This window comes from Triplophysa rosa, linkage group LG10 (assembly GCF_024868665.1).
Source record: "Triplophysa rosa linkage group LG10, Trosa_1v2, whole genome shotgun sequence".
Taxonomy (NCBI): domain Eukaryota; kingdom Metazoa; phylum Chordata; class Actinopteri; order Cypriniformes; family Nemacheilidae; genus Triplophysa; species Triplophysa rosa.
In genome coordinates, this window is record NC_079899.1 from 12,167,403 (window position 1) to 12,294,649 (window position 127,247).

Below are 127,247 nucleotides of genomic sequence, written 5' to 3' on the forward strand. Positions count from 1 at the left end.
AAAATTTAGAAACTGACATTTTTGGTATACCTTTGACTATCATTTAAAAATTTCCTACTATAGTAGTCAATGATGTCCCAGAAATGTCCGTTTTTAACATTTTTCCAAATATCTTTCTTTGTATTCATCAAAAATTGATACAGGTTTGGAACAACTTGAGGGGGGGGAGTAATTCATGACAGAATTGGGTGGAGTATCCAGGTCTAGAACAACATGAAGATGAGTAACCAATGATGTCATCCAATTCACAGTCCAGCACAGCTGAACCCAAAAGGCACCGGACAACAGATTCGGTCCTTTGATAGCTGTGTTCTATTGAAAGCCTCCAAGAACAACATAACATCTTGCTGGGAGTTTATTTACCTATTTGTTATATTTTCCCCTGTGCAAGTGATCAATAAAATGAGTCAAAATGTTTCATTAAAGAGAGCCTTTGTGTTCAGAATCACCTGAGAGGCGTTCACATCTTGTTTGTTTAGTCTACTGCTGGGAGCAGGACACAGCGCTGTTATTTGGACTAAGAGACACATGCACACAAACCTCATTTGTAATTAGTTGTTGACAGGACTAAACCTCTTCCCTAGGGTACACCCATGCACACGCCCCTGTCAAAGCACAGTCCATGTCACCTTTTACACAGCGCAGAAGGAGTGACACATTTCATAGATCACTTGGTTTCTATTCCTGAGGCTTTGTACTGGGCAGACACGCCCAGAGCGAAATGTCATTTATTCAAATTCCAGCTTCATAGATCTGAAAACATCAAATTCATTAAAGCATAATTTTTTTGATCAGATTAAACAAACTTTAGCAATGTAAACACACACGCACATGCACACACGCACACACAGTGTACTTAAAAATACATACAGAATCTTAGTTTGGCCGATCAAGTTTATTTGATCTGCTCACCAAAGACAATGCCCACAAACATAAAACAATGAAAAATTCCTTCATGGTTGGCTAAAACGTTCAATGACAACAAGTGTCACTATTCTTATAATTACTCTTTCTCATCTCACATCATTATTAATAATATTAGTATCATTATCTTCATATTACATATCATTTTTCTTATCTTATCTGTTTTGTATTTTAAAACGCAACAACATAAAATGATCTCTTAAAAACATGATGGAGGGGTGGGTGCATGTGGATAAGACACCTTGTGGAAAGGGGGAGTGGAGTGTAAATCCGCGTGGAAAGGCTGGTCCGTAAGGCTCCAGAGTCAAATATCATAGAATTCCTAAACAGCATAAAAGTCAGTCGTCCGCCCTAACAGGCACCGTTTCCAAACGCACATACAAACACATGATAAACCATACAATGACATTTTAAAACAGTAAGAAGTCACATTTAAAAGCACAGTATGGCAGTGGAAATTAAAAGCTCATGGGTGTGGCGTATCAGTTGGCGGAGAGAAACGGGTGAAGTGCGGCTCGAGTACAGAATGCCATCATTGTGCACAAGGAGGTATAAGAGCATAGGAGGAAAAGAGTAACCGGGTCATCATTTCTATTTTCATGATCGGTTCAAGGGGTTGCAGAGTCGTCCAGTTGTGTTCTTAAATAAACGTATCACTTCCCTTCATTAGCCGGAGATTAATTAGAAAGTACCTACAGTACAGTGCCTTCTGTTTGTTGTCAAGTTCTTCCTCTTTGTTTTTCATTCCTTTTGTCATCCATGACCCTGATAGCCATTTCCGAGGGACTCAAAGTCCAAGCACCAGGGTTAAGGACGTGTCCAAAACCCTGTAATGAAGCCCTAGACTACACACACACACACACACACACACGAATACATTCATACACATTCACACACACACACACACACACAAAGTGCATTCCCATCCGGGTGGTCCAGGGTTTCCTCATTTCAGTACACAAGTATTTATACTGTTTACTGCTTCTTGATCAGTTTGTCCGCCTCTGGGTACGTCGGATACTTCACAGTCTCGATTTTCTCTTTGACCTTATAGGACGGGTACAAACCGGTGCGGCCCGTCTTGCGGTTGATGCCCTTGGAAAACCCGTCCCAGTGGTTGCCCGCTACGCCAATCACATCTCCGGGCTCCAGAGGGATGTCGTCGCTGCTGCGCGGCTGGTGGGGGTGGATGGCGATCTGGTTGTGGGCGTTCTGGCCGCCGAAGTAGTAGACGTCGTCGAGGGAGTAGAAGAAGGAAGAGGCATCCGGGTGGAGGATTTGCATGATCTCGTAGGCCACTCGACACACCTGCGTGGAGAAGAAAAACAGAGATGCCCGTTCATGCGGCGCTTTAAAGCAGGACCATTAGCTTTGTGGAGAGTGGAGATGAGAGGACATGCAGGTGTACTTGACAAAGATGAATGTACGTTACAATGGTGAGTGCCCCTTATAAAAAAGCCGAAGTGAAGATTAAGGACCGTTGGAACAAAGTACCTGCACACCGTTCACAGAGAGATGCATACCGTATGCTGGATGCGAAAGGTATAATGTGATAGGCTGGTTTTACGTACGTTCAGAGAGTCAGATTGGTTTTATCGGTCTGCTGAAAAACAGCAGTCGAAAGCTGCGACAACCACTTTTGGGGAAACGTTAGTTAGTTAAACAAAGTTAGTACATACTTAGTAGTACGTAAATGGGAGATCATTGATTATAACTGTATGTGTTGTACTGTATGTATTAAATCTGAAAAATTTGTAATAATAAATGTTAAAATCACCGGCCCTGTAAAGTGCGATAAAAACAAATGTTGGTTGTTTTTGTAACAGCCAGTCAGAACCTGTCTTAGTCGACGGATTCAAGCCAAAATAAATTGAAAAGTGCACCAGATGTTCTGATGATGGTCAAAGCAAAGCTTTGCATGGCTATTCATTGTCAGACAACATGTCTGGAAATAAAACCAAATGTTCAGAACGAATATAAAATTAACTTGCCATTTATCCAACTCAAAGTAAACCATGAAGTCCACATTGTACCAGAAAAAAGAGAACATATAAAAAAAGCCGAGGATAACCAAAGATGGATTCAAAAATGAAACAAAATTCTAAAGCAAAGACACAAAAGAACGGTTTGAAAAAAATGGAGGGTTATGTATCGGTCAAGTCTTAACTTTACAGAAATGCAGTAGGAGGTTTGGGCAGTATATGCAAGAAAACCCACAATGATCACACAGTTGAACGAGTTCTGTGAAAGGACAAGATGTACTGTAGGTGACGGAGAGACCTACAGAACAAAACCGTTCACAAGAGGTGGGTCAAACTGTACCTGTGAGGAAAAGGTGCACACGAGGAAGTTGGTCCTAGACAGGAAGTGGATATCCAGGATGACTCCTCGCAGAGAATTTTCAGTGTAGCGGTTGTGTAGCCCAGCAGACCATGAAATTGAATTATCACTTATGAACTCATAATCAGGATACCTGCATGCACACAAATAAAAACGAATGTGTTAATAGACATTTCATACCGCAAATATTTGGCTTTGTTCCAAACCGTGAACTGCCACCTACAGATACCAACATTATAAGAGCTCTCCTGATGTGAAGACGGTTTTAACAGCAGGGAGGAAAATGATTCAATCTTAAGAAACATCTCGCTTCGGCCAAATTCTAAGGCAGTATTGCGTATACTTTGTGAATAAGGCAATCCCAGAATGCATTACAGGATTTCTGAAATGAGTTTTAATTACATTTTTATATTTAGTTTTGAAAAGTAGAGATACAAATGAAAAATAAATAAGTCATTTGTAAGTGCTGCGATTATTATGAAATCAGATGTTAGCTTAGCAACATGCTAAAGTCAGACTCCACTAAAACCGACCGTGAGAACTACTAAATGGGATAGTTCACACAAAAATGAAAATTCTTTCATCATTTACTCATCCTCATGTCATTCCATACCTGCATGACTTTCCTCTGCAGAATACAAAAGAAGATATTTTGAAGAACGTTGGTAACCAAACAACCCTGGACCCCATTGACTTCCATTGTATGGACACAAACCCTCTGGGGGTACCACATGAGGGTGGGTAAATAAATGATGACAGATTTTTTTATTTTTTGAGTGAAGTGTTCCTTTAAGAGTCTGTTATCTAGTAAAGAAAGTAACCTTGTGCTGTACAACCTTATGTATCTAGCCACTTATAGGATATCTAAATGATATATAAACCGTTCAGAAAACATCTTCAATGATCTGTCGAGCTACCATCTTTTCTTGAATGTTTCACACAGCCGTCCGCACTCACTTGGTCTTGGCCTCCTGCAGTAGAGAGGGGTCATCGGTGGCGAGGTAAACGCGTTTCTTATCCACGTGCATGCGCTGGGCCAGGCTCTGGTAATGGTCCTCCACGTGCACCATGTACTCCTCTATGGGGTGGAAGGCAGCCTCCGTCCCCACCTTATCTGTCCGCCGCACATGCACCCTGGAGAGAGAGGCAACACCTGGGTCAGACCGATTGTGTGTCCGCGTGAGAAAGCCATTCAAGGTCAACAACGACCAGGAGAAATACAGCACGGCGGAATAAAATTTCCCCCAGTTCTTTTTAACAGATGTTTAAAGGTTTTACACTTGAGCTCGGAAAATGCCAGTCATCATGTGCCTGTGTGCGGGCAGAAGGAGGGGTGGAATAAAAAGGCGAGCGTGTGTGAGAGAGATAGACACAGGGAGATGGCTGGAGCGCTCGGGCTCCCAGTAGACGGCAAAGTGGATGTAAGTGGAGATTGATTGTTGGAGCAGAGCTGGTTTGAGTGAAAGTGTCTTTCTCTCTATCCCCTGGTCGCTCCTGTAGGACCTGCTGAGTGCTCTGTGCCCTCACACACTGCGGGAAGACCAAAGTACATGATCTCTATACACACACACACATTCAGTGCTTGCGTTTCCTACATTTGGGCTTCACATCATAGGTCTACACACACACACACACACACTGCATCGAGGGAATGAAAAAGATTTTTGTTTTTTACTAACTCACTAAACCTGTAAGTTATAAAACAAATAGTTGTAAGCTACATTAGAAGAAATACAGCAACTTATGTAACGTCACATTATATATTAATGCTCCAGCTGCTACACTGTTATGACTAGAGGCAAAATGAACTTTATTCCCTTGCAGAGAATCGTTTATTCAGATTTATTAACATTTCTTAAACATTGGAGGCTTTAATTCATAATGATATATTTATCATCTGCATATACTGAGCATCAAAGCCGCTAATCAGACAGGTTTTATGCAAAAAAATACTTTTGTTGGTAAGTAAATGTAGGTTTTAATCGGATTAAAACGCTATTTTATAATAGAAGGAAGAGAAGGGAATGTTGCGACAGTTAGGAGTCATTTACGACAACACCACCGGTATTAATATTGATTGATATTATAATATTTATTTTTAAAAGATATTGCATAATATTATGTGATGTATATTGTCTAAAGCTGTGGTTCTCAAGTTGAGGGCCAGGATCCAGGTGGACTACAGATTTTGTGGCATTTTATGAAATCTAGAAATGGATCATAAATTGAATGCAATCAAACATCAGAAAAATAAGACCACCAACCAAAACGATTGATGTCCCAGAATCGTATAACTGATTATGCTTTTGGTTTAATTAAACTTCTAAGTTTAAGATCGTAAGTCTTTATTTGGGGGCCACAAAGCGATGCACCCTACACAAAGGGGGTCTTGCGTCGAAAAAGTTTAAGAGCCACTGGTCTAAAGAAATGAAACAATATTGATGAATACTTTATTTGTCTTTCATTACACCATTTAATAAATTGTTTTTAATAAACTGTTGAGAATTTAGCAATAAAAAACCAGTACTATATTTTATATACACTCTAAAAAAATCACGTAAAAAAACGGATAAAGTACTGGCAGAAAATTACCAGTACATTTCCCATTTATTTTACGGACATTTCTGTTAATGCTGAAATGTTATTTAATGCAGTGCAAAATGTAAAATACAGGTAAAAAATGAATACGGAGAATTCCTTCATATTAATACAGTATATTGTGCCCTGTTTTTACGGATTTTTTTAGAGTGTAGTTAGAAAATATAACGTGTTCATTCTATGGCTTTGTAAATCAACAAGTAAATTAGAATGATCAAAAATCTTACTGCTGTATATGCCTTTGCACTTTAATGAATTAATGTTAAATAAATAATTACAAAGATTTTAAAATAAAAAGATCCTTCAAGTTAGCCGTTACAGTTTTTCCAATGGTGGAGCAGCGGGGTTCGATATCTCAATAATATTAAAATATGTCTGACTGACCACATTGACGTTTTATGTTTAGGGTTAAGGGTGTGTTCAAATGTCTTATCATTCAGAAGCACAACAGCAATAGTTATACTTGCCAAAATAAGACTAGAATACAAGTAATGCAAGATGTGTTTATTAGTGTGTCAGTCTCACCCTATAATGGGATGCTTAAATCCCAGCTTGACAGTGGCCTCTTCCATTTCCTTCATCAGCCAGGCCTGAGGGCGGATCAGGTACTTGACAAACTGAGAGACCCACCACACGGGCGGATCTCCATGAAGCCTCTGCAGCCGGTCTGCCAGGTCCTCCGGGATGGCCAGGGGCAGGTAAGGGGGGCGAGGGTGGAGGCTGTCCACGATGGGCAACTCGATAACCTGAACATCCCGATCGTTAGCCTCACCTACAGACAAACACACAACAATGAGCGGAAATGATGGAGGAATGAAGTGAAGAAATAAAAGTGGCACGGACTGTAATTTGGCACAACACGCTTTTCCAATATGAGATTAAATTACAATTAGCAAATCAATAAAGTCTGACAGAGACGCACAGAACAGCGTGGGCTGGGAACAGCAAAACACAGATGCAAATGCTTGGCCAATACATCACTAGCACACATACTTAATGTGCGTAACAAACCTCAGGATTTAAGGGGATGACACCTCTTAATGTCTCTGCTATGTACTATTACACAACACGTGTTGTTATATAGGTTATATAGCTAATATAAACAGACTCTAGATATATATTTAAATGTAGTACATATATACTACCAATCAGAAGTCACTTACTTCTTAATTTATATTTTTTCACATTTTAGAATAATAGTTAAGTTGGTTACACTTTATTTTAAGTGTCTTGTGCTACAGTGTACTTATATATTTGAAGTACTGAGTAATAATAATTAACTACATGTGCTTACTTTAGGGTTAGGGTGTGGTTTAGGGTTTATTACATGTAATTATGCAAAATGTATAGTAAATGCATGTAACATGTGTAACAAGACCACTGTAAAAAAACGTGTTACCGTAAACCGATAATAATAATAATAAGAATGATTGATAGTAAGAAGAGTAGTTTTCTTCATTATTCACTCCAAGTGCAAAGAAACATTTTAGAATAAAAGGTTAGTTTTGTAATGAATTTGCTGAATTTCAAAAATTAAATTCATTAAATTCAATTAAAAAAGTTTAAACATTTAAGTCAAGTGACCCTAAACATTTGACCAGTAATGTATATTTTAATGCATAATATTAACATAATATTATATACTCATTTTTGCAATATACACATTTAGTTTTTATCAGGAATATTTTGGAAGCAGACATGAAAATATTCCAAAACAACATGAATAGTAATGATTAGTTTAATAAATGTAACTTTTTTTAATAACATATATTAATTTTTAGTGACATCTTATTGGCTATCATCAATAACATTCAATAACGTCCGATGAAGAGCCTGTGTGCTCGAAACGTCACGAGCCATGCGAAAGTCTTTTAATTCATATATTTTTTTATATTTTTGGAGCTTTGGTGTGCCGACTTGATATACAATTCTTTATTCGTTTTTTTGGGTCGAGCACCCACTTGAGGTTGATGTGCGTGCTTTGGTCTTCTTTTTATCATCAATAACATGATTCATCAATCTAGACAAAATTCCCATACCTGTTTTAGTATTAGCAAAAATAATTCATCAGCACAATCCACGGCAGAAAGCTTTTAAACGGACGGTACTGCATGTGCCAAGCTTAAATTCTGCCATTTACGGCATTAAATGTTCAGAAAGCATTGCTTCCCACGAAGAAGAGCTGAAGAAACTCCCCAGTTGTTCTTATATAACCTTGCTGTCAGGGTTTGCATGGAGATGGGGTTTTTCCAAGCCAGCACCCCTCACTGCACTGATAAACAAAATAACTTTCTCATCCTCATTAGAGCTGCAAGAGAATCTAAATTACATCTTGTCCTTGTATCCTGATGAATAAATTGAAGGGGGGCTCCAGGGAGGAGGAATCTTTATTCTTTTTAATTCATAGTGTCCGTGTCAGACACCCGCTCATTTTAATGCCGCGTGCGTTTGGATTATTCTGTGCGATTCTGTCTGACCTTTGACCTCCTGTGTGTCAGAACGGGAGATATTAAGAGGGTTACGTTATGAGCCTTGCTGGGATGGTTTCACGAAAGCTCCGCTGGAAATACCCAAATTCATTAGAGAACTGTCAAAATCTTGTAATGTTAAGAAAAGTCCAGAAGTTAAAATAGCTTTTAACATGGCTTACGCTGTCTCTGGTCTGTTGAACCTGCTTAAGAAAACAAGACTACTCGAAGCTGACACACTGAGATGGTTGCTGGTTTAAGTTGGTTTATGCTGGTCTAGGGCTTGTTCAGCTGGTTGGCCAGATTCCAAACCCGCTCTAATCTAGTCTGGCCAAACCAGGTTGAAAATCAAGCTAAAACCAGCTTAGGCTGGTTTGGACAGTTTTTTCTTCCAACAGGGAATAGCGAGAAACTCAGGCTTTAGGGCAAACTAAAAGAGATTCTGTCCTCTGGGATAAAAAGGAGAAAGAAAGAGTGACAGCAAAGCGCTGCTTTGTTTTGAGGTCATTTCTTTCATGTTTTAAAGGCAGTGTCTCCTTCCCCTCGGCTTTCTTTTAAGAGGCACAGCAGGCTCACTCCAGCTGTAGAAAGATTCCCCCGAACGCCGGATTCAGTCTATTAGCTTGATTCTACAGCCACGGACTCGAAAGCAAGTCTGTTTCATGCATTGATGCATTTGGCAGACGCTTTCATCCAAAGTGACTTACAGTACATTCAAGCTATACATTTTTTTGCAGTACATGCATTCCCTGGGAGTCGAACCCATGAGCTAGGCGTTGCTAATGCTATGCTGTATGTGTTGCTCCAGGGCACTTCAAGTGTTATGGATGTGACATTTTCAGTCAAAACTTGACATATGAACTCTCAAAGTATGTATGTATTACCAGTATACTGAATCGTATGTTTATATTTTTCAAGACCCCTGTTGATAGAGTTCAGAGATAAAAAAAAAGATCACGTTTTTTCAGAGACATGTGTTAGGGATGTGACAAAAAGGGGCACTTTTAGGAGACAAGATACTTTGTAGGATTTATGTGAATTAAAATGCACAAACCAGCAGCAAATAGGGAAGGGATGGCTCTTCATCCATAAAATATAATAATTAAAACAATCATTTTAATTTTCACGTGCCCATCTATGAGGAATATGGACCGTTACGGATATGACAATTCTGAAAGCATAATTTATAGAAAAATGTAAATAAAGCTTTAAAAAATTAAGAAAGGCCTTACGTGGGTATTTAAACCACCAAATACAGTCATCTGAGCTAATAGTATGGTGTACGCCCTTTTCAAAAATCTTTTGTAAGTGTCACTTACCAGACCAGTGTCCCGTAGAAGTGCCGGTCCGGTCTGTACAGGTTTCGCTCACAGGTTTAAAGACCGTTTCCCAGCCGCCGGTGGCGTAGCGCCAGTTCTGTGACTCCAGTATGAGCGTCCGCTGCGTGCCGTAGGCGATCATGAAGCAGTAAACCACATGATGGAGCTGGCAACCGTAACCACAACCTTTATTGATGTTACACACCAGCTTGCGCGCTTTACTGCAGTCCTGAGGGTTCTGTGGATATAGATGAGCAGAGAACGAATTGAAGAGCGCTCTGTACGTATAGTTTCTTGATCTGTCAGATGTCAATGCACAACACCACATGAATTAGCATTAGGCAAACACAAACAGCTCAGTGGGTTTTTGCTGCTCACAGAGCAGGTCCAAGACATTTGTATTCTACGGCTTTAAAAGCAGCCAGCAAGAAAAAACATGACGGAACACAAAACAAACAGGGTGGAGAACACGATTCAGGGTTCTCACTCTTTTCAAGACATTATTTGTCATGACACTTTATGTGACTAACAACTATAAAATTTACGCAATAACACGCAAGAGGCTGCGCTGGGTTACCAACAGGCTAACTTTAAATATCATGAAATGTTTATGCTAATGTTAAATCAATAAATGGGCAGCATCTCCAGCAGTTTATAAATGCAGAAAAAAGGCAATAACATGACCAAGGAATGAACAAGAAATATCATGTTCATGTTAACATAAAAAGTGACTAACAACAGATTGTAACATTGCTTAACATTCATGTGTTCTTTAAATAAAATTGCAGGACATTTACTGTAATCTGTGAGCAGTTTGTCACTGAACGCTCGCTAACAGGAAAACCACATTTGAACATTTTCAGGGACACATGGAAACCCTGATGATTGGTTGAGGATTTTGAAATGCTTTTAGGACAATATTTTTAGTATGTGCTAGAGGAAATGATAAATGTGGAGCTGATGGCAGAAGAGTATGATGAGTATGATGTGTGAATGATCTGGTCTTGATAAAAAAGATGAAACAAACAGGATGAAAAATAGAAAGGGCGAGCGAGAGACAACAGAGATTTAAAAAAGGATGAGAGAGAGAGAGAGAGAGAGAGAGAGCAGGTGAGCTGTAGATAAAAGATGGTGACAGTGCTGTAGTGAAACAGGCACAACTGTCATTCCTCATAAGAGACACATAGACAGGCTTCTTTGTTATTAAACTGTCTCTCTCTCTCACTCCAACAGTAAAATACACTCCATCACCTTAATCACACTTCTGTACTCATTACTGCTCTCTCTCTCTCTCTCTCTCTCTCTCTCTCTCTCACACACACACATCTGATGGAGAGCGCTCAAAATGAAATTGGAAGTTAAATTAGTACTACACAAGCTTGATGTAGAGAGTAAAGGCCTGTTCACAACAAGAAAGATAATTATAAAGATAACTATAAGAGACAATATTGTTCAATATTGGTCACTTCACATTTTTTTCTAGGTAATGAACAATAAAACAAACAAAAAAACATAAACAAAAATAATTGAAATCCATACATATTTAAGGGAATTTGCACATTTATTATGTAAAACTGAAGTGCACAAGCTTAGAATAAATATAATATTATCGCAAGTTGGTGAGGACTAATAGTTAACATTATACATTTAACATTATAGTTATTATTCTTGGTGGGAAGACTGAAAACTATTTGGAAGACAGATGTGGAACAATATTAAACTGTGTAAAATGTCTTCAAATGTAATCATTATTTTGTCATGCAACAATTTTAATTTTACAATTTAATTTAATTACTTACTTTAATTTATTTCATTTTACTCCATTTTACTCTGACTAAAAAAAGCATTTCATTTAATCAATACAAATATTTTACAACATTTTAGTTGATAATAATTATAATCTGTTTAATCATCAGTATGATTTATCTAGTATTTGCTTTTGTTAACAAAATACCATTTATTATTGACATTACCAGTGCTCAATATATAGTCAATTTAAGTCATATTTAGGATATATGGTTTTATCGAAGTTAACTTCCGGTCTGTATTTGGTTATAATATAACAATTTATTTTATATTTAATTTATATTTTATTGTATATTAATTGTATTAAGTTAAAACTACTCAACAGTTATTGATTGCGGAGGTCTACCGGAAGTTAAGTTTGAGTTAAGGCCAAAATACACCACAAGACTTTTGCTCAGATTTTCAGTCTGGACTTGTTTGCAGAAAGTCTGTGCCAGTCTGCGGATTTGATCAATTAGTGTGTTTCTAACTGAAACTTTCAAAAAGTCTGCAAGTGTATGATGTCTAGAAAATCTGTTAAGATTTTAAAAGTCTTGTAGTGTATTCCAGCCATTAAATAACGTTTGATCATGTTGTTGCTGCTGAAACCGTCTATATACTGTAAGTCAGTGATACAAGTCAATATATCACAAACGTGCATATTGTCATATGTCATAACTGACAGCGGTTTAAAGTTTTTCTGAAGGTTAAACAAATTCAAGCTTAGCTGGTTACACCCTGTACAGTTTACTTGGTGCAAAACAACTGTTCCTACTCTCATTTCATGAAGCGAGACAATACACTGCTACTATATATATAATCACCCGTCTTATACAAATTGCATTGACATATGGCCTACAGGGGAATGCAGCAGGGTGTGTGTACATGTAAGTGTACTTGTTCTGCTATAGGCTTTAGTCAAAGTAGACGCCATATTTAATGTGATGCATGAAATTGAGGCAGTGAGGGATGGAAGTGGTGCTGTCACTACTGCTGAGAGGAACACATTTCCACCGACAATAAGATTACATCCACCAATATGTGTGTTTGTGTGTGTGATCTACCTGTAGGTACATAATTCTGTTCTGCACTAGGTCGGAGAGATCTTTGGCCTCCTTCTCTCGCCAATCTCCAGCCCCGTCTGCCTGGCTCAGATGATACAGGTCTGTCATGATGGACCTAAAGATCACAAAACACAGTTTACAACTCCTAACAACCGCACCAAGCTTCAGTTAATTAAAGCCATCGATTATGACTAATTAAAGAGCATTTTCCACAGAAACATAATATTAAATTCATCTAGCGGTCAGGTTTCAACCAAAGTCGGGCCTGGCTTCTGAGCATGGCTAATCATCCACACTACAATTATAATCGCTCTATTAATGACATTTGTTAGCTTCTGCATGGCATTACCCGGGCCACTTTTTTTGACGTGCGAGCAAACGCGCTGATCTAAATGTACACACCCATTAAAGCTGGGTAATGGCATTACGAGCCCGTGAGATTAAAGCTGTTTATAAAGAGATTAGAGAGGGAGAGAATTTTTCCCTGTAATGAAATGTAGCACATGATTATAGCAAGTGAATGCGAGCTTAAGCGTGAAAAAGTGTGTTTGCGTGTGTCAGGATATTCTACTCGAGTGCTGTATATTAAGAAAGGCACTTCTAGCTAAGCTATGCATGTTTTCTCTGACCCTAACTAGACAGGAAACTTGATTTAATTCCGTTTTTACAATTTCTGTCATTGTGATGCATTTTTATTAACCAGAAACGTATCAATTATCCGCAATAGGATAAACAGAATATCATCTTAATATGTACTGTATATATAGCCACGGAAAAAAATAAGACATCATTTCAAAGAGTATTTTCAGTTTTTTCGAATTTATTATTACAGGTATATGTTGTAGGTAAAATGATTATTTTTGTTTAATTCTGTGAACTACTAACAATATTTTGGATTGACGTGTATAGAAAATATTTTTTCTATTGACTGGTTCTTTCCATGAATATAGCCTGAGATGCTGGAATGGCGTTAAGAATGAATAAAACCAACAAACAATATTTCTCCCAAATTACAAACCAAAATATTTTTTCTATTTGCATTTATTTGCAGAAAATGAAAACTGGAAAAACAGGTCAAAATAACAGCTCTGTATTTTTTCAGATCTCAAATACTGCAAAGAAAACAAGTTTATATTCACTTTTAAGCAAAAACAGTAATACTTGTACATATATTTAGGAAAAGTTCAAAAACATTTATTTTTGTGATAACCTCAGTTTTTATCACAGTTTTCATGTGTCTTGTCATGCTGTCAGTCTTTCACATTGCTGTTGGATGACTTAACGTCACTCCTGAGGTTTGATTTTGTTGAAATTGGACTGGAATGACCACAATACATCCAGAATTTTTTTCCGGCGGCTGTAGAAATATCCATGTATTAGTGAATCTCTGATATGTGTGCGTGTATAACCTCTGCTGATGTCCCAGGTCCTGCAGGAGAGTGTCGACATGTTTCTGCAGAGCTCCAGTCTCCACCTGCGGCAGTTTCTTCACCTCGCTGCGTACGAAATACCACAGTTCTCTAACGCCGTTCTCGACCTTCCTCCTCAGCTCCTCCTGATCTTTTCCTGGGCCTGCAGAAAGCACACACAAACAAACATTCGGTGGTTTATGGCAGAAAAAACGTTCATGACCAGGCATATCTGACCACTTCAAATGGTAGTGTAGTTACATCACATTTTACATTTCAGGTGAGAAAGGTTCACATGCTGTAGCCCATGATGTGTCATTTGTGTGTGTTTGTGCTACCGGCAGTAAACAGATGTGTGTGCCATGTACTGCAGCCATATAAATGAGTGCAGAATAAAACGTGATGTAGTGTAAGTGAATAAGGGTATCAGTGGCTGTAAGACAATCCTGCACATGCCTGTGATACATATACTGTTAAACAAGTGCCTCCTGAGAAGGCAGACACACAAAAGATCCCTGCAATACTATAAGAGCTGCTGACCCAGAAACACTGCACAGAGGGGGTATACAGGACTAAAGACAGGATCAAAACTTAAACCAGGATTCCCACAGTATGAAATTCATACTGTATACAGTATACCAGAAAGTATTTGGATACTTGGCACAATTCAAAATGTCACTGCATTAGATACAAAATAAATGAATGTCTTTACTTCAATGTGTGAATGTCACTTGTTTTGATATTGAATCTATTCAATTATACAGTGTGTTTGAATGTGAAATGTTGGGTTTTCATGTTTTATGGGGACATTCCATAGACGCAATGGTATTTATACTGTACAAACTGTATATCATATTCCCTACCCATAACCCTAACAATCACACACAAATGTCTGCTCTTTTAGATCTTCAAAAAAGTTAATTCTGTATGATTTATAAGCTTGTTTCCTCATGGGGACCAAAAAATGTCCCCACAAGGACAAGGATTTTGGATATTGCCATCTTTGTGGGGACATTTTGTCCCCATACCGTAGGGTTTAGCCTTCCCACACGCACACACACACACACACACACACACACCCTTTTATCAATATTAAAAGGTTCCTATTAATTTTAAACATCTCATCTTTCCTTCACTCAACATTAGCAGCAAGGCATCAAGAGCTTTCAGGAGACACACGTGTCACAGTGGGCCAGTGCTTACGTTCTTATGTTCCAGTGAGCTTTCATTCCATGTAAATGTGTGTTTAAGCTCTGCAAAGACTTACAGTGATTTTCTGTGATGTTCTGAGCATTTGGTTTTGTAAATTCTGATGATGCAAATAGTTGTCAAACTAGCTGACATACAAGGTTTTGTCAGGGTGTTGTGAAGAATTAGTTAGCATTATAAACACATCAGAAATAAGTCATACTGTATGCCATCATCTTTACAGCTAAAGCCTTTCTAGTTGTCACAGAGCGTAAAATGCTATTACTGCGGAATAAAACTAAATCATTTATTGTACTTTTTATATTTTGGGGGAATAAAAAAATTAAATGACTTACATTTTTATGACATTTCAATTATTTTATAAAACATTTTTTGGTACTTAAATAAATAATAAAATATTTGTAAAATTATATTAAAAAATATGGGTTTTTAGAAAATCGCATGAAATAAGGTCGGAGGTTAACAAACCGGCGAAATATTTTCATGTTTTAATCTATGACATAAAACACCAGTTATTGCCCGCTCGTGATTTTTTAAAACTTTTATTGTGTCTTTAAAATGGCGGTTGCTAACAAGTTGCTAAAGCGACTGCTTCCTTTGGCGGGGACATTAGACGTCATCGTGCATATACTAAATCTCACAAATAATGCAACATGAGCACAAATCTCTAAAAACATTGTTGGGGATTATTCACGGAGTAATTACTTACCAGTGAACACGTTTTTAATCAAATTTGAAAAAGTTAGAGGAGGCTTGGTGGTGGTGACGATATCGAGCGACCATATCTGCTTATTGCCTCGTGTTAGCTTTTTACGTCTGCCGATTGTATTTAGGCATAAAAAATAGCAAATATTGTGTTAATCTGTAAAGATTATATTGATAGACAAAACGTGTAAACATCATGAACATTTGCTAATCACAGATTTTATTTTTTGCGATCTTCCAAAAGTCTATGATAAAAATGCATAGGCTTTCGGTCGAGGGAATCAGCGCTGCGCTAAATTCCGGATTAGCCTACAAAAATACGTAATCTCTGATGTTAAGAAACATCACCAGTTTGATGTTCAATATCAATACACATTATATCAATTAATAACATTCAGAAAGTTAAAATATATAAATATAATCTTCAGAATCGGTATCGGCAGATATCACTCTGAATCATTGGCTATTGCCCTGGAGACATTTCTCTATTAAAAAATAAAAAAGTTTTTATCAATGATAAATATATCATGTTTTTCTTTCAAGGTCAGCAAAATGAGCCTTAAGTCTCTTGAGACCTTCTAGCTTTCTATAAAAAAAAGAGTTTTTTATGAGTTGTCACACACCATCAGCCGGGAGACTGCGGTAAGAGTTGATCTTCTCCTTAGCTCTGATCAGTTGCTCTTCAAGGTTGCGTAATTTCCCCACGGCTCCAGGACCAGCGTCAGCCTGTCCGTCAGGCAACCTGGAAGAGGAAGACAGGAAGAGAGAGAGTTAGCATGAGCTTCGTCTGGGGAAGCTTTGCGTTTACCAGTCATGCGTTCACACTTGTGAACATCAGCGGTCGTATGAGTGAGAGTCTGGTGTACTGGGTCAAGGTGAATTGTGGTTGGCTAATTTCCCAGGGGTCTTTGCTCTTATGCTCCTCGCTTCCAGTGCCAATTTAATGCAATGATCTGTTGCGGCAGCCAACGTGGGCAATTCATTTGGTGGCAGGAGCTATTCATCACACACACAGACACACAAACTGTTGACCTGAGCCTGCCCGGCGTGGGCTCCTAACACCTATCACACACACACAGTTTTATTTCATAAACTTCATTACAGACAAACATCCCACGACCTGATCCTCCATCATTACCTGACACTCCTTCAACCTGCAGTTCATTTATGAGATGAAAAACTTTAGACACACACACAGAGGACAGCATCACAGGGCTGCGGTCTCTCTTCTCACGCAGCCACTGTGTCCTTGCATTGGGTTTGTAGTGGAAATCTGAGCTGGAGGTGAAATGCGTTTGACGTGAATGGAAATCATTGTGAAGTGTTGCCACACCTGAAAGAGAGACGCCGATAGAGAGAAAGGGAGTAAAATGAGGAGGGGGATAGGAAGTCTTATCCGAAGAGAAAAGGATGGAAATGTATTTGCGGGAAGGCGTGTGAGGGGTTTTGAAATGGTAAACAATGCATTTCTATTTCACCTGGATGTAAATGGTCATATGGATGTCAAAGAGAGAGAGAATGGGCGAGAGTGTGAGTGCGATGATGAAATTGGGAGAAAAATTGCTATGTCAAACATTTATGCTATTCTTGGCTGGTCAAGGACGAAATGAGAGTAAGAAAATTAGTGTATGTTCACCGGGGGAGTTTGCTTCATGTTTGAGCGACATGTCAGGAAAATAAATGGTTTGAATCTGAATCCAATTCACCAAATTTAAAGGAACGGTTCACCCCAAAATGAGAATTCTATCATCATTTACTCACCCTTGAGTTGATCCAAATCTGTATACATTTCTTTGATGAACACAGAGAAAGATATTTGAAAGAATGCTTGTATCCAAACAGTTCTTGGCCACCATGACTATCATAGTAGGAAAAATGACAATGCTAGTCAAAAGTGCCCCAGAACTGTTTTCCTACATTCTTCAAAATATCTTCTTTTGTGTTCAACAGAACAAAGACATTTACAAAGCAATTCTTTCTACGATGGTAGTCAATGGTGGCCAAGAACTGTTTGGTTACAAGCAGTCTTCCAAACATCTTTCTTTAAGTTCATCAGAACAAAGAAATGTATACAGATTTGGAACAACTCGAGGGTGAGTAAATGAAGACAGAATTAAAATTTTTGGATGAACTGTTCCTTTAAGGCCTGAAACATGTTTTGCCCCAGTACACAATTATAGACAAGGGTGACTTCTTTCATACAATTACATTAGTAATGTTATCAATGTCGGTGTTATAAAACCAGAGGGGTCAAGGTTTCGCTGGTTAGCAAAGGCCAGTTAGCCCTTGGTGACAGATGCTGTAACTGCACATGCCGGTCCCTGAAAAAGCATCTTTTTCCCTTGTTGGCCATTTAAAAACAGCTTTGTTTTCAGAGTAAATAAACCCATAAATAAACAACAATTAGTATAATGAAATATGTTGCTTTGAAAGTTTCAATTCATCGGAGCACACGGATATCTTTAAATGGCTATCAATAGATAAACGTTTTACTCATGCTAAAATGATGTAGTTATAAACTCAACCAGCAGGGGCTAATGGCACCATACTAACCATGCCATTGATGTCTACTTTTAAACATCTAAACAATATATTTCACATATATAGACTTATAGAGATGTATTCGTATATAGACTTATAATAAAAGTGTACATGTTCATCCTTTTTGAGCTCTGACAGCCTCTAGTCCCCATTCACTTTCGTTAAAAAACAGAACAGTAGTTCTAAACTCATAAAACAGTAGTTCTAAACTCCTTATTTCCTACAATGTTACACTTAAGAAATAAAGCCACACACAGGTTAGGAACAGCATGTGGGTGAGCAATCGACATACAAATTTCCATTTTGAGCGTAACCGTCTCTTTAAGACTGCTGCTCCAAACACAGCTTTGACACCCACATCACTCTGATTGTCCACATAAAGCCACAAAACTCACTCCACGCATGGTGTACGAAACACTAGATTGTCTCTCTAATCCGGTTATTTCAATGCCTGCGACAACAGAGGCTCCACCTGACGCTCGTCTGACCTATCTCTCCGTTTCGCCTCACACATCACCTCGCCTCAGACACCTGAGCTTCATCATGTGGTGTTACATAACCAGCCATCGCTAGCTAATGAGGACGCATCACTCACAGCAGGGACAGAGAGAAACATTTAGAAACACACTGCGCTTTGTGAGAATGGCTGTCAGGGAGGTGTGATGGAAATCCCATGAGGCCTTGTGTTTTCTGCTGATGCTGAGACGTTGTACCAACCCGCTGAGACACATGTACTGAAGTAGGACGCTCGCGCACACACATACGCTCGCAGACGGGACCAGGAAAGTGTGTGAAAACGGAATGTAAAAGATGCATAAAACCGTCACACGTTCAGGCAAAAGAACCCACGGCTTGCTTCCGGCTACGGGTTCGGCTCTCTCTGAGTGACAGCTAGACAGCTAACCTCTTCAGTTATTTTTGACGTTTTGGACAACGGTTTGTGTGATTCCTGGTGTGTAGGTGTGCGTTCAGATTTAAAAACACGAAATGATGCCACAATTCGACTGCCGCTTCAAGTCGTCAGATCGAACGGGGTCGTGTGGTGCAGCGGTTAAAACCACTCTGGGCCGGTAAGGAAAAGGTTGCGGGCGTGATTCCCGCTGGGAGCCAATCACGATCCATCACCATTGTGTCCTTGAGCGAGGCACTTAACCTCGCGGTAATCCTGCGGGATTGTCCCTGTAATAAGTTCACATTCCCCCTGCCCTAGTTGTGTGGTCATGAATAAATGAGAAGTTGACATGCTCGACTCCGTCTAAAACCAACAGACAATTCTAATTTTGCAAATTCTTAAATTCTTAATGCACACACCACGAATTAACTCAATAATAGAGGGACTACAATATTTGTACTTGGTATTACCAACACCAAGATTTGGTGTTGGTAATACTTATAACTCCCATTATACAGGATATTATTTCTCATTATCATTAATATTACAATAGATCATTTTAACAAGCAGAAATCTTGTATCTCGGGTTTAACCAGGAAATTGCATGTTACGTATTTATCTTTATAGGAGTTGAATTTAAATGACGTCAAACTGACATTTGCCACAACATTGTACCAGACAACATTGTGTTAATATAATCTTATTGTTGTAAATTGTTATGCACTTATTCAACCAACAAAATTGCAGCTTTAAGAATAAAAGGACACATTCTGCTATTCAGTTATAGACGGAAACAGCATAAACAAACGTTAAGTGGCCCAATCTTAACTTCTGGTTGACCTCCGCAAAAAATAAATAACTGTTGAGTAGTTTTAATTTAATGTAATACAATAAAATATGAATATAAATTAATATCAATATAAATTAAATAGAAAATAAATTGTTATACTATAACCAAACACAGACTGGAACCTCGGGCCAGACGTGTGCGTCTGATGAAACCGTCTATACACTTTTTTTAACAACATTCTTTAAAATATCTTCTTTTGTGTTTGCGGAAGAAAGAAAGTCATACAGGTTTGAAATGACAAGAGGGTGAGTAAATGATGACAGAATTTTCATTTTGAAGGTGAACTACTCTTTTAAAAAGGTTTTAACCTAAAGTGTTATGCAATGTAGAAAGTGCTATGGGGTGTTTTTTCATACAAATGTAAAAGTATAAAGTATGTAAAAATAAATGGGATAACAGGTAAGTATTTTAGAAATGGTCCCACAGTGTGTCTCTTTTGTAATTGTTGTAAAAAGCAGAGGAGGATGACTCTTCAAGTGCTCATTTGTTAAACAAAAGTGTGTTCTTGCTTTGACAAATACAGTAAATTCTGTTATGGGTAGTTTGTTTAGAACGAAAAAAAAGTTTCTTTGAACATTTTTCAGTGTGTGCGTGTGTGTGTGGCGGGAGGGTTGTGCAACACAAATCTCATCTAATTAGAGTTTGATATATTTTATTACAGCTGCACCAAACAGGGCGGCCAAATAAAAGGCTGAGCCTACACCCGAGTGTAATTAGTCACATTTAAGAGGCACTAATGGACTGTCACCAAAATCCACAGTTCACTGTCGCTATGGCGATACATCCTGCATTGTGATTGGCTCCAACCTCACGCATGTATGGCCTCCAGGCTGTGTTTATTGGCTGGCCAATTATTAAAATCAATGCAAAGCCCTCATAGGAAAGAAAAAAATCACAAAGGATATTTAATATTTCGATTGTTTTTCCAAGACAGCAATAATATTAAAGGGAGCAAATGGACACTTTTGCATAAATCCAGATTTTCTCCTAAAAACACCAGTATTCTCCCATGTATCTCTTTAAGAGTTTCAGAAGTCAACTTAGTTTTAATACCAAAAGGGCTCATCGCATAAGCACTTTCAACAAGGTGGCGTGATTTATTAGGGTCTTCATGAATTGTCTGTAATCTTTTTTGCTTAAAGGGGTCATATGGCGTGAACACGTGATTTTCTGTGTCTTTGGTGTGTTATAAGTTGCCTATGCATGTATTAGACACGTAAAAATTGCAAATATTAAAGTGTCGGAACAAAAGATGCATTCTATCTAAAAGTGAATGCTCACCCAGACCTGCCTGAAAAGCCTCGTGTAACCACACCCCCACAAATCTACGTCAGTTCGTGGTATGATTTGACTAAGACCGCCCAAATGTATACGTAAGTAAGGTGGGCGTACCTGTCAGTACAATTGCTTTGGAACCTGATGTTCCAAATATGGTAAGAGGCCTTACATTTCTGTCACACGCTTGCAGTATTCGACCAATCAGTACGCACTGGTTAACTGGCCAATCATAGCACACCTCGCTTTTCAGAGCTTTGTTAAAAATTAGGGGTGTCGAAATTAATCGTTTTTACGATGCATCGCGATGCAAACGAGGACGATTCGATATCGGTTCAGTAACGGACCATAACCGGTTATAACGTACTTACGTTTTTCTGACGTCATGTCGCATACGTGCTTTTACTGCTTTAGCACACCATGGTGGAGGTAGGCGAGAGTAATTAAAAATGCTAACTTGAGAAACCACGTCAGCCGTTTTCACCCTGAGCTGTTAACGCCTGTCAGCGCCACTGCTGTCTGTGCTCATCGAGTTGCAATAACATGCGATTCCTGGACTTCGGTCGCGACAGAGTCGTATGTGACAATAACGGCACATTACATTAGCGAGGACTGGGACATTACTACGTTCACACTGCAAGCCTTAATGCTCAATTCAGATTTTTTTGCTCAGATCTGATTTTTTGTTCGGCTGTTCACACTATTTTTAAAATGTGGCCAATATCAGATTCCAGTGTGAACTCATGATGGTTATAAACCTAATCGTATGCGCAAAACAACAATAACACGTAACAGGCAGCACGGTTTCATACAGAATTAAGCAAGGGTATATCAGCGGGTGTGTTTGACTTTATGCGGTGCCGAGCGGATTGATCTCACGGCGGGATTTTAGAGCATTCCCGGAGCAGTCCGCTCTCGGGCTGTGGTTTGCACGTCCCAGCGTGGAGTAGAACACACACCTATAGCTTATGTTTTACCACCATGTCAACACGCACGCGAGTGGTGAATGCAAAGCGATAAAAGACAACAGACACCATTAATGCGTTTGTCGTATTGCATCGCGCCGTATCCAGTGGCAAAATTTCTTATTATAACGGATTCTATAGTCATTTGTTACATCGCATCGTGCGGCTCACGTGTTTGGCAACCGAGCTGTAAAGTGCACTTCCGCCAACAGAATAGCGCGTGAAGCTTTAAATTAGCGCAGAATTATGACGCATGTCGATCTACAATGATGCAAAAGTCGCATGAATTCCGATTTAACCGTTCAGACTGAGGTCGCATTGCGAAACATCAGACCTGAATCTGATTTAGGACCACATATGGAAGTGGCTCAGATCAGATAAAAAAAAATCGGATTCCATTTGGTTTGTCCTGTTCACACTGTCATACAGTAAACAGATCTGTGTCGCATATGAGCAAAAAAATCGGATTTTGGTGGCAGTGTGAACGTAGTCATGGGTGCTCATCTGGCAGAGCTACTGTCTCATGCTGTGGAGAAATGGCAGCTATTGGATAAAGATGTAGTGCTTGTGACAGATAATGATTGATGTTTGATACATCGAAGAAGAGCAAGTAAAATTAAAGGTTCAGTTCATATATCTGACTGCTTGTATTTATTGACAAAATTGTATACATGTGATTGTGAACTAGTAAAATTGAAATTTGAGGATGCAGTGCATCGTCAATGCATCGTAAAATCGAATTGAACCGAATCGATGACATGATAATCGTAACCGAACCGAACCGTGACACTAGTGTAGGTTCACACCTCTATCTCTAAAAATCTGCGCGTTTCAGAGATGAGGGGCAAAGAGGAGATACAAACATACACGGTATGTGGAAAATGCAGCGTTTTTGAACCTTAAATCCTGTTTACACATTGCATTACATCTAAAACAAACGATAATATTCGTTTTAGCCGTGTCAAATGACCCCTTTAAAAACACTCACAAAAAAAACAAAACTTTTCGTCTTGTAGAAAACAGCTATGCTCACAGCAACCCGTTTTGGTGTGTGTCTCTTTAATTGAAAATGAGTTCAATTATCAACGCACCCCACCCGTCTTGTCCGGCATGTCGACACAACACACTTGTAGTGCTGCCATGCAACCGTTTGGCTAAATGAAATTTCCTGAACTCCTTCGCGGATCGTTTCGTTTTAACCCTGGTGTTCGCCCTGGATCTATCCATAAAAGCACTTTATCTCACCATTCATTAGCAAAACAATAATCATTAGTGACAGCTAGCCGCAGTTAAACATATCAACGCACATACCTCCAAGTGCCTATTTGCAAAATAAGATATAAATATAGAGTTAGTTTAACACTGAATGTTCTATTTAGCCTATGACTTAGCTTCTCTCGCTATCATATGTTAACGTTATCCTCCTATACCGTCTCGCACATTTATGTCAATTCTGACTGTTGATAAAAATTACTTACATTGGCAATTTTGCCTCGTTCAGTTGGTTTCGCTCCCTGGCTGAGGAACAACTTTGAAGCTAATCCTGCTTGTACTGTCCCAGGTTGATAAAGCACTCCGGCTTAAAGTGATTAACACAAACAAGCAGGTTTTTGCAGGTTTCTGAGAGATCTCCACTAAAAATTAAATAAATTCACTCCTCTCTTGTCTCCTCCAAGGCCTCTAAATAATGATTTGTGTTTGTCTGTGCAGCCAAGAACACAACATTAGCATGTTTTTCGCGAACTTTTGCCCTGATGTCAGAACAAGTTCACCGCTGTCGCTTGCGGAAACAACAATGACGGCAGCAACGTGGGAGGAAATGTGCAGATTAATGGGTGGTAATATTATAATGAGAACCCCTTCCTACGTCAGAAGGGGAGCGAAATCTGATTGGGTCGATTTCTCATACATTTGCAGAGAAAGGCTTATCAAAAGAAACTAACTGGGTTGCATTTTTTACGTTTTCTGATTTGGTAGATGCTCCGGGGACTCCATTAAAGAACTTAAACACAGAAAAAGTCTGATTTTATACGATGACCCCTTTAAGACCTGCGATCAAAAAGTCATAAATTGAACAAAATATATGTAATAAAATGCTTTAAAAATAAATTATTTTATTTTCGTGGTAACCTCAAAACCAAACCTTAATTTGTTTTCTACTTTTCGGAAAAAAGCTAAAATATTGTATGGACATGATAATAATAAAACTGGGGCGTATTAAAAGCTAAACAAGAAGCTTCGCTGTTGAACGAGATGCATTTGCTATTAATACATCACAAGTGTGTGTCAGCAAGACCTAAAACGGCCTCAAATGTGACGAAACCAAAGGGTCGTACACATGCTGGCACATGCCTTGATGAAAAGGGTGTGTGTATGTGCTGCCTTTGTCATAAAAAATGTAAATATCTGTTCTTATCAGAAAAGCACATCGACTTCAGCGGCTGAAGTCCACTTCTTTTTCTTATCTCGCTGTTCACTCCCGTCTGCACAAACATCTCAACATTATTTAGCTTTCTGATGATATTCAACACATGCAGTATCTAATTACTTGCTAATTTTGTCAAGTATAATTGTTTTTTTGTTTGTTTATCATTTTTTATCCCATCCACTCTCTTAACACACTCGCTAAAGTATACTGTATATATGACAGTCTATTGAGTCTCTGAATGGGGGATTGTCATCATTGCTTTGTGATAGTCCGCTTCTACTCAACACTGCGTTACATCATTGCTACTCTGTGTGTATGGTGTGTGAGGGAGAAGTAATGAGTGCCTGTCAGCGCTGGAGTCACACACCTTCTTTTCCATCAAGCTGCCTGCCTCTCCATCAATCACAGCACCATCTTTGGCCTGCCCCGTCTCTCATCCCCATATCTGCTGAACTCACCCTCTGTGTGCGTGTTTGTGCTTGTTTCATTTATCCAGAAGTCAATATAAAGAGAGATGAAGGCTCTAATGGGAAATCACAGTGCATGTGTGTGCGTATCAACACCTGATAAATCCCACAGGTAGGGTTTAATGAGAGACTGACAGTATTGATACTATGCCGTGGTGAAGAGATAGGAGGAGAACTAAGTGCTACAATTCATTAAGGTTGTATAGGTTTATATATTTCAAAAAGCACGGGAGGCGTTAAATCGACCATTTTTCATATAGCCGGTGTTTACGGTGTGTGACTGTAACAGCAGGCCTACAAAAGCTTGCACACTGGACTACCACATTGAGCGTATCCTTTACAGCTATTAAAAGAAAATGTACAGTCAGACGATTATGATTGCAAAATTAACCCGGACAGGGCGATTAGATCTTGTATCACTCGAAATAAGTTTATTTAGCGAATACGACCATATTACTGTACAATACTTGCCATATAAATAAATAACAGTATCTCCTGGCCTGAGATCTGGAATGGGCTCCACCACTGCCCATGACCCAGACGTACAGAATAGACGGTAGTTCTGTGTTTGTTGATTGGTCTGGCTAGTGGCTAATAATATAACAATTTATATTTTATTTAATTGATATTTGATTGTATTCTAATTGTATTAAATAAACAATTTGTTGAATTTGATTGAATATACATTTTTTTCAATAAGTTGTTGAATGGGTTGTGTAACTTTGTCACATTTAAGTTTAGCCAAGTAACGGTTCTTCCACTGGTAACCCAAAATAATACTGGCTAGACATACTTGTAACTTGCTAGCAACTGCAATTTACTTGTTATTTCTTTTGCTTGTTATCAGAAATAATCTAGGACTCTATTCTTTGCAGATGTGCACCGGAAGTTCAGTTTGGACCACAAAAGCGTGCATGCGCAGTAACGTTTGTTTATGTTGTTGCTTTGAAACCGTCTATTGAAAACCAATGGATGGATATTGGTTTGAAACATTTTATTACGTAAAACATTAAATAGCATCCTTAAACTATCTTGCATGAGCTTCAAATGTCACTTAATTCTCGTAATGCATGTGCAGTGGTTATTCAGGAATATCAGACTGCTGGATGATGTGACTGACCAATCAGAATGTAGTATCCCAGAGAGCCACATACTAGAAATAGTTATTGGGAGTAGGTCATTGAGAATGATCATAGACCTCATCTTCATTTACATGAGAAGGACGGGCACAACTGCATCCAAAGTAACTCATTTACATGCTACCACAACCTCCGAAATGTAGACTCAAGTAATATAAATACAGTCGGATTTACTGAACAGAATGTGTTTGCGTCTGTCATTGCATGTGAAACATTTTTAAAAAAGCACATAATGCAAAAAAGCGTTTTTAAGTAGGTTAATGTTTTGAGTTCAGCATGTGCCACATTTCACACGTGCAGTATCTGGGTGCCAAAATGAATCCGTACTACAAACACAATATGTGTAAAGCAGGTCTAAGGCCTTCCTTGTTCTTGTCCTACCCGTTAATAGGTAATATGCAGTGCATCCAAATTTGTGCATTGTATACTGCACATTGTTTCATTTAGTACACAAAAGTGTACACATGTGCCCTGCCCTCACACATTGTTTTTTGTATTGTATGTACAAAAAATTCCCCTGGCTGTGATGTGTGGCAATATTGTATTCCTCCATCCAGTCCAACCCTGAGTTAGCGCACACACAGTCGAGAAGTCAAATATCTGCTGCATGCAAACACTTCAATCAGAATGTGTTCTCGCTGTTCAGCACTGTTTACTTTACCAGTCAGATCAGAGCTACTGTAAACAGTACAGAGCAAACAACATTCAATGCCCATTTCTAAAGAGAGTAAGATGGAGACAGAAAAGAGAAACATTTAAAAAATGGTTGTATACATTTTCTTGAGGAAATGCAAGTGGTGCTCGCTTATGTAAAACTTAATGCTAGGGTTCTGTAGATAGTTAGCATAGCAATGCTATATGATTAATAGCGTTTTGGTTGTTTTGCAGAGGGGTTGCTGTATGGTTGTTATATGGTTGCTAGAGGGTTGTGGGTGGTTGCTCACAGTCCCTATATACTGTAATTCTCAGGTCCCTCCTCCAATACACATACTGTATATGTCTATGTTTTTTTACATTTTATTCTGCTCAACCCAATAGGTATACCTGACACAAATATTAATGAAATCATCTGTGTGGCACTAAGTTAAGGTCTTTGCACATACAGTCCGAAATTTTCATATGCGTTTTTTCGTATTTGGCTTTTGTTTGTACGGTGTCTCTGAATTTTTAAAAAAGGCCACTCAAAATGCTTGATATGGATGCGAAAACGCAGAAAATCGAACCCGGTCCGAATTTTTTTTATCACGGACGAAAATATCGGAGGCAGTGCGTAAATGTGATTGACAACAACGTGAGGTCGTATTTATTTTTTAACGTGCGGAAATTTCGGACGCAAATTTCGGACTCAATGTGCAATGGGCTTTAGAAATAAGAAACATCACATATTGGTTGCAGCAGCATTTCAATTAATCTTATTGCACTAAAACAAAGACTTGGCCAAGTCTGCCCTGTTTATGCCGGTAAAAACCTGTCACTAAAATCATACTTTTGTAAGACTTCTTGGTCTTTTATCGTATAGCTTTCACAGCAGTTGTTTTCATCTGTGTTTAACTGTCTGTAACTTAAATGATCTGTAGTGGAGAAATACACCGGCTTCTCACTGAAACTGAGTGCAGTTGAAACAGGCATTTATTTAAAGCCTTCGAGTTCAAAATAGCTGAAAAATCTTCTCTTTGAAAACGCTTCAGAAAATTGTGCTATAAACAGTGTCTGAGTGTCTGTAGATGTTCTGCCAAGTAAATCACCAAACACATCTATTGTTTTGTTCATAAGCTTGTTTACATCCGTGCTGGAAGTAGGATGTTGCGTTTCCTCTTTTTGTTTACAGAAGGCTGATTTTCATATTATCCGTAGAGGAAGGGTCATAAGTAGTTATGGTGTTGATAATAAAAAAGATAAATTTGATGTTTACCAAAGCTTACTTATGTACGATGTTCCAAATAACCACAAATTAGGACTAGGGCTGAAACGATTCTTCGAGTAACTCGAGTAATTCGAATACAAAAAATCATCGAGGCAATTTTTGTTGCCTCGAAGCCTCGTTTAATCCATTTAACTACAGTACACACGGAGCGCTGCGTTTCCCCACGGACCCTTATTACTGACGCACAGCCCGCTAAACTCTATTAATGTTTCAGGGCTCTCAAGTCTCACGCATTCACCACGAGACACACGCACTTTAGTCTGTTCACACGCTCACACGTATTTCTCATGCTGATAAATAAGTGATAGATTATTGAAATGGTGAACTACTATTTTACTGTTTTAGTCTATTTTGCGAGTGAAACTTGTTTTCCGGCTGCATTGAGTCCATCAAACTACATGCGGACTTGTGGACACCGAATCCTGTTATTTACACATGTCATCTGTCTGTTCTGCGTGTCTGAGTGAATGAACTGCACAGTTTAACGTGCTACACGCGTGATGCTCATGAATTTGTCTGCGTCTGCACTTTATGAGGACATGAACACATGAACTTCATCTCCAGAGTTGCTCTGAGGGTTTATTTCAAAACATTTTACTGAGTGAAGCTAACACACTAAAAAATAAGCGTCTTCCGACAACCTGCCAAGATAAAAGTCTGGTTAACTCTGTATTTTATGTGGACAAATATATTACTATTTAATAGTAAAAAATGAACTAAAACTAATTTAGATAAACTAAATGCATCATGCATAAGATGAAGTTAGTTGTTTACCTTTGAAATTATTCTTTCTCTTCTTATTAATGTTTCTTATTTATACATTCGTATTATATTGCATGTTGAATGTAATATAGCAATGTAATGTATTAAATGGGTTAACTTTTCACAGATATTAATGTATGCAATTTCAGCAATGAAAAATTATTTTTTATAAAAAGGAAAGATTAGTTTTAAGAGACCTGTCTTATTTTCTCTTGTATATTTAGTATTGCTCTTTAATAAAGAAAAAGTATTTATTATCCGAATACCCGATTAATTGATGGAAAAATCAGTAGAATACTCGATTACTAAAATAATCGATAGCTGCAGCCCTAATTAGGACTCGGCAAAAAGGATTTTACATTGTGCCAACTGGGTGGCTAATTCATTACAGAAGTGTAATTTAACTAATGCCGCACAGAGAGAAAGTGAAGGTACAGGACGTGGTTAGAGTAAATCATACGAGTTGATTATAAATCACAGTATACAGTAAATGTTCATCTATGCACATTGAAGATAAAAAACTGAAATCTGTTACTGAACAAGTACATAAAAATCAGTTTTTAAAACAACATCACAACAGTGAGCTTATTGTAATGAATAATTGAATTGTTGGCACAGGAAATTCCAGTTTTACGTCATCAACAAATTCAACATACAGTCAATTTTTTATTTAAAATAGGCATTTAGGTAGTTATATGCAGTAAATGTGTCCTATGCTGTGACAGCAAAAATGTAGAAAAAACTAACAATGAAAACAATCTCATGCTATTTTAAATAATAAATATAAACATAAATAATTTAAAATAATATATTATTAACAGTTCATTTTCTATTTTTTTTCATATTTGTCAACTACCCACATGTGAAAAGGATTGCAGAACATGTGAGATGGATCCTAATAAACAGGAACTAAATAAGTTCCTGTTAATTTCAAATCATAAAAATTACACAAGAATGTGCGTTTACTCATTTGCCTGTAGTTTATGCGTTCAGTATCAGTACACAACATTTTCTTGCTGCCTGCCTGCTTTGTTGCGTGCTGTCTTAAGTATGTACTTTTGTGTTGTTCGCTTGCAACACGCAGGTGCAAATTGTGCTGCTGAACTGAAATCATGCATACAGCACTGCCCCAATAGGACAACTGACAGTTCGATTAACTGGCCCAAATCTCTCTTACACTGGCCCCGGGCCAACCTTATTGTCGAGCCCTGCCATAAATCTAAAACATAACAAAAGTGCGTGTTTATGCAGCACATTTCAGCCTGGATTGTTTTGTGATCCTGTCACCCTGTAATGCAGGCTTTGCAGAAGGGCTGTTTGTGAAGGATGGAACTGCGCCAAGTATATTGGACCTGACAGCAAACTCGCAGTAAGCAGTTTTTTTTTTCATTTTTCATGTAAAGTGTTGGTCCTTAAAATAGCGCAAAAGGGCACAGTAGTAAACATCAGCCAATTTAATGTAAAAGGGACAGGGGTGGAAAAGGTCATGAAAAATTATGAAATTCACACTTTATGTGAAAAATTGAGATCCTCAAGGAAATTGTTCATTTGTTTTCTATAAAAAATCATATTCTTATACTTAATAAAGGTATGGGATGGAAAACAAACTATTCTTTATGTAGTTTTAGGGATGTAACGATTCACCGTGAGCCGGTTGAAAATCGGTTATAATGAGTGACGACTCAAATCGGTTGAGGTGTGAACTGAATCGCAATACATTTTTTGAACAGCAGGGGCCGCTATTTTCACTGCAAATCTAAACGTGGACATGCTGATATTTCTTAAATGCAAAAAATCCAAGAAAAGCTCAGACAGTATTAGTTTGTTTATATTAAAGAGAGTTTTTCTATTATTAATTTGTTATAAAATTGCAGTTTAGTTTTGTTATTTGAAATAAAACATTATTTTATTATACAAAGAAACGTGAAGCATTTAAGAAATAATGAAAGGGAAGTTGTTCATTTCTAATTGGTTTCAACTCATTTTGTAAAAATAAATCGTGAATAAATCGCATCGTGAGATCAGAATCGTGACTCGCATCGCATCGTGAGCTGAGTGAATCGTTACATCCCTATGTAGTTTAGGGATGTGCGAGACTAGTCGACACTGAAAACAACAGTCGATGACACAAAAAAATTACACAAAATGTAATAATTCAAATTTCTTTCATTTTTATGTTTAATTTAAAAACTTTTTAAATAACATACTAAAACAATATGTTTAAAAAAATATGAATAGTTTTTAAAAGCGTATCAGGAACGAAGCTACTGTAGGAACAACATGGCGAATTCCATGTAAGGAGCTGTGTATGTAGTTACAGTTTTGGATTTGTCTATCATCCTGGTGACACACTACATTTAAACTTACCTTTATGCATCATTTTAGCCCTAAGTGTGACATCTATTCTTTTGCAGACTTTATAGGCTATTATTTAAGAAATGCAAGATTCAATTTAGAAAACTCCCCCACTGACTTAGAACCATAGAACCATGACCATAGAAAATCTAACCTACAGCGGTGACATTCATTGGGATATTTGCATACTCAAATGTCATCAGTCTTGTCTTCTAATACTGCAAAAGTGCCAAGTCATATGTTGATTCTTATACACATCCAACTGCAAACAGGACACATGTCACGGCAACCATGAACTGGCTCTGATGCAGTATTTTATACTGTACATCCACAATCAAAACTTGAAACCTATTCTAGTGATTCAGTGCAAGCATTAGTATGTTTATATATGTATGCAGTCAAATGTCAGAAAAATTAGGAGGCACGTTTGTAGACTGAGTCACCCGGGTCATTTTAATAATTTACTATAACACTGATAACTGAGCTTGCATAATACATAACCAGATATATGACAGACCACTGAGTTTAGTGAAATGAACAGTGTATGAGTTTGCATATTGTATACACACTGCAATAATCCACCCTGGAACATACACACGGAGCCGACTTTAGTATGTTTCAATGCAATTTTTTACACTTGGTTCATAAAACCAAACCACATGTGGGTAGTAGAAAGGCACTAAGAACGGCCTGACCATATAAAACCAGCGTTGTCTAATGAGGTCCAATGGTAACTGGGCTGGGCAATAAAGCAAGGATATTACATAAACTGTATATGTATTTAGCAAAATTTCAATATAGATCTTGATATTTTTATATCTGCTTTGAATTGGCTTAAAGGGATACTCCACCCAAAAAGTAAAATAAATTTCATTTTTGGGTAGACTATCCCTTTAAAATCGTGTTTTTTTACCCATTCGATTATTTAATCCAAACTATTTTTTAAGAAACCCTCATTTCATACAGTCATTGTAAGTCATAATTACATAAATGTAAAATACATATTGTTCAATACATATTGTTACTTTAATAAACCAAAGTTAAAGGGGTCATATGGCGCGAATACGTGTTTTTCTATATCTTTGGTGTGTTATAAATTGCCTGTGCATGTATTATACACGTAAAATTGCAAAAATTAAAGTGTCAGAAAACAAAAGATGCATTCTATCTAAAAGCGAATGCTCACCCAGACCTGCCTGAAACGCCTCGTGTAACCACACCCCCACAAATCTACGTCAGTTCGTGGTATGATGCGACAAAGACTGCCCAAATGTATACGTATGTAAGGTGGCGTACCTGTCAGTACAATTGCTTTGGAACTTGATGTTCCAAATATGGTAAGAGGCGTTACATTTCCGTCACACGCTTGCCGTATTCGACCAATCACTACGCACTGGTTAGCTGGCCAATCATAGCACACCTCGCTTTTGTAAAAAATCTGCGCATTTCAGAGAGATTCAAACATGCACGGTGTGTGGAAAATACAGCGTTTTTGAACCTTAAATCGTGTATACACACTAAAAATGCATTACATCTCAAAAAAAACGATAATATTCATAATATTCGTTTCAGCCGTGTTATATCACCACTTTAATTTGTGGTTAGGATGCTTTAAGTAAAGTAACCATGTTTTTGTTGATTTGTTTATTTGTAATAATTTGTACTAGTTTTGTAACACTTTACAATAAGGTTGTATTTGTTAACATTAGTTACATGAACTAACAGTAAACAATACTTTTACAGCATTTATTAATCTTAGTTCATGTTAATTTCAGCATTTACTAAAACATTTTTAAAATCAAACATCGTCACTGTTAACATTAGTAAATGCACCATGAACTAACATGAATAACTGTATTGACAAGAAGTAACATGAACAAGGATTAATAAATGCTGAAAAACTTTATTGTTCATTGTTAGTTTATGTTAGTTAATGCATTTACCACTGTTAACAAATAGCACCTTATTGTAAAGTGTTGGAATTTGTCTCAAGGGACATCCCAGATTTATGTTAAATCATAACCAGCTAAACACATTTCACGTTCAAAGAGAATCCCTTTAAAACACAGTGAGATTTGTAAAGTATTCTGAGAAATCCCAAAAGCTCACCTAAGCGTCTCGGCCATACGTCTCAGATCTTCATTCTGCTGTTTCAGCCTCTCCAGCTTGGCCAGGATCTTGGAGAGCTCCCTGCTGGACCGTTCCGGATGATCATTGTCCCGCACAAGGTGACCCCCGATGTAGAAAAGCAGCGTGCCCCAGGCCAGCAGCACTAGCATAATCCAGCGCCACGAGCCCGTCCAGGGACGCATGGCGCCTACTGCTGCCCAGAACACACTCCTTTCACAACACAGGAGTCTGAGGCATGCTCACCCCAGCAGCTACGCACCACCTCAAGGCTCCTCCACAGCAGAGGGTGAACGTCAGGAGTCGATGGGGCTCTTCTTGCGTGCGTGTAGACGTTCAGAGGTTATATCATGGCAGCGGCCCCTCGGGGAGAAGAAGCGGAGCGTTCGAGTATGCGCGGATCTTGTTTTCCCCCTGCCTCGAGATCCTCTGAGAACTTCGGAGGACTGATGGCTCAGATTAGTTCCTCTTCCTCCAGGGAGTCTCCAAGGATTTCTGCCTCTGTAAAAACACAGCAGCGTGTGTGATAAGTGAGATGGCAGGACATGCTTGCAGTAACAGCGAGAGATAAAGGAATAAGTGAGGTCTGAGATTATCAGCTCCGCCCTTTCCTCCACATGGATATAAGACTGGAATGAGCTCCACTGCTGAGAAAGCTACAGTCGCACAGCTATTAAAGAAGATTAAAATGAGCTCAAGAAGTCAGAGCGAGATTCTAGTCAGCAGAAAGTTAGTGTGAATTATGAACTTCTGAGGTGCATGTTGGAAAAGTGTAGTTATAGAGTAAAAAAATGATGCTCGATTCTGTAAAAGTTTAAGTATTATGATTCAGCAAATATGTAGATTGATTCAAACGGATAACTTTTTAGTTTGTAAGTCTTTTGATGCATTAAAGGAAACTGCATAAAACACCATAATAGGGCTCCTGTATATACACAGTATGATGAATAGTATGCCAATTTTCTGTACGCACAGAACACAGTGTAGGATACTGCATCTGTATAATGCACTCAGGTTGACCTGTAACTTTCATGTGACCATGGAATAGAAAGTAATACCTACTAAAATGCTTATTATATTTTGCCAGTGCCTTTCTAAGGTCATAACTGGATGCAACTAGCGAAAATAATGATGTAATGAAAGTCACAATCATATACAGTAATAGGGTCATCTCACCAATGCAGCTTCTACCATGGAACTATTTGCATGCTTATCAAATTTTGATTGTTTAACAAATTTGCTGTTAATGTCAACACAGCATCTGACTGCAATGAATGCACACACATGCACGCACGCACATATACTTATATACGTGCACACACACACACACCTATATAGTAGTGTATATTTTTTTCATGTATTTTAGGCTCAAATAGCTCAAAAAAGATTATATGATGGAATAAGACTAACATTTTTCACAACTTTCATGCATCGTTGCATTCTGTTGAGATTCAAAAGACACTTGACTGAAATGACAATTAATACAAGCAGAAATGCCGATTTAAAGCAAAACTGGAGTGGTCTTTAGATTTTTATACACACACATATTCAATGCACCCCGATATGGAACCCTCAACCTTACTGTTGCAAGCACCATTTAAGCTCTAATGGCGTCTTTACACAGGCGAGTTAAGGCGTCTCTGTGGCGGATTAAATTTCTGCGTAAAGATGCAATGCCACACGAAAGCCGATCTAAAATATGCTGGCTCTGACCCTCCTCAGAGCCTAGTATCAAAGGCGACTCTGATGCGGCTCAGGATTAGTGTAAATGAAGGTGCATTAAAGCGGCTCTAAACTACGTCACTGTCATGTCAACAGAAAGCGAGAGAGTGAAGATGACGCCAAAAACACACAGCGACATTTGTTATAGGCTATTAATAACAACGGAGATATTTTTTATAATTCAAACATACATTTTTCGTTTCATTTCTTCATAAAGTGATTTAAATGTTTGGAGTATTTTTGTTTGTGCTGTGGCTGTTTACTCAGGCTGTGGCACAGTTTGAATGCATGATGTAAATTTTGAGAGTGTTTTCAGCCATTAAAATAGTTTAGATTAGTTTTTAATGGCAAATTACATTTATTTCATTTCGTTTCTTTTTAAAGTTAATTTAGAAAAATGTTTGGAGTATGATTGTTTGTGACTGTGTGTGCGCGGAATGCAGATTTTTTTATTTGAGCTCATGACGTGAATTGTTTAAATTCCTCCTTTAGCTCCTCTCCTTCTTAAGGAAAAAACCTTCCGATACGTGGGACACGAACACATGCAGACCTGTGTTACCGCGTCTCAAACGGCTTCAAATATTAGGTTTGTCGGACATAATATATCCAAAAGCATCTCATTGAGGACAATATTTCATACATGACAACGATCTGGTAACATTTACTGTAACACCGGAACTGTTCATTTACCTGGTGACAGTGACTTTCTGGCACTTTAAAACAACTTTTGGCGTCTTTCAAAATGCGTTGAGGTGCCCGATAATAACACATTTCTATGGAGTGTTTGTTAGCTAGGAAATTCATTTATAAATGCAAAATGTTGCATTTATAGCCTAACATTGCTTTTATCCTAAAGTATGCATTGTTATTATTAATGTCAGAATTTTTTTTTTAGTTTATATCGTTTAATTTAAGGCATTATTTTATTAGCATATTGTTAGAAGAGTGCTTTTGTGGTTATGTTCAGCATTATTTCGCATAATTTTAACTCCTGTGTAAATGCATTTATGCCGCTCTAGAGCCGCATTAACGTTCTGTGTAAATACACACTTATGCCGCTTCAGATTCGGTTTCTGTGCCGCCTTTGCTGTGTAAAGAGGCCATAGGAACAGCAACAGAAAGACATGTTGTCTTTTTATTGTCTTTGTATTATGTACGGCACTCTGTCTTTTTTATCTCATCACATTCAATTCAGACGACGAACTCACGGCTCACAATAATTCATTTCGCCGTGGCAGCGCAGATTGAGGGTCGGTGCTGAAAAGCGGCGTGGGACAAGCCGTGACAGGCACGCACAAACCTGCGTTGTGACTTTCGCTCGACTCGAGAACGCTTGTACATTCATTTATTGACTTAAATGAGCAATCACAGTTGAACTGCACTCGTATCACAATCTTAACTTAATACACACGGCGCACCCACGGCCAGCCACGGCATATCTTAAAAGCAAAGCATTTACGGAGCCGGAATAATGTGCCACTCACTGTGCATGTAAAACGAGGCTGACGGATGGGAGTATCTGACAGATAGGGGAATGCAGGCAGTGCTTATCCTTCATTATGAATGAGGGCGGAATATAGAGACCCATTATGGATTTCTGAGCGGAGCATATACAATGCATTACAGATTGCGGTGGTGTGTCAGACCCGGTAATCAAAGGCTGCAGTGCGGGACTGAATCAATAGAGTGACCTTCTGCTAGTGTCTGAGTACAGCAGACCGGCAGCTATTTATGCACATCACTACTGCAGTCAACAGGGCGTATGTGCACCGGGCGCTACACGTAAACAAAAGACGTTGCACACGCTCTTATTAGCATACACAACATCATCTTATGATCTTATGCATGCATCCTACATATTAAAACAGGGCTAAAACATGGAAATCTGGATTTTTCTTGCTCTTTTGACATTATAGTACACCATGATACATTTTAACTATCAAGTTCATTCTGAAATCATGGCACTGATGAAGTGATGTAATGCTAAGAATATTAACGTTACCGCCTGTGTTTACACATCATATTCAGGTATTATGGGTAGCCCCCCCATAGTAAAAAATAACGTATTTAAGAAATGCAATCTGTAGGGAAGTTTGTCAGTTTAGGGCTACTGTAGAAACAACATGGTGAATTCCATGTAAGGGGACCTTCGGTATATGTAGATAAAAATAGCTCATTCGAAGGTCATAAAAACACCTCTGAAGACATAGTTATGTATACTACATTGCATTTCTGTCAGTAGATCCTCCGGTAAATAACACATTAGATCTTTAAAGATGCATCCGTAACTTTTGTCATCACAGTTTACAGTATTAAATTGTAAAAATGTATTATTATGTGCGATAGAGTCGAATAACATTCTTACATTTTCAGCAAAATCGAAGCTGACAGTTCAACTTATAATTCATTATTTACAACCTTACAGTTGAGAATCGGGGCAAGAAAACAGTTTTCAACACAGATTTTTTAATTTTATGCACTTGTACACGTAACTATTCCTTGTTTATTTTTAAATTTAAAAACTTGTGCAGCTTTAACTAACCGCATAGGTCGACATCTGCTTAGCAAAATGAAATGTGTAAAAAATCAAGTCACTCTAGTGTCAGTCATTTGTAACAAAGAATGACATATCATTTCTTCAGGCCTGAAGTGTGCAATACAGGACGACACATCTATTTACAACACCAAATAAAGTGCCTCTTCACAATGACATTGTACTTATTTAAGCTTATAATTAACTTGGTACACTCGGGGGTGAACTGGATATTCCAAGTTTCCTACACAAACATATATCAGAGACAGCGAGTGTAAGTACACGCTCAACATCCTCATTACAGAAATGTCACCATTCACTGCTATTAGTCTTAGTTTTAAATGGAAAATGGGCAGCAAGTCATTAAAATGCTGCATTAAACAGAACCGGATGATTTGGTCCTGAAAGAGAAATAATCTGTAAACTGCACCGTCCTGCATGAGCGCACCTCCAGTAGCCCGATCCTAGAGCTCATGAATAATTGAGATCTGCATAGTGACACAGCAGCAGCGTCCAGGCAAGGACAGCAATAAATCCATAATTAATGCCTGCATTTATGAGCTGAACAACAGCCTGCTCAGGTAAGAATGATGTTTCGGGTCTTACCAGGTCATGCTTCTCAACAAAGTAATGACATACTGTATAAACCACATTTATGAACAACATACAACCACACATTGGTTTTACTGCAAAACCATCAACTGATTTTTTTATCTTTGTTGTTAAAAGGATAGTTCACCCAAAAATGAAAATTCTGTTATTATTTACTCACCCTCAGACCCAAATATCAAGCTTGTTCTTCATTTTAAAACTATAAAACACAAAGTGAGTCCGTAAACTCGAACCAGCTGAGCAGCCATTTATACAGTCATGCTACAGTGACTTTCACTATTAGGTTTTTCATACCTCAGATCTTCAACGTACCATGAAATATTTAATTGCGCTGTGTAACAAACTTTCGATGCAACGCTTTTTCATAGAGCAGCTGGGAATGACAGAATCTTAAAGTGTCAAATACTAATATTAAAAAATCAATATTTATCGATTGAATGCTACCATGACAAACGATCACATTTTGCCACAGTGTTTCCTAAACGATTTTTATGCAGTATTTCCGCAGAAGCATCAGTAAAACTCACCCCCTCATCAACACCAAACCAGCATTATCATTAAAGTCCCCGTGAACCGGAAGTTGCGATCGTTTTTACTTCGTATTCTGACGCATTTCCGAGTGAAAAGAAATTTCAAGGGAGAAAATTTATGGGCGTGGCTTGCGTTTTCACTGCGAAAAAGTATAAAAACAGCCGTTGCATTTTGAAATGAAACTGGCAGCAGGCTGACAGTTGAAGGGGAGGAGTTAACGGATGCTCCGCCCAAGCCGTCTAACTTACGTCATTTGAGATGGATAGTCATTTCAGGGCGGCAGTGCATTATCAGATTTTAACTGAAGATTATGAGGGTACATGAATTTTAAAAAGAAAATGACCCACATTAATAAGCTATTTACTATAAACGCTGCAATATTTTAGGAAAAAAAAGTTCACTGGGACTTTAATATCACTAAAACGGCAATTATTACAATTATTCACGTATAAACGATTAGGCAACTGACGATGTGGTTGAAAAATAAACTCGCTACATGTCTCAGGTTGAGACACCTGAGCTTGCATGTTTTTTTAAACGTTTTTACAGTTTTGCTGTCAGTCATGGTGAAACTTTCGAGATGAGTAAACAGAAACCTCTATCATCAACAAACAAATCGGACTAAAAGCGCTATTCACACAAAGGCAAAACATGTTTTGCATCCTTCACAAACAATCAGCATGATAGAAAGTGTGAGAAAAAATTGCATCTACTCACTTTTCCAACCTCTGCTCCATGCAGTGATGTAAAACTACAGCATAAAGTGTCTTTAAGGGTCTGTAACAGCTCTCTCTCTCTCTCTCTCTCTCTCTCTCTCTCTCTCACTCACTTATGAACCACATCATCTCTCATTCAAACACTGGTGTTATGAGAACGCGCCCACAGGTTTAATGGATTAGTAATTTAAGAACCAACTACTTGTACATGCCTCAATGGACGATAACATTGTTTACTTTAAACTTGCAGGATGCAGATTTACATTTTACACGAGTCAAATCTCCACCTTTAACCCTAGGGTAGCCTATATGTTAGCTTCTTCTGTTGGTTATACTTATTTTATAACCTTTTTTTAAAACAGCGTTGCCTTCAGGAGCGTATTTGTTTCTGTCAGGATATATGTCCTCTAGAAGCCATTTTCAGAAACATTTTGTTACAAATGTACAAAAGTATTATGTCAAATACTACAATTGAATGAATAAAAATGGTCACTATGCTGTCTAAAACTATAGGCCTAAATGGAATACTCGGAAACATAAACCCACAGGAACACACTACAGGGGATTTCAAAATATTATCCAGAGCATTAATTTTCCGATCTTACTATATGTTGTATTGAAATCCATATTGAGATTCCATCCTCAGACTAGTTCAGTTCAGGTTGTTGACTATGCAGCTATAAATAAACACGTTAGCCTTTTGATAGATGAACCACACACAAACATCTAGAATAATGGATTCTCTGACGTTCTTGCCCATTCTGAGAAATGTCAGGTGAACTCCTTTCATCAATAGAGGTGCATTGTGGGAGCCCTATATGTCTATCGACCACTCCCTCTTACTGCATTATCCAGCCTATTCTTACACCAGACTCCAGTACAGATCCGATGTCCTGTGAGAAACTCTGATAACCTATAAACTTTCAGTTTAAGTAAAAGATCAACGTATTAATCATTCGGAAAGAGGACGAAGAATGGGTTAATTATATGCTATGAAATACAAGCATGTAAACTTCAGGTGTGGCCTGTATGCGTGTTTGTGTACTGTAAGTGTGTTTTATACAATATCTAGTGCAGTTCTGCCTACGGGGGCTAAATGTGAGAGGGTTAATTAGACCATTACACACAAACAAAAAACAAAAGGTAACAATGTTTTCACATGAAAACCAGGCCTTGCTTTTTCAGAGCAGAGCTTGAGATTTCAACTTCAGAAATGGGACACTTCACAAACTCCAAGGCCTCTTAAGGATGACGTGTGATCTTCAAGAGAACGTTTTACTCTTAAAACCTCTCAGAGGACAGACATGCTATCGCTTAAAGCAACCCACATAAAAGTGGACCATTCAAACATACCTCTCATGCAAACCCATCAGAGAGATCACATGGTGTGAAAAATGATGTGCTTAATGTATAAAACTCGCATTTTCACATGAAAGTTGATTTATAAAATATAAGTCCAAGCATTTTGGGCCCCAAACAATTCAAATGAACTAATCAAAAGTATCCCTGTTGAAAAAAACAGCATGTGCTGGTTAGGTATGTTTTGAAGCATGGTACTGTAGCTGGTTTAAGCTGGTCATGTGGTGGTCCTTAGCTGGTTTATGCTAGTCCTGAGCTGGTTATGAGCTGGTCCTGAGCAAGAGCAAGTTGCTTAGGACCAGCACATAACCAGCTACCATGCTTCAAACATACCATATGCATATGTTGTTTTTTTCAACAGGGATAACAAAAACAACGTAGCCCAGTATAATCCCACCTGGTATCATGACTAACATTAAACATCCAATGTTCAACATTTTAAAATCCTCCATGGATTCTGTGTTCACTATATTTTCTGTCTTACATTGACGAATAGGTTTAGACCATCAGGTGTTTACACAGCAAAGAAAAACCGCATCTTATCTCTATAGCTGGAAGCACATTTAGTCTTACTTAAGTTAAAGAAAACACACTGCAGCTGTCACACACAGAGACCCAGAGCCACTGTGCTAACGTCTGCCATAGTTGAGCATCCGGACGGCCATTTTTCACTGACATTGGCATTAGTTTATTTAAACTCTAACGATGATGATATAGGTTTGGTTGGAGTATTTTACGACAATCCTATCCATCTCCTCCATCTTTTATTTAGTAACGAAAATAACCTCAAGCATTCACCCGCACCTCAGTTACTTAAAGGTATCCTGAACTGGCCTTTTTAAATATTTTATACTGATGTCTGAGGTCTACTTATGACGTTCGCGTGGTTTTACATTCAAAAACATCTACATCAATAAGTAATATTTTGAGGCTGGCTCAAGAAACGCTCGGTTTTTAAGGGCGGGCCACATTGAAGACTAGGAAGTAAACGCCCACTGCTATGATTGGATAACAGTTCCAAAAGACAACAGTGAGCCCTGTGATATAGATTTCTGTGTCTCATTGACAGGCTACATGCTTAGTTGGAGCCTTCTGTTAAACTTGGTTAGACACGTAGTTTACACAAAATCAGGACATATAAAGCGATCTCTAACAAAGCAATAGTGATGCATCGTACATATATTTTTACTCACAAAAGATTCCGGTCGGATTCAATATTGACGACACAGCATTGCTTTTTCATCTCAGTCTCTCTGCAAATCCAGCATGGACATGTGCCTTGTTTACAAAGGAATCCACGATGAAATGAAGCGAACAAACGCTCAATGTTTCACCCACGTGAGCTGGAATGTCTTTAAAAGTAAACTTCAACCACGCATTCCTAATATCAGAATCCAAAGGAAGTGACTGTGTTCTTCCACAACCAGGCGCTGCACAATATGTTGCATGTTTGTTGCTTGGTCGCTCTAAACAAAAATAACAGTGAAAGAAGTCCTCACTTTTGCACATATGACACGGGGATAGTCGCTCTCGAGAGCCCTTCGTTAAAGTGACAGGGTTGCCTGAAAAGCCCGAAAATGAACCTTAAAACGCTAAGTGATTATATATTTTATAAGACCAAAAAATCTCAAAATCTGCAACTGACCATTTATTAAGACCTAAGTGCCAAGGCTTTTTGATCTAAGACCAAACAACAAGCACTTATTAATAACGAACATGGCAACACTGCAAATGAGCGACAACACGGCACGTCTATCAGCAGTAGTTTGGTTTAACTGACGGACAAAACAAGTCTTTAGCCGAAAAATATGTCGATATGGTAACCAGTTTGTCAATCATCACAAATGCGGGAGTGTGTACTATGTGTACATGGCTAAAGTAATTCACGAACCAGTGGGCGGGGCTAGAGAAGAAGTTGTTGATATTCTTCAGTGGAGGCGGTGTTCAACCTATCAATGACGTCATTGATAGGTACATTCCAGGACCTGGCGTTCGCTGGGCCTGGTGTCAATAAAAGTTGTAATTTTAGTAACAAGGACGTCTTCAGTTCTGACACTTACAGGATGTTCATTTGAGTAGGAGGAGCTTTTAAATAGCTCAGGTTAAAGTTGATTTCTTAATTCATGACACCTAGAAAAATACCAACCCCACCCAACACGTTTTTGCTCTTCCACATTTTTTGCAGAACTCTCAAAGAGCCGGTTGAACGTTTCACTCACCTGGAGTGAATTCTTACTACAATGCTGAAACTCTCCCTTGACTAAGGACATGCTAATCAATTAAATGAAAATGTGGACTGACAATTAAATTTGTATCTTAAATTTGCAAACTTTGCATATCAGTAGGAATCTGCACACATTGTTCCTGGGTAGACAGCAAAAAAACATGCTCAAAAGAAGACATAAAAATGAACTGCACTAAATAAATCCACACATAGGTCCCTCAATTTTCAGTATTTAATATTTTTAACCAAAGATGCAGAAATATACAGGCTGATCAAATCAATGAATTTATTCCACTAGACAAGAACTTCTTTGAAGTTCAATAAAGCACCAAAGCAGGGTCATCTGCGAGGTTGCTTGCTCAAAACACTCAAAAAACCTCTCCACAAGCAATTATTATTTTTTATTTAAATGGCAGTTAAGGATTTCCATTGCCAACCAAAAGTCCCCACTGTAGCAAAAGAGGATCTGTCCACCCTCCAATTATCAGCCCTCTGGCCCTATTATTGCCGGCCCAGGTCCAGAGTCACAACAGGAGCAGGTGGCCAGGAGGACAGGCACAGACACGGACCACCGCTGGCAGGGTGTGATGACATGAGGTGCACCTGATGCGTACCATGCCTCATTACCGCTGCTATAAATCCAGCATTAGGTCACACCTTTGGAGTGACCGATCCACCCACATGCAAGCATCAGGTGTCTTCAAGGTCCATGGATGTGTGACATACTGTAGTCGATCTGCAGAAAAGTTAATGGCCAGTTGGCACGTGGTCTCTGGACCTACTGGCACGTGTGCAAGAGCAGAACTGAACTTATCTGGCACAACAAGGACACCATGCCCCATTTGGATGACCCTCCAGATATATTTATACACCTACTTCACCTATTTATACTGTATTACTATGAAAACTTTCTGAGATAGCCTGAATAAACTTTTGACTGCATTCCAATGTAAACATGACAACAACAAGTTTAGTTAGTCTAGTAAGCTTTTATAAACAGCTTTTATAAACATGCCTTTTTGAAACATTACTGGTGCACATCTTATGACAAAAGGCTGATATAATACAAGTTGTTTTCAGTTAAAACATTCTAAACATGCATTTAAGTCTGGGACTAACCTAAGCATAGTCTGTAACACTTGAATAGAAGATACAGTATGTAATAACAAATGATGCTATTCAGTCATTCTAGAACCTCCTATTCTCGATCCATCAGGATTGTTTTACCCAACAAAAGCAAATTCTGCCATCATATACACACCCTCATGCCAGACCAACCCGTATGACTTTCTCCTATGGAACGAAACTACAAAGAAACACTACAACCAAGCCAGTAAAAGATCCAAAAAAATCTAAAAAGAAATCACATTTTTAGAAAATGTTCATTTTGGTGTGTTCTGTTGGTCTTTATGGCTTTTGAGATACATACAGAATACAGCACGTTTCACTTTTGCCATTTTTACTTTTTCATTTTAAAGACAGTAAGCTTCCGGCCCTGTTTGATGTAGCTTTAACTTGAGGGTGAGCAAACAAACAATATTTATTTGGGGCTTCTCCATTTCTCCACAAATGAAGCTGTGAGCAGAGTTCGTGTGAGGTTTATCAGATGCACCGTGAGACAGTTGAGTGGGTGAACGTGTGAAAGTTGTGCAGGAAAACTTGCGAGGTTGCAAAACAGACACGTTGAAGCAAGACACTGCGAACGTGCTACCCCGGTTTTGTTTGTGTGTGTGTTTTTTGTTTTAGTCTGCTGTGACAGCGAGTAAAGTTTATGTAAAAGGTGTGGCCAGAGGCTATCTCTGATCATCAGGGAAAAGGTCACACCTGCTCGGAAAGAACAGACACGTTCTCCAAGGGTTCATGTGTATAAAAAACAATTATGCAAAAGTGTGGGCCTGTTCGAACAGGGGGTGGGAGGGCAATTAGGAGAGAAAAGCTTTGGTTTGTCTCTTTCATCAGTTTTATATTCAATAAGTGTCACATTAGGCAGGAAACACCTGTTAGGCAATCTGGTGTTGTCTCTGTAGTTGTGTGTGTGTATGCGCATGTGTGTATTTGTACAACAAAGCTGATGTGAAGTTAACTAAATACTCGAGGCTATACAGACTGTATGTGACCCTGGACAACAAAACCAGTCTTATGGGTACATTTTTTAAAATTGAGATTTATACATCATCTAAAAGCTGAATAAATATAAGCTTTCCATTGACGTATTGTTTGTTATAGGACAATATTTTGCCGAGATACAACTATTTAAAACGCTGGAATCTGAGGGTGCAAAAAAAGTGATATATTTACGGTAGGAAATTTACAAAATATCTACATGGAGCATGATCTTTACTTGCATAAAAGAAAAGTCGACAATTTTGACCCATACAATGTATTGTTAGCTTTTGCTACAAATGTTCCCGTGCTCCTTAAGACTGGTTTTGTGGTCCAGGGTCACATATATCACTGCTTTCCTTCTAAAACCTTGTATCTCCATATTTCGTGATTTTTTTTGTTGTTGCCATAAATCATTATTATTAGTTACCCTTTCTGTTTGTTACTGGGTTTTGCAAATATCTAACCAATAAAAAGTATTAAGAAGTGCTTGTCAACTCGGACAACGCAGTATTTAATCATGTAAAATGTACAGTGTTTTTCCATATCCTGAAAAACAGCAAATCTGTACATCCGAGGTTTCAGAAGGACAGCAACGAAACAGTGCTTAGTGTCTCTTATTGTATCAGAATTGCATTGAATACAATACATGAAATCCCCCAAAAAGATGTGGGTTGTTGCCAGAGAGATGCTAAGGTGGTCTAAATGGATTTTAGTGGGTTGCTTTGGCGTTATTAGGTTGTTTTTGGTTGGTTGCTTAGTGGTTGCGTGTTGGGCCAAGTGAAAGAGACACCCCCTCACCTAGTCTCTATGATACTCTGGTTTCTAGCTCATTTGGAGCACACAAATAGAACAAAACACATCTACAGCACGAGTAGCAAAACTAAATGGCAATGCAAGAAGTAATAATAGTAAAAGCTGCCTTGGCAACAGTGTTGGGTAAGTTATTCAGAAAAAGGAATTGATTACTACTTACTAATTGCATATTCAACAGTGTAATTAGATTACTGTAGAAATTACTCTCTCCAAAAAGTATTTAATTAATTATTACTAATTACTTTCTATATCCTATCAACCTTGATTAGTTAAGTGATTCAAGCATAGACACGAAACGACTCTTAATTAATTCAAATAAATAATATAAAACTACATAAAGTACTCTTATTAACTGACTTAAGTATTACAAATGTGAGAGAGATACATTAATGCGTGCATTTTAAAGTTAGACTTTGAATTTTAATGTCAATTCCACTATTGTATACATTACACAGTATTTAGTTCAATTACATCAAAAGTAATTGTAATTAAATTACAGAAAAATTAAGAGTAATCCCTTACTTTACTTTTTAAAGGGAAAAGTAATTAAATTACAGTAACTAATTACTTAGTACCTAGTTACACCCAACACTGCTTGGCAATCACCATTAACATCATTAACACCCATAATCTCTAGTGACACTATATATTACTACAGTCCTTGTTATTTAATAGCAACATTCATGACAGAGCTTCAAAAAAAACCAGATCATCCAGAATTACTCTGAATGAATCAGCTGCTGAATCATTTCAGTCCTTTAAAGTTCTGAGTCAAGAGCTGTAATAGACTTGATGACTCTCAGTGGGCCATGAGTGAGATCGGGGGTATACATGTGAGGGTGGAGATAACTTTGATTTAACTTCTTATTCGAGATTAAGTGTACATGTGGGTGCGTGTTTTACGGACTAGCTATAGTAGATCAAAAAGACAAATCTATTTCCATCCGTCACAGCAGTAGATTAAAGGTGGAGAGATGTTTAGAAAGATTTAGAGCCGTCACAATTAAAACTGAAATGTGCGAGGATGGAATTCTGTTAAAGGGGACATTAGTGGACGACTGGATTTTTGAAATAGCCAATAATATTGTTATATGTTAGATAATGTAATTGAACACAACAGAAAATTGATAAACGAATATCTTTAAGATTTCATTATACATGTCTTAAAAATAAAAATGAAACTGTAAGTGCTTCTGGTCCAGTGTTCACATATGGCGAAGTCATCTTTAGTACACTAAAATTTGTGTCAAATGCACACATTTGTAACTACACAGGCCTGTTATGTTGTTTTCCTTGAAGCGACTGCATTAGATCATTTCTTGCAATTACGTATATTTTACTGACAGACCTTGTAAGAACACCTTATAGCCTTCCCCAAGAAGTCAGTACAAAGCCATATTTTGTCTTAATGGAAAAGGCACTAGATGTCGAGCATCACTGCAGTGGTCCCTGGAAGGGCATCAAATCTGTTTAATGTCAAGTTAGCTTACTGAGGCTGTATGATAGAGCAGATGAGGATAGAGTCAAGGCTTGTTCTTTTTTTATGAGCTAATACAACACATGACCTTCACTCCATCATGTGTGCTAGAGATGCTTGCCAGAATACGACAGAAAGAGAGAAACAGAGAAAAAGGCAAACTCTCATTTTGCCCTGAGTTAAGAACCAGCATTATTTGATTATGATTTGTACTAAGAAATGTGTGAAGGGATTCAAATAAATATAAATAAAGGGTCACACTCATGTCATTCCAAACCTGTATGACTTTCTTTTGCAGAACACAAAAGAGGATATTTTGAAAAATGTCGGTAACCCCATTGACTGGACACAAAACCAGTGAGACATTTCTCAAAATATCTTCTAGTCAGGTTTTGAATGACATAAGAGTGAATAATTAATAAGATTGTCAGTACAGTACAATATACTTTACTATATGTGATCGTCTACAAAACGTATTATAGTATACTAAACACCTTCAGATAAAGAAGGTAAAATAAAGATGTGAGACTGGGGTGCGAGAAGCAACGTAATGTTGGAAGTGTTTAGAGACAAAAAACTTGACAGTCTCAAACACTCCATTTGCGTCTCTATGAGTGAGAGAATGGTATGCGTTCCTGACGTGGTGATTACACTCCTTCACTGTCAAACAACCCTACACAAGACTCCCGAAAATAAGAAACAAAACAATGAAAAAGCAGTGTTTAGACAGTTGAAAGTACAATCGATCACAACTTTTAAAATCCTGGGACAAGATAATGAAAGAGAAAGAGAAACCTAAAGGCCCCCAACCGAAAGATGGAGAACACAAATCAATTACCTCCACTTTCTTCAAGTATGCTCCCTTCAAAGTGGAGCTGCAAGCAATTAGCTGAACGAGTTGTTTCGCGTGTTAGGAATTGAGTGAGATGTCCTTCCACGTGCTTTAATGTAGTCTCTGGACAGTCCGGGCAGTTGTTTGAAATCGGTCTCGGAGAATCTTCTCTGGCTTACGCACTTCTATTGATCTGAGCATTGCTTGGTTAATAAGGAGTCGGTCTCGGTGAAGAGCGCAGCGCTAATCGGTTTGTGACTGCCTCTGAGACATGAATGAACACCTTAAAACCTGTGTGAGGCTGAGCGGGCGTGTCAGAACTCTGCCCATCTTCACACCTCCGACTCTGTTGAGAGCGCTGACGCGAGAGCATGCGTCATGCTTTTACTCACCCACATGTCATTCCAAATCTGTATGACTTTCTTTCTTCTGCAGAACACAAAAGAAGATATTTTGAGGAACGTTGGTAACCAAACAACATCGGACCCCATTGATTTCCATTGTATGGACACAAAACCACGGAGGCGTTCCTCAAAATATCTTCATCTGTGTTCCACAGAAAAAAAGAGTCATATAGGTTTTAAATGACATGAGAGTGAATAAATGATGACAGAAATTTTATTTTTGGGTGAACTATCCCTTTAACCAGGCACTGGTTCCATCTCCCATTTATCTCAAGTGCTGCTACTTTTAGGGTTTCTGTGCCAGCCATCTTAGTCACAATAGGGTTCTGGCTGATCCTGGCACATCACATCCAAACGCTCTTGTCTAAGCAAAACTGGCTCCCCTGGTGTCTCCAAACAATGGAGGGCAGTGATCTCTGACAGCTACCCTCAAGGCCATCGCCTGAATAAAAAAAAGAAAACAAAAGAGGTGGGTGACCACAGTCCAAACATCTAATCTTAGAGCCACACAAAAAGGAGGCGATGCCTTCTTCGAATTTCAGTTTCTCAAAGGTTGTCAAGCGCTGGATGTGGATGGAGGAAGCTGGGGGTGGACATAAGCCGGCATGCCGAAGGGGTGTTGCAGAGTCTGGGCCTGCTCCCAGTTTGTGCCGTTACAGCCTGGAGAGCAAACAACTACACACCACACAAACAAACATGACCAGTGCCTGCACAAACGTTATGTCCAATCTCATAAACAAGCCAATCTCTGTCTGTACCGTTTATGGCTGCTATGATATGGGTTTTCTAGCAAATAGACACAGCGTGCAGGAATGTCAACATCACAGCATTCTTCCGGATGATGTAGGTCAGCTCACATCCCGTTCTTCCTCTGCACCGCTGGAGCAGCAGTCAGCTCACGTGGGCTCTGGTGAAAAACGTTTGCCCAGCCAGCAGCTTCAAAGCAAATATGCAGTGTATATTTCAGAAAAGGCGCTTCCACATGACTAAGCCTTTTCTGAGAATATTTAAACGTCTGGGGCTCCAACAGTCATCCAACAGCAATGTGAAAGACTAACAGCATGACAAGCCACATGATTAAATTTAAAAGACATAAAATAGGAAACAAATATATTTATATATTTCTAAAAATAGTTACAAAAAAACCCGCCAAATTTTCTCCCAGAGCCAGAACCACTACAATAAACAGACCACAAACTCTTACCTGTCCTGATCTACAAGTCTTGTTTTTTTATGGGTGTCACATGCTGCTCCTATGGGTGGGACATTTTTATGGTCTTTAATTTTGAAGTTCTTGTTTACGACATGGGATTGTTTCTTCGCACCAACCCTAAATGCATGTAGGTGTGTCTAATGTAATCATCATTTCCAATACACTTCTGTTAATGTATCTGCCATTGTTCTTTGATAAGTACTATGTGTTGTAACATCACTGCTTTCATGTTTTACATTCCAGTTCTTTGTCACTGTACCATTAACATTTTAGCTGGTAATATCACGTCTCATATATCTCCAGTGACGACACTGGTGAGGGGAAGGCTTCTGATTTCATGACTTATTACATCAGTATGTCATTGCATGCTGATAATTGCAGTATGTTACTCCATGTTGATTATCTTTTTTAATTATAAATAAATAACACCCCAACATATTTGAATTTTAGCATTAAGGCATTTCAAAAGAAAAGCTCATTGTTCCATTGTCCAAACACCAGTAGTCACTAAACTTTGACGTATGTGCTTTAATGATCTGTGTCACTATATATGTTGATGTCTGGCATTGTAAAGACATTCTATAAGTTCTGTGCATATACATTATATGCATGGGCTTTTCCAAAATTCAACTGGATTGAAGGTTTATTTTAAACCTTCACAGTGTCACTGGAGTTTAAAACCACCTTAACACAAACATTCATAGGCGGATGCATCCACATACAGTCAGTCAGATAAAATGTATCTTAAATGCCCTGTGGTCTATTTAGGTGATTACGCTAGACCTGGTTTATGTAATTACTTCAGTATTTTCAGAAAGGTAACAGCAGACAGTGCTGTTAAACTCAATAAAAAGGCCGTTCACCCCTGCCATACGGATAAGTGTATGTTAAGTGTTCTCAAAAGAGATGCCGTGAGCTCCATTTATTGGTATTTAGTGAAGGGAGATCCTCTAAGCACTGTCCAGCAAAAAAGCCAACACCTCGTGAAGACCACTAACAGCTGTTGCTAAGCAACTTCAGGATCTGCAGGAGGGCAAATCCTCTTTAAATACACAGAATATCACATGCACGCAATTTCAGTGGTACAATGCAACATGCAAATAGACCATTTTGTTTACAAAACAGGTTTGATCTGAGCTTTTTTTAATCAAATACGATCAGGACTTTTGCATTAGTTAAATAATTCATGGATGTGGTTGGTCTGTCCCACAAGCATGGTTAAAATAATTTTGCGTGCACATGATGGTGGTTTGTCCAGCATGTATGAAACAGTGCTGTATGCTGGAGAGAGAGAGTGACTGCTGGTTTGTGTTATGGCAATATACTGTAAGTTACTTTGAGGCAGTCTTTGCATTGTGTTTGCATTGTGAAAGAAATAAGCTTTCTATTGATATGTGGCGGAACAAAAACTGTTTACAAAGCTGGAATCTGAGGGTACAAAAAAAGCAAAATATTGAAAAAATCGCCTTTGAAGTTGTTAATCAGGTGCACTGTAGCAGGCCATCCACTCACAAAAATAAAGTTTTTATACATTTACGGTAGGAAATTTATAAAATATCTTCATGGAACATGATCTTTACTTAATATCCTAATGATTTTGGGCATAAAAGAAAAATCTGTCATTTTTACCCATACCCTGTATTTTTGGCGATTGCTAAAAATGTTCCTGTGCTACTTAAGACTGGTTTTGTTGTCCAGGGTCACAAATAGTTTGGTGAACTTGATCATTGTTTTTAGCTTCTAAGAGTGTTGTATTCAAGGCTCCACTTAACACATACTACAATATTTAATTCCATGATCAAGTTTTCGCCAAAAATCATAGCAGAAAATCGGAGAAAAAAATCTGCTGATTGCATCTGGGGCTGGTAACAAGTGCAAAAGTCTTTTGTCTAGCTGAACGGTGAGTTCCTGATTAAAAGCCAGTGATTACAGGTAGGAAGTTAAAACATCTCTGTATCTGAGATGATGATAATATGTGTGTGTGTGTGTGTGTGTCTGTGTGTTCATGTTTGTATATCCCGGTGGGGACCTAAACCTGAATACACACCAACACATGGGGACTCGTGTCACCGTGGGGACCAAAATTGAGGTCCCCAGGGGCAAAAAAGCTAATAAATTGTACAGAACAATATTTTTTACAAATCTAAAAATGCAAAAAGTGTTCTATGATCTTTAGGTTTAGGGGTTGGGTTAGGGATATGGGATAGAATATACAGTTTGTACTGTATAAAAACATTACGCCTATGGACTGTCCCCACGGGGATAGTCAACCAAAGCCTGTGTGTGCGTGTGTGTGTTGCTCCTTTTCATAAAGTAAAAAGGTGAAACATGATAGAAGTCTAGCTGCTTTTTTGACTTTCTGTGTTGCTTGCATCCAACAGTGTAAATGTAATAAATTAAAATGAAGTAAATTAGAACCTTGTGTGACAGTTTGTCAGACAGAATAGTATCTGACAGCCTTATTACTGTATATGCACAGCACACACCTCCAAGCTGCCATTACAGAGCTTTTTTTGAGATAATGTTTTGAAAATAAATGTAGAAGTGATTCTTCTGTTCTCAGGTGTGATCTTTACATACAAAGTATTGCTCAAAGAGACCTACAAGATTTCTAATTTCAGAAAATCTAGTCTCACATTAGTTTTCCAGGCCCCGTTTACATGATACCGATGTAGTGAAAACAGAAACGTTCGTCCTTTGCGTTTTAGAAAAGTTTCACATACACATAACACTGCTGTCAAAAGAATCTGCGTTTACAAAGATCCACAAAAACGACTAAAAACGCATGTCAGGCCAGTGGATGACGATATCACCTTACTTATAGCCAGTCCCCCAAAACGCTGTTAGATCTCTTTACGTACACACACAAGATCTCTTAACAGTAATTTACTGGTTATTTATCATGAGACACAATCATCACATTTAGTCATTTAACAGACATCATCACATTGCACATCACACGTCTCAATCAATTAAACAATATTAACACTTGCCATTGCCATCTATCATGCTGGCATGAAAGAGGAAACTGAAATAGAGGATGTAGCAAATTTAGACCAGAATTACGAGTTCTCTAGGTGGAAGTTGTCATGTTAGTATGTTCGTGTCTAAGGATGTATAAATTTCAAGACATTTCCTAATCCCAGTTCTGCTTTACGATCTACATGAAGTCCTGCAGGTGAGGTCTTATGAATTTAGTAGGTTCCAACTTTTCCTAGCAACTCTGCTTAGCGCTAAAAGAAAAGCCCGTAAGAATGTTACAGAGACATGCAGGTGAAACATTAGACTTGATGATGTCTGTCATTTTAAACAGGAAAAAAACGAAGAGCCACATCCTGAGTGTCTATCTTTAGGAAAGGCGAATAATGAAACTCTTGAGCTATGAGATGTGACACATTTGCCCCCTGACTGTGGCGTCAGATGGAGGGAATGCAGAAAAAGAGAGCGAGAAAAAGAGAGGAAGAGTGTTTTCAGGGGGTTTAGGGAGAATGAGGCTGAGAGGCTCCTGTCATGCTCTAGTTGGCTTGCTGAAAGATGCTTGAGACACGTTTAAGAGGGTGGGGGGGGATGTCTGTGCTGGGATTCTCCTTCACTGAGCAGCTTTGAGTCTGGACAGAGACAGCAGTAACAGGCCAGACTCACTCAGTACTTTCACAACCCACATGGAGGACAACATTCACTCACTGAGAGAGAAACATTACCAAACACGGCCTCATGTTCAATGCTGCCAGACCTGTAATACGCACACTCGCTGCAAAGTGTGTAGAAAGAATATATGTGGACACAAAAAAATACTTCAGCAGATGTACACATACAAACATGCATCTTTAATATGGATTAAAGTGATAGTTCACACTAAAATGAAAACTCTGTCATCTTCTTGTGATTTCAAACCTGTATGACTTTCTTTCCTCAGCAGAACACCAAGAATGTTGGTAACCAAACAACGGCGGTACCCATTTACTTCTATATAGACACTAAACCAATGCAAGTCAATGGGTAACCAACATTCGGTTACCAACATTCTTCAAAACAACTTTTAATTTGTGTTCTGGTTGACAAATATTTATCGCAGTAAAACAAGCAACCAAAATGTGTATGCAGATCCCACTTACCAGACTATGCGTCCCGTAAATATGCTTAGCTGTGACACATGCGGACGGTTCTCTCTCCTCCTGTAACACACACACACACACACACACAAAAATTCACATCACTGACACACAGTAAATATTCTCTCGTTTTTTTTTAGAGTCAGCAAAAAAAGAACTCTTAGACAGGGGTAATTTGTCTTCTCCTCAAGGGTATTCATGGAGGACCGGAAAGAGCATCTGGGTAAGTGACAAGTTACCGCATAAAGTAAAACCGTAAAAGTTTTGAGGGGAAGGGTGCGTATGAGATGCCCGCTGTTTCAATCACAAACGGGTGCTGATGCTGAGGGCTCAAAACAGCGACACCCACTCTCCCCTGCTGCCGTGGCAACAGAACTTAGGATGGATGGTGCCATCAGCTGTAACAGAAACCCATTAAGCAAGGCTCAGTTCCAAAGCAATGACATACATACACACACATGCTGTATAAACACCTTTAAAGAGATCAAGTAGCAGAAATGGTAGAATATCTGGCTTCAATGCTTATGAAACACACAAAAATGACTGTAATGCCACAAAGTTTACATTTAAGGAATCCTTTAAATGCACTGTTGCATTGGAAAAAGTATCTGTCAAATGCATAAATGTAAACACAAACTTAAATGTATAAATGAAAATAATAATTTAGATACAACATGGCAAATAAGGCAAAACCATTTTCACAGTGGGGATGTGAAAATAATTCTTACTTCATTGCAAAACACCCAAAGCTGGGAGAGTTGATGCCAAATCCTATGCTAGAGATATTAGATATAGAGGCTAGTTATGTTTTATTAAATGCTCTCTGCCAGAGCTAGTGCACCTACGAGATGCTGGTGCTTAATATTTCAGCGGCAGACATTGGAATTCTGACTGTGGTGAAGGGGAGATATGTGGCTGCTGTCTCCACAAAGTCCAATCCGAATGATTTATGAGGGGTTTGGTCATTGGCATCCCAGTCAGTCGCCAGGATGTCGTCCGGCGCTCTGTTTGCTCATACAGTTTGGGATGACAAATTCTTTGCACAAGAAATGTAGCAAGTCGTGCCTGCTGCGATTCACATCTCATGATTTTTTGCACATAAACCATTCATACCAAAGGGTGAATAAATGATGAATTTTCATTTTTGGGTGAACTATCACTTTAAATATGTTTGCACAGATGCATGAAGGTAAGGCCACTTATTTGTGATGCATTGTTTTGCTTTCAAATCTTGTTGTGACAAAAACTCTTGTGACACAAAATCAGTGCGAATAAGCTTCCATAAGCCCTGCGATCTGCGGTTCTCGCCTTTGAGGCGGCAATGTTTAGCGCACATGCACTAACCAAAGCAAATGTCATCAAACTCATTAGAAGCACTGACTGCTGAGCAGAGCCTTTTACTGCAGTAAGTCAGCAGTGTTGGAGATCAAAGGTGAAACCAAAGGTAAAGTGTCAGCGAGGATGTGATGGGCACCACTGTAATCTGTTTATCCTCAAACTGTGCAGGCGCTGCAGACTAGTACCTTTCATACAAGCGTACGGGGGACGGGACGGAGGGACACCGAAACACCCCTGCAGTGTGTTTGCACTGTCAATGTGTGTGGAGCTGCTAGGTATAAACGCATGCACACGGATCTCACTGGAGAAGGTAGAAGCACAGATGGGCATTTCTGGATGAATGCGTCTCCTGGAGGGGTCAAAAGCGGTGGGCGGTGTTGGCAGACCTATAATACTGCTGCACCAGCACATTGCGAACACACATGCTTAACAAACATATGCCTTCATTGAGAAGTGTATATGGGCATAACAAGAGATCTTGGCCTTATTGAGCTAATGCTGAATTTTGCTTTTACGATTGCTCTTTAGTTTCGTATTTAGCATACAGTTAGCTTGACTTGGGTCACGACAGCACAGCAGAGATGCACAGATATTACGTTTTTCTACCGATACCAATATTCACATATTATTCATAGTGGAATCTGCCGATGCTGATTTTGAAGATTTAATTCATATTAAAATTCAATTATAAAATTTAATATTTAGTAACTTTCTGAATGTTACTAATTCATATAATGACAAATTATATTGAACAAACTGGTGATGCTTCTTAAAGGGATACTCCACCCAAAAATCATTTACTCACCCTCTGTTCCAAACCTCAATACATTTCTTTGTTAGTTGTTAGCAACTAGAACTGTTTGCTCTCTTAAATTCCTCAAAATATCTTTTCTGTTCAACAGAACAAAAAGAATGATGCAATATTTCTACTATGGTAGTCAATGATGTCCCAGAATTGTCAGTTGCTAACATTTACAAATATCTTTCTTTGGGTTCAACAGAAAAGACACATTTATACAGGTTTGGAACAATTGTAATTTTTTGGTGGTGTATCCCTTTAATGTTTTCAGTCAGAGCACAAATTCATTGCATTTTCCTGTCCCCTTTTGATGGACAGGATATATTGACCCTGATCATCAGCTGTTTTAAAACGGCCAATAGCCATCCGTGTGAAAAATTGCTTTAATCGATACCGATTATTGGCCGATTCTTAAGAATTAAACACAGTTTTTTGACCATTGGTGAGAAAAACAATTCAAGATGTATGACTGTGCCTTACAACAACACAATGAGAATTGTACTATATACAGATTTTAAGTAAGACTGCAAAGCGTGTATGCGGCACAAGTTTCAGTGTGTTTCTGAGGTCCTACACAGATGAGCCAAAGAAAAAGGAAGTAGAAAGAGAGAAAAGTGCAGGGTGGACTGAAATAGTCTGAAACAAAACCTTGTTTGGAAATAAGTCTTGTTTCTTCCTCTCTTCTTCCCACAGACACCATCACAAATGTTTGCACAACAAATGCACGTTTAAAGGAAGGAAATCTTCAAGAAATCATGCACTCCACAATTCAAATGTATTTATTATTTACTCACCCCATTATTGTTCCAAACACATACGCGTTTCCTCTTTCTGTCCCACGAAATAAAACCTTTTTTCAGGACTAGAGCTGTCAATCGCTAACAGTGACAGACTGGCTGTTCTGTACAAAATCTGTCTAAAATATATAAAGGCATACACATGGTCAAAAATACTGTTGCTCCACTCATAAAGACTTTTTAATCTGCTTAAGCTCTATTCGTAATGATAAAAGTAAAACTGTCCAAACTCCTGAACAAAATGTTCTTTTGAGTTGGATTGTTTTAATGAATTGCCTTGGTTGAACTAGTTCACGAAACCAGTCTGAATGATTCATTTATGAACCAGACCGATTCAGCTCTTACTGACTCAATGATTGCGAAGTTTGACAGTTCACTGGAGGGGAAAATGATCACTGAATAATGACTCGAATTTCAGGCTGTTACTTACACAAGAAAACTTAAAATATAGAGCACGAGTCTCATGAACAACATGTCCCTTATAAATACATGGAAAAAAGCCTTTTGTGATTCACGGAAGAAAAAAAATCGGATTTGGAATAACATAAGGAGGAGCAAATAATGACAGAAATTTCATTTTTGGGTGAACTTTTCCTCTGAGTCCGGCAAATGAATGTCTAATGGCTATGAACCAATTCAGTACTGCAAATGTGCGATATATTTTACGCACAGCATAAATTTGCAAACACTCTCTAACTACAGACGGTGTGAAAGAGGTGCCGTGCCATCACTTAGAGCCCTGCAGGCAGTGCAGATGAGGAGTTAAACCACGGAGGTTGGGGTAATTTGCATAGTAGATAATAAGGATGTGTGAGCAGTCATTGGGACTGCAGGTTTCCACTATAAGCATTATGGGAAGGTGAACTGGAGCACCGTGGAACGATAGCCCTAGGGTATTTGAAGGCATATATAATTCCAGTAACATGAAAGTACAGGCACACGTGCACCCTTACGCTTCACTTATTTAATTGACTAACACACTGATGCGTCAAAAGCAAATTGCTCCCATTATAGTCAATAAAGCTATCATCACATTTCCTCAGGTCGATAAGTCCTCAAATAATTGGTATGATTGGTCTGTGTTACTGAATTAAAGTTGAATTCACGGTATAGACAAGATGTAACCTTGCTTATAAATCTGCTGACTGTAAAAATTTAGAGCATCGGGTAATTTATACATGGCGGCATGCATTCATAGAGACAAACGACAATACATGGTGCTGCTAGCTGAGCATGTGAATATTAAGTGATGTTCGTTGTTGAAGTAAGTCGGTTTTAATGAAATGTTGATGAGATTGAGAAGCTCTTGTCTTTTTGGAAAAAGCAAAGCTGGAAGTCAGCTAAATGCGGTTTCTCCTCAGGCCACATTCACCAATTTGTTCCATATTCATCCTGTGGTAAGGCTAGATGTTAAACTGTTTTTTTGCTGGGGGTTTGGCATTCGTACAGCAGTTTTTCAAAGAAAATCCATGATAGCGAGTGGTTAAATCTAAATGTATTGATGAAACAAAATGCGAAAACAAAGGAAGATAATTCTTGTGGCACCAGGTCACCTTTCAGAAGCATGTTAGAAAGCCGCTAGCATTGAATTAGAAGGTCTTACCTCAATAAGATGACAGTCTATTTAAGTAGTACATAATACATTACTGTATGCATTCACACTTCTGAAAACATTTGTTTCTCTACTCAATTTTGTGTCCAAGAAAGCTGTTGACATTGATGGTTGTGTGGCACAATGACTTAAACATGTTAAAAAGCTGTGTGTTGATATTTAATCCCCGTCCTTTCATTATTGTCCCATTAAACAAGGTGTTTAACCTCAGGTTACACCAGTAGGACTGCTGCAATTTATGTACTGTAGGACCATTTGTATGTAAAGCATCCTAAAGTAACTCGATCAGCTGCCCGGGGTTACGGCTTCTAGGTATATGAGGTCAAAATGTATACAAATCTGCATCTGAGTGTTGCATAAATTGAATAGATCAATAGTGTCTTGTTTGACAAATGACAACAATATTATGCCTCTGAGCACACAACCCACACAGGAAGAAAATGAAATGCTTGAGAAACAAGAGCAGGCAGATAAAATGAGTCTGTTAGTAGAAGAGAGGCAACCACAAGCTTACATGCACATTATAGAAGTTGGCACAGCTTTTTGCAGATGATCATTCTAATAGATATGAAAAACTAGCCATCACAATGTTAAAATTGACCTTTATACAATGCAGTAGGGTAAGAGTCCATGCACTGTAAAACATTATAGCATCATTAAGTTATGTCTACTAACAATTTCTATTTAATTCCAATAATCATGACAAGTTTTATATATTAAACTTAAGTTTATACGTTTTTAAAAACTCAAGACTTAAATTTACAAGTTGTCTGAACTACTTATGATTTGTCTCTGGGTAGTCAACACTCATTCAACTCACTTCTGTAAGTTATAAATTAGAAGGAGGGGGTGGGGTGTTTGTTTTCTAAAAGACCCCGGAAAGTTCAGTTACCTCAGGCACCACTAGTGCTGCTCAGCAGCTGAATTGTCATTAATACATGTTATATACGGCGGCAAAGAGGTAAGTTATCATTTTTGTCTTGATTCAATGGTGTTATGATTTATTATATATAAAAGACATTTTTATAATGTTAAAAGAAAGTTTAGCACTTTGACGATGCTCTGCGAGTGCGACGGCGTCACGGCCTGAAAACCTAATCCACGGGTCTATATCGGATAATGTAGTTAGTGAGGGCGTATACAGATTTTAAATGCATAGTAACGTTATGGCATAGTTTGCATTAAATAAATATTTTGATTTTCAGTGTGTGTCAGGGAACGTAAATTAAGATAGCTGGCTGCACTATCAAGGCTAACGTTAAATATTCAGGGGCATGCACGTCTATTTTTATATATCAAAGTAACGTTAAGTAAATGGGTTATGTAGTGTAGTTTTTATGGGGCTCTCAGTTGGACACACAGGTGGACTAACGTTACCAGATTTTGGGAAAGTAACGTTACTCGAGATCTATTTTGTGGATGGAAACATATTTTTATTATCGAACTGTTCAGTGTTCACAGCTGGCTTCTTGGAGCATCGAAGGTGTTATGAGTTTATCAAAAGAGACCCCGCGGTAACTGTGGTGGCGCAACTACATCCCCCTGGTTGCATAAAGTTACCCTGTTGAAGGAAAGCTGCTCGACACCTCGAGGACGTTCACGTTACAATAAGGTGTTGTTAATGTACTGTTTGCCTAATGCTATAATTTTAATACATTTGCTGTAGATTGTGTAGTTCTTTTCTCACTGTACATTGTCTCTTTTTTTTCAACGAAGAAAGAAAATCATAGGTGATGAGCCACTCATCTCTGTAGTCATGGACAGGTGGCCTGCATTATGTGATCAGAGACAGGTAACATGTTTTTTAAATGTGATACATAAATAAACTGTATTGTATTTTAAGTATATTCTGATGACAGTATTTGCTCTGAATTTCAGAATAATTTTCAATTGTACTTACTGTGCCTCAAATTTGCTGTTTTCATTATTCAATTACCTCATTACCAATTTGCTGTCTTATGTGTCTATTTCAGATAAGTGCAAAGTTCAATAGAATAGTCACTACAGGTTTGCTGCAGTCCAGCCGTGGTGGTGGAGGAGACGATTGTTCTTTATAACTTCAGAGATGTGCTCACTGCTTTTGCTACTGCCTAAACCTCCAATATGAAATACTCGTTTGAATTCCTGCAGAAGGTTGTCATGAAGATTAAACCTGACCACTGTTCAGCTCGGATACACGGACTTAGAAATAAACTGCTGAGGTATCCTTTATAGACTGGTGCCAAGCCTTAAAGGAATAGTTTACTTAAATATGAAAATTCTGTCATATTTGTCTTACTTTCATGTCATGCTAGGTGTATATGATATCCATTCTTTAGTGTAACAGAGTTATTGTTTTATAATGCTGTTGATGGATATGCGTGAGGAATGGAAGTCATACACACCTAGGATGACTTGAGGGTGAATCAGTTATAACAGAATTTTCATATTTAAGTAAACTATTCCTTTAACTGGATGGAGATGGTGTGCTGACTTGTATAGGCGTGTTCTGAAAAGGACATTTAAATGCTGGTATATCTGACAGCTTTAGTTACTTGGCTTTGTTAGATTAATTTGTAATTTTGCTTACTTAAATGAAAACTGTCTGATTGTTTTGCACTGTTGATGTTTTGTTAGCATTGAATATATCTGTTTTTATTGCAACTAAGAACGATTTTACTATGTTAATGTTCAGCGTAATAAATGGACAAGTATTGTTTGAACCATTCATATGTCAAAAAGGTATGTGAACTGGTTCATAAAGTACAACTTTAGCTTTTTTACGTATTTGACAACTTGTGTTGTACACAGTCCATTTCTGGTTCCCTAACTTCTTTTTATTCAACTTACTCTTTATCTTTCTCCCAACTAAACATTGAAGAACTCATGTAATATTTAAAAATTGATGTTTTTAGAATTTGTTTGTATGTTGAAATGCATTTTCAAGCCAATGTTAAAATCTGCATAATATGCTTGTTAAAATAAATGGTAAATTTTTGGACTAAAGTTGTAAGTTGATTGTGTGAATAACATTAGTCAATATGAAAATTAATTTAAATAAGATGGGAAATTTAAATTTAACAACAAAAAAAAGAGTTTTCTGTAGTTGATAATGAAAAAGCAAGTTATTTTAACTCAGATTTACAAGTTAAAACGACAAATGATCATCAGTTAAACACAATGTAAAACATATCTCTTTAAGTTGAAACAAAGAATATGTATAAGTTCAGTTAACTCACGTTCCTAAGGCAGCAGGTTGAACTTTCGTTTCTAAGTCTAACCAACTTAAAATGTTTTACAGTGTATCCATTTTTTGACATGCTGTGTTGCTAGGGTTTTCTGGCTGGTTGCTAGGGTGTGGCTAGGAAAGTGCTATGGTGTTACTGAATAGCTATTTCTCTATATTGATCCCTCTGTTTCCTTTTTAATGTTAAGTCTACTGGATTTCTTTGGCTTCTTTGTACATGTGCTAGGTGAACATCGTAGGTCAACCACTCAGAAGTTACAAGCACTTCTCCTCAAAAAACCAAAAGATTTGAGGTATCGGTCATGTCCGTTATACAAATGGTCGAAGGACAATGCACTCAAAAAGAAGAATAGCAGGGCTTGACATTAAGCATTGTCATGTGGTTGTCCTTAGGACAAGTAAATTTGTCATTCACTTGTCCGAGTACAAATATTACTTGTCCGAAGATAAAAAAATATATAATTGTTTTGGATTTAGATTGGTCAAGTTTTTTTCTAAGCATTTTGGCCGCCTGAATTTGGTTATAGGCCAGCAGTAATTATTATTAGTGTTAATGCTGTATTAACTTTTTTTGCACATGGCACTGGTGCTACAGAGGTTTAAATTTTGGTAGCACAGGCAAAACAGTAGTAGCACAAGTATAAATCGTCTGTTGTCATTAAAAAAAATATGCAAGTGCAGTTCATCCTGAATAGGCAGGTAACTGATAAATGACATTAATGTTAGATACAGATGGATAAATTAGGGCCATATAATTTTTAGTTTACCTACATTTGTTTGAATTTTTCCAAGTTCTGTGTTTTTCATTTTTTACTGTACAAAAGTGGTATATTTGTCCACATAATTACTGTAGTATACTATAGTATTTACTATAGTAAACTGCAGTAAAATTCTTAGATACTAAAGTGTCTTTGAACTTTACTATAGTATACAGTATTTATCCATTTTTAAACTGAGTGTTCAATTTAACGGGAGTTTTATTTTGACGGGTCTTCGGGAAGACGCTTGAGTTTTTGTGTGTTTGTCGATAGCTTCACTCAAAGAGTAAAATGCTAGTAAAATAAACTAGCAACTCTGGAGATGAAGTTCATGTGTTCATATCCTCATACAGTGCAGACGCAGATAAATCCTCGGCCATCACTTGTGTTGTATGTTAAACTGTGCACATAATTCACTCAGACATGCAGAACAGCCAGATGACATTTAAATAACAGGATTCCGCGTCCGCATGTAGTTACATGGACTCAGTGCAGTGCACCATTGATTATTGTCACACACAAACAAGCACAACCACGACAAACGCACTTCACACAAATACGCAGCTCTGTCTAATGCATATATTCTTATTATTCTACCTATATGCACTCTTGTTGTTATTTTTTTCAAGTTACTTGTCCGGTCGGGCAAGTAAAATTCTCTCTCACTTGCCCATACAAAACATTCACTTGTCCCGGACAAGCGGACAAGGGCTAATGTCGAGCCCTGAATAGGGTTACGGATTTTGTCTTGGAAGCACCGGTGATTAAAAGAGGGGGGAATTTAACAAACATATTAGCACCTAGCTGAATCCTACAAAGAACGCCCCGTTCTTTGTAGGATTCAGCTAGGTGCTAATATGTTTGTTAAATTACAAAGCATGCACACCGGTTATCGGATAGAGGCGACATCATTTATATAATGATATAATGAGTAGATAATCCAATTTGCAAAAGAAAAGATCGATGGTGTGTTTATTAAATGACATTATTGGCATGTACCCAAAAGACTTTCAACCCACAGGTGATATAATTTGCCTGACAAGGAAAATCTATTATAAAAATACAGAACACTGGACTGGGTAAACTTTAAAAACCTTAAGACTGTTTGAAATGTTATACATTGTTGCTGTCCTTACAAAACCTTGAATGTCCAAATTCACTGTTTTTCAGGAAATGGAAAAAACACTGTAGTTTTTAAATGATTATGTTATGCGACGCCAATTCGTTGATAAGCACTTTTTAATATGTTGTATTGGTTAGATATCTGCAAAACCCAGTGACAAACATAAAGGTACAGTAACTAATCATAATGGTTTATAGCAAAAAATTAAAATGACGAAAAATGATTTAGAGAGGACAGCAGCAATATGATATTTATGAGACTTTCTTCAAATATCACAATGGCAGCAACACAGGTCTTCGAATATGTGGCTTACACATTATGGGTTGTTTGCAACCAAGCGTTGGGTCAAAAAGGGACAAACCTAACTGTTGGCTTAAATGAACCCAGAAAATGTTTATATTTGACCCAACAAAGGGTTAAAACAACCCAGCATAGGTTCATTTTTAACCCAGTGGTTGAGTTTGTCCCTTTTTGTCCCAATGCTTGGTTGAAACTAACCCAGCATTTTAGCATAAAATGAGCTCACACAATCAAGCAGCCAGATCCTACGATTTTCTTAAATGAGTGGAACTCTATATAGCAACAATTCTGAATAAACTCCTTCTACCCAACAGATCGTTTTGAAAATCCTAAATGCAATTTTCACCACATAAATGACAGAATTATAAAGATAAATGTTGTGGGAGTGCAATTAGTACCGCAGACCTCGTGCCAGACATGACCCTGTGGAAGTTCACTCGAAGTTGGTCCTGATGGTGCTTGCACATCTTCACACTCCGCTCTACACGCAAGACTTTTCATGACGAGGGTGATGAGTTTTCAGCATCATTAGGCCCTTACCATTCTGCACCAAATTGCCGCATGTGTGCAAGTGTAATTTGGCTGGCGGAGAAACCGGACCTATTCAGTGATCAAGAAAGACTGAAGCAAACCGGCAATTGGTTATGCCGTAGAGACAGATTTTAGGGAGTGTTCTTGTGTGTTTCGGAGAATCTGTCTGACAGATGGTTTTCAGTCGGTTCTGGGCAGAGACTCAAGCTAATTTGGAGATGGTTATATTGATTTGAAGGCAGTTGGCTGAGGGTGGTCATACTGAGCTGAAGAGGCGGGTACAGACGGAGCGGAGCTGAAGGATCACTACCGCTCTACCACCTCATTCAGGCTTATGTGATACTCGTAATCACTCAGGATGTTTTTAATAAAATGAGGCACAGACGGAGTGCTAGACTTCTTTTTGAAATGTAGCTTGATTAAGCACCTAATCACACATCTGTATAAAAAAGCAACCCATTTGCCATATGAAATACCATTTATTGTAAGCAAGAGCAGTAAAGGAAAGTAATAAAAACGTGTGAACAAGACTACATTACTACAGTACTTACTAGTACAAGAAATAGTCTTCAATGTGTCTCATGGACACATGGAAGGACCAACCATAGCACTCAAACATTACCGGCCATGAAAAGAAACAACTTTTTACCACCCGCAGTATCAACATGGAGGTGAACTGTTGTATTTGGCAGAGTAACAGTGTCGGATTAGATCGGATAAAAGATCAGTTTCGAGTTGACTCATTTATGTGGCCAAGTGTAAACATCCAACAGAAAAGCTGAATCTGAATCAAGACACATGTCAAGTGTAGGTGCCAGTAGGTAGGAAACCAGAAAACAGCTGGTTAGCACTCCAGGAGCTGGGCACAGAAACTGGGCCGGGCAATAAGACGCCTCATAAACTGAAACGTTCTAAGTGCAATGTTACTAATAAACTGGACATGACTAGCATGATTTAAAACAAAAAGAGCAGGGATCGATTTTTCTAATACAGGATTGAATTTTTGTCTACAAAATATCAAAAAATATGTGTGTACTCAAACACACACTATAGGCTTGTGCCGGTAGTACATTTTTATGTGGCGTAATTGATGAAGCTTTTACTACGGTTTGACGGTAGTGTCACGGTGATGAAATGCATTACAAAAACAGGTCAAAAACATAAGCCAATATCAGTGTTATAGTGTCAAAAACAAGTTTAATAGCTTTTTCAAATATCAACCAATAATAAGAAATAAATCAAGTACAGCTTATTGATAATTTGTCAGGTGTTTAATTAAATATGATAAAACATAATAGCTAGCGGACCAAGCTAACTCTTCAACTGTCAGGAATGCAAATGGCAATATAATATAATCCATGCAACTTTTTCGGCTATTTGTTTCTATGTGGTATTCAGAAACACGTAATTATGAGAAGTGGCGTGACATAACCAGAGTTCGCGTTAACCGAAAATTCTCCGTCAATGACAGATTTTTTATACCAGTGACGAAAAAATCTGATGGCTCATTTTGACGGATTGTAATGAGGGCAGTTTGTAATTCCCCGTTTTGTCAAGTAGCATCCAATCATTTCCTTTCATCAGAACGTGATCGCAGGGGAAGGGACAAGCACGTTTCCCATTCATTACTCATAAACGCCTCGTCCATTCGGGAAACGAAAACCCACGCGGGATCAGCAGAGACTCGTGGTGCGGAGCCAGGGCGTGTATAAACAAGACGACTATGACGGCCCACCATCGTCTAATTTGTTTCGCCACAGTTTCAAAACGAACTGAAAATCTCTTTGCACTTTTTATAATATCACAGCGATCTCTAACGTTGTTTCTGGATCTGATTCTGCAAAGCGTGTATCTGTCAGTCATCAGACCCTCTCGTTGCGTGCTCTCATACACACACATGCGCGCACAAACCAGTGGTGCGGTGTTTACAGACTTTTTTCCTTCAGAGAGCGATAGCGACTAGCGTCATTTTGGATAAACCTTAACTTTCAGTGAGTGGGAAAAAAGTATCTTAAAGCAGCTTAAAGTTACTTGTAAGTGAATAAATGAATGATTACAAAACCGCGTGTACAAGCACCTGTCATTGTTGCTGACTGGACATATGAACATTTGTCTGTAATTAGTATTTTAGGTCTGACAACAGAAACATTAAATATATAAACGACTTTGGCTTTATTGGGTATTAAAATACAGTAAGTTCAAAGAACGCATGTACGTCGCAATGACGTCACAAACATGCTAATTACCACCTAATGTCACCTTGCACCATAGGGACGGGTAAAAATAGATTATGATTTTTTACGAGCCTGTCCGTCAAAATTATCCAAAGCGACTTACATTGCATTGTATTATACATTTTGTTTCTGAATATGTGCAATCCCCTGGGATAGAACCCATGACGTTGGCATTGCTAGTATGCTCTAACCACTAAGCCACAGGAAAGCTAGTTCACCTTAGGTCGGCAGCGCTCCGCCTTCCTCCATTCTTCTCCAAGTGAGGGTTATCCAGGCCGTTTACATCAGAGCGCGCGACTGCGCGTGCGTATGACGCTAAAGCAGCATAAACGGAGTGTTATTTTATCCTGTCAAACGAAAAGATAAGGCACATTTTTCTTCACTGTGATTTGACGTGCCCGCAATAACACTACCGTGCATTTTCACTACCGTGGTAAACCAGTATTACCGAACACCGGCACAAGCCTAACACACACACATATATACAGTATATATATATATAGACACAGATAAATGTATATAGTCATATATGTCATGGCTCTGCTTCATTTTGTCATGTTTTTCTTGGTCCTGTAGCAGAGTCATGACAAAGCCTTTGGTTATGTGTGGAGAGAAACATATTGTTGTCCTTTTGACAATAATATAAGTTCTCTCCAGTGTCTTGTCTCTGTTCCCGCCATCTCGTTTCCTCATTATCTTTCCCCTGAGTGTTTAATTACCCACACCTGCCCCGTGTCGTTATCCTTTGTCTGTCTTCCCTATATAATACCCTCATGTTTCATTGTCCTGTGTCGGTCATTGCATGTGTATGTACTCGTGTCATGTACAGCTGTATCACCTGTTCCTGTTTCGTCCTTTGTAGTAAGTGTTAGTTTAGTTTAATCCTTGTCTAAGTTTATGTGAGTCTAGTGTTTAATCAGTTTACGTCCCTGTTACTTGTGTGATTTTCTTGTTCCTGTGTTTTGCCCCCATCGTGGGTTTTTGTTTTGTGTTCTGTTATTATTTTGTAAAAATGAACTTCTGTTAACCCCTTCATCCCCGCCTGCCTGCGATTGGGTTCTTTTCCCCCACTGTTCATGACAATATACACAGCCTAAACTCAACTGACCCATCTAGCGTTCGAAAATCCTTCCAAAAAACATCAAAGAAACCTGCAGTTTCGAATCTGTCATATTTTCAGCCTTTTACGTCAAGCAATCTTTCACATTGTTTTCTTGAATGCGTAGCATAAACAAACCTGTCATCAACATCACCCCGTTGAGTCATTGACATCTGTGTACAGAATATAAAATCTGTTTGCATTTCTCAAACCCATAGCTTGAAAAGCTTAAAACGAAGAGCTCAAAGATCACATCAAGACTGGTAAATCCGACAACACTGTATAGGGTGAAAGAGGCCTCTGTGCACTACAGTAAGTGTAGGAGCCTACCCTACGACAGCATTGCTCTAAGACAATAAATCAGAGATCACCAACAATAAGCTTTTGTGTGGAAAATCTTGGCCTGAGCAATGCTAGTTTCGACACTGAAAACAAGCTGCAAACCGTAAGATTATACCCAACATAGAACTGTACATCCTAAATTCTAACCGTAACGAAAAATAATCCGAAAGAAACCAAACAAAATTGGCTGTGGGTTGGAACCAAACGGGTATTTCTCACGGGCACGTATGTAATGGACCACAACTCTTTGTCTGGAGGAAAAATGTAACAAAAAACAAGAGTGATGAATTGTGGAGGAGATCTCAGATGCAAGTAACCCCGCCAGTCTGATCCATCGCCGAGGGCAAGAACGTGAAATGAAAAAGTTCTCATCAAGAGCGAAGAGAGCTTCTCCATGGAAATAAATGGCACCCACACCTCTAACTTGTAGAAAGGAGATGCAAAGATAATGAAAAGGCTGGCGGATGTTTATCGACTTTTATGAATTCTATTTGATCCTTCTTGTTTGGCAAATCACAAAACTCCCTTGTGCCGCCGGTGCCGAGGGTAGGCAGGACAGCAGAGGGAATATGACAAGGAATGCAAGCAGGCAACAGATGGGAAACAGAGTGGCCAATTACATGACGCTATAAAAATCGCTGGGTGTGCGGCATGAGAGGAGGAGATGAGGTGATTCATTCAGACAAATGATACCTCTCTCGCCCGATGCCTCCTGCTAGAACCCGCTTTATGTCACGCTATGTTTCCAGCTACCGTGCACATTTGGACCCACACGGAAGGTATACAGAAGAATACTAATGCATCACCCAAACCGCACAGAAAAAGCTGCTAGGTGAATTAATAGTGGCGATTGATCTCAAATAAATGCGGTAATGTCAGAAGAACACAAAGTGCTTGCTGTGCGGTAGGCCACAGGCATCCCAAAACATTGCAAAGCTTCTTTGTGATTGTCTCCCGAGGGCATTCTCGCAGCCCTGAAATTCTGTTTTGCCATCCCGAAAAGCCTGTTTACGCGCGATTCTTTATGCTCACAAAAGGCGCTCTGATCGCACCAATAAACCGTGCAAATCGCAGAATTACCGAAACATCCATTCGCACCAAACTCAAGTGAGCAGCGACTGCAACGTCTGTCACTAAGCATGCTTATTACCATGCATGTCAGTGGATCACTAAAGAGGCCAGTTCACTCGATATCTGGACCTCAGCAAAATAAACCACATACTGCTGCTGTCTGTCCTGTCCTTGTTTCTCTACTGTGGTTAGTCAGCTACTTTCTTCTTCTGTTCTCTGACATGCTATCAGTATTCATTATTCCTGCAAATCTCAGCCAAGGCAAGGTGAATACATTTGAAAGCCTAATAAATTAACCTTAGTTTCTTTATCACATGCCAGTTCGGCAAATCTTTTGGCTACGTTTAAGGCATTAAAAACTAAATCAGCTATGTAATTTCTTATCAGCATATCATCATATAATTCTCACGAAATCTTGGCTTTTAAGATGTCAAACATACTCTTTTAAAATATACTTGCATCTACAAACAAGGTCTGTAATGTTTAGACACTTTAATTTTAAAACTCCAACACTTTAGATTTTTTCTAAATTTGACAAAAAAATCACATTACTATAACAGCCTAAACATGTCCATTTCATAGCATGTTTTGCAAAAAATAAAATAAAAGAGAGAAGCCATGATGTCTAAGCAACTTTTAGAAATCATACCTTCGGCAATTAAGACATTAATGAATTTTTTTTAATTAAAATGTAATAATAACCAATATAGTCTTGTAAACAGTTTTTTAAAATCTTTTTATCAATTTTTTATCTGAGAGAAATAAAAAGAAATCTAACCTGGTAGCCTTTTGGAAGGCACTGGTAGATGTGTTACTTCAAACAAAATCAACCTTAAAATGTTGAGAAGAATGAGAACATCAGTCATGGACACTTTTCCCCACTATTGCTTTATTTGTATTATACATAAATATTCTGTCAATTTCTTTTTTTCTTTCTTTATCAATTGAGAACATCTAGTAGAATATCCAATTACTTTTTTCAAAACCTTTTAATTTTATTCATGTAGCTACTCAGACATAGCTGGACGTGTATGGTAATGAGATTTTCAGAAGAAAATGAAATAAAATAGGAAATTAACTCATTCCTATGTTAAAATTATTCTTTAAGGAAGGTAGAGAACATAATTATTTTTATCAGTGTTTCCCCTACCATTACCTTAGGGGGGCGCCCCGCCCCTCCAACGGCACCCCCCGCCTCCCTTGAAGGTCAAGTTAATTTTATTTTCTATATAGCACCAGATCACAAGAGAACCAGATCATCTTTCCTATAGAACTAGTCTATTCCTTGTTCTTTATTAAACAAACTAAATAGCATTATGTTATTTATCTTATTTACACGCCGGCATGCCATTTCTGTTTCTACATGGTCGCGCGTTTACAATTCTCCTCTGCTCTCCGTATCGAGATCCACCCAATATGCGCACGCACACACACATTTACATTTTATCCAAAGCGACTTACAAAGTAGGGGAAAACAATAGAAGCAATTTGTGCAACAAAAGAACAACAATGCATAAGTGCAGTGAAACTGGTCTCAGTTAGCCTACCAGAGTATACAAAGCCTTTTTTGGGGGGGGGTAGGAAAGTAGAAAAGAAGTAGAAGACTGTACTAAAGGGTCATATGTTGACGGAAGATATGTGTTTTTAGCCGATTCTTAAAGACCAAAAGACAATCTGCTGATCTTGTGGCAAGAGGGAGATCGTTCCAGACATGTGCGCGCACATACACAGGTACCCTCACAGCACACTCCCACCAGCGGACAGAGTGCGTGTTTGAAAATATGTCGTGTCATCCATCTGAAAAGCAGATCAAAATATTTGTGTTTTTAAACACTCCCAGGGTGGTTAAAATGGCAAAATTCGCTCTCCTGCTCCGAGTCTAAGTACAGAAAAGATGCACGCCCTGCACCTGACAAGCAGCAAAAGTTCAGTCACCACCGGATGACAGGTTTTCACCCAATTTGGCTTCGTTCCATCCGGACCACGAGACATAATGAAAACATCATTCAAAACATCAGACTATTTCTGTAGTTTAAATTGAGCAGTGCGTCTAACTGAGCTGTACACATCATGCGCACTCAGGGACATTTAAGTTGATTGTATTTTGCCGATATCTTCTAATATCTTTATTTAGCACCAAACGCACTTCATTTGAACCCTTTCCGCTCTGTGAGCGCTGCTTCTCCCACATCACATATGAAGACCTGCAGACACCAAGAGCAGGTAAATAAATGGACACTTTTACTGTAACGCTTAAGTAAACGAAAATGCAGCAGTAATAAAGTATTTTTAGCTGCCAGTCAGTTTACTGTTTGCTTTATAGGTTTGTGACAGATTACATGTATATAAAGTCTTGTATCTACATTTAACATGAAAGATATTAATAATATAAGAACGCTTCGAGCTCTCAGAGCTGATGTGTGGGTGTGCTTTGGTTTTCAAAATAAGTAATGGAGTAATGAGTTATATAAAATACTGCTGTTTGTAGGCTTCGCAAGTCATGACACAAGTCACTTGGCTACTGTAGTGTATTAGACAGAAAGTTTATTAAGAAAAGTAACAATGACATTTATTGTGCTTTCACGGATGTGAAATACTGCCCATGTTCAGTGTTTTAACTGTAATGCACCACAACAGCCAAGTGACTTGCGTGAGCCACCTTATTCCCCTGTGCTACCCACTTGAGGAACGCAATCCACAGTTTGAGAACCCAAACCTCTGATCTAAAGGTCCATGCATCGCACATCATGGCCACTCTGCAGAGGTAAGGGATGTTTTTACACTTATCCTTACAGAAAACCCCCGATGGTGCACAGCATGTTGTATTTCTATCTCTACTTTTTACATTTTTTATTTAAAGTATTGCAATATATTGCAAATGTGTATCGTATCATAGCAATATATTGTATCGTGACCCATCTATCGTGATATGTATCATATCGGGAGGCACTTGCCAATACACAGCACTAATACATACTGTGGCTATCAGAATATAAAATAAATGGCCTGATAATACGTTAGATGCTAACTTTTTATATACATATTCGACTGGGCTCTACTGATTAAATATTATTTATTAAAAAAGTATTGTCCGGACCTCCGCCGCAAAGAAAATATAGAGACCGCACTCCCCATCCCCTCCCCCCCAAAGCCGTAAACCTAGGGGAAACACTGTTTATTATAAAGATTTTTGTGTTACTACATGTTTAATATTTAAAATCATTACTGCCATGATTAGACTTCACGATACACATCCCGATACAAGGCCACGATGCGATACGTATCCCGATACGGGTCAATTTTTTATTTCATTTCTCATATGCCAGATTTAGAGCAAAATATACATTTTTCTTTTATAAAATTGCCATTAATAACTACTAATCAGTAAATCTGACAAATCATTGCATAAAGTAGCTTTGAGAATGAGTATAAAGTTGCAAAAAATCAAGTCCTTATTATACAGAGACCCTTGTTTCTAAAACATGGTTTCTAGGCTACATCATATGTATGCATGTGTTTTACAAATAGACAATATGTATAATGAATAAATTTGAATATTTCCTGTGGCTCAAAGGTAAGAGCATGGCGCTATCAATGCCAAGGTCATGGGTTCGATCCCAGGGGATTACATATAGTCAGAAACAAAATACATATAGTACAGTGCAATGTAACTCGCTTCGCATAAAAGTGTCTGCCAAATGCGTAAATGTAATGTAATGAATATATGCATAAAACGTGCAGTCAGAGTAAATAGATTTAATTTAAAAAAGAATTGTGTTGAATTAAAATATATGATGGATTTCTAGATGTTAAATTTCTAGATATAAGATTTAAGCAGGTCTTTGATCTTCACTTTCTATTACGCGCACATTTACTGTGGCTCTTCCACGTCATTTCAAACGCGTTACTGTATTATGAGTACTACATCCCTACATCCCTCCAGCGGTGGAAGTTTCATTGATTTTAAGCTAGTGCAATAGGCCTAGTTTTATGGTGGATAAAGCAGAAGCAGTGCTGTGTCATGCGTGTGTTGAATTAGTGCCTACACGACACTAACTATACACTTTGCCTTAAACGCAACCGTTTAAGTGAATGATGCGAGAATGCGCTTTCATGTATACTGTGCTCACGGATGGAGAGTGAAGGTAAGCGAGCGCGCTCTTAAACTTTCACTTTATGATGGTGAAACTTTGCAGTTAATCCGCGGGTCACAAGCATATAGAATCGTGAGGGGCGATCCGTAAGGAACACGGATAAACTCCGATCAGATCTTTACAACACTAATAATTGTTACACAATATTTTTTGCATAATAATTGGCTAATTTGAAAAGTAGAGCAGAATCGATCCGGAGGCAGATGTATCGATGCGCATCGTCAGGAGCTCATGACGATGTATCGCCGTATCGATATTTTGAACATAGCCCTAGCCATGATGTTTCAATGATTTCGTTTAATGACCCATATATCAGTTTAAGACAAGCAAGAATAATGGTCTTACTCAACATGACTGTGAGATCAATGTCTATTAAACGTTTCCGTGTATCTCTCTTATAAAACCAAGGTACATTTCAGTTAGCATGAGCGGCAATCCAACTCTTGATCCCAATTAAGACAACCTGTGCTTGTGCTACAACACTATGAGGATTAGAGAAAAATTAAATTGACAAATCCACTGATCAGATTATCTCTCTGAACAGGATCTTCCCTGCATTACACTCTCTGGCACAGGCTGGAGCTGATAACTTTATGGTGTCTAAACTGCATTTGAAGAGTTAAAGCAGGAAAATTAAAGGCATAAAGACAAGGTGTTTTTGCTAAACAACTCGCCTGCACGATAAAGTGAAAAGGTTACTACCTGCCTAAACTTTTCTGCACTGTTCAAACAGATCGAAGTGAGATATGTAAAAAATAAACATAAAATGTGACACGTCTACGCTCTGTGACATCAACGTCATGTGAGGTTTGCTTCTGTGGCTCTGAACCAAACTTGCATTCGATTCATGTGCCGATGTAAGCCACCAACAGATGATAAACAATCCATGATCATGAGCTTTTGAGAAATGGCACAAATATGCCCAGATTTTAATTTCACATGGACAGGAGTTACTTCTCTGTATCTAGTAATAGTTTGTGATGAAATATCACTGCGTTCAAGTATTAATGTTTGATAAAACTGCTGCATGTTTGCATGTAATCTGACATTTTTAACCTACAGTATATGACTGACTGCACGCAAACTTAAATAAAGAAATACTTCTTTCTTTAGTTGTGACTTATTGCTGTTTTTGTTCTGTTTAGGTGGTAGAGCCCACCTGATCAAACCCTCTGGCTCACAACTTTTCTCAGTGGGCGCAGGGCAGCTGGCCACTAGCCATAAGGTAGCTGAGATCTGCACACAAAACCAACAATGACAAACAACTTAAGAGTTTGAATCGGCTTATGTAAACATCAATGGAGTGAGGCAAATATTTTCCTACCTCTCCTAGGGGTAAAGTTCAAACAGGAAAAGCGAAAGGTTTGGCAAGGTCTCATCAAGCATTCCCTCTAATATATCATAGCACACCTTGGTTTCAAAGTAAGGGACTGTAGGAGCGGACAACTTGAGATTGGGATAGCAATTTTTAAAGGACAGAAAAAAGAAGACATAATGGATACAAAAAACGAAGTCATAAAAATGGAATTAACTGTAAAGGAGTATAAGGAAGAACTGTAAGAAATTTCATTTTAGAGAAAATGAATCAAAAGAACAGGCAGCACAATTAATCAAACTCCAATCGCAATGTGGCCTAGTGTGATTATTAAAATGAGGTTTAATTTTAATATATAGTCTGCATGTGCTGCACGCTTCAAAGAGAATAAGCATTGCTCTGTTGTGTCTGTAATGTTTTCAGCATATGGAGCCTTGTTTTATGTCAAAACTTTACGCAAACTCTTGAGGTGCTGTGAGAGTTCAGCCTGTATTTTATAAAATCATCAAATACACATAAACCCAGAGGCTTTCCCTTGCAGTTTTATGCTTAAATAAAAGCTTACAAAAACTATCTTGTAATTGAAGAAACTGCAACGTAAACACAGAGCAAATGAATAGTGAATAAAACACAGGATAAAGTTATCATTATTCTTCATATTTAATAACAATAATTAGTCCACCCAATAATGAACATTCTGTCATTTATTATATTACTCTTGTCATTTCAAACCTGTATAACTTTCTTTCTTCTGCAGAACACAAAATAAGATATTTTAAAGAATGTCGGCATCTGAGCAACGGCGTTACCCATTGACTTGCATTGGTTTTGTGCACATACAATAGAAGTGAATGGGTTCAGTTACCAACAATCTTCAAAATATCTTCTTTTGTGTTCTGCAGAAGAGAGGAATTCATTCAGGTTTGAAATGACAAGAGGGTGAATAAATGACAGAATTTTGTATTCTTGGGTGAACTATCCCTTTAAGTAGTACATCTGTTTCATGCATGGTTTGTATCCTAAGAACAGAGTGAAGATGACAGCAAGGATTTATGGACAGTCATAGCCAAGATGACATACGGACCAATTTATGATAAGGAACCTTGTGCAGCTATGTGTTATGTGAAGTGTATTACCCACCATGCTCCTACAGCCACTGATACAAATATAGTCTATTGGTTCTATATGCTTGACAGTATTGAATATATCAATCGGCACAAGGTAAAATCCAATCATGCCAATCTAGCCAAATCCCTCTGAATCCTCTTAGCATTACAATCCCCCAACCATGCTTCAAGGATACAATATGCTGATTTGCCCCGCTCCGACAACCATCAACCATAGCCATGTCTCCCGAGGTCTGGCACTTAGCAGATGATATGCCCTATCCCTACAAATCTGGTTTGTTTAATAACTTTCCAATAGACATCTCCACGGGGCCTCTGACCCTACCTCTGTTGCTTTTTTACACGGAGCCCCATCGTTGTGAGCACCGAAGAGATTTTTAATTGTCCCACAGAAGCCGTTAGTGATCAACAAGGCATTTGAGATGCCATTGAGCATGCTCCGGTTGAGCTGAGACAGCGTATTATTGCTGGGGTAACTGCTGAGCAATGCAGACTGAATGCTTCAAAAATTTTCCATCCTCCTTACGTGGACACGAGTCCCTTGGGATTTTAGTCTAACTCACTCCCTCACTTTTTTGCAGTGTGGCTCTAGGTCCCTTAATTTATGGGTGTCAGAGGGAGTGTTGGTGTACCGTTGGATAGGGCTCAACTGTGATAGGGCAAGGTGTGTATGTTGGCACAAAGGTAAATTACAGGGTGTAACAATAACGGAAAGGATGGCAGTGTCTGTCAAAGTAATCTCAACAGTCATAGAATAGAAAACAACATGCCTGGAGGAATCGAAATTAATGGACTTCCTGTAATGGGCAGGTCATTTATTCTGTGAAAAAGTCAATCATTTAAACTATGAGTGGGTTGGATATTTTAAATGAAAAATTTAAATGATCTCTTCATTTAATTCCAAATATGTATACATTTCCTTGTTCTGTTGAACACAAAAAATATATATATTTTGAAGACTGTATGGAAAGCAAACAGTTCTGGGGCACTTTTGAATACTATTGTAATTTTTCCTACTATGGTAGTCAATGGTGGCCAAGAACTGTTTGGTTATAAGCATGCTCCCAAATATTTTTCTCAGTGTTCATCAGAACAAAGAAATGTACACAGATTTGAAACAACTCGATGGCGATTTTTTAGGTTCAAAATCTACAAGCCGATGTAGGTGTCTCATAATGATTCAAGAGACTCCATGTTCTTATCCAATGAAAAGACATTTCACTTAATTATTCATGAGCGTGATGCTTTCCTATGACAGACTTCTCGAAGGCGAGTTCCTAAGAGGGGTCCTTGAAGGGGTCACACAAAAGGTCTTTCCAAATAAAGATTTTTTTTCTGTCGCCAAGTATCTTCCAAACAGCCACATTACGACACAACTGCTCTACACCCCACTTCATGAACTCTACCCTTCATATAGGAATTATAGGCTTTCATGACTTTAAGTCTTTTTTACAGACTGATTTCACAGGAATTTGTAACGATGGTGGCTAATTTATATGAATTCGTACGATGTGAACAGTGTTGTGCAAGTTGTGTAGAACTTAACATTCTAAAATGACAAAATGTCTTTGTATTTTTGTATTTTCAAAATACAAAATACTTTTTGCCAATCAACTTCTTTATTAGAATGCTGATTTCTTGAATTAACTAGGCTATACAAAAATAAATACAAAAAATACTAAGATTAAATGCATTTAAATACAAAATACTATTACAAAATAATAGTATTTTGTATTTCACATTTTTGGATTACACAGTTTGGCAAGTTGGTCAAACTTCTTGACACGCTTTGGACAATCACTTAGATATCGAAGTACAGTCAACAAAAGAATCTTTGTTGGTACCACATTTAAACTAGTTTTGTTCAGCATACTCAAAATAATACATTCTTCCTCTTCTACTAAAAAATTTTGTTCAAATTACTTTGTTACCTTTGTTGGGTGAACAATTTGAAGTTGTATTTTTTACAGTGCACTACTGCGTTACAGCAAAAAGTAATATGTTACTGTAATACATTACTTTTGTAACGCATTACTCCCAACACTGGATGTATATCAGACAAAAACATACGATTAGTTGAAAAAAGCAACACTGAAGCCCTACCCCTTAAACTTTAACATCACTGTCGCGCGAAAGCAAATCATACGAAAACATATGAATGACATCGTACAAATGTATACGAATTAGCCACCTCATTAAATAGTTACGAATTGCTCTAAGACTATGTTGCTTTACATCTTTACAAATTTTTCCTTACAAATAGTATTTTCTAGCTGCTATATGATACTTGTGGTCTATTTCTAATTCCAGTGTTCGCCCTTGTTCTGCATTAAAGTAACCTTGACCTCATTTTCTGCAAGCAGGCAAAGGACAAGATCACAGTGCTAACTGTGCCTTTGGGTTCTCATCTCTAAGTCTAAATTGTCTCTAAAGGGTCTTTGGTTTGGTTTATCAACAGTTCTCCGCTGTACAGTCTAGGAGTCTCCCAACTGCTTTTGCAGATGTTCACTTGGCAAAATGGCTCATGTTCATCTGTCGGCAAGGGCACGGAGGACTCTGAGAGTAAAGCGGTGTCATGTGCACAAATTTCCCCTAGTTTAACTGAAGACCTCCAGTAGGCAATCATTGACTATTGTGACTGCAAAATGAAAGGCTTGCAGGGTGAACGTGCCCATTTATTCATTTTGACCGTATGTTTATGCAAAACCGTGCAGGGGTCACGCAAGGTCTGCGCATGGTGTAATCCTGAGCCTTCTCTGCTTGTCTGTGGCCAATGGCGAAGCAGTTTCCCTGCAGCTGCTAGAGCGACGCTCCACATTGCAGTGTGGTATTTATAGCTGATGAAACAGCTCCCTGACGTTGACCGCTGTCAAATCTGATGGGTGCAAAAGCAGTCAGCCAAGAACATACCAGAAAAACACACAAAGATTTTTACTATGTCCACGGGGCTTTGAAGAATTAGTCATGGTCTCCTTATTCTGGAAAGAAGAGAGTAAAAAATCCTGTTGATCCTCGCCACGCAACAATAATGGGGTAAGAATGAGTGGAAATGTTCATCATGTGGAAAGCTACATGGTCTGCTATTAGGATCCCTGCCAGCAATCTAGTCCATGTGATTATCCCACCCCACTGCTGGCTTCCTCATCCATCTCACACACCTGCACGTGCACACGCTACTCCGTATTTCCATGCCGCCCCGTCCCACGCCTCTTTTCCATTCCAATCGAAACCTCTATTGGACGAGATTTTTCATCTCCTTCTCAGAGAGGCAAACTACACTATCATTAAAACTGATCAGAAACTCTTTATCCCCGCCCACTGCCCACATTGCTATGGAAACTCAGCCAAGAGTAGTCACCTGATATTGGCAGAACAGAGGAGATGAGCATGGGGAGCAGGGGAGGGGAGTAAAAATCCCTTTATTCCTGTCTGAACTGTGATTTGGAGGTTTATTACAGCCCCATCCTGAACTTCACATCGCAGCACGAGGGCAATGTATGTGGCAAAAGTGGCAAAGCCCCTGCACTCGATTACTCCTCCATTCAATCTCAATAAAATGAGCATAAACCAGAACCGTCTTTCCTGGGTTAATAATTCTTCTTCATAATTCACCCCAGGAGACAATTATTTATCGCGGGCATTATTAGATTTCTCAGTTCATTACTCAAATATGACAAATATGACAAGACAGCCGTGCGCAGTGGATTTCCGATAGACAAAGTGTCCTGTTACGTGATCATGTGACCAACGTGCACCTCCACATCAGCATCATTCATTTAAATATCTGCTGAAATGAGGGCAAAACACTTGCACGCACAGGACAGGCACCGTAGATCCAAATCACGTGGGAAGATACTGAGCTTCACATTATGGAAATCTCGTAACCACATGATGCTTTTGAGTTAATGTTTCATGACCATAATAGGCGGATCACATACCAAAAAACTTGTGTGGCAGAAACTGAAATGAGACTCCAGAGGCCTGTGACAAAGTAATGTTTGTGTACAATTGATTTTTAGAAAGTTGAGATGTTAATAACGCTTACACAACTTCAATAACTAATAGACGCATTTATAAAAATAAAATTCTGATAAATTTGTACTGTAGAGTTGAGATTCACTGAAGCTTTACTTGGGCACCAGAACCTTTTCTTTCACCAACAGCACAGACAAATAGAAGCACTTTAGATTGAAGGTAAAGCTTAAACCATTCATGCACATTCTTTGCACTTATTTCATTACAATCTGTTCAGATTAGAACTTGAAGTTTGATACTGCACTATAAAAAGTGGAACCGTACAGTACAGTTGTTACCTTAAAGGGATAGTTCACCCAAAAATGAAAATTCTGTCATCATTTACTCACCCTCATGTAATTTCATACCTGTATAAATGACTTTGTTCTGATAAACACAGAGAAAGATATTTGGAAAAATGTAAGTAATTTTTAGTTCCAAAACATCATTGACTACCATAGTAGGACAAATTAAATGGTAGTCAAAGGTGCCCCAGAACAGTTTGATTTCCTAAATTCTTGAAAATATCTAATTTTGTGTTCAACAGAACAAAAAAAAGAAAATAAAAATGTTCCTACTATGGTAGTGGATGATGTTCCAGAACTGAAAATGTATAACATTCTTCCAAATATCTTTCTCTGTGTTCATCAGAACAAAGAAATTTATACAGGTTGGAAACAATCTGAGGGTATGTAAACGATGACAGAATTTTCATTTTTGGATGGAGTATCCCTTTAAAGCAGTGGTCACCAACCCTGTTCCTGGAGATCGACCGTCCTGCAGACTGCAGCTCCAACCCTGCTTCAGCACACCTGTCTGTAATTATCCAGCAAACCTGAACACCTTCATTAGATAATTCAGGTGTGTTTGATTGGGGTTAGAGCTGAAATCTTCAGGACGGTCGATCTCCAGGAGCAGGGTTGGTGACCACTGCTTTAAAGGACTAGTTCACCTTCAAAATGAAAATTCTGTCATCATTTACTCACCCTGTTGTCATTTTAAACCTGTGTGACTTTCTTTATTCTGCAAAACACAAAAGAAGATCATTTGAAAAATGTTGGTAACCGAAAACCTTTGGTTCCCTTTTACTTCTATTGTATGGACACAAAACCAATGCAAGTCAATAGGGACCAATGGTTTTCTGTTTTCAAACATTTTTTCAAAATATCTTCTTTTGTGTTCTGCAGAATAAAGAAAGTCATACCGGTTTGAAATGACAAGAGGGCGTCTAAATAATGACAGTATTTTCATTTTGAAAGTGAACTATTTATTATTAAATTACTCTAATGTAATTGTTTAGGTTTAGGTTACCTAATGTTTTTGATCTAGTCATATTGAAAATACATTGTACTTAAATGAAACCACATAAAACACATTTAGGTCACCTAACAAAACATATTTACAGTGTGTGAGACTTTTCTTTTTAATTAGACCCATGGCTAAATGAACTCTTTGGGGAAGTTCCAGGGAATGGATAAGATAGCTCTGAGGACCACGGTAAATAAACACAGGAGAGGAATGTCCAATAAATTTCATCAATTTGTCAGACTATACTGTGAAAAGTGAAAATTTGCAGCTGCTTCCCAAAGGGGCTATTTCTACCTGACCCATAAAAACCGGTGCTGCTTAATATCCAGTGCAATGCAAAAACACAGGTTTAATATTTTGATGCCGACTATTTGACTTGAGAGGTGAAACATTTCATCATCTCTATTAAAAAACCCAAAGCACGACCGGAATCCTTCGAAGGTATCATCTATCACAGTGAATAATTGTATTCTTTAATTCCAAGCAGCAAGATAAGCTTCTTAATTTCATGAAAGCATCATTAAAGATGCATGGATGCTGAGAGAATGCACAAAACTCCAGGTAGATGAAATAACACCCTTGACTGAGAAAGTCTGTTAATGTGTACACCTGGAAAACAGGGAACGGTGCGTGACCAAACATCTGTAAAAGACATTGATTTTACAAGACTCCTAAGTGAAGCTAATGTTTTTTGGATGAAAAAGGTGGAATACATGGCAAGAGATTAAACAAACAATTTGAAAAGAGATAAGCCAAATTGTTATAACGTGATAATCAATGGTGCCCATCCCAAAGTGTGTCAAATGGGTGTGATATAAGAGTGGATTAAGTGGAAACACCAGAAGATACAAACAGTGGCTGTCTATGATGCCCAAATATAACTTACTAGACTGCTTAGGATAACAAATTCTGATCCTAATGCAGAACGGCTAAATAATGAAAGGACTTGTGGGAACTGAGTTAGGGAAAACAGTCATCATGATAATCATTATTTATTATTGAATGTTTGAGAAACAGTCTTTTCAGGATAGGCCAATGTTGACTACATTCATAACCCTCACTTTGCAGAGATCATCATTTATACACAGGCTTCTTCACAAGGGTCTAAAGGTAAACCCTTTTTATTACAGGAAGGAGGCAGTGGCCACTGTTAACTTATCCTTTTCCTTTTCTACCCACATAAACACACACACGCTGTACTGCTGCTGTGATTTCTGCTAAACGTCTGTCCAACATATCGGCCATTTACGCTACACCGCTTCAACAGCCACTTATTCAAACGTTTATTCGTCCATTTGTGTGGATGATTTTAAAAGGTCTGTGCTTAAGTATGCTCTCTGCATTTGACATGTAATTTTTCGCAGTCGTCCTCACCTCTTTCTAGCACAGAAACACATTACACAGTGTGCCGTGGTCATAATGGTGCCAGAATGACTGTCTGAGCAGAACATACTTCAATATCACGGTGCGACAACACAATGAACTCGAGCGGCAGACCTGACCGTTATTTTACCGCACAACAATCGAGGTAGCTAGCAACAGGCCGGGATGGAGACAACTCGCCGGCGGAAAAAACCGTCGCTTTCTTTAACGTAACGCAATCGTAAAATAACGGCGAGACGCTTACCTTGTTTTCGCACGAGAGTACGGGTATCTCCAAAGCGCGTATGCTTTATTGAAATTGATGCTTTGTGGCGATGTGCGTCGGGAGTCGTGGCGGAAACAGGAACTGGGGAGACTGACTGCTGCTGTCTGAATTCTCGCTCGCTGCTGGGCTCTTGAGGAGGCTGCTCGCCTGTCACTGGGCTGCACTGCGCATGCGCGTGTCAGATCGTCGCGATACAAGCGCTCCTCGGCACTGAAAACAATTTCTTGGATCTCATTATTCATAGTTTTGTCGGCTGATTGTCTCGGTACACGTGTGACATAATATATTAATACACTAATAGGACCGTAGGGAAAGCTGTTTAAAGCAGCCCCTCAACCTACATTTCACATCACATACATTTCACTGCAAGTTGTTTCCTGTGTCTAACTGTATAAATGTGACAAATAAACATATTTAAGCATTCTTGGTTTTATTATATTATAATAATAACATTATAATATAATTATTATTGTATAATTATGATTTAACGCAGTGGTGTATTACACACTGATGCATATTACATTTTTAATAAAGCCCTGTCTAAAATCAGGCTCGAAAACATATCATATGACGTGTCTGATCATGCACATAAACTTAACCTACACGCAAACCTGTTGACATAATTTAATTTAAAGCACATCGTGACTTGACCATTTTATGAGCATTCCAAATGGTGAGGGCAACTTCAAACGTCCTTACAAGTCGGTTTTCAGCATCATTCAATATATTTATGAGGACATTTTCAAAATGGCCTTCAAAAGTAGAGTCAAACCTGCACACACACTTATGCAATATTTTAACGTTATTTTAGGGTCTTCCCAGACCGAATCAGCAGGAATTAATTCGTTGTTGCATCACTCCCACCTCGTGGTGAAACTTAAGAATCACACCACGAACTCTTTTAAAACAGTCAAATTTACTCTGGTGGAGTCGGATAATTCCAGGGATAAAGCAGAATTATATTATATCCAATAAAAGCAAAATTCATTAAATACAGGGCTATAATCTATGGTCTAAACTTTGTAAAAACTATTGTTATTTGTTAGTGTTTACAAAACTGGAAATCAGTCAACCAAAGAAAATGGTTAAGTTTTACTATAATAAAGAGGTCGAATTAGTACAAATCATTATCATTAATAACACATGGACATTGTGCTTGTTTTTGTTAGGACCCATACAAGCGCGATGTTTGCGTTTACGACTGCACGTCGGAAGTATTTTGCGCACGCGCTTTGCGTCAGGGCAGTTCCATAGCAACCGTAAACCAACATGGTGAGTTTCCGTTCTTCTTTGCATCTAATACACTTTATTGTGCGATGTTACATAGCGAAAGCATAACACATTGTCCTAAATTTGTAATGTAAGAATTTGATGTTATAAGTATTATGATAAAAATATGCGCATCTGTGTCCGTACAAATCGGTATTCAGCAGATAGACAGTATCGTCGTATATGATCTATCTCGATGTATTAGGTATTAAACGTTGTATTAATATCAGGTCAAAGGGATCGCAAGTTGTGCCAGACTACACACGTCACCGTAAATGGCGTTAAGGATAGCGAGCTTCTCTGTGCTGATTTTCGTAGAAATCCCACGATAAATGTATTGCTGCAGTGTTTAACATTGTAATTTTCCTCACAAAAATATGACATGTCATTTATGTTTGTTTTACCTCAGGCAAAAGCAACAACAATCAAAGAGGCTTTGGAGAAATGGGTAAAACATGTATTATATGCTACTGTAAATACATAATGTAAAATATGTCCTGCTCTGTGTCACTTTCAGCTGTGTTAATGGATTGCAATGGGTTTTTTACTAGGAAGAGAAAACAAAAGAAAAGGCGAGCGAGGCCACAGCAGTGAAGCTTTACTGTCAGATTCCTCCCATTGAGAAAATGGACGCATCCCTCTCCAATCTGGTCAACTGCGAGTGAGTCAACTTAATATGCAACTCAGTTTGGGTATTTTCCTATAAAACAGCTGCCATTTGTATCAGATATATTAACTCTTGAATATATCCACTGTCTAGGAGATTATCCTTATCTACAAACTGTATTGAGAAAATTGCCAACTTGAATGGCTTGAGTAAGTATCTGAATTCGTCACATGCATAGCTGGTGTATACATATTTATCAAATATGTATAATAATGAAACTATTTTTTTCATAGAGAACCTGAAAATACTGTCCCTGGGGAGGAACAACATCAAAAACCTTAATGGACTTGTAAGTAACAAAACAAATGCTTATGTTGAAGGAGATTGTTCGACATGGATCTCAGTGATTTCTTGCATGGCTTCTCTGATCCCCACAGGAGGCAGTAGGTGATACTTTGGAGGAGCTGTGGATCTCTTATAACCTCATAGAAAAGCTAAAGGGGGTACATGTTATGAAGAAACTCAAAGTTCTGTACATGTCCAACAACTTGGTCAAGGAGTGGGGTGAGCAAAGCATAAAGATTACTTTAAGCGTGGAAGCACAGGAACTTAATCATGTGTTATGACACAGTCGAATTACCATATTAATGTGTTTTGACATTGTGTGGCATCTTTTATAAGGTTGTTTGTTTCTTCAGCGGAGTTTCTGAAGCTGGCAGACCTTCCAACTCTGGTGGATCTTGTGTTTGTGGGGAACCCATTAGAAGAAAAGTATGCTACTGATGGTAACTGGATAGAGGAAGCAACAAAGAGGCTTCCCAAGCTTAAAAAGCTAGATGGTGAGTAGCATAGGACTCAGTTAATTTCCGAATGCTTTCTTTTTTAGCCAAATTTAAACAGATTATTTAAGAATTATGCTGTTTTAGGCAATATCATACAAGCAAGAGTGCTAAAATTGAGTACAAAAGCATTTATCAGAGTCTGTTCTGTTGTTAATAAAGTGTTATTAAAGGGGTCATATGGCGCGAACACGTGTTTTTCTGTGTCTTTGGTGTGTTATAAGTTGCCCATGCATGTATTAGACACGTAAAATTGCAAAAATGAAAGTGTCGGAACAAAAGATGCATTCTATCTAAAAGCGAATGCTCACCCAGACCTGCCTGAAACGCCTCGTGTAACCACACCCCCACAAATCTACGTCAGTTCGTGGTATGATTTGACTAAGACCGCCCAAATGTATATGCAAGTAAGGTGGGCGTACCTGTCAGAACAATTGCTTTGGAACCTGATGTTCCAAATATGGTAAGAGGCGTTACATTTCTGTCACACGCTTGCAGTATTCGAGCAATCACTACGCACTGGTTAACTGGCCAATCATAGCACACCTCGCTTTTCAGAGCGATGAGCTTTGTAAAAAATCAACGCGTTTCAGAGAGGCGGGGCAAAGAGGAGATACAAACATGCACGGTATGTGGAAAATACAGCGTTTTTGAATCTTAAATCGTGTATACACATTGCATTACATCTAAAACAAACGATAATATTCGTTTTAGCCGTGTCATATGACTCCTTTAAATAACATACCATGCAACAGACCAGTGCCCCTCTTGAACCAATCAAACTTTTCCAATCAAAACTGCTGCATAATTGTAATCGGTATCACAGTCTCAATTATTTCATCAGCTTATGATGACAGGATGGCAAAACTTGATTCTGCAAAATAATTATTTTTATTTTTAGGCATCCCAGTCATCAAGCGAGAGGAAGAGGAAGCTGAAGGGGAAAGTTAATGCTTTTTTAATTCTAAAATTGGTATGTTTTATGTCAAACACCAGCATTTTAACTATGAAAATTCTGTGCAATATTTGTATTATTTTCATTTTTATTGTGTATTTATATAAGCTGAAAAGCTACATTCACTTTATCCAATAAATAATGTCTGTATTACGTAGATAATTAAAACTGCTTTGAATCTAAAGTTTATTAGAGAGTTTTAAAATGTCTAATCTAAGGGCAGTTTTTGTCCTACAAGTTCTTTATTATACATTGTTCTTATAGTAAATTGTAAGCACAAGGTGATTAATTTGATATTGAAGCCTGTTTCCTACGAGTAATTTAAAAATCATTGGGAATGAGTAACTTACTATGTTTGCGCAGTGGCGCTATAACCACAATTGTAACACACAAATTAATGATATTGTATTTTTTTTCCTGTTAAAAATTGTATAAGTATGTTTTTAATATATTTTAAAAATATATTATAAACATATTAATATTATTTTAAGCAAACGTGTAGCATGTGTTAAGGAATGATAATAATTGAGGAAGTCTGTGACCTCTAAATGGTATGAAGATATTTTTTGTCTACTGTTTTATATCCCAAGAAAAATAAACAATTTTGTCCTCTGCCATAAGTTATGATTAGATTTTTATTAAATTCAACAGATTTGTATCGCAAATTTTGATTTTTATTACAATTTTGATTAAGGCGAGATGACAAGTCTTCAACAGCAGAGGGCAGTGGAGGGTTTAAAAACAATACCAATAACAGAAACTTACATTTCTGAGTTTAGCCCAAAATTAATCATCATGAACATTAATGTGTTTCCAGTTTTTCTACAATTGTAACATATTAACAAACTATTTAGAAAATCTATCATGTTACGTATCATGTTCATTTATTGACCAAGTTAAAGGCCACGTTCTGTCAATGTTATGTTCTTTAAGGGTATTTTAAGTAAGATAAATAAATAAAATATTCTTTTTGATCTCTCTTCAGATGTTTACAGATAGATCATCCTTTGAGTGCTTTTTCCGCGTTTTTATAATAATTAATTGTATAATGTGCAACAGAATAATATTGAGAATACACATAATAAAGAATCAAGTAATTTGTTCTCTAAAATATTATTTAATAAATATTCTTAAAAAATATTATTTTTCTTTTTTAAACCTATCTGCAAGCAATGTAACTCTCATGTGACGTCTTTGAAGTCTAGAATTCCTATTGGACAGCTTTCACGTCAATCATATAACGCACCAAAACAGTAACTAATCAAAACTGGGTAAATGTCTGCCAACTAGGAAGTGTCTGTTGCTTAACGACTATCACGCTATAAACAAACTACACGCCTAGCAAAATGCAGCGCGAAAGGAGTGTTAAAGTGAAGGAAGTTATTACGGCTCTCTGCAGACTTCTCTTAGGATTGAACGTCAAAACGATCCCGACTGCCGAAGCATTCAGGAGAGCCAAATTTAACAGAAAAGATGCAGTAGGTTATATTCCATGTAATGCTTCCTGTACATGTATAGCTCTGTAAAATGTAAAACAAACAGAAATAACAAGCTTTAACGGTCTACACGTGTTGTCAAATCAATATACGGTTTGTAGTTTTGAGCTACTGATGTAATAGAAGTCATGATTGACTCTTAAAATGACTCTAACGTTACCATGGTAAAGCCACAGTACAGCTTTACAATGTCCAATGTTTACAATGTACAATGTGTACGGATTTGCGATGTCACTTAATGTTTCTCTGGTCATATATTTTGAAAAATCTGATATAGGTAACGTTAGCCTGTGTCTTCATTAGCTTGATGAACGTGAACCTTATATATCCCAGTCTGCTCAAAAGCATATTTTGCTTTTAGGTAGTGGACATGTGGAGTTTGTTAAGCAGTCTTCTGCAGAGGGCATTTGTGCTGGATTGCGCATGCCAGGACTCTAAAGACAAAGATTTTGGTATATTTATTGCAGCTCATAACTAAAGTTCATGTGTGATATGTTATATAATAGCACACTGTGTAACTCTAACTATTGTCTTTGCAGACACGCAGCTTCTGTTTGTAAGGAGTGCCTTATGGCACTGTGGTTACGGGGCCTTGTGGGTGGTGGGACCCCAGCCCCCTAGTCACATAGAAGAAGTGGGAAGCCGAGATCTGCTTCTAGCATTGGGCTGGGTGCTGTCATTTAGAAATCTGCTGGAGTCCCTGCTGGCAGAAAAGGTTTATCAGTTAGACACACTCTCATCTGCACCAAAGGTGAGACGTTGAGTTTTGAGCAGTTATGATATGATATATAAATATTGTGATCCAATCATGACGAAGATGAATAATTTAATAACTCCTGCAAAATAAATGGATTTCTGGGAGAGCTTATTAAGTGCTACTCTGTCTATAGCCAGCAGAGAGCAGAATAGCACCACACTGTATTTTGACGCACAAGAACTATTAAAAACAACAATGGTGTATTGAAATTTTATCAGTGGCCTCTCAGGAACAATGTTAGCTTTAGACTTTACATAAGCTGAATGATTACCTTGCGGTTCTGTGTGCTCCTTGCTGGCCTAATGTAATTTACTTTCTAATAAAAATAAATCGCAAACAGATCAGAATGAATCAAATCCTGTTTGCTTCTGGATCAATTTTAAAGTTGTTTCGCCCAATCTTGGAAATATAATTGGTCAAATCCTAAACCTCTAATCTAGTAAAGCTTTCAGAATCTTCTTAGTTGTGTCTATTTATTAGAGGCAATTGCTAAGGTAAGCATTGTGTGGATCAAGGAGAGTGCTATTACTATTCTAAGTATTCAGACGTGTGATTTTAGTTTGGTGGATGGGGAAAATACTGTAGATTTACGTTGGAGGAGGGACCCAAGCCACATCTAGGAATAAGAATATTAGGAATTTTGAGTTGGGCCACCTTGTAGGTTTTGGTGTATGCATAGCAACACCCTGGTATTGTGCCATTAAGAGTTACCTGTGCATATTTTAAAGAGTAAATGACAATAATTATACCTTTTATGATACCTTAACATTTGGACATGTTGTCTTTAAGGGTATCATGCTTGGTCAATGGAACATATTGCCACATGGACCACAAGAAGAGACCGATGCTATGAAGAATGATCAGACACTGCAGACACTACAGTGGCAATATGGGAAACTAAGGCTTCAGTGGAAGAGCTTACTCTCAGCTCAAGAGGAAAGGTCAAGACTCACCCACAGGGCAAGTCACTCAACCAGTGTAGTATAGTCTGAAATACTTGTAAATACGTTTTAAAATACAGAAATGTAATAAAGCAGTTGTCTGTGATCTGTTCTTTAGGTTGTCTCCAATATCAACGCCTCCGCTATCTATCAGACTAACATCACTGGTTCCCATCACATCAACGTGACGTCAACTGCACTCGACAAGGTGACATGAAAATGCAAAAACATTTGGATGAAATATCAGTTTGAGATAAAGGCTTAACCTTTATGAATTTACCATTACTGTGCCCTTAATAATTGTCATTACGCGACAACTAACACCTTCACTAATATAGATTCGCACTGGAGATATTTCGCATTTGTATTCCCTGGGCGTACGTCAAGTGCATCTATCTTTCGTCAGAGCATATGGTGATCAGCGCTCGATAATAACCGCAGTAAGCTAGGTAACAAGCTCATTTCGATCACGGGATGATTGCATGCAGCTGTCAAACTGTTTTTTATCCCCTGGCTTTTGCTGGGGAGGTTGTAGCGAGTTAACCACCTCTGTGTATCTGCAGATGCGTAGTTTTGTGCGATAGGTTGACAGGCTGGGAAATCCTTGTGTGATGAGGCTGGATCTTGATCTTAGAAGTCAAAAGGCCCACGTTTTCTCATTCCCTTCATCTTTCCCTTGCTCTTTAGAGGCTTTGTAGGAGTATTTTATCTGAAAGAAAAAGTGTTCCTCCTGACATCTAACGAAGGGCTGGTTGTTTATGATGTTCGGAAAGAGAAAATAATCGACAGACAACAAGAAAGAGGAGGAAAAACTAAAACTTGACTATTTATTTATTAATCAGAGGAACCATAATTTGTTCCAAATGGTCATTGTTGCAGATGCTAGATGTTTAATCCAAAAAGTAATAATGATAAAAATGTATGCATCATAAAATAGTTAACAATTAAGACATGGTTTCTACTGCATACACTTATTTAAGATTATTATTGTTATTAATATTTATTAATTGATAATTTGTTATTTTTATACAAGTTATTATTTTTATTATTAACAATATGGTTAAATAATTATTGACTATATTATTAATAATACAAATAGTAATTATATTATTGTTATTATTTTCATTACTATTAGATTAATAATAATTGGTAATTTATTAATAAAGTATTTTTATTAATTATTAAAACGATTACTATTAGTTTATTAATATTAATATATGTTTATATATATATATATATATATATCAAATGTTTTTTAATACATCATAATAAATCAAAATATTTACCAACATGTATTTTTAACAAACACAGTTTAAAGCTAGTAAAATTACATGCGCAGCACATTTTATTAATTATGTGAGCGAGTCGTTGATTCAATGTTTCGAATTGATTCATCGAAGAAGAAAATAAAAAAATGTATTCACAGAAATTAATCAAAGTGGGCATAGGGCGCTATTCAAATACCTGTCTTTAGCACTTTTATTTCTCATTTTGTCAAAGAAAATGCAGAAGTGAGCACGGGGGCGGGGTGCTCTGTCAAGTCTGACTCTCGGGAGAATACGATGTTGGATGAGTCCAGACAGATGCTAATGGCTCTCTCTTCTCCAGCTCTGTGAAGGATAGTGGGCAGACTAGGGATCTCTCTCTTCTCCCCATTGCCCTTCAATCTGTGTGGGGTACAGAGAGGAGTTATCGGTCTCAATTCCCTGGAGCACATCTGTTTAACTGCAGAGACGTGAGGTATTAGCCAGGCTCCTATAGGGAAAAATTGCCCAGGAGTAAAGATCAAAGTGTCTGCCAAGCGTTCACTAACCTGTTCTTGCAATGTAGGGCCACTGGGGGTTTTATTGTTCTAAAAACAACATAGCCAGACTGCATGTAATCGCTTCTTACGCTTTGCTTGTGTTGTAGGAACTGGAGCGAATACAGACGCTGAACGGAATTCTGGAAGCGTATCTGGATTGGAAACTTCATGAGCCTTTATTCTGGTGCTGGATGGTATGTTTGCTATAGTCAGATGGCACGTTCACAGACCACCTGCAGTTCATTCGATCCGCATTGCATGCAATGTTTTTAAATGTAGACTATTTTGCAACACTGGTCCAAAGCACTTGCTGTCTCATTTTTAACAGTACACGCTTTTGAACAAAATGCAACCAATGGAACATTTAGAACTGAATTGAAATTTGAAACAAACATCTTTAAGACTTAATTATATTTGTGAAATGTACCAGTCTGAGCGTCTTTATTGTTTGTTTAATCCAAGCAAGAATTATTTGAACAACACACCAACACACACCACTTTATCTAATATTCTGTTTGTTCATGCTGTTGCGTCATTGTTTAGTGGTCGATCAGGACACGTATTTGTGCATCCCTGGCAGGTAAAAGTGGCTCGCCGCACATTCCCCCATCTAAAATCCTACTAATGACTCTAAATCTAATATGTATATTAGCCCAGCTGTTGTCTGAGAGCCAGACTGCTGCTCCGGCGATGGTAACCTCGCCCAGCTTTGAGCTGTCACTCACGGTGATACACTAGCACTGCCGGGCTCTGAATCTGCCAGACAAGAGCCCTCACTCAGGTTGGCACATATTCAAGTCGAAATGAAGTTGTAAAGAAGTTTGCGGCTAGCGGGAGTGGATTCCGAGCACTTGGCAGGAGTTCGGTTTTTCATTCGGAGTGTGCATATTGAAGTAAAAAAGGGGATGTTTTAACTGCTTTTCAGTAAGAGAAGTGATCTCATGGGTATCTTTGAGTTGGACAAATGGAGCAGGGTCTGTATTGTCCTAGGGCAACAGAGTGTTAAAAGGTCTGAAATATTTCTTCTGTGACTCCTTTATGTTGCTCCTTAGAGTCATTAGAAGACAATCAAAACAAAGTGCATTACAAAGTAAACATTATTAGATTCATTGAGTAACCTCTATAAAACTAGGCATATTGAAGAGAAAGCAGATTCTTAGAAATACGTTAAACCCTGTAAATTCAATTTGCAGAGGCCTTTAGTGAGAAATTCAATCTGCGGCTTTGAGGCGCGAGCAGACATTCTCTTGCCCAATAAACAGGAAGTCAGGGAATGGAAATCAAACAGCAGCTCCACCGCGTCAATGGAAAATCTATGGGGCTTGATGAAAACCAAACATTTTGGTGATGGAGTGCTATTTGGACAGGATTGTCTTGTCATTGTCCACACAGGAGGGACTGTAGAGCTCAGATATTGGTCGAAGCACTGTTGATTAGCACAGGTTCTTGATTTTCTTTTGGAGGCACTCAAGGAAAGTTTGATTTTGTAAGAACCAGATCATGTACCGAGTATGCTTATAACCTGGGATGTGAAATGAAAATGTCTATGGACAAAGAAATAAAGTCTTGTAAAGCTTTTTAGAAAATTAATTTAGGACATTCTCATTCTTTTAGCAAAGCATGTTGATCTGGCATGGCTTTACACACACAATATAACCCAACCTTGAAAAACCTGTTGCACTCACTCCATTGTCTTTGATCAGGACAGCGTGATTGACAGCTCCCTCGCCGATGCATGCGAGGTGAAGTCTGCCGATTGGCCACCGGGGGAGAGGGCTGTCACTCTTAAGTGTCCCCACGGTGACAAGGAAAGGAGGGCAATCAGACGGCTTGACAAGATGTTGCTGAGGCTGCAGACAGAACTAAGGGTCAGAAGAATAGAGCGGTTAACTCTCACGCTCACCTCACAGGTAATGACCGGTCAGTAGATAAGATCCACCTGCACGAGCAACTGACAGGAAGGCTTAAACTTATAATAAGGTCAGGGTTTTTACTGCAAAACTTTGTTCCTTTCAGTACTGAAGTTCAAGCTCTGTCAGTTTTGGTACTTAAGATGCTGACAGCGTGGCTTAAAGCATCACAAAACAAAAATCTGTATTAACTCACTCCTGTATCAAGGGCTCTGTTCTAAATTCTAGTAAGCTGTCTTTGAAGGCAGCATCTTAAATTAATCTCGTAAATGACTGAGGATGCATACAAATTGTGCTCCGGCATTTTGTGGCTCACATTTGATGAGTTTGTTAGTATGTTTCTATGCTAACAATACACTAATAAACATAAATATACCTAGCATGTATGTAAATAGTTTTTATCCGTATTTTTTCACTATTTAATAAATCTTGGTTTGTCTGCTATTTTTTTACCTTAAAACAGTGCATTCTGCAATTACATACTTTACAAAGCGAATGACGCTAAGCTAGCAATAATATACTAATAACCTTAAATAAACATGGCGCCCAGGCATACTAATATTCTTTGTTCGTCAATCATTTTTCAGTACTGAATACATCAAAATCAACCTTCCACTCAGTTTGTCTGCTATTTTTATGTTTTGCAGTGCATTCTGGGATTACATACTTCACAAAGCAAATGTAGCTAAACTTTCGATAACACGCTAATGAGCATAAATATACAGTACATAGCGCATACTAGTTTTTTTTATCAACAATTGTTTATTATACAACAATACTTTTTTTAATAAATAATGTTAAATCAATCAATCTAATGTTTTATCAGGCCATTTACTTTATATTCTATATAGCCGCAGTCTGTATGAAACATAGAAGGTCTGGTAACTGAGAAAATGTGTTGTAGGCTCTGGTGCTGAAGCGAAATCCCAGTGGTCTATTTTAATATTTAAAAAAACTACTGACGACAAACTGTAACAACTGAAATAAATATATCATGAGCAGGAGTACTTACAAAGTTACTAACAGCCTTTCCATGCCATTCATACTAGAACTGATTCTAAATATTCTTTCCAATTAAAACACGATTCACAATGAAATGCTCTTAACATGCTGATTATTTATGCTATTAATATCATAAATGCTATATGTAGATACAAGACGTTATGTTTTATAATCTGTCACAAATATAGCAAACCGTAAACTGACTGACAGCTAAAAATACTTTATTACTGCTGCATTATCGTTTACTTGAGCGTTACAGAAAAAGTGTCCATTTATTTACCTGCTGTTAGTGTCTGCAGGTCTTTATATGCGACGTGTCTTTGGCGGGAGAAGCAGCGCTCACGGAGCGGAAAGGGTTCAAATGAAGCGCGTTTGGCGCTAAATAAAGATATTAGAGGATATAGCGGCAAAATATAATCAACATAAATGTCCCTGAGTGCGCGTGATGTGTACATCTCAGTTATGTAGACGCGCTGCTCAATTTAAACCACAGAAAGATTTTTTTAATAGTTCATTATGTCTTGCGGTCCGGATAGAACGAAGGATAAACTGGGTGAAAACCTGTCATCCGGTGGTAACTGGACTGTTGCTTGTCAGGGGCAGGGCATGCGTATTTTCACCACCCTGGGAGCGTTTAAAAACGCAATTTTTTATCTGCTTTTCAGGTGGTTGGCGCGACATATTTTCCCACACGCGCTCTCTGTCCGCTGGCGAAAGTGTGCTTACCTGTGTATGTGCGCACACGTGTCTGTGTGTGTGTGTACGCGCGCGCTTCGGGTCGGAACTCGGCGCGACCACGTAGAAACAGAAATGACATGCCGCCATGTAAATAAGATAAATACCGTAAAGCTATTTAGTTTGTTTAGTACGAGAACAAGACTTGTTATATAGGAAAGGTAACCTTAAATGACTTCTCTTGTGATCTAATGCTACATGAAAAACTATTAACTTGACCTTCAAGGGGGGCGGGAGGTGCCGTTGGAGGGGCGGGGCGCCCCCCCCCTAAGGTAATGGTAGGGGAAACACTGCACATAGTGCATACTAATGTATTTTATTTGATCATTTTTTAGTCTTGAATACATGTACATCAAAATCAACCTTCCTCTTGGTTTGTCTGCTATTTTTGTTCCCTGACCTCAACACAATGCACTCTGGGATTACATGCTCCACAAAAGATACATTCAATGCTTCTTTAGACTTTGGTTTTGGCCACTATAATCTTATTGGAATAGCCTTCACCTTAGAAAGCAGCTAGGTTTGCTTGGTTTTCTTCTTACCTAGTTTGTTTCTCAATCTCTTCTTAATCCTTCTTTTAAGTTTCACCCGTATCACCCAATTTCTTTTTAAGACGGGTGGTTTGCTGCGAAGTTTCTTCATCATGTTTTATTACCTGTGTTCAAAGGTTCTTTGAACAGACTTCAGAAGGGTTTTAATATTCTGATAATGAGAAAGGATGGAGCTAAAAGAAAGTTTTTAAAACTAGGTCATCTCATCATTGCATTCTGTTATTGCCTGAATAAATTATACCTCATTGTATGAAAATCCAGTGTGGTGGGTCTGACAGATAATTAGGTGGTCTCTATGATACACAGATGGATATAACCAATTGGATTAATGAGTGTCTGGCATAGTTGAAGCTAGCCTGAATGTTTTCTTCATATCAATTCTCGATATATTCTTTGTGCTGTAAGAGTCAACTATTTATACCCCTGCTTTATCTTCCGGCCTCTCCTTTTGATATTAGTGTCCATTTGATGGTTGATCAGTATTCCAGTCTGTTAAGACTTGTGCTCTCGTTCTCATTAGGCAAGACATCAGGAGGTCTCACAGCTCTCTGAAAGGCAAAGAATAGAGGTAGAGAAGAGGGTTGCGGGCTATTTGGAAGGCCTCCGTCTCACAAACGCCTCCACAATCACATCAAGAGGGTTCCTGCCATGTCTCCAGGACTTGCCACCCGCAAAGCCATCTCACAGGCTGCAGACTGGGGAACCTGGCTTGACTGCAACAGCTGGAAAGCTCCAGGCATCGTGGGCTTTAAAAGAGCTGAGGAACAGAGAAGCCGTACTGCAATGGCAGCTGGACAGACTGAGGCAAAATATGAGAGGTGAAATTCATAAACTTGCCAGCACAATGGAAGGGGTGGTACTCATCCCACCAATCAAGAGATAAATACTTTTCGTGACACTTATATAAAAGTGGACAGAATGAAGTTTGAGTTCCTAAACAATGGCTGTACTGTATATGGTAGATAGGGAGTGTTTTACAGTCTGTTTATACATGAACCTACTGCACTGCAGTGTGTTTGGAAAATAAAGAGACTTGCTACATTCAAGGCTGTTCTTTATACTCGCGTAAAAACGTTTAGTTCAAGTACAGAAGAATATGAAACTACACACTGAATACAACTCTAATGACTGACTCAAATAAATAAACTGACCTCTGTGCTCGAATACTCCGTGCGGGAGGAAATGGAAGACGTTTCAAATATTTTTTTAATGCCTGCCATTTCTTGGAAGAAAACAGCCTGCGGTTTCCAAAGTAGGTCATTCTTCTCGATGTTTTTCAACCTGTAAAGTTAGGATCGAAGTTAGAGAGATATCAAACACCAATAATTATCAGCAGCTATACTCCTCAGAGACCAAAACATGGTTTGTGCTCAGCAGTTCATAATACAGGAAGATTTCACGTTTTAATGCTGAGTGTGTTTCTATACCAGCCAATACCAGTGTGGTCTCGATTACATTTGGAAAGCTGTAAACAAGCTAGGTGTGCAAGATAACATGAGCGGTTGGCAAACTAAAGCAGCTGGCACAGGCGACGGTATTATCTTATTAAGAACGTCATTTCCAACACTGATTTTCATTAGGATTATATTCTGAAATCCTAATCTAGACGCTGCATGATAAATTCTAAAAGGATTTTCTCTCCATTACCCTCGGCCTTCTTATCTAGGCTAGAATTACTGTTTACAATGTGAATGCAGACATGGCGGTTCTGTTTTGCTGCTTTTTCAAATGAACTAATGTAAGTGAAATTTAAGGTTGTGTTTATGCTGTTGTCGAGAGGGTCAGCCAGTGTCAGAGCCGAGAGCCAGTGTGGGTGGCTTTCTGAATACTTCTGAATATTTGAATAACCAGCCCTTTTTTCACACATATCATCTACAACATATCTGTTCCAAAACCTTTTCGATGACATCCATTGTCATCCAGAACATCACAGTTCTGTTTGATCAGCACATTAATTAGAGATACATAAGTAGAACTGGGCTTTGTTTTCTGAGTTTTGTCGGAAATGCTCTGTTCTTTTGGACAGGTATAAACGCTCTCGGACAAGCATTTAGCAGTGATAACTGAAAATAGATGGGTGCATTGCAGCTTGAATTGTTAAATATAGAACAAATAATTTATTTAGATAAATAATTCGGAAATGCTTATGAGTAAAACGCACCGCTTTCACAGGGTTTTTTGACTTGAGGGAGGGGTTCGAGCAGACTAATCACAGTGCTTGCAGTCTACTTAAAGTCTGCATCGAGTTGATGTGTTGTTACATTTTTGGAGAGTATATGGTAATTACGGCAAAAGACCTTTAAATAAAACTGACACATGCAGGAAGACTTGTCTGAGTTTTACATCACACATTATCATAGTATAGAAGCCATGCTGCGGGACTGCGTCTTAAACTTCTAACACTGACAGAATATTATCGGAAGAAGACTTTGATCGCAATGCTCATTAATCTGCTGTTGGCGAAGTTTTAACCCAGCTTTAGACATCCGTAACGGTGCTGATTCATTTGTTAGCCTGACTAAATCAAAGATGATAAATGTTAACAAGATGAGGCACTGCTATTACTGTGAATGTGAGGAAATGCAACACTTAGTTTGGCCGCTCTAGCGAAGAAAGTTCCGCCTTCTAGTAAAAAGAGCAGATGATTAATTGAATGTTGTGAGGCTCTTGCCAACCTCTAATATGCACAGTAGCAGAAGCTACCTTAAAAAAAAGGATTTTTAGTGCAATTTGAGCTTAAAAAACTAAAGTTATGGTACAGTTGATGTCATGTTTAATTGTTTGTCAGAAATGTTATTTAATTGTTATTTTAGAAAGCGATTTTAGAATGATCTGTTTTTCCTTATCCAAGTAGACAGGACTTGGTTTTACATGACAGAAATAGCAACCCGGAGGCATAGCAAACGGTTGCCAAGTGCTACAAGTTCTCTAAAGAGACTTTGACAAAATTCAGATAATTTCATCAGTTTTACTTTGAGGCTATGGGTTCCATGTGCATTATTCACCATTTCAAAGTAAATTTGCCTCCTCTCCTTAGGTAAATTAATTTTATGCAGACAAAATGAAGTTTGTAATCATTCTAAATGGCCCACTCCCCATAAGCATTTTATAATTTATAGCTATATAGCTTAAAGAAATACAGCTGCACAATGTTGCAGATGCTGACGTCCTGCAGATGCGAGATGTATATGATACAGGCTTAAAATCACCAAGATGTACAGCCGGTAGTGCCTAAGATGTGTCACAATCCTGATTATGCCTTTCTCTGGAGGATCAGAGTCATTCTTCCATTTCTACACGTTCAAGCCAATCCCAACATTGTCACTTCTTGCTCTCATTACAAAACACCAGCCTCCATCTGGGAATGAACATAATGCCACAAATGAGATCTCCCATTGCATGGAGCAGACAGCCCACTGTTCCCAAAGACGCCTCGCCTAATGGATGACGACAGGGTCAGTGCGGTACGACTGCACGCGCTGCTGCTTCTGATTTAGACAGAGGGCCATTAGAGAAGCCCGTTGTCGCTGCGATGCCTCTGAAAGGTATTCGGCTGGAAAGGAGAAAAACGAGAAAGCGGGCGTCATCCCTCATGGAGGCAGAGGAGAGTCGCTTTACCCTTGAGGACCTTGATGTACAACAGGGCCCGGCTAAGTACCCGCAGTGCAGAACAAGAGAACGTTTTGCAAGAATTCTCCCGGTATGTCTCTTTATTTAATTGGCCGACCTCTCCTTTGCCCTCTCTCCAAGGCGGGGGGCAGAAGGGCGAGGGGGCGTGACTCCGAACCCCCTCGGAGATCCGATAGGCATAGCACAGGGATCTATCAGACTAATTAATGAAGCAGGAGTTGTGATGTTTGGCACACACGGATGGCATCTCGCTTTCATACGCTTTCAAAGGTGTAGGAGCACAAAAGCAGTCTAACCGTCAGTGCCAGATATAGTGACAGCTAAAAAATAAAGAGTTTACTGCAGGCGGAGGGTTTGAAACTCTCATAAAACATGGAAGACATCAGGCTCCACAGCTCAGGGACATAATGCAGATAAAAGAGCACTTTAGGATAGAAAAATGTTTATGAGTTCATCACATATGCAAGCAGGTGGCCTGATTTATAGGGAGTTGGTTGCTTTATTGGGAACTGCTTGCTTTTTCTTGGTGTTTTACTGAAAATCTGATACCTAAAGTTTAAAGAAACAAGAGATGAAATCTGAAAACATAAAACCACGTTTAGATACTATAGTTTATAGTTGTACCCATATAACCTTATAAGTGCAGTTATAGTCAAGCCTTTAAACCCCATCAGAATTTAAAGACACAAGGTGCATTATTTAAGCATTGCTCCGTAAAATGTTGTGAACTTGTTCTGTAGTTTGGAAGAATGTGAACAGAACGGAAAGTCAGAAAGTCTGAATTCAAATAAAGTCAGTTATGAATTAAAAGATACACTAAATATCGTCGCTGTCCTTCTGAAACATTGTGTTTCCAAATTTGCAGTTTTTCAGGACATGGAAAAAACACTGTACTTTTTCAATGATTAAAGGGGTCATTTGGTGCAAACACGTGTTTTTCTGTGTCTTTGGTGTGTTATAAGTTGCCCATGCATGTATTAAGACACGTAAAATTGCACAAATTAAAGTGTCGGAAACAAAAGATGCATTCTATCTAAAAGTGAAGACCTGCCTGAAACGCCTCGTGTAACCACACCCCCACAAATTTAAGTCCGCCCAAATGTATACGCAAGTAAGGTGGGCGTACCTGTCAGCACAATTGCTTTGGAACCTGATGTTCCAAATATGGTAAGAGGCGTTACATTTCCCTCACACGCTTGCAATATTCAACCAATCACTACGCACTGGTTAACTGGCCAATCATAGCACACATCGCTTTTCAGAGCGATGAGCTTTGGTAAAAATCCACACGTTTCAGAGAGGCGGGGCAAAGAGGAGATACAAACATCCACGGTATGTGGAAAATACTGCGTTTTTGAACCTTAAATCGTGTATACACATTGCATTACATCTAAAACAAACGATAATATTCATTTTAGCCGTGTCATATGGCCCCTTTAAATAGTTTGTTGTCAAAGTTTTTTTTGGTTAGATATTCGCAAAACCTAGTGACAAACAAAAAGAATGACTAATAATAATGATTCATGGCAAAGAAAGGTTTCAGAAGGACAGCAGCGATATGCTGATTTTGATAGTTTTGGTTATATTTAAAGCAGCATAAAGATGTGATTTCAACTTGATAATTAAAAAATAATAGATATTAATTATAATGGTAACACTTTGCATTAAGGTTGTATGATTACTTAATGCATTAGGTCAGTGGTTCTCAAACTTTTCAGAACAAGAACCACCTTTAATAAAATTAGTTGTTCCAAATACCACCTTATGACCGCCATAGAAAATCATAGTAGAGCTGTGAATCTTTAGCTTTACACCTCATCCTCCAATTTTAATGTATTATTAATAATACAAACACCTTTTGTTTACTAGTTGTTTTCAAACTAAAGAACATGTTTTTTCCATGTTTTTCAAGCAAGTCAGCAGTAATAGTGCACACAAAACCCTTTTCTGTAGTGCACTGTAAACAGGGCTCTGTAAATGACTTTTATGGGGGATTTATTAACTTTGTGGGGACTAGTCTACAAACCCATATTAAAGACAAACAATGTGGAAAGAATATTTTACACAGAAGATAAATATACGTACACAAAAACAGCTGTATATAACAAACAGAGACTCAAACTTTACTGCAGCTGTTCGTCAATCACAACGCGCGCTTCATTGATTTAACCTCGAGTAGATGCAGACGCGTGTTGAATTAAGCACTTTACAGCAATAACAACTTTAAACAGCGGTTCAAGTGCAGTAATACAGAAGCTTAATTTACACGCAGCTCATTGGAAGAGAGAGAGTGAATGAGAGACGCACGAGCGTCTGTCTGCTCCCGCTCTGTGTTTGAGCTGCCTGAGTTACATCGATCAATGACAGGCCTAAATAAATGATAATTCTTTCAACTAGGCCTATATTAAAATTGCACATAATGTGATATGTATTCCGTATTTATCTATCATGTATTAAACATTTAAAATTGTTTTTAAAACACGAAATGTAAATTCAAATATAGTTTTTAATTTCCTGTCGTGTCGCATACTACCAGGGGTCTCTTCAAGTACCACTAGTGGTACGTGTACCACAGTTTGAGAACCACTGCATTAGCTAATATGATTTAACAATGGACAATACTTATACAACGTTTATTTCTTTATGAACGAAACAAACAAATATGAATAAATTCTGTAAAACTATTGCTCAAAGTTAGTTCATGTTATTTACCATTATACTTTATATCGATCCCAGAGGGGAAATTTACCTACAAAAATCTCCAAAGGTCAACATTATCTCTTATAACATAACATAATATGCTTATGCTACATTTTAAACTTTATAATGAAAAAAATATTTTGCCCAGATTTTATTCGTATATTGGTCCATTGAAAAGTATGTGTTTTTCCACTCTCATCACTTATTGAGCAATCAGTCTTATTTAAGACCCACAAACTGTTTAATACTTTAATGCTTTTTGAGAAAATGAATTAGCAAATCAACCGCCACAGACCCGCCACTTTATTGAAATTCAGAATGCATCTGAAGAGTAATTCTGATAATTTGAATTCCAACAACTGAAAATGGACATTGGCCAGCACAGTGTTACAGCAAATTGGACCCGCATCTCATTTGACTCATTTTTAGAGTAATTATCCAAGGGACACTTTAGTCCATCAATGGGGACCTCAGTAACAAAGCAATTATAGAGAACAGACTAATGTGATTTTGCATCTATAATAGAGAGAGAAACCGATAAAAGGGTGAGATCTCACCCCAGGGCACATCAATGGCACATAGGAGAGAGTACGTCTGTGATAGTACCATGGAGCAGACAGTAAGGGCTCTGAGCGCTAAATCAATAACCATCACAATGGCTAGAGGATTTACAGCCCTCTATTGATCCCTCCTGTATCTTCTCAGCAAGCCTCAGACCAAAGCGGTTGAGCATGAAAGATTGATCACATTAAACCCAGTATTTGACCTGTAAGGATCAAACATACAGACCAGAGCAGCAGATTGCTGAAGATCAGATCAGAATCTGAGTACAGCTAAAGTCCTTTGAAAGCAAGATAGTCCACAGGGCAACCAGTGTGGTAGTTTCAGTTTGCCTGAAATCAACCTGAAATGACTTAGCTCATCTCAAGTTAATACAGGTACTTCAATACAGGTAATACAGGTATACTTACTAAAATAACTTAATAACTGAATATAAAAGAAAAAGAGTAATTGTAAGAAACAGTGTGTTGCTTTATTGCAATTTCTTTATAACTTTCATTATAAGCATGCATTAAGTAAGGGATAATCCACGGCTAGAACCACCTGACACGAAGCGGAGGGTGGTAACTGACATCTCTACCGTACAGTACACCTTACTTTGAGTGGGAAAAAATCTGTCAAAATGAGGGTATGTCAGATAATTCTCCTCACAGGTGTGCTGCCCCCCTCCTCTGTCTGCTGTTAGTATAGGTGGATAGGGCTTATCAATTTAATAATAGTCAGCAGCATTTTCTATAATTCAGTCAGTCGCACAATAGAAAAATAGTTGCTGGCCAGTCATCAAATACCAGGGCCAAACAAGAAATGGATGGATGGAACCATGATGTTGTGAACTGTGTAGAGTGTAAACAATACAAATATAGCAAAATATATGATATATATAGAAATACTTGGATGCCAGAATTTTCCAAAATCATGCGTGACCGTACGGTTGATATGTCTGTAAAGGGTACAAATAGTCAGATGGGAGCTCAGTTGATTATAAAGATGGAAAATTTCTATTTGTTCCTCATAAACATTACAGTAGAACAGTTTTTGAATACAATTTCATAAATATTATTCATACATCGAACCCTGACCCCAATCCTAAACGTTTGTCTAACCCTTTTTGGCTATGTACACACAAGGGCATTCTATTGATTTAAAATGGCCTAATTTGCTGTTTTTGGATTGTGGGGATGCTGACACAGGGACAACATGCAAGCTCCACACAGAAAGGCATCCTGGTTTGAGCCTTCTTGAACCTTGCTGTGAGGCAACAGTACTATCCACTGAATTAACTGACAATATCATAGATATTACATTGCACATGAATAAGTAAAATGGGTCATTCATAAAATAATTGTTTTTTGAAGCTTGCAATATGAACATGCAATTTATGTATAAATCCCGTTATGCAAAATACATTCAATTGTTGTTAGATTGATTAAATTAAAATGATTTTACTGAAACTTGCTGAATTTATTATGATTTTTATGAATTTAGACTTCAGGGACTCAGGAACTGAGTAAAAATGAATTACACAGTCAATGGAAATGGTCGGATATTATATATGACCACAATATACCGATAAGTAGAAGTGTGAATATTATTATAAATTGGACTATAAATAGCTATTATGTGTAATGGCTATGTAAATCAGAAATCCCAACAGATCTATTTTAATTTCATTTATGAGAGGCTCACCTTCTCATACAGATTCTGGTCATCTTCCAATGTTCGGATAATACAGGTACTGTATTAAGTCTGTAATATTTAAATAATGCATGCCATCTTGTTAATTGTGATTGTCAATATGAATTATAAATACTCCCTTCTAACACTTGCAAAGCTATAAAAACATTTGCTTCAATTTTAACTAGAAAAGGTAAAACCTAAGCACAGTACTGCAATATATGCTTCAGGAAGATTTATGGTTCAGAATACATTTATACAATATTGGTGAGAATAAATCTTGTTTGTATCAGGAAAGAGGTGCCTATGGGAGAAATATGATTATACAAAACAATCTCTGTGGTGTACTCACTAAAAACTGTCAGACTAGAGCCAGTGTTATCCTTGCATTGAAGCAGCAGAAAAGGGAAAGATCTGACTATTTATTTGGTTTGAACATTAAGGGGATCAGCTGTATAAAGAAGAAAACAGCCTATTTGCTCTTTTATCCGTAAGACCAGACCCTTATTAACCATTACAATTTTACTCCATCCCTTTTTATTTAAGTAGTCTGCCTCACTGCTTTTGCTAGGGGGACATTTTCCTGAAGCAAAATTTAAGAGAAAGTTCGGCATAATAATTTGACCTCACACCATATCAAAATTGACATGGGTTCATTCTGTGCAATAAGTTTATTTTCAAGCCTTGTAATATGTCTAAACATTGTATTATATCAGCTTTCCATGGTATGCTTTGGCTGCTCATCACTATCTGGCTAAAGCCCTTCACCAAATCCCAGACCGGCTGTTCTCTGATATACACAGCAATAAATAGAACTCGATGTGCTCCCTCAACCCCAGCGGGCCAATCTCTCATTCACTGAACTTCCTCTATCTCGCCTGCAAACACCCACCCCAAACCATCATAAATACCAATAAATACGTCAATTAAGACTCTGGGTTCGTAGGGGACAGCATTACGCTGAATGTACGTGAGTGTACGTGAGAGAGAACCTCCCTTCATTGGATCTTTCTTATAAACCCATTAGCTAAAGCTGAATCTGCAAAACCTTTCAGTATAGGCCTATAACATTTTGGCAGTATTAACAACCAATGCAGAGGCTAAGAAAAACGACACACTGTCGCTGTGAAAAGGAGCAGAAGTCTCACCCAAAACTGCTACATTTCAGGAAATGGCAAAACACAATGTATTTCCTAACTGGACTACATGGGCAACAAAGCAAAAAATCCATCCAAAAAATCCAAACAGTCCAAGAATTGACTGTTTAATGGAGCATAAATTCTTATATATACAGTATATATGTGTCATGCATACCTTGTGAATGCTTTTTTTTACATAGTGTATACATGTTTCCATTGCGTTTAGCTATTAGGCCTTACATACAGTATCTCACAGAAGTGAGTACACCCCTCAAATTTTTGTAAATATTTTATTATATCTTTTCATGTGACAACACTGAAGAAATGACACTTTGCTACAATGTAAAGTAGTGAGTAGGGATGGGTATCGTTAAGATTTTATCGATATCGATACTGCTTATCGATACCGGTACTTATCAATACTGTTATCAATACTACGCTCTATAATTTGATGCAAAAACACATGATGTGAAAAGATTGAATGATGAAAAAAACATGTTAAGTTTCTTTATTACAGCTGAGCTTTAGAACGGCAGTTTACAAACGCTTCTGAGCAAACAGAAAATGCCACATAACAAAACGTGCACTTACGGCACTTAGCATGCGCATAGGAGCACATCATAATGTAATTCAACATATTTACTTTACACCACTATGCTTATTTGGCTGGTAGACCATATTTCTTTTTACTTTCTGGTTTTAGGTCTGCATAAATTTAAGTACTATTTTCTAAGCAAGTAATTTTTTTAATTATATGTACTATTTTTTATAATTTTACTAGCACATTTACTTCAATTTACTAAAGTAATTAAATGTACGCCGAATTATTAAAAACAATGTTATAACTTGTTCTGAAATAAAGGACTTTTATTTTGACGGGTTGCCGCAAAGCGGTGTTTGACGGAAGCTTCCTAGTTGTGAAACGCGGACGCTGAAAGCTGTACAAGCGCAACCATGCCACTCTTTAACTCATAAACACGCAAAACAAGCAGATTACAAATACATCGCGGAAATCATATGGCCCTAGATATCACACGTACGTCGAGCAAACTTCGGCCATCATTCAGGGATGTAAAATGACAGGCAGCAGACTCTAATTCGCCATTTAACACCCGAATACACAGAGATAAAACAACGCAAGTATGGATAACAGTATCGTTCGTCATGAAGCTTATCGATACTCTGGTATCGACCCAATTATGTACCGGTCCAAAAAAGTACCGGTTCTCGGTACCCATCCCTAGTAGTGAATGTACAGCTCGCATAACAGTGTCAATTTGGGGGTCTTGGCAATCTTCCTATAGCCTAGGCCATCTTTATTGGAAAGCAACAATTGTTTATTTCAGATCCTCAAGAGTTCTTTGCCATGAGGTGCCATGTTGAACTTCCAGTGACCAGTATGAGAGAGTGAGAGCAATAACATCAAATTTAACACACCTGCTCCCCATTCACACCTGAGACCTTGTAACACTAAAGAATCACATGACACCAGGAGGGAAAATGGCTAATTGGGCCCAATTTGGACATTTTCACTCAGGGTTGTACTCACTTTTGTTGCCAGCGGTTTAGACATTAATGGCTGTGTGTTGAGTTATTTTGAGGGGACCGCAAATTTACACAGTTATACAAGCTGTACACTCACTACTTTACATTGTAGCAAAGTGTCATTTCTTCAGCCACATGAAAAGATATAAATAAAATATTTACAAAAATGTTAGGGGTGTACTCACTTCTGTGAGGTACTGTAGGTATCGGGCCACAGTGGTTTTGGAACAGAGTAACAATGTGTGAAATCCTAGGAGCGCACCAGCACACTTGGCTAATTCCAGATGATTTGACATGCACACAGGCCATTCATTATACAGAACTGGGATATGATCCAAATCAATTCTCAGAGTGTATTATTCCAGTAGAACAGAAGGGATAACAGCATCATCTACCACATATTATGCATAAATGCACCAAACAGAATACTTAACAAAAAATGCAGTGTACTGAAAAATGCAAAAATTCCCCATAACCATTGCAAAGCATCTTAAATTTAAACGTTACGGTGCATCATGTAATCTTCACACATTGATGCATTTGGCACTACACAAAACAGTTTCACTGCATTCAGGCTTTACATTATATCAGTATTTGTGTTCTCTGGTCTATCCCATGACCTTGGCGTTACTAGCACCGCTTAATTTGCACTGAAGTAACGTTTTTAGTGCAGCACTTTCAATTGTTGTAGATTTCGTCAATATATGTGACCCTGGACCACAAAGTGGCACGGGAATATTTGTGGCAAAAGCCAACATTAGGACATTGAAGATGAAGATATTTTGTAAATTTCCTACACTAAATATATCAAAACTTTATTTTTGAGAGTGGATTCAGCATAATTGCTAACAAAACTGCCAGAAACACGCCTACAAACCTCTCTCGCTGCTGCCCGAATTGAAAATTACCCACTCAAGTTTGGTTGTAAAGCCTAGAATTGCAGCTCTTTGGTTAATCTACTCGGCACAACGTCATTACAGCGGTAAGCCCATAGAGAGTTAAAACAAACCTGTGTCGTCTTAGCAACGGCCTGTTACAGCGCCTCTGATTAACAACTTCAAAGGCAATTTTCTCAATATTTTGTTTTTTTTGCACACTCATATTCCAGTTTAAAATAGTTGTATCTCGGCCAAATATTGTCCTATCCTAACAAACCATATGTCAATGGAAAGCTAATTTATTCAGCTTTCAAATGATGTAAAAATCTCAATTTCGACCCCTAATATTGACCCATAAGACTGGTTTTGTTGTTCAGGGTCACATATGTCTACATCTCCACTATCACAAAACCCTTGACAGACAACAAAAACAAAAACTCGACTACGATAACGGCATCCTCCAGTTGTTTGTTATTAAATGCCACGCTGTCGATCGGTTTACGTCACTTGAGAGGTCCTAATGCCGGTTCGAATGCAACCAGGTAAATGGCTGGTGGGTAAACATAGTTTACGAACGACACAACTTGTTACTGGTTCTGTAATTATGTACATCAAGGGATACTCCACCCAAAAATGAAAATTTTTTTCATCATTTACTCACCCTCAACTTGTTCCAATTTTTTTTGTTCTTATGAACACAATGAAAGAGATTTGGAAAAATGTTAGCAACTGACATTTCTGGGACATCTGGACTACCATAGTAGTAGCTGGGAAGTAATTCATGACAGAATTTTCAATTTTAGGTGGAGTATCCTTTTAAGGCAAGACCAACAAATTGAAGGCAGGCTTGACATCACTCAACAGCTCCCGTACTAACACAATGGAAATATCAATGGAGCAAGTCATTACAGTTGTAGGGAAAGTCACCCTTGAGAGACCACATGGCCTGATAACATTTGATAACTACTCAGTTTATTTTGAGAAGTTGACATAAGCCTGGTAAATCATCCTTCAAACTCTGATAGACACACATGAAAGCTCAACACGTCAACATCTGGCTCTAAGAGACCATGCTTAAAGGTCTAGACACAGTTTTTAGAAAGTCTAAAAATTTATACAAAAAAGGACTCCAGCTCATATAAACGAACGTAAAGTTTGAGCACTTCTAGAGTTTTATATAATAAACTGGTCATATAATTGAACTTTCCACATTTTAGAAGCATTTCAGAAAAAAACTTTTTTAATTTTCTGTGCTTCCTTTTTTTAGAAAACCTGCTAAATTCTGTACAATAGAAATAATGATAAGTGCTGACACTATACACTCATATTGGTAGCTAAAAACATGTTTTCCCAATATTTATTGCAAACACATCTCCACAGTCTGCCAATCAGAAAATGGACCGAGCGAGACCCCAGGGGATGAAGAAGGTGTTTTTACTCAGAAATAGGATAAATATTTACAGTTTAATGGGCTATCCACATTTTCCACCCATCAGCCAAACTCTTTAACAAATGCTGACGTACGGCATATTTATCAGAATCTGCCATGGAACTCATTTAGGGCACTGCTGATATTCAGCAGTTTTTCTGCTACGTCATGGACAGGGTGAGGGATCCAGTCGAATTGATATGCTTTCTTTTACATACTTGTTATGATGAATGCGCAATTACATGGCATGTTTCTCCTAAACAAAATCCAAAGCAAATGTTAGCAGAGTTCAATAATCTGTCAGCGTTAATCACTCAAATGGAAACAGGTTGCTTTTCCCACAGACAAGCCATTGAATTTCTGAAATGTAGAATCAGGGAGGGCTCGGCTTTTGGGATTAGTAAAATGAACTCGCATGCAGCCAGTTCGGACAATCTCTGCCTTGTCACATGACCATTGGGAATGTGAAAAATCCCCTGGCCATAGATAACGCAGGATTTTCCTGACAGACTGGTCACCTGGCTGGTCGGCAAACCAATGTAAATGTTCAAAGCAAAAATACTGACATTGAAGGAGAGGGGGAATGTTTAACATCATCCGGCGCTGTTTAAGCTGCAGTGGCACATTCTGGCAGGCGATATTGATAACCCCATAGGGCAGCACATGGCACATCCGCAAACACAAGCAGCTCTCAGATGTGCATGCTTCACAGTAGGCCTACTTTAATGGAATTGCACCCACAGTAAGTTCACGTCAGCTCGATCTGTCTGCACGGGATTCTTCTCATCTGCAAGCCAAGCATGTTGTTTGATGGGTTTAATATTAATAGTAACACAAACAAATGAGTTACAGTACATTCAAATAGCATCATCTCACATGCTTTATGGTAGATAGTGAGTGCCAGAACTCCTACTAACTATTAGTGGAGTGGAGACAAAGTGACATAGCAATACTCTCAGATCCGTCTACAAAATGAATGATCATTTAATGTGCAATAGTGTTCACTTGTGTGGCCTAAAAGAAACTATGTAACAAATCTTAGAAAAATCCTCCAAATATACTGTACATACATATATAAAAAAAAAGCACATCTCAGTGCCACTGAACACAACATTTTCTTACAAAAATGAGTAAACTTAAGCTCAAGTACATTTTAGATATAACTTTCGGAAGTAAGTATAGTTTACTAATATCAATGGACTAAATAGGCCCACATTTTAGTTTATAAAATTGTACTTTTAAGTGTACCATTAGTAGCTAAACTTGTAGTACAACAGCATTTTCGTTGTAATGCAATTATACTACAAGCGAAATCATAGACACACTGGTTTACTATTTTTAATTGATAATTCGAAGTATAGTCTCAGAAAACTTCTAGGTTTATACTTCAATGCACAGTTTAAGTGAACTTAGCATCATACTATTTTACTATTTATGTATTATTTTTGCATTTTAATTGTGCTACTAAGTTCCTATTTACATTTTATACTTGAAGTATATAGCTGTAACTGTACTTTAAGTAGAAATAAATTCTCATCACTGTGAACAGATCCGCTTCGGTTCAATGCATGTTTTATTTTCTCTGTTTCACCCCAAAGTTGACTTGTTACTATGTGAACTGGAACATGTACGTTTATAAGACAGTATGTAAAACTATGTGGAAGAAATATTATAAGGCCACTCATTTAAAAGAGGAATGACAACTACTAATCAAGTATACACTATTAGTATAGCTCCATCAAAAGATTTATAACGAGAATAGGCCAAATATCCCAGGCAAAAAAATAGTGCACTAAATTACACTTTATTTAATAACACCAAGGACTGTAAACTTCCATAAATGCTCTATTTTCACATATAACGTTTGTACTACAAATACAGTATAGCCTTTAGTACTTCTGTTCATGGTGTCTCAAATTAGCACAGTTGAGTACTCTTAGATCTTCTTCAGATTATCTAGAAAATGTATTAAAGGCTAATTTTTCTGTGTATTACTTACAAAATTCATGTGTGAAAATAGAGCACTGTAAATACATTTAAGTGTATTTTAGTGCACTTTTTTACCCAAGTACCTTAAACCTTTTGCTTAGTACTGTAGTTTAATTCAAAGTGTATATTTCTTTCTACATAAAAGGTCGATATAATAAATAATAAATAAGAGTATACTTGCTTTTTAGTTTAAAAGAAGTATACTAATAACACACTTGAATAAACTTTTTTGAAAGGGGACCCATTCGTTTAAAAAAAATATACATCAAACCACTTACTTCTCCAAATAAACCGATAAACCAAGCATAGAATGAGCCAAGCTGTCTGGTTTCCAATTAATTATACTTGCTGGATAATTTAAATGTGGATAATTTAGCGTTCTTTCCCTGCAGTGGAAAATCACAGGGGAAGCCTTGCTATCCTGAGAGCCATCCCTCCAGTGATTTTTGATTCCATGCTTGCCTTCACTTATAAACATACTCAGTGTGGCAGACGATGCAGTTAATGAAGCCTTGTGGAATCAATGGGCTTGATTCATAAAATTACACCGCGGCGAAGCACTGAAGACAACACAATACCCAACCCATGAAAAATGACACCTGTTGCCATGATTGAAATAAGAAATGCAAATTCATGCAAGGTGTGCATAATTTCCATCACTAAATGCCCATTGAAACAGAAGATGGAAGCCAGTTTTGGAACAGAATCCCAGATTTATGGGTTTTGTGAACGACTGCTTACATAAAGAACTTTGTCTTATCGTTTGAATAATCTCATCTATTTTTAGGGCTGATTAGTTCTGTTTAAATCATCTAAAAATAAATGCACCAGCCCAACGTCTATAGTAAAAGAGTAAATTATACTACAAATGTTCTACAACACAGAGGCCAGTGACTTTCTCCCTTAAATTTAAATCAGTATCCTGAGACCAGTGATGTGTGTGTGAGACTGTTAGGGGTGACAGAAATGTTAAGCACACACTTAAGATGCACAGTCATGTTGCCAGATCTTTCTGAGTTCAGGTGTGACATGCATAGCGGGAAGACAAGATGCCACAACGAGGGCTTTTTGACTGACGGACCCCCAGTGATCTCGACCTTGAGCTAGCGTAGGTGAGGGTTAAAAACAAATGATTCTCATAATTCTTGTCTCTTTTAATGGAATTCACCTATGACATTCCACACCTCTAACCCAATGAAATGATTCACCGAACGCCATGTCAATGTAATTTCACCTCTGCGACCGCAATTGAACCAGAGAACTTTAAGGCTTGTTTGAAGAGCGTTCTCATCCCACCTTTAACAACATAGATACAGAATGGCCATGCATCATAAATGTTTCTGGACATATAAAGCAAAAGTGTGGCTAATTGGAAAGCTGTCCGGTGCAATGTAGAGGAAGCTGCATTAACAGTTCACAAGCTATGAACTCAATAAGAGTAGCTAAAATAATTGCGACATACTGGACGATCAATGCTGTGACGTGCAATAAATTTAATGACGGACTGATTTACAGTTTATTAGGAAAGAAAGGTTGCACGTATTGAGGTGTGGCAACATATGAACAACCTTCACCTGCTATCAAACACTGATGATATGGAGGGACTTCGTAATACAGTTTTTACAAGGATATATACTGATTCATATTTTACACATGTTTTGGGGAATTTATTTTAAAACTTTATAATATAAAACATGGTTAAAGGCAAAATATGTCAACTTTAGCATGAATATATCCAAACATCTCTAGTGCAGTGTTATAAATTTTGTTAATTTGTGTACTCATGTTATCTTTCCAACATAGCTAAAATCTAGAAAAAATTGCAGATTGAATTAGTGTAACATCCCTTCTCATTACATCACGTCAATGGCGTCTCATCTGTGTTATCAAAGTCCGTTTACAGAAGTCATGCCACTCGGCGGCCATGTTTGCAATGCCTACAGACAATCTTAAGCCCATTGCACATTGAGTCCGAAATTTACGTCCGAAATTTCCGCACGTTAAAAAATAAATACGACCTCACGTTGTGTCAATCACATTTACACACTGCCTCCGATATTTTCGTCCGTCATAAAAAAATTCGGACCGGGTTCGATTTTCTGCATTTTTCGCATCCGTAGGAATCGTTTTCAAAGGTGTTTTGGCTATTGTCCCTAATGTAAAACTCGCCCGATGCCACAGTTTGGTGCGAGTGTGTGCGCGCGTGCCGCCGCGGCGTGTGTGTGTCCGCACTTTAGACATACTGCCAGTCTCTGTTCAGGATCAATTGGTTCACGGAAATTGGTGGTGGTCTTTTTAATATGTGGCTTCAGTATCGCTAGCAAAGCATCAAACTGAGCAACTGACATCCTGAAGTAAATTTTAAATCGGTCAGGATAATCCCGCAGTTCTATGAGGTGGAACTCTCCTTCCTCGTTACGCAACCTCAGGACTGGATGGACCCAATATTTCCTCTTTATTTTTCTCTTTTTAAGAAGAGAGAGGACAACAAATCGTCATCACTGCTTGAAGACTCCATTTTGTATTGTTTTGCGATTTTTTTTCGCAACGGATTAATAAATACGCATCGGACTCAGTGTGCAAGGTTTCTGTCCGTGACAAATTTTTAGGATGACGAATACCGAAATAACGTATACAAAAATTTCGGATTGTATGTGCAAAGACCTTTAGTCATAGGCAAGACAACAGTCCTATCTACTTGGGGTAAAACAGATGTCACAAATCACAATTAAATGGCATAGCTCAGTAATTAAATGAACAAGTCTTATAACATCCCTATCTACAATTAATATATAAATAAAATACATATCAAATTAAAATTCATAACAGTGAAAACGTTCCAAAGGACACTCTAGCAAATGAGCTGTGAGCTTTCCCATAGCTGTCACACCGAGCATCAGAAAAGCCAGCGGCAGTGCTGCTGAGCTCGTCTCTCAGCCCAAGGGTGACTTTTGTAGGTCTTTCAAATGTGGTCTGGCACAAGACCCAGAGCACGGTGAGCTGCGGGCCATTCTCCAGCAGCGGGACACGTGCTGAATACATCATGAAAGTCCTAACGACTGTGAAGAAAGCTCCATTACCTGTGAGTCTGTAGAAAGCTGATAATTATCAGGCACACAGGCCCCCATCATTACCCTCTTTAATACTTTATGCATCTGTTCTTCCCACTATTAGCATTCTCTAAGGCCTGACCATATGCATTCATTCTCATAGGCAACATTCTGCATGATCAGCTCCCTTTTTTGAGATGTTAGTGTGTTTTGGCTTTTTATATGAAGCTGATATTCTGTTAAAGAATTCAGTGTGGTTGCTCTTAGCAAAATCAACCCATCTGGAGAGCATCTTAAGAGATGCACTGAACAAGGACTGTTAACTGATGGAGTTTACTTGGTTTTCAGAATTTCAAAATATTTTTCCATTTACAGGTTACCATACAAAGGTCAGGAAGAGGAGATGATCCATTTCTGATTGAGGAGCATATTTAAAGAACCATGGCACATTTTTGCTTAAAGGAGAAAGGGAGGATGTAAATTTAAAAGGATGTAAAAACTCACCAAATCGACCACACAGAACACTTAAAAAGTCTTTGTTGTATACAACAAAGACTTTTTACGTTTACAGCCCATGTGACATACATCCTTTAAATATTATCTTGTTTTATATTAATTTTTTATAAACTTGTTTTGATTTGTTCAAGAAATGTAATCAAAAGTAGTTAAATGTAGTACAAGACATGTTATTGAAACATTACAATTATTAAATTGGTTGAAACCTACCTTTAATATAAAAAATGTTGACATTACAACATATGCCAACGTGGCAGATCACAATTTTGGAAACGTTGTCATGGCAACACAAAACTCACATTGTCATATGACCTACTGTAACCCATATGTTCAGTATATGTCACTTAGGAATTAAAAGTCAAGAATAGTCAGAGCCGATAGCCTAGCGGCCAGTGGTCTGACATGTGGCCGTACGGTGAACCGAATCCTGGCTCGGGGTCCTTTGCCGATCCCTCTCTCCACCCTATAGGTTCCTGTCCTCTCCCAACATACTGTTCTGTCCAATAATGACAAAAATGCCCTTAAAGGTCCAATGTGTCATTTTTTTGGCTCTATTGACAGAAATTCAATATAATATACATAACTATGTCTTCAGAGGTGTGTAAAGACCTTACACAATGAAGGGTTATGTTTTTATTAGCCTACTTCAGGGCTGTAGCCAGCCTTGTGGAAGCGGTGGTTCTTTTTCTCAAAAAGTAGACCTTTTTTGTCGTTTCCCCCCACATTTATTATTTAATTTTGAGGTTCAAATACTCTAACTCCACTGTTTATGTGAATGCCGCACTCTCCATGCAAATGGTAAAATGTGTAATCAGAGGACCACTACGAATCCAGCTGCTCATTACAAATACTCAGAAGAACTCCTGGTTCTTTATTAAAGGTCCATTTGCTAAGTTTTACTTTCAGGTGTCAATTAATACATTAACTAACAAACGTTTACTAACATGAATTTGACCTGGGCAGTTTTAACACATGAATCCTCATGACTCCAGGTTAGCCCTTTCATGGCCGTAGCCAGGGTTTGAAAATGAGTGAGGTCTGTGGCGGAGTGTCAATAATTATACCTAATATTACCAATAAATGCTATAAATCATTAAACTTTTATAAATATAATGACTAATAAAGTTAACAAATGATAAACTTATACCTATAAACAAGGCTTGACACTGTGGCTAGGGGGTTTCCAAAATGACTAACTGCTCATACTCTACCGGCTCCGGGTCTCGAACCAGCATCTGTCCGGAATGGGATACAAGCGCTCTAACAAGGAGGCCAAGCGTCTGTCGCTAAAGCAACCCTTGAAGTCAGACTTTGTTTACTTGCACAGCTCTCTCTCGCTGGTCTCTATTACACTAGCCACCCGGCATTTTCACTGTCAACAATTTTGTTTTTGGTCAATTATTTTATATGACTAAAGTTGACAATGACATGCGTCGAAAAACATGCCAAAAATAAAAACTAAAATGTTCCCGAGCATTTTTGAAAAATAAATGCTTGCACGATATGCTGTGATATGATGTGATGTGAAAATGTAGAAGACTTAGTTTGGCGAAACGTGGATTCGAACTTGATTGATAGCGTCAAAACTATCGTTTTTACACTCACATTTTTTTGTGCTTTTGACGCTGGTGCTAATTAGTTGTTATTTTCAATACATTTCAATACACAAAAATACTGACTTTAATTCTGGACCTTTGACCATGAGGGGTGGGTCGTTCGAACAACCCGAACCCCCCTGGCTACGGGCCTGTACTTTATGAGCTATTTCTATCTAAATACACCGCGGGTCCCCTTACATGGAATTCACCATGTTGTTTCTACAGTAGCCCTAAACGGACAAACTGCTATAAAGAACTTGTTTCGTAAATATTTTATCTCCTTTGGCAAAGAAATGAAAAAATGACGACATCTAGTCCTGTATCAGCAGCCGTAGTGCTTCGAAAGAGGGGGGAGGGGTGGAGTGAGCTGTTGGTTGCAATTCACAGCCCCACCACTAGATGCTGCTACATTTCACAAACTGAATCTTTAAAATATGTTTAAAAAATGTTAAGAATAAATCTTTAAAAAGACTTGATCAGATCATAACCAGTGTTTGTGACACATGTGCAGTGGGTTCCTAAGGGTTAAAACTGTTGAAAACTATAGTTATTGTAAACTACTGTAAAACTAATATGTTCCTTCAGGCTGATGGGTTTAATGTTCTAAAACAGTTTTTTTTAATGCTTTATGTAAGTTAAAAACAGAAATGTAATACTATTGTATTTTATATATGGATGTAGTGTACAGCCTGAGGCTGTCAGCAGATAAAAAATTAATCACTATTAATCTCAAGCAGTTAACATAATTAATCTCAATTTTTGAATCAGATCAGATTTGTTTATAAATATTTTCATTTCTAAATGGCGCATCCAGTTTTAATACATTCATTTTCTCTGAACAATTTGAACTACAGCAGAAGAAATCTGAACCTACTTTGAAGGTCAGGTAAAGTGTGAATGCTAAGAAACCACTTTCAGTACAATTTTGTCCACTTAAGGGTCTACAATTGGTTGTTTAAAAGACTACTTGAGTTAAATGATACTATTGATGTGAGAACAGTTTTAGTCATTCTTTTACTGACTTTAGGTAAAGAAGCCCACTGGTGATTCACTAGTGTATCAGTGCATCAAACAAAACCCAGCCTTCTTTACTCTGCAGACCTAACGCCCTGCGGAAGAAGGGGACTAATTGACGTTTGTTTTCCATGTTTGGAACTGTGACAGAAGGACAAACGATCTTATTATTATGCAAATTGCCCCGCTATCTCATCCCAGTAAAAGCAATGGCCTGAGTTGGGAGCAGAGAGATCGCCCGCAGAAACTGGCTGCTCAAGCTCCATCGACTCAGCCAAGTCACGCATGCAAAGGAACCCTCGCTGAGAGCTCGCCACGGGGGTCCGCCTGGCTCAGCAAACACGGCGTGCTTACGCACACGCACTTAAGCTCGCAATCCCTCTGATTCACAAGGAGGAGAATCAAGTGAGTCAGAAATAGTACATGAAAAAACAGGGCCATCTACAGCGTGACGGAAATAAATAGGCAACTGTGACACTCCAATTAGGAGAGGAAGGGGGCAATGGTGAGTCTGACTAGCTGACTTACAGAGGAAGTGTGACTGTAATCAATTGCCTTATTGAAGTTAATGTGAATAATTATCTGCTTGGAAAGCACTCACAGCTCCCAGAAGATCAGAACATCAGTAGCCGCTCTGAGTTTGAGCGAAGATGAAAACAAATGCACCACTGGAGGAGCCACACTAAAAAAAACTAATTACGGGCAGATATCAAAGACGAGTAACTAGCTTGCATCGTCTCGGTCCCGTTCCGCCCCGGCTGCTTCTCGGCTGTTCTTAAAAGGTTGTCTGTGAAGCTTCTTTTGTTTTGTGAACAAAATAACTCAATTCAGTGTGTTCATTGGTGGATTTCACCTGTCCAATTAGAGCGACTTCTGACTGGCTCGCCGCGTGCTCAATTGGTCCCTATTCTACTCTATGAAGCAAAGAGGAACTATTGCAGCCAACAGTTATTTAGTCCCTTTGATATTTTGTCTGTTGCAGATGTATTTGTGGGTTGCAAGCTAATCCGCAGAGTACACAAATATCAAAGGGACTAAATAAGTTTTGGAACATCTTCTCTCTTATGCACTCAGAGAAACAGTCCTATCACTTTAAACAAGAAATGCAAAGTACCGTAATTATAGCAGCTACAGTACACAGCACTCCAGGATGCTTTGAACCGCCTCATTACAAATATGTTCCTGACAAATTACTATTATGCTTACATTGGGATTAGAAGAAGCTTTGGAAATTGTACCGAATGCATAGGGGTGCAATAAATATGTACAACAAAGCCACTTTGTTGTACGATATTTCAGCTCCAAAACCTGCGTCAGATTCATCCACATGCAATTCATCATTACCAGGTACCAAGTGGGCGGAAATAGATTAAAATGAAGTATTTGTAATTCTTTTTGCATTTTTTCCAACATAAATGGAAAAAACGTTCTTTACAGGTCAAGGCACAATTAATGTTATGCGGTTACTGCCTGTTGGAAAGGTGGTAAATGGTATTTAATTTAGGAAGGATGTTTGCTTCTAATAAAGATGCTTATTTTCTATTGATCATGGCCAAAGTAATTCATGAAGTAATGAACAAGTGATGAAGAAAACGTTAGTGCCAGGCTCATATCCAGAAGAGTGGTGTAGGCGAGCACACTTTGGGCATTTTAAAATGCTGATTAAAGTTTCTGGACCGCATGCTAAAATATAGCTAGTTCGTCATCTGCGATATCAGGATTCAGAACTAGCCTGCAATATGAGAAAGTGTTTCTTGCAAAAATGAGTTCAACGCTAATTTTGTGGACTTGATTGCCGTGTTACCTCATTTACATAATTAACTTAGTAAATATCGGATACTAAAACCATGCATACAGAACATGCAAATAAACTGCGCTATCAGCGGTTGTTGAATTTCAAAACATAGGATGAGGGCATATTTAATGTATTCATAAAGGAAGTACGACCTGATTGGACGATAAAATGACAGGCTGATCTGAAGTAAAGACCAAATATAATTACATTTTTTGTGGCCTACAGTTTCCGGTTTGGGAAATGGTTGTGTAGGCCTTAAAAAAGTTGCTAAATTATGTGTCCATTCTACAATCCTGAAATTTGACCGCGACCATTCTTAGTGATGTATCTCAAATTGATTCATTTGTTATTTACCACACAAAACCTACAGGTTTCAAAGGGTGTGTTTTAGAAAAGTATGTCACTTTTGAAAACTCGTCAGTAGTGACTGTTTAAAGAAATAGCATAGAAAGTGCTTGCAAATGCACACAGTTACCTCAGGAGATGATGGGGCTGGGAACCGTATTACTTATACGCAAATGTAAGCCACCAAGGAGTTTGTCAGTCATTACTTTGGTTTTCATCATTGTGTCTAAGGGTAATCTCATATTGCTCACTTTCTTAGAAGGGCACAATCATTCTACCAGTTTAATTGCTAATTAAAAACTACCATCTTCAAGTGAATTGCGTCATTAGCAAAAAAATCATGTTGTTCCCAAAGAAAGTGACAGTAATTCTTCCGACCAGAAACACGAATGGATCATCACAGGATTTAAAAATTTCTATAAACCAGCTTAAAATGTCCTATCGCGGGACATATATCACACTAATGTGTGTGTGCGTGTGTGTGTGTGTGTGTGCGCGCGCCCACATCCCAGGTACAGTATATAGTTATGTTATGCATACCTGATTTTTAATCTTCAATAAAAGGACGATAAATGAAGAAATGCCATCTCTTTGCAATGTAAATTACATGCATGTAAATGAACCTTTAGAGGTTACAGTACAGTAGTTTCCTCCAGAGCTCTAAACATCTTTCTTGAGAATTCCAGGCCTGTCTTCCATTAGTGAAGGGCAAACTTTGAATGATTTCCTCTGTTACAAAATCAAACATCACATGAATATTCAGTTGCTCTATTTTGCATTATCCTTTAAGATCTGCGAGGAGTTTTATGGTTTTTTAACAGTTAAAACTGTGTAAACATTAAAAATACTGTATGCTCTATTGATAAAAAGAAAAACAGGAACACAATAACCTCACAAAGATACTGTATAATAGTCTGTGTTTATGCCATGTTTATGTTTTCAACCTTCTGTAAAACAGAAAGTATTGGTATACCAGCGTTCTATATACGCAACAGCCATTATAAGAAATAATTGCAGTACTGAATGTTCCAACATTTCTCAGATCCTTCTCCTCATATTACTGTATTTTAAAAACGATCTGCCTTTTTTATAAAAATGTTTTTTTTATTATTTAAAGGTTGTTTTTAAAAGCACTAATTTAAAAGCATCATTTTGTTGGGTTTATGCATTAGTAAGAGATTATGTACAGGAAGCCGGTTGTTATTGCAGAAATAAGCCCCGACAGTGTGATCCGGAGGGTCTTGTATCACACTGGAGGGGCTTTGTCGCGATACTTGTACATTATCCAGCTTATTACAAGGCTAGTTGCCACATGAGAAAACAACTGGACGTGAAATGTGAATTTGAAATATTTTTTAGCTCACTTTTTATCGAATGCAGACCTTCCGCAAGGAAAAGCTGTTTACTTTCGGTTTTAAGGTAAGAAACGATGTTCAAACTTCACAAACAGGCAATTTGGTTTAATCATTTGTAAATATAATGTCATATATGTCATTTAAAGATACATTTATATTTAAATTGTAAAAAAAAACGTACAAAATGATTTTTGAGAGGTTGTTATCTGGGAATAACGAACCTGCAAATGTCGCGACTGGCCAATCAGAATCAAGCATTCCAACAAGCCGTGTAATAAAATGAATTAACAGTTGAATTGCTTCGAATTTTCATTTCGGTGATATTTATGTTTATGCATATGCCTATTTGTGATTCAGTAAAATGACAGAATTGGCTCTGCATCTCTTTTGCATGACTATAAAGAAGCATTTAATAGGCTAGGATGCCTTGGTTAAAACAGGCACTAAGCAAGGAGTCAGCTAAAAAAATTTTTTTTCCCAGAACATCAGGGGTCTCGTTTGGATAATTACATGACATGTTTGTGCACAGAGCATTTAGACTTGATTAAATGAGACTAATTTGATACCTCCTCTGCCTCTATATTACTGTAAATTGAAAGTAAGTAGTCCGTAGCATGTTTTAAGGCTGTATGGGAATACTAAAATCAATAGGGCTCATCTAGCATTAGCAGGACTTTAAAAGGTCAGCGTTGAAGAGAAGAGATGAAAGTGGGTTAATAGCATGAGCAGCACTCATGAGATGGTGGGCGTGGCTAACCTGCAGGGGAGGGGCCAATAAGCCTGCTGATAAAGTAGAGACTGAAGGAAAAAGTTGTTCTACAGTAGGCCTACTCTGTTTCACACAGAATACTTACATATACTCTTACTATTTGCATTCCATAGTATTCTGTTGCACTGTGAACAATACTGTTGTTTCAATCCATGGTTGGGTAAAATATGGACAACCCTAAATGTTGGTTTAAATTCACTTTAAAAATGTCCATATTTGACGAAAACATTAACCCACCCGGCAGCATTTTTGAAGTGTAATTCACCCAATATGGTAATATATTTTACCCATTTCTTTATATATCAACAAACAGAAAAAAGAGGCCACATGAACATAAGAACATTGCTAATGAGCATCACCTAAAGTAGGGCTGAATAAATTGAGTGTAGGGTGGATCCAAGGCCATCTGCATCTGCATGCCAAGGAAAACCCAAGGGATCTGCTGTGTACTGTATATTGTAGTGTGTATAGTGTATATAGTGCCAATGTATATTGCATTGGTTCAATTCGTATTTTGAGCTTTCAAGATCCTCAGACCAACTTGAGAAAGCTCAATTAGGAAGGGCCATTTCAAATATACATTCAATTATTATATCACATTTGTCATTTCTGTTAATTAACAGTTCTACTTAACATTTAGTTCTGGTGCTCGAATATGATTGGCCTAGTGGTTTCCACTTTCCAAATATAAAAAAATAACATAAAATAATGAAGAGATAAATACAAAGAATAAACACAGTATAAATATAGTTTGGTACTGCAAAGTCAAACAATATTGCATTATATAACATATGGCACTTAGTACAGGTAAATGTCATTATATGTATCATTCTGCTTGTCTGTGTTCTCGACCTGATTTCACACGAATTTGTAACTACTATTGTATGTTATAATGCTTATACCTATGCCTTTGTACATTGTGAATCGTACAAAAACATACGATTACTAGAAAAAAGCACGACTGAAGCCCCACCCCTAACCCTAACATCACTGGTGCGAAAGCAAATCGTACTAAAATATACGAATGAGATCATACAAATTCATACGAATTAGCCAAAATGATCCACATTGTAAAATAGTTACGCTCTGAGATTGTGTTGGTGTTCTTGACCATAATGGGCAAAAACTAAAAACTAAAATTAGTTGATCATTTTAAAGAATACCTAACTTTAGCTCTTTATTTTATATGTTACTCTGTGTAAATGCATTACAATAAAGTTTTAATTAATAAAGTATCCAAGTTTGACCACAGCACTTTTCTGAAAGTCTGTTACATACTTTTACCGAAATATGCCCTTTAATTAAAACACAAGTGTAAAAGGCACTTCATAATAATGACTCACTAACTGCAAACCACAAGTTGATCACGAGAGCACAAAAGAAGGAGGGGCGGCACTGCTGTTTGTATTTAAACCACAGCAGCTCCAAGTAGTGATTAAAACATTGTTCAAACTGTGCATAATGAGCGTCTGCAGCACACAAAGAAAAAGACAACAAAAAATGGACAGGGAGAGAGAGAAAGGCTCTATGTGCTCTACACTGCACAGGAACTCTAAGCATTAGTCAAGTTTCATGATGTCACTAACTAGAGTACATAATGTGTATAATTATAATCAAATCTGACAGGCCCACACATGAGTGAGTTCCAGAAGAGTTTTATTTAGCAGCCTCCGGTTCGTCTGGTTCTCTCTGATCTATCATGATTCATCTCCAAGGATTTACGGAACTGATATAAATCTCATCAGCTTTTATGTTTGCAATATCTCAACAAAGTGCTTAAACTGTGCGGTTAATCTCAAATTAGCTGTGGCGTGTAGATTGCATACACTGAGTGTGTACTTGAATAAAAGCAATTCGAAGGTGGCATAATTCATTTGTAATTGACTGCAGACCGATGGAAACAAAACAATTGACTTGTAAATAATCACCTCTCGTATTTGGAGTGGATGGAGGAGGTAATGTCATGGTTATTTGGATTAAATGAAGTGAATTTAATGTAAACCTCTGTTTTTAATTATAACTACAGAAACGTCTTTTTTCTTCTCATTTTGATATTTACTTGCTTTATGTATAAAAAAATATTAGTCATATCATGAAGAATGAAAAGTTTCTTCATGTTTTAACATAAACATGAAACATAAAATTACTTAGGACTTCGCAAACTGTTTGATTTGCATAAGGCCATGGAATCCAACATAATAACATGAAAAACACTCTAAGGCCCGGTTTCGCAGACACGGCTTAGCTTAAACCAGGACTATGCCTTAATTAAGATATTTATGTGGCTTTTATAAAAATGCCTTAGATGAAAACAAAGAGAGACAAAACAATGGCACTGATATATTTTAAGATATTTCTGGGCAAGTTATATTGAGTTAAGACAGGTCAAACGTTCATGTTAGTCTGGGACTAGCCTTAAACCTTGTCTGTGAAACCGGGCCTAAGTCTATTAATGCTGTCTATACCCGTGGGTGGTGCACAAGGTGTCGCATGCTGTTAAAGTGTCATTAGTGCATGTAAAACAGCACTTTTGTTTTCCCCAGATGCATTTGACATTAATGCTAGAATGAATGAACGTGTCTAACCAAACTTCTCCGTCTCTGCTCTTTTTACGCTGTCAATCATTACACAAAGACTAGCACTTATCTGTACAGACCACACACTGTATTACAGGCTAAATTATTAGAATTTGTGCAAGTGGTTTTACTGCCTGTGTTTGTAAAACCAGCAGGTTTATTAGCAGGGTTTTGTTCATAGCCATGTCTGTCAAGCTCTGAAAAGTACAAAAGGTTGAGTATACATGATCTACAGTCCAAGACTCTTAACAGCAAGTTATAATTAATTCTAGTTGAAATGTAAGTCATTTTTCACTGATGTAATTTTTCCTCCTGCTTCTTCTCTTCCACAGCTCTCAAATCAAACATGGCACGTGTGGTGCGGGTTTGAGATTGTGATGACGTTTGCCGCGAGACACAAGTCTACATGTGATAAATATATGAAGACATCCAACCTACGGCATGTTTGATATTTAACCAGTGCCAGTTACTGGGTTTATAGGCTTTGCATGTGTTATGTTGTCATGACACTGCATGCATGAAAATGTTAACATAACTTTACATGGTCGAGGTTAGAAATGGATTTGTGACCCGTAGCGAATTTTGTGTGATGAAGTTGCATAATATAATTACAAAATTAGGAGCATCAAAGTCATAGCCCTAAAAATAACAAAAATAAGTAATGTGGGGTTTTTTTGCTATAAAATTTACATGATTGGTTTTAAGGTACAGCACTCAAATATTTCTTTTCATTTGTTAAATACTGAAAACAAGGATTTAATTGACACAACATGAACATGAAACATCAGAAGTTGGCTTCCTAAACATGGATTTCAATCTTTGGCATGGCCTTACTGAGTCAGTATATTAAATATATTTTATCAAGGTTACAGTATATTTTCACAAAATGCTCTTTACATGAATAATTTTATTTAGAAAACATTTATTCACAAATAAAAATGACATAAGCTGGGTTTTCACAGACTTTCACAGCTTTTCACACTAGTCTGCCGTTAATACATTTGTCTCTGGTCTATAAACTGTTTGTATTTTAACATTTATAAATTGTAAACATTTATATTAGCAATATATAAAATATGTCACAAATATAAAAATATTTTTATAAAATTAAATGATTATATTTTTTATTTATTTGGTGTAACCACATTTCAAATTTTTTATAAAACGTGTTAGTTAACAATGTATTTGGAATATTTCTTAAGCTACAGTGTTAAGTCAAGTCATTATTTGTGCAGTGCTTTTTCAGAATTACGTAAAACATGCTTTAATGTCCCAGTGGGAAAGCCGAAAGTGACTGTGGCAATAAAAAAATCAGTAAGCATGTAGTTGAAAAATAAACTTGACAGAAACTATCTCCGCTGGGACAGCCTGTCCTCCTCTGGCATCATCATGGTGAACATGTTCTTTATTAAAAGGTGTTAAAGAATGAGACAATGTTTAATCTGTAAAGATATGGATTAGTTGTGTTTGCAAGTTGAAATGAACAATAGTGAAGGTAAGCAGGAGACAGAGGCTTGTCTAGTGTGTGTGCGTATCGATGTGTCATACACACACTGCAGGGATTTATGACCGCTGCAGGATCCTGGGTTGAGAAATATACCCCTACACAAAAGCTTCCAAACGCTCACCTGGAAGCAAACAATAAACAACCTCTAACAGATGTAGACAACATGCCAAATAATTTATTGCGTTTATAGTCTCATTTGTCGTGACCGGACTCTCGCTGGGTGACATTTACAAGATTTTGGTAACAGTTAGACCTGAACCTCTGCACCCCGAGGAAAGAGTTTAGTCCTTTTTATTTAACAGTTGTCAGTGTGGCAGCTTGGCACGATTTGACCCTCGACTAGAGTTGTTTAACTGGCCAATAATGGCTCACACTATCACCAGTTTCAACAATGTTTGTTTTGCCTTAACACAAATGCTGTTACAGCCTGATCTCATTGTTTATACGTAGGTATGTGTACGCAAAGTTTACAAGCACAAAATGTACATTTTTGTATGTTTTTATTGATGCTGAAACGTTGAATTTGGATGTATTACAACGTATAAAATGTAAAAATTGCTACGTATTTTTTTTTTGCCAAAAAAACGTAAAATACTTACAAAGCTTGTATCTCATTAAGACATTTGTATCGATAAGGGTAATAAACCCTAAACCTAAGTTACCCATTTTATAGCGAAGATAAAAAGATATAAAATCTAACAGCTCGAAATATGCAGGAAAATTACAATTTTAGTACCAATATAGCATTAAAAATATATTTTATAGTCGCAAATCCAACTCCTACCTCTAAACCTAACCATACATTTCTTAAAAATATGTACAGTATAAAGAAAAACATTACAGACACATAAGTGCAATCACAAAAAATTATTTATTTCAAAAATACCAAAAGAAGTCCAAATGACGATGCGTTGCAGTCGCAGTCCTCTCTGGTGGAATACAGAAAGTTTTGTGCGGACACAGAGCAGAATTTAAGTTGTTAATCGCTGAAAATATCCGCAATATTATCCTGATCCACTCCATGAAAGCGCGCATTTCTCCTACAACACAGCTCCTACAAAAACACACCTCGGCAAACAAACACGGCATGTCGCAATCTGTGACGAAGCAGGCAAGAGCCAATGAGCATTCGAGTTTCCTGCCGTAAAACCCGTCATTTTACGCAAAATACTTGCTGTTTATGTAATAAGAATGTACACACTAAATTAGTTATGATTAAAGAAAATGTTGCCAATTTTTATGATGAAATAATATGAAACATATTAATGACTGGATTGATGATCTCATAACAGACTCTTAAAGCGATAGATCACCC

General features: G+C 38.0%; 3 protein-coding genes across 6 annotated transcripts; 2 read left to right on the top strand and 1 right to left on the bottom strand.

The window, feature by feature from the left end:
* Positions 1–680: 680 nt before the first annotated feature.
* On the bottom strand, positions 681–83,138 carry fut8a (fucosyltransferase 8a (alpha (1,6) fucosyltransferase)). Of its 4 annotated transcripts, none has more exons than XM_057344494.1 (11): positions 82,976–83,138; positions 54,204–54,263; positions 33,529–34,047; positions 16,445–16,563; positions 13,908–14,070; positions 12,499–12,613; positions 9,650–9,887; positions 6,388–6,634; positions 4,222–4,398; positions 3,247–3,397; positions 681–2,232 (listed from the first exon to the last, which is right to left on the bottom strand). In XM_057344494.1, the coding sequence occupies exons 3-11, from the start codon at positions 33,729–33,731 to the stop codon at positions 1,900–1,902; spliced, it is 1,746 nt and encodes a 581-aa protein (XP_057200477.1). In that variant the 5' UTR covers positions 33,732–34,047; positions 54,204–54,263; positions 82,976–83,138; the 3' UTR covers positions 681–1,899. The 4 variants fall into 4 exon arrangements, with proteins under 4 accessions (XP_057200477.1, XP_057200479.1, XP_057200478.1 ...); XM_057344496.1 differs by lacking the exon at positions 82,976–83,138 and adding an exon at positions 67,137–67,158; XM_057344495.1 differs by lacking the exon at positions 82,976–83,138 and adding an exon at positions 64,559–64,749.
* A 1,065-nt stretch (positions 83,139–84,203) lies between these two features.
* Positions 84,204–87,581, top strand: dnal1 (dynein, axonemal, light chain 1). Its single transcript, XM_057344327.1, has 8 exons — positions 84,204–84,268; positions 84,675–84,713; positions 84,817–84,926; positions 85,026–85,081; positions 85,166–85,221; positions 85,310–85,436; positions 85,571–85,711; positions 86,613–87,581. The coding sequence occupies exons 1-8, from the start codon at positions 84,266–84,268 to the stop codon at positions 86,660–86,662; spliced, it is 582 nt and encodes a 193-aa protein (XP_057200310.1). The 5' UTR covers positions 84,204–84,265; the 3' UTR covers positions 86,663–87,581.
* Positions 87,582–87,949: 368 nt separating this feature from the next.
* tedc1 (tubulin epsilon and delta complex 1) lies at positions 87,950–98,635 on the top strand. Its single transcript, XM_057344867.1, has 8 exons — positions 87,950–88,144; positions 88,524–88,614; positions 88,702–88,913; positions 89,709–89,879; positions 89,979–90,068; positions 91,772–91,858; positions 93,368–93,574; positions 96,383–98,635. The coding sequence occupies exons 1-8, from the start codon at positions 88,013–88,015 to the stop codon at positions 96,743–96,745; spliced, it is 1,353 nt and encodes a 450-aa protein (XP_057200850.1). The 5' UTR covers positions 87,950–88,012; the 3' UTR covers positions 96,746–98,635.
* The last annotated feature ends 28,612 nt before the right edge of the window (positions 98,636–127,247 follow it).

What these genes read in the sequence shown, in the direction of transcription:
- tedc1 (XM_057344867.1), top strand. Translation starts at nt 88,013, where the DNA reads ATGCAGCGCGAAAGGAGTGTTAAAGTGAAGGAAGTTATTACGGCTCTC. An exon ending in GGTCAAGACTCACCCACAGG is followed by an intron (nt 89,880 to 89,978) that starts GCAAGTCACTCA and finishes TCTGTTCTTTAG; the next exon opens with GTTGTCTCCAATATCAACGC. An exon ending in CTCTCACGCTCACCTCACAG is followed by an intron (nt 93,575 to 96,382) that starts GTAATGACCGGT and finishes CGTTCTCATTAG; the next exon opens with GCAAGACATCAGGAGGTCTC.
- dnal1 (XM_057344327.1), top strand. An exon ending in AAGAGGCTTTGGAGAAATGG is followed by an intron (nt 84,714 to 84,816) that starts GTAAAACATGTA and finishes GTTTTTTACTAG; the next exon opens with GAAGAGAAAACAAAAGAAAA. An exon ending in TCCAATCTGGTCAACTGCGA is followed by an intron (nt 84,927 to 85,025) that starts GTGAGTCAACTT and finishes TCCACTGTCTAG; the next exon opens with GAGATTATCCTTATCTACAA.
- fut8a (XM_057344497.1), bottom strand. Translation starts at nt 33,731, where the DNA reads ATGCGTCCCTGGACGGGCTCGTGGCGCTGGATTATGCTAGTGCTGCTG. An exon ending in ACAGAATTATGTACCTACAG is followed by an intron (nt 9,888 to 12,498) that starts GTAGATCACACA and finishes CTATATCCACAG; the next exon opens with AACCCTCAGGACTGCAGTAA. An exon ending in CTGCAGGAGGCCAAGACCAA is followed by an intron (nt 3,398 to 4,221) that starts GTGAGTGCGGAC and finishes GTGTGCATGCAG; the next exon opens with GTATCCTGATTATGAGTTCA.